The 144,179-nt window shown below is 37.6% G+C and overlaps 7 protein-coding genes and 1 non-coding gene across 9 annotated transcripts; 1 reads left to right on the top strand and 7 right to left on the bottom strand.

The window, feature by feature from the left end:
* Positions 1-40,497: 40,497 nt before the first annotated feature.
* On the bottom strand, positions 40,498-89,071 carry LOC125228502 (proton channel OtopLc-like). The gene is made up of 15 exons (XM_048133089.1): positions 88,727-89,071; positions 88,298-88,477; positions 77,603-77,675; positions 62,522-62,587; positions 60,036-60,189; positions 58,924-59,035; positions 58,672-58,821; positions 54,702-54,846; positions 52,972-53,168; positions 52,377-52,530; positions 50,045-50,185; positions 49,514-49,613; positions 49,015-49,170; positions 47,494-47,743; positions 40,498-40,836 (listed from the first exon to the last, which is right to left on the bottom strand). Exons 1-15 carry the CDS (start codon positions 88,895-88,897, stop codon positions 40,516-40,518), a joined length of 2,370 nt encoding a protein of 789 aa, XP_047989046.1. The 5' UTR covers positions 88,898-89,071; the 3' UTR covers positions 40,498-40,515.
* On the top strand, positions 47,065-47,136 carry Trnat-cgu. Its single transcript has one exon. It is a non-coding gene; the product is annotated as a tRNA-Thr (tRNA).
* Positions 89,072-94,005: 4,934 nt separating the features above from the next.
* On the bottom strand, positions 94,006-104,973 carry LOC125228503. 2 transcript variants are annotated; one of them, XM_048133091.1, is made up of 4 exons: positions 101,532-104,973; positions 100,836-100,984; positions 100,244-100,493; positions 94,006-94,600 (listed from the first exon to the last, which is right to left on the bottom strand). In XM_048133091.1, the coding sequence occupies exon 1, from the start codon at positions 104,852-104,854 to the stop codon at positions 103,097-103,099; it is 1,758 nt and encodes a 585-aa protein (XP_047989048.1). In that variant the 5' UTR covers positions 104,855-104,973; the 3' UTR covers positions 94,006-94,600; positions 100,244-100,493; positions 100,836-100,984; positions 101,532-103,096. The 2 variants fall into 2 exon arrangements, with proteins under 2 accessions (XP_047989048.1, XP_047989047.1); XM_048133090.1 differs by lacking the exon at positions 100,244-100,493.
* Positions 104,974-105,589: 616 nt separating this feature from the next.
* LOC125228690 lies at positions 105,590-107,517 on the bottom strand. Its single transcript, XM_048133347.1, has 4 exons — positions 107,317-107,517; positions 106,474-106,597; positions 105,892-106,041; positions 105,590-105,713 (listed from the first exon to the last, which is right to left on the bottom strand). The coding sequence occupies exons 1-3, from the start codon at positions 107,515-107,517 to the stop codon at positions 106,019-106,021; spliced, it is 348 nt and encodes a 115-aa protein (XP_047989304.1). The 3' UTR covers positions 105,590-105,713; positions 105,892-106,018.
* Positions 107,518-115,061: 7,544 nt separating this feature from the next.
* Positions 115,062-119,189, bottom strand: LOC125229247. The gene is made up of 3 exons (XM_048134065.1): positions 118,527-119,189; positions 116,661-116,766; positions 115,062-115,192 (listed from the first exon to the last, which is right to left on the bottom strand). The coding sequence occupies exons 1-3, from the start codon at positions 118,634-118,636 to the stop codon at positions 115,106-115,108; spliced, it is 303 nt and encodes a 100-aa protein (XP_047990022.1). The 5' UTR covers positions 118,637-119,189; the 3' UTR covers positions 115,062-115,105.
* A 506-nt stretch (positions 119,190-119,695) lies between these two features.
* LOC125228687 lies at positions 119,696-129,929 on the bottom strand. The gene is made up of 8 exons (XM_048133343.1): positions 129,774-129,929; positions 129,002-129,175; positions 127,369-127,697; positions 122,621-122,795; positions 121,944-122,039; positions 121,263-121,361; positions 120,609-120,820; positions 119,696-120,037 (listed from the first exon to the last, which is right to left on the bottom strand). The coding sequence occupies exons 1-8, from the start codon at positions 129,927-129,929 to the stop codon at positions 119,809-119,811; spliced, it is 1,470 nt and encodes a 489-aa protein (XP_047989300.1). The 3' UTR covers positions 119,696-119,808.
* Positions 129,930-133,384: 3,455 nt separating this feature from the next.
* On the bottom strand, positions 133,385-135,892 carry LOC125228814 (organic cation transporter protein-like). Its single transcript, XM_048133501.1, has one exon. It carries the CDS (start codon positions 135,823-135,825, stop codon positions 134,197-134,199), a length of 1,629 nt encoding a protein of 542 aa, XP_047989458.1. The 5' UTR covers positions 135,826-135,892; the 3' UTR covers positions 133,385-134,196.
* A 118-nt stretch (positions 135,893-136,010) lies between these two features.
* Positions 136,011-142,888, bottom strand: LOC125228953. Its single transcript, XM_048133689.1, has 9 exons — positions 142,848-142,888; positions 142,430-142,747; positions 141,842-141,989; positions 141,147-141,252; positions 139,393-139,537; positions 138,734-138,826; positions 138,154-138,252; positions 137,510-137,724; positions 136,011-136,325 (listed from the first exon to the last, which is right to left on the bottom strand). Exons 2-9 carry the CDS (start codon positions 142,583-142,585, stop codon positions 136,094-136,096), a joined length of 1,194 nt encoding a protein of 397 aa, XP_047989646.1. The 5' UTR covers positions 142,586-142,747; positions 142,848-142,888; the 3' UTR covers positions 136,011-136,093.
* Between the last annotated feature and the right edge of the window lie 1,291 nt (positions 142,889-144,179).

Here is a 144,179-nt window from a genome sequence, read left to right as displayed (position 1 = left end):
ATAGTTTTGAAGAAAACCAGGCCTGGGACCTTGTCAGTATTCCAAAAGACTCTAGTGTGGTAAAGTGCAAGTGGGTGCTTAAAAAGAAGTATGATAGTGAGGGCAATGTGCGGTTCAGAGCCAGGTTAGTAGCCAAGGGCTATACTCAGAAGTATGGAGTGGACTATGAGGAAACATTCGCGCCAGTGGTAAGGCATACAACTTTAAGACTTTTATTTGCTCTCTCTGTGCAGTTGAACTTAGATATTTGTCATTTAGATGTGACCACTGCTTTCCTGAACGGCTACCTTGAGGAGGATATTTATATGGAGAAACCAGAAGGTTTTCCTTCGCCTGTAGGTAAAGGGCAGGTACTTAAGTTGAAGCGAGCCATATATGGGCTCAAACAATCCTCAAGAGCGTGGTACAGGAGGGTAGATGATTGTTTAACCGAGCATGGTTATACTAGGTCTAAATTAGAACCTTGTTTATATGTGAAAAACGATAACGGTTTGACTGTAGTAGCTCTATATGTCGATGATTTCTTTGTTTTTTCAAACAACGCTGAAGAAACAAAATGCTTGAAACAGGTACTATCTTCACAATTTAAATTAAAAGATCTTGGTCAGATGAAACAGTGTTTAGGCATGAATGTTTGTGTTGATAAAGAAAACAATGTTATAACTTTAGATCAAGAAGATTATGTCGACAAGTTGTTGCATAAGTTCAATATGACAGACTGTAAGACTGTTCAGACTCCTATGGAGGAAAGGTTGAACTTAGATAAGGGTGAGTGCTGTGATACTGAATTACCTTATCAACAACTCATTGGTAGTCTCATGTACTTAGCAGTTTTGACGCGACCCGACATTTCTTTTAATATAGGTTATCTGAGCCAGTTTAATAAATGCCATGGTAAAGAACATTGGGCTCATGCTAAACGTGTTTTGCGTTATCTTAAGAAAACAAAACACTATTGCCTCAGGTATAGTAGTGATTCTGATTCAAAGCTTACCGGGTTTGTTGATGCAGACTGGGGCAGTAATGTTCTTGATAGGAGGTCCTATTCAGGATATTGTTTCACTTTGTCGGGAAGTGTAATCTCATGGTGTAGTAAGAAACAGACTAGCGTGTCCTTGAGCAGTTGTGAATCGGAATTCATTAGTATTTCTGAATGTATCAAAGAAGCTATGTACTTACGGTCATTATACCATGAAATTACAAATAAAATTTCATTGATTAGAATATACAATGATAATCAAGGTGCTCTGAAGTTATTGGCCAACCCTGTGTTTCACAATAGGTCGCAACACATTGACATTCGTTATCACTTTAGTAGAGATATAGTTGCTAAAGGTTTGGTAGAAACAAAATACTTATCGACAGCTGAGATGCCAGCCGATTTGCTGACTAAGGGTCTAGGGTTTGTCAAACACTTTAGATTCCTTGAGAAGTTAGGACTTGTGCCTAAGTAGTAGTAGTAGGTATGTTTAGTTGGTTTTAAACCTGTTTCGCTTAATGCTGATGATGCTGATGGCTATGCTTAGATATAGTGGGGGTGTTGTTTTTTAATATCCAGCAGCGCCATCTACAGTGTATGTTTGAATAAGGAATGCAATGTTCTAAATATAATTTTAAATATGACATGATGTTCATGACATTGTATTCTAGTTGTCACTCAATAAATCATCTTCGGAGCATTTACACGTATTTGATTAACAATAGTTCCCGTAGCGTCTTAATAAGCTCGACTTAGGCAGATTAGTGATCGTATATGTACTTGTAACTGGATTTAACTCAAAACTTAATAATTACTACTTTCTTAGAGAAGGCATAGCAAAAATTATATCAGTCCAAAAATGAACTCCATTTTATATGACATTGAAACAATACCTCTAGCATAAAAACAAACAACAATGCAAGTGTATAGGGCTGCCATCTCGAATTTCGCCAAACCCGGACAAAGATCCAAAAAACCCGGACATTTGGCGTAAATCGCATTTTTTCCCCGGACGAGTCCGAAAATATTTATAAGACCTTTAATTTTCATCCATTAATTTTTTAAATTTCACACAATGTGTAATTTGCAATAAACAAAACAATTTTTCTTACAAAAAAAAATTGTTTGTTTTTAGGGTTCTGTACTACAAAGGTACAAAAGAAACCCTTATGGTGCGACTATGTCCATCTGTCTGTCCGTCTGTCACATTTCTAAATATCTCGAGAACTACTTATGCTATCAATTTGAAATTTGAAATAGTTATAACATTGTTAACCGCTATAAATTGAAAGTATTCTTTTATTTTGTTTATCAATATTATTTATAGAAAATGGCCAAACTAAAAGGGGGCAAAACTGTAAATTTCAAGTTACTAGGTCAAGTGGGGTACTTATCGCTAGAAAGAACTCAAATTGTGCATATCAAAACATTCAAAACTATATCTCTTATAATTTTTTTTTAAAGAAAAAAATAAAGTGAAAACTGTCGGAATCGGTTAAACAATTATCCCTGAAAAACCATCATACCCATATTAGTTAGAGAGTTCACCGAGAGATTGCGCTATACTATACCAAAGAGGATCGAGTATTATAGAGAGTTACTGTCAAAGTAAAATGTGTAATCACAGTGCATAGACTGCCATCTCTCGACACAGGCTTAAAACTTTTGAACCTCAGTTTTGACAATTTGGCCCATACTCTTAGCGTGATGTGTTAAAATGTCAGATTATTAGCGCCATCTAGCCGAGCGTACCCCAAAGGTGTATCGCGATCTAGGTCACCGTACTTTTTTCTGTATGGTTTTGAGGTACGTTTTTTTCTTAGACTTTATCTGTCTATACGGAGTTACATATGTCTTTGAGTATACACAATAATGCTCATTAGTATCTATACTCAAGTACCTAAGTCAAGTCAAGTACCTAAGTAAGTTGAGTTATATGAGATGAGATTTTTTTAACTATTTAAAGTTTGTACGAATACGTAACCCTCGGTGGGCGAGTCCGAGTCGCACTTGGCCGGTTTTTTATTATGTAAACAGATATTAGTTAATCAGTCAACTTAAAGGTGCTTCCTTACAGCACCACCAAAGTGTCCGGGTTTTCCCCGGACACTTCTTGACACCCCGCCCGGACGGCCCCCGGACGGCCTCCAAACTAGGACAAATCAGGGGAAACCCGGACGGATGGCAGCCCTACAAGTGTATAACGCGAGTGGCAAAATAAACAAAAGCAAAATTTGTTTGAATAGTACATATAAATTACGATACAAACAAGTGCATAGTAAATAACAATATTTAGTGCTTTAACATTTTCTAAATATTATGATGTTGATTAAAAGTGTACGTAAAGTAGTCACTTTCATTTATGCAATGTCATTTAAAACTAACCTAGATGTCCTGATATTTATTATCAGTTTCGCTCGCAATCGTAATAAATAAAGTCGTATTATATTCTTGAGCGAGGATCTCATCGGTCTATAAATCATTTTTATTGTGCTGTCGAAGGGTCTCGGTAATGGCGGATAGGTTGAGGCTAAATTGGGTCGACTTCACAATAAATAGATAACACTTGACGGTGCACACGCAGCGACATTGATCAGGGACGAGTGCCATGCTTCGATGATTATGCTGTTCTTACGATTTTATACTTTTATTGAAAATTATGCTAATAAAATATATATTATATGTAGCTACTGAAAAGTGTATCTTTGAAGGTTAATTTAGGGTTCCGTATTTCGTATGCGGTTACGATTTTATTTTGTGGGCATTTTCAGAATTTTGGTCCCCCCAATTAGCGTCTCAGTTAGAGTCGTTAACAAAAATTAACTTGTCAGTTTTGTGACGACCATTAAGCGTAAAATATGTCTAGTTAAAATTTTACTTTTTCCACATTCTGAATGTAGATTATCGCTTTAACTCTATGTAACTAACACAAAAACAATATTTTTATTGAAATTTCATGTTTAATTGTCGTCACAAAACTGACAGTGAGTTACCAACTTACGCTATTAAATTAATGGGGGGGTCCCAAATTCTGAAAATGCCCTTGTACTGGATATCTTCCAACATTAAAGTTTTAATTAATACATATAATTTAAACGTGGGAAATTAAATTAAAGAATTTAAGTTCATTATAAAGTGAAAAGGTATTAAAATATGTGTGTTTATTAAACTTAAACCGATGACCGAACCGATTCTTAATAAACTCGTTAGAGGAGTAAGCGGCCACAATGGCAGAAAGAATGTTAATTTGGGAAGAGTCTGCGCGTGCCGCAGGAACAATGAAGCCTCAGCATTACTTCCGGCAGACCAGTCCTCACGCCTCATTTCGTGTCTGCTTTGCTCCCTTTTAACCATGAACCTCATAACGCATTATGAGTACATTAGCACAAGTGCGTGGTGAAAAGTGGTCAGCGTTTTAAGCAGTGGGCAATGGGTGGACGTATGTTTCTGTAATAGTTTTAAAACAAAAATGTCGAGGATAGGTAATCTAGTCTAGTCCTAGAGTAAGTCCCAAAAAATCCTAATTCCTTCTTTCTGGTGTTGCGTGGAAATCCGTCTGATCGTTTGTCAACACAAATAATAAAAAAAACGAAAGTGAAGTAGGTATCAGTTTGTGTGGTATATATCATTATGGTCTCTGGTTTAAAGTATCGGATCTGGTACATGGTAATGAAGTAAAACTTCAATGAAGTAGGAAGGTACTTACTTAGGTACTACTTTCATCGAAATAATTACTTCTAAAAATATTTCCTTTAGATATCAGAAAAGATTGACTGAAGTTATAGAAATGTAATTAACTAAAACATTATTAACTTGAAATGTTCAACAAACAGTCCCCTGGCAATGATTTTTTGAAATATTTATTAATGAAATAAATAGTTAGTATAATTTAATAAAACCCATTTGAATTAAATTATACAATATTTCTGATTTTATAAATAAATATTTTAAAAAATCATTGAATACAGATTGTGATAATAAGCAGAATACAGAATACAGAATTTATTGATAAAATAAAAGTACATTTTACAAGTCAAAAATAATATACAAAATTTACAATAATTTACACAATTAAAATTTAAATATCATTAATATAACACAATTATTTGCTCTTTTTTTTTTAGCCTTTAGGTTCTGAGACTTCTGAGCTAGGATATGAATTTTACATTGCCATTACCATTTTTTTGTGTTTCTTTAGTTACATGGATCTTTTAAATGGTACTCATCGAGTTGGGTTTAAAGGCGATTGACTGCGCGCCTCCAATAAAAGGCGGTCTAGTATAAAGTGAGATATAGAGGAAGTTATTTGGTTTCGCAGGCAATAAAGGTGCATTCTTCGAGGACAATGAAAACCGCCGTCTGCGTCGTGCGAGTATAAGCATTTACTGTGTTTCGTTTGGCTTACTTCCGGGGGAGGTAAGACTGTTCTTTATCAAGTGTACTTATTTAAAAGTTTTCTGCATTGTCAAACAAACTGTGGGTCTATCGGCAGTTTCATGGTCAGCGAAAAATAAACGAATCTTAATTACAACCAAGACTTATTATTATCAAATGTCACTCAGATGTGAACACTGAACAATGATAATTGATATCAAGAGAAATATTTTGTGAGACTATAAGAAAATTATGAAAACATTACATTTTAAGGAGTTCAACTATTTTTAGGACTATATAGTCTCAATACTACATTATTTTAATAATTATAGTGGTCTTTGCTTCACACACTTCCTTTCCTCTAACACTGGCTATGGCTGTAACAAATCCAACGAATATAACAAAGCTTATATCTCTATTATCTCATTTATTGATTATGTTATTAGGGTGAATGTCTGAAACGATTTAATACCTACAAGTACTCGATTATGAAGTCAAGGGAATCGAGAATAATATTTAAATACAACACCTAGAACAAGCTTACAAATAATAAACCGAAGCGATACCCGACAATAACATCGCTAATAAGCCTTCCAAGGAATAGTCAGGTTTAAGGAGGCGCAGGTCATCAAAGTAAAGTGCACCGGGATAAAGCTCGAGTTGTGGCGACGGTACAAAGGCACCGCGACTGCCTCGTTATCGCGCGCCAGACAATCAGGCGGCTCGAGGCCCAAATCTTACTATCAGATCGAGGGCGAATTTACCTTCCCAATATTATAATTAAATACCTATAACAAGCTCGGGGTTTGTATTGTCTAATAGATCTATGTATAATGTTGACTTAGGAATAAGAAATAAAACTATCGAAACGGATTTATACGCGTATAATGAATTTAAAATTCATCCCGACGTTTCAAAAAGCGTTAGTCATTATATGCGATATAAAATCCGTTTCCATAGTTTTATTTCATGAGTAACTATCGCAATAACCGAAGACAATAATATTAGAATAAGGTTTCAATATTTAGTTTAAAATGAATGGTTCGGTTATGGTTGGAATTAAAAAAAAATTAAGTACCTATGTTATGAGTGTTAATGACCTATATTCCTATAGGCTCATAGTGTGATCAGACATATCATATCATTCTGTAGTGATTTGACGTAATAGATATTTATTTTTATACGAATATGAACTAGTTATCAGGTGTTTTTTTTTATGGTTTAGGGATTGTAATGTCATAATTAGATACAATCCCTAAACCATAAAAAACACTCAGGAATTTAATAAACTTTTTTCTACTCCCGAACTGTTATTCGTCATTTACAGGCTCGTGCATAGATCTTTAAAACCCTACATAAAAGTCTATTCCCCAAAGCCAGCGTCCGCCGGCTTTCCGCGCATGCGCGCAGTATCGAAAAAACTGAAAACGCATTGTTTGGCTCTGTAACCATGGCAACGCATTGTTATAACGATACTGCGCGCGTGCGCGGGAAGGCTTTGGGCAGCTGAGCTGACAATTCAAACCTTTGCGTCAAAATACAGGAAACAGTGTGAATTTCACTAAAGTTATTCAAGAAAACTATTAAAAACAAAGTGCACGGTCGTAGAAAAAGTATTGTATGCAACGGTGTTTAACTGGGTCAAAAAATACTCGTGGCGTCTTAATAACAATTTTCGGCTTCGCCTCAAATTGTTACCCACGCCACTCGTCTTTTTTGACCTCCTTTAAACGCCTGTTGCATAAAATACTATTAATTTCCAACCGAAACAAGTAAAAAAACCTTAAATAATAGAAATTAATACTCTAGTAAAGCGATTGGCGTAACGAGAATTGGAGAGGTAAAAATTTACAATGGCAGTATTTTTGTTAAAGCCATTCCAATAAGCACGCACGGTTACGTTTATTGCTCGGATTAAGCCTGCCGTCCGGCGCGCATAGTGCACACCGGCGCGACACAAAATCCTAAAAATCCTTTAACAGTTCCTCTCAGCGGCTCGTCTTATTAAACGAACCTAGAAGTAATTGTGGCAGACTTACAAAGTTAAGCGGTCGGCGGTAAGCCGCTCGCTCGCCCGCGAACGCTCATAATCGTTATTTCGTCTGCGGACTTTATAAAATGTAACCGAGGCCGACCGGCGTACCCGGCTGTGTAATTATTAGCCCTTAGGGGAGTTCTTAGTTACTCGTTAAGCCATGCGCTAGTTTAAAGATATCGTTCTAAAATGGCGTTATTTTGATTGCGACACTTCGCTAAGGAAAGGGTGGTTGCAGGAAGGTTGGTGTCGTGTGTCGCCCGTAATGCGTTTGTCCGGCAGCGTCTGGTGACGTCATTACCGCGCGGTCCCCCGGGGCTCGAGCACTGGCTTCAGATCTCGCAGTTACAGAGACTATTGTTATCGTTTTGCTATTTTTGTCTAGACAAAACGACTTGGTTGACAGGACAACTGCACCAACGCAAAAGTTTTATTTTTAGAGCAATTAAATACTCTTACATTTTTGATATAATAATTAATTGTTCAATATTAGGTTGGTAATAATGATAACTGTAATAATTTATTCTTCCGAGTGTTTTGTAGTCTGTTGGTATCCCAATCCACTAATATATAACTGTAAGGTGTACGTGTGCTTGTCACAACTAATACCTACAACAATAGAGGGTATTCAAGTCTATCCAGCACTTTTATTTTATGCAGCATAAAATCATATACATCCAATAGAAAACTAAGCAAACGTTATTCGAATTGTAGGCAAAGCGGCAAATGTCGAAGTTACAGAATCAGGGAATATGACACCAGCGCGGCGGCCTATTCACGTCAGCGTGTTCGTGCCTGCCTCGGTCCACCGCACGTGTGGTGACAATAGCCTTCTGTGGCGAATTCGATCAATCAAGTCCCCGCATGCTCTAGAATGCATTTTCAATACCAATGGCTCTATTGCAACGCGCTATTAGATGCATATTTTAAGGCTGACTGTTTTAGAGATATGTATCTTTGGAGTTGAATTACAGTGCGATTCTTACTTCAAAATAATGACGTTTCTTCAAGCAAAAGTATCACAAAAGACACTGCGGCGTTTGTATCCGATCCATATCGTATCTAAAACTAATATTTAACGTACGTTACGATAGTTATCTTACAGTTGGATCCCACAGTTATTAAATACTTTTACCTGGTGCTAAAAAGTTTTAATATTTTAATAATAGTAATTTATATCTAATCGCTTGTCAAAAGTATGGTTCTTGTTCAATAACTTGTTTAAAAATATGTATTTAACTTTCACTGTTCGCTTACATAAGTTACTTTTCCCCTCACTAGCTCGGAAACACGTGTTTTGTCCTTTAATACCAGCGGGTAAAAACGCATTTTATCCACTAGTGGGTAAAGTAATTTGACCTTGAATAAAGTCAAATTAACTGCTTTAAAATTGACAAAAGTAGGTGAATCTAGTAATAAAGATGATTTACCACCTGTGGAACTACTGGAAGCAGTGATAAACGCATTTTTTGCGTTGTAGTTTCCTTGCTATAGTGAGGGGAAAAGTTTTGTGTTACACTCGGGTGCAAATGTATTTTACTTCTCGTGTGTTAAAAAACTCGCAAGTTCAGGATTCTATTCTCGAACCACTCGCTTCGCTCGTGGTTCAACTATAGAATCCTTTCATTTACTCGTTTTTCAATTCCACACTCGGCGTTAAAATACAACTTTGCCCCCTTGTATAACAAATAACTATTACTCTACACTAGAGATGGGCCGAATATGAACTTTGCCGTTCAGCTCTTACCGAACCGAACATTCGGTCGAATATTCGGTTACGCCATATTTTTAAAGAGTAGGTAGAGATTAAAAGTGATTGATAATGGTTACATTAATATGTTACTACAACTATGTTCTTATGATTTAGTGGATAACTAAAACTTTGTTATAACAACTCTGAACTCTTCTCAACTCTTAAACAACGATTTTTTTAGCTTTTTTACAAAGCAATTGTGTTTGTATTTTGATGCATAATTATATCTTTTCAGTAGTTACTTAGAAAGCAACTAAAATAGGAGCTTATTATCCAATGGAATATTTACGTAAGATCTTCGTTAGTTATTTATTTTGTTTATTCGGTAAATAGTCGGCAATGGAACCGAATTATTCAGCCGAATACGAACATTGAAAAACTTGCCGAATATGCCGAATACCGAATATTTACCGAATATTCGGCCCATCTCTACTCTACACGAAGATAAATTAATTGATCACGCATAATTTCCTAAAGTCGGCAAAATATAATCTCGACGAATTACTGAACACCGCTTAATTTGTTTTGAAAGGTATAAAATTACCTTCGTTATTTTATTTGAATTCCGAGTGATTCGAAAAAGTTTGATTGGCTTCAAATCACAGAAGTCGGAACGCCGTGGAAACTCATTAAAAGTAAACAGGGAATGTCGCAACACCAATCAAATGTGGCTAATACGTATATGTGGCGTTCTTGAGTAGAAGGTCACATTGTCGCTTAACAGGGGTGTGGTTTTTAAATTCGAACCAAACTGATGCGTCACTCGAAAATCTGTGAAAAACGGTGAACGGTTTCGATTCTAATAGATAGTCAGTAGTTCTCAAAAAGTACAAAAATTAAGGAAAAGTTGGTTGAGGTAAAACGTGTGACCGACTTCCTCGCACGACGTATCAGCATTGCGATACAGCGATGAAATATCGCCAGTAGCCTTGGTACAATGCCGCAAGGGCCTATTTTAGACATCAGCTAGCTTTTAAGCTATAAAAAAAGGAAAAGTTAAATCATTTGTTTTTATTCCTATTTTGTTACCAAGATTATTGGTTCTCTAGTATCTATATTTTTTTAATTATAACAATTATCCTGTATCCTGTTTTGAAAGTCGACTTATGCCTCGTAAATCGAGTGGTCGAATGTCAAAAATTCTCACTAGAAGGAAGAAATTTGCTAGTATTATAAAAATATCTTTTGGAACGTCCTCATGTTTAAGAAATAATGTGGGAATTACAGGCACTTTCTGGACGAGCTACGTCGTAGCCGTCGTAGGCCATGTGTTCGCCTCGGCCATGGCATCTTCTGTGATTAAGGGTAAACCCAATTAAATATAATTTTAACAACCCGTTAGAGCATGCTTAAGCGACAACATGGCACCCTTGCCTTAAGAACGGCACATATCAGGTATTTCGTGCCTGCGGAGTCCGACGCCGTTACAACTTCATGTGCTGAAGTTGTTGCCGGATATGGCCCGGGATCACGCCGGATACATAATACATTGAGGATTGTTCCTCAACTATTCCGGACCTGTTACATGAGCGACTAATTTAGATCCTTATTGAATATGACATACGAGTATGAGACTCTTGTCTTGATTGCAGTTGCTGCTAAATGACTGGGGCAAGTCAGTCACTAATAAGTAATCAATAAATGATTGACTGCTGCAAAATTTTAGATGGTATGTTTATTTTCTTAGTTTTATAGTGAATCTTCTCTCTAGAGAAAAATCCCAGGTTCACCCCATTGCTATTTAAGTGAAGTGAAATTTCCTACTCCTGCTCTATTTTAATTGTACCTAGTTAAAATTATCAACTCGAAAAACTGATATTCATTAACAAACTAAAATCCATACGGATGGATGATTTTTAGGTATGTTATATACATATAGTATATGTATGTACCAACTTAAATCTTAACCCTTTAACAATTGAATAAGGTCGAGTCAAAACAAACAAATTCAGCACAACCAAATTTTTACAACTCGAAACAATCCACATTCAACAGGCGCGCGGTTACCGTAACTTATACCTGTTATTAACGTCATTGAAACAACTATCTCTATGGACAGTTGCCCAGAACAGGGCCAGTAGAAAACAGTACAATAGTTGACGCTTCGTAGCGAATCGTAGTTATCTCTATCACTCCTCTCTATTGGTGAGACAGAGTGAGCTGTGTATAGTTTGCCACGGAGCGTCAAGGATTGCACTTTTGGCTACGGGGGTTGTGCAGAGGAGAGTAGCGCCAGGGCGCCGAGTGGTTTTCATTACTAGATGACTAGATGGCTGTGCCGGGCCGTTGGAATTTTCCTTTGTTGTGTCAGGCTTGCAAGTAGATTTTATACGCGGTTATGGTCACGCGTTTTTATTATCAACAGGGCTAAATATCCACGTAAGGAACAAACCAAAATTTATTTTATGTATTTTTTTAGCTACGGAAGTAAGAGTTCGATTCCCGCCTTAGTCACCGGTAGATTTGGACACTTTTTCTGTAGTTAATGACACTAATTAATCAGATTATTTTAGTTTAGATACTTAATACCCGTTACTCGCAGTGCTAAATTTAAAATAACGTATTTTTACAACATGTGTAATTTTTATTTAGCCTTTAAAATTCTAAAACTGATTTCTGGAAAAAGAAAAAAATATAGGTACCTATAATAGCATGCTATTGCAATACAGCGCGTTGGGCAACCTGCCCAGGGGCCAGGGCCTGGAGGGTGGTTTTTAGGTTTATTTTTTAGATAACTATAGTTTAAGATTTTTTATTCTCAATAGTGTAATATTTAATTTAATTATTTAAACTATTTATTGGTTGGTTGTATGTCTGGCTTAATAAACTAAAATGAGCGAGTAAAAATTTAATAGGAAACTTACGAGTGTAAGAAACCTAATTTGTTTAACGATTTATGATACTCGTTTCAATTTTTAGTAAATATAATTAGCAAATTTAATTAATGCATTTTTTTATATTTAAGTAAATCAATCGATCGTAATAATCATACATTATTTTAAAATACGCTCATAAAACAAAAATCCATATAAAGCAATTAAGATAATTATTTACCAGATAGGTAAAGTAAACCTGTAAGTAACCTGTAAGTAAGTAAACCTGTAAGTAAATCAAAGAGATTGGGTTCAAAAATGTAAAATTGAAAATTATATATTTCCATATTTGTTGAGCAATAATCCGCGAGTGCTAAAAGGTCAGACGAGGACAGGCTCACGGATGATTCGCTTGCTCCCGCCCAAATTACAATCCTTTGAAGATTAATGTTCTATCCAAATTTAATACCCGGCGTCGAGGAAAATATCAACCAAATTCCAACTTAGGCCGGTATTCAATCTTCGGTAAATACGCGATATTTGCGTATCAATCAAACACGCATAATGGGTTTATCAGTCGTATGAGCTGACTCATGATCAGTCATGAAAAAGGCAGCTTTTATTCATCAGTTTATAACGACAAAAAATGTTAGTAAAAAACGGAACTTTTGCAAGCGCATTAGAAGTTGAACATTGAATATGTTCAGTTTTTTATTTAACTTAAGTCGAAACTTTCGTAGAATTAGGTGCGTTTAAATTTGAAATTCTGCTAAAACAAGCCGAACTTCACCTTGTTTCATTATTTTGGACAAAATTAAACTGTTTTAAGCGTAAGTATATTCGCGAGACACCGTAGAAATTGCTTTTTAATCAAATAAAGTGTTCACTTACCCTCGAGCCGGCGGCATGGTGGGTTTCGATAGGGCGCGAAGGCGCGCGAGCGCGCCGCTCAACCCCGCGACCACAACTGATTTTCCAGCGCGAAAACTTCCTCCAGCGCGTCATAACTCACCCCAGCTCTAGCTCCACCAATCACAGACAAGCGACGATGGCGAAGCTACCCGATCGTCCCCGAGAAACCACGAGCGCGCAGGGCGGGCGGCTTGCCTGTCAGATCTTTTAATCTGGAACGTAAATGCATGAGAAAAAAAAAATTAGTGGTGCTAGAGCATCCGAGTGCGGGATAAGCGTCGAAATATGAATAGCGCAACAGGTAAGCCAACACAGCAAATAAAACCCGTATCTAGCCCAAAAATACGTATCAAAACATGAGTACCTATAATGTGTAGGTGAAGAAATATACTGCAACTACAGTGTGAAGTAATAATAGGTTTCATTAAGTTCCATATTAAGATATTCCTTATAGACGGTGCCTTGGAAGTATGTATACTATGTTTGACTACGCCATATTTGAGAGACTAATGTAAGCTAATTAAGTTGGATTTAAGAAGATACAATAAATATGACAAGGATTAAAGCAGGAAAAGCGAACTTAATTCTAATTCATAAAGCTAATATTTTGCGTTAAAAAAGAAACATTGAAGTCAGTGGATTTGTCGGATTACGAATTACCTACTTTACAATTCTAATTATTTGTTTACCGCTAGAAGTGGGTCGGAATTAAATTGTTAATTTATTCCTGGGACAGCTTTTTTGTTAATTGCAGGAGGTGAAATTTAGTATTTTCTTAGTGATGAATGAATCATTTTTCTGGAGTGTTGATAAATTTATATTTTATGAACGGCGTTGTATTTATATTTTGTCTTTAACAATAATGAACGTAAAGAACCAATTATTTGGTATAAGAATATTGCGGCGGATGCGTCCAATAACCACACCTTTAGTTTACCTTATAATTATATGAAAATGTAGTGGTCGCGGTAATTAGATCGCAGTAACATTCTCAGCGAATGACCCACGTAAGCCTGACGGGACGTGTGCCACTAAATTGAAATCTCAAAGGGCGTCACGTGCGAGCCAATAGATTACTTGTTTAATTCTTGACCACGAGAGCCGTAATCTAAGTTGTAAACTAAATCTTGGGCCCCTCACATATCCCGTAAGCCGGGCTCGGCTGCTATTTGAATGCTCCTCGAACGGCGCGATTAGTATGCGCGCTAAGTTCGGGCGCCGTCCCGTGGGCCGCGAGACCTATTCTATGCGTTGGGCGTACGCATGCACTCCTAAAACAATTAAGTTTGGGGTAGGTAAACGTTTAAAATTATAAACAGGTAAATTTTAACAAAAAGTTGTGATATCTAATTTGCCATGTTTCTACTTTTTATCTTTCGGGGAGACCGGGGCTAATTGACTATAGGGGTAGGTTGACTAACTATTAAAAAATTGAGCCAAAAATCAAACTTGAGCCAACCAGTGATACGATATGAGGTACGAGAGGCTCACCGGTGACTGAGCGGGGGGAGTTGACGGACTTTGGTACCACACTGGTTGGCTCAAGTTTTATTTTTGGCTGAATTTTTTAATAGTTAGTCAATCTACCCCTATAGTCAACTAGCACCGGTCTCCCCTACACTGAGTACTAATACGAACTTGTCAATACTGTCCATGTTTACCTAACTAAAAACATACTAAAGTTTACAATAAAATAAAAAGTTATTTGTTACTTCAGTAATCATTAAGGGCACATAATGACAATCCTATTTCGTATAAAAGTGGGTTATCTTATATTTTATTCGACGAATAAAGTCACCAAATAAATGAACCAATAGTTAGTTAAGCCAATACGGTGAAGCACCTAAAAATATATAATGTTGACAAGCTTACAATGTATGTTTGTATAGGTCAATTTCGGAAGTTAAATTTGACCCACTGACCTACTTCTCGTTTTACCATGTTTGGCGTTGGTAGGTCCTAATGATTTGCAAAAACTTGTGATACTCGTAGGTACCCTTGGGCAAATATTTAAATATTCTTGCTTTAAAGATAGGGTCAGCAGAGGAGGTAATTATGAGACGAAAACGCTAACCTTTGTAACTTTTTCGTTTGTCCAAAATATCGAATGTCTCATACTTATCCCTACTGATTCCGTTGAAGATTACAATTAAATAACAATGGGCAAAATTGCGATATTTGGAGCAGAATAGGACTGCAGCCCGCTTCAATTTGTAGGCGGGATCTTGGGATACGCTCATTTTGTGTATTACGGAACTACACGAGCCATCCCGTGGAGCCTGAATTATGTAAATATGGATTCAAATATTTGTGCACATAAATGGCTTTCTGTCCTCTACCAACTAGCATGAATCCATGGATAGCGTCCGAGTAGGGGACGATAAATCAAAGTTATTTAAATTTTAATTGTAATTTAAAATTAGTGTGGAAAGAGTTTTTAAATGATTCACGGTTAGTTTCATTAGACTTATATTGACCGTGATTGCCTAATTTTTGATTTACGTGATCATGATGAAACTTACTTCAATAGGTAATTTTATAATAATTTAACTATAACCATTCTTTAAAATAACTTCTGTAAACTGTAATATTTTAGGCAACAGAATCAATGTTTAATAATTGTTCACACTGTACTTTAATTCTATAGCTAATATGTTTTTCTAACTTTCATGACAATCATGATCATGACATACAAATGCAATACTGGTCTCCCGCGGTACAGGCCTAGCAGAGTGCACAAATGGATGTAAACATATCCTTCAACAATTATTTTTGTGTTTATGTGCAATAAACGAATTTTTATCTTTATCTTTATGATGCATGCAACTGCGTCGAAATATCTGGACCTCAATAAAAATCAAAAAGGTAATCACATTCTATATTCCGGTCAATATAAGTCTAGCGTGATTACTATTTAAAATTATAATAATAAGCTTAACACTTAGTTTTAAGGAAATGAATATCTAAACAGGTACCTACTTCATAAAATAATCTTTAACCTAAACGTCCGATTTTTATACTAAATGTAGAAATACTAAAAAAAAATCCTTTAGTTGTTCGGATGATATCAATCTGCCAGGTTATTCCCGACTGTTACCTCTTTAAATACTTGAACTGGGTATTTGAAAAGCAAACTACATGAAACTAATACAAAGTTGGTAAGTTAGATATCTTGATGTACTTAGTTCCGCTTATCTGCCCGGTTCAACAATGGCTCCACACAGAATACAACTCTCAAGACGATTTGAACGTAGCCTGATATCTAAATGATATCTAATTCAAGTCATCTGGATATGGTGGTATTTTTTTCTTGTACTTGTGCTCACGTGTATTGACGCAAGTAAGATGCATGGTAACTAGAAGATATCATTTAGATATCATTTTGATTTGTTGTGTACGTTTGAATTGTCCTGTGTAACGATTAAACAGATACACATTACAGCCGCATGGATCTCTATTTTATCTCACTAGAATTTATACAATAGGTAAACTTTTTTGTACTATAGTAAAAAGACGATGACGACGATGCAATTTAACAGGTAGAATACGCAACGAACGCGCAACAACTCTGGAGTTGCAGGAGTTCATAGACTACGGTGACTGTTACCTTTAGGCAGGTCGTATGATTGTTTGCCACTGTAGTAAAAAGCAATTATACAAAAAAGAGGTAGTAAGCCTTTGTGTAAGTAGGTGTAATGAAAACCGATATTTTTATAAGCAAATAGACAGTTGAATTTCATTTATTTAGGTACGACATTGTTTTAATACTTGAGTGGTTTGATAAAACTACAAGTTGAATAATTTATCAGTGTCGCAAGCGTCTGCAGGGCTAGGTAGGAGGCAATTTAAAAATTTGTCCTGAAGGCGTCGGTCGGGCGTCGTCTATATTATGGGGGCAGGTACCCATGCGGCGACCGTAGCGCTACGAACGAGGCGAACTGCTACGGGTCTACCCGCTACGGATGTTTGTGTAGCACCTATGTAGCACCACTGACTTTACAGTCAGCCCAAACTAAGTTGACATCAATTTTGATCCCACAGACAACACATGGGTTATTTTAAACGTCAAACTTATATGATATTTTGCATGATTGCTCAAACTGCCCCTTTTGGGAATAAAGGCGTGATTTTATAGGTGTGTAAATTTACATGTGCTAAGTATCCCACATTAAGATCGTTTTCTATTCAACTTGGCTTTGTCGGGAGATCTGCCAATTTTTTGCCAATTTATGGAAAAGGTCAAAACAGTTGTAGTGGTCAATTTTTAAATCAAATATGGAACTTGCTGTTTATGTGTGATGTCGCACACATTGTCACTGCAAAATAAATGCATGAGCGTTTTCCATGAGGCGGCTCGTATGCTCATTTGCTATCACATTAAAAAAAAAAGGATAATCTTTCCAGGTCTCTCCGTTGCTATATCTACGCTTCTTCCGCAGCGAGGCGGGGCGCCAAGCAGACTTGATTGGAAACCCTATTCCATATTTATTATGGGCCTATTTTGTCATGTTTATTGACGCGCTGTCGGCCTCCGCTCCGCTCTGCTCCGCTCACTGGATATCCAGCTAATGCGACAATCGTATACACATTTATTTTTATGTCACACTTCTTATAATATTTGTTACACATTGGGCTAAAATTTACATTTATAGAATTTGAAATATTGATGTATTAAAGAAGGTGCTTTATCCCTTAAATGCATGACCTTGACAAAGATTTATTCAAAATTTGAATTTTGACATGCTATCAATAGAGTCAAAAAAGCATGATGCATATATACGAGTACATCACTATGCATTTAAGAGTTAATGAAAAGTCCTTTGTAAATAGCTAATATTTATTTAGTTTGAAATTTTGCTTCAATTTTATTTTTACCCGACTACGGCAACGCAAAAGGAGGGTTATGATTTAACCGGTATGTATGTGGGTATGTATGTATGTATGTTCATCTGTTCCCTCATAACTTCTAAAGTACTCATTAGAATTTGAGAAACGATATGTCATTCGAATCGTCTAATTATTACTTAATACATTCTTTGTGTTTGGAATTAATTTATTTTTGTGGTATTAAAATACATTCCTCCAATCCTCTCATCTACTCCAAGGTTAGCTGGAAGAGATCCCTTATAGGGATAAGCTCATCTATCTCTATTCCTACAAATTGTATATAAACTGTTCTGAAAAAATAAAGTGTACACAATAATGTGATTACTACTACTACTACATTTACTATGTTGTTATTACAAGACGTTTCATAATTTTTCACCTTTTACGCTTGATATACAATAATAACCTAATACATTTATCTAATTATAATTCCGAGTATTTAAGAGCAACCAGCTACAAAAGCTTTTTAATCAATTAGTTGTATTCATAAATTCATTATCAAAATACAAAAATCGGTGTTTACCTAACACATAATTCTCTTTTAAACACAGTAGATCCCCGTATAATCGCTTTAGGCACCTCCGATATATTTAGCTGGCCGGATGTTCAGGAAACACTTATTGTAGGTGGAAACTCTATCAACAAGCGAGCAGCATGACTTGAAGCGATGCTGCGGCCGAGCCTCGTTTGTGTCACTATTTAAATACCTGTCACTAAGCAAGTTACTTGCTAATTGCCGTTCTAGTAACTATCTCCCTTATTCATAAAACAGTTACTGAACTGATTAGTTAAAAAGTGTTTTTCACCACACCCATATAACCATAATCGGTCGCCGTTCCTACGCAAATCCTCCTATTTTGTGTACACACAGGTCTTCGGGTCTCAATGCTTAGTCGCAGTACGGTCGACGTTTAGTCGCGGCGACCCAAATGGGGACGATTGGTAACAGGAACAAATGGTCACAGAAGTGTGCACTACGCGTGCACACATTGTTACCGTTTGGCGACTACTTTCCCAAAATCATTCGTTCATTTCATTCTTTTCAAATGGCGACTGTCAGAGACATCAAAGTAAAAAAGAAATAAAATCATTTGACATTAAAATGTAATGGCGTAAGAATTTGTTAAAGATAAATATTGTTTGCATTTGTAATATAATGTGGGCTAATTACCATGGCCAATTAAATTGCTCGAGTAATTTCATAAAATAAGTCTAAATTTATCAACGCGCCATCAATTTACCTCAGTTTAACCAGTAATAATATTATTGACTACTCGGTGTTTGCGTGTTATGTATATTGATTGGTGAAGTTTTAGTGCTCCGGTGCATATACTATACTGAAATAATAAAAATAATGCCTAGAAAACCAATAAAGTTATTAAAATATGGATTAAGATGGTAATATTCCATGTAAAAAACAGTCGCCAAACGGTCACCAAACAGTCGACAAACGGTCGCAAAATGGTCGCAGCGTACACGCGTGACGGAAAGCAGCGTATTATATTTTCAAAATGGCTTCTTGTATTCATTTTTTCCAGGTATCCTCAAACTTTATAAACAATTAAATATGCCGTCGTACTCAGTTGCCCTCACTAAAGAAGATTAAAAAAAAATTGTAACGTGCGTACCGAGCTGCTGGGTTGTAAAGGATCGGGGATCATATGGTCTTCTATAGAGCAACGTATTTTGCGGCATTTCACAATTAACACTTGTTGAAGTAGTCGTCATTAATATTACTATCAACATTAATTTCAGCGATCTGTACTTCTTTTGTCAAGATTTTTGTATAGATAAGTGTCTACAAATTTGTAATGTTAAAGAGACATAAATAAAACGTAGTAGAGTAAATAATGTGTTTTTTTTGGAACCCAAACAAAATACTTGTAGATACGAGTGCGGAAAAGAGGAAAATCGACACGAGTTGTGAATGTCCTTTTCGCACGTGTATCGTACGACGATTTTCAGTACCTAAATCTAAGCTAAGAGTTTCGACCAGACAAGAAATGAATCATTGCTTGATTTGCTCGCACTACAGCGTTAAAAAAGCAGCATCTGTACTGAAAAAAACTATCATTGCGCAACAGAAATTCTATTAATATCACAGTAAATACTCTATTTCATTTGATTCCTACTTTTATTGTGTAAAGCAACACTACACTTCATTTTTATCAATAAGAATTAAAAATTATATATTTAATACATTAAGTAACTATAAAGTGCTTATCTATTTGTATTATCATTCTGCACTTTTCTTAACTTTCCCACATTTCTATAAAATGTCGAAGAGTGCTTAAATGGTCGTCGTCGTTTATTATTATTTAATTCGCTCATATTTAAATGATTCAAAGCAACCAGTCCACAACTTCACAAGACAGTTTGAGAAACCTTCGTATTTCAGATTGTCATTTGCGGATACAGTGGTTTAGGAGCAGTTCGGTAATCAGACCTACACATGTGTGTACAAATACTGTCAATGTCACTGTCAGAAACCGTTCTGACAGTGACAATGACAGCCACAAATTCGTCCACATGTTGTTACCGTTATGTGTGCAAACGTCGACTAATAAAGTGTCGTTAAAAGTCATTCTGACAGTGACATTGACAGCCACAAATTCGTACACATTTTGTTACCGTAACGAGTGCACACGACGACTACATTTTGTTATTGTATCAATACGGTCGCATTGTTTGCACGACGTTACCACGCGTTATGTCACATTTGAGTGTGTGTGTGGATTGAGTGAGCACCTTCCGAAAATAAAAAAAAATATGCTGATCATTTAGTAAAAGTTCTAAAACAATTGTAAAACGAATCTCTGAATTTGTAAAAAGATAAATCAAAAGATACAGCCATTAACATGTGCTCACTCAGTTCTCACAAACTACCAACGAAAACAGTGAATATATTCATTTAACATATAATATTTATATACTAACATTTAGTAAAAAATAGGCCAACCTACCTCTATAAATATTAGATCACCTAGTGACGTATTAAATTTTTTACAAATAGTTTCTTATGCTCACTCAATCCACACACTTTTGAAAAGCCGAATTTTGATGAAAAACATAAGATTTAGACCGCTATTATATGTGTATAGTTTAGTAAAAGTGAAATGGGAATTTGTAAAATACAAAACGAACCACTAACGTGTCAGGTTTTTTTATAATAAATTTTTGTAAGTGCTCACTCAGTCCACACGTTTTGAGAAAGTTAAAAATGTAAATATCTTACGATTTGTAGCACCTAAGACACTCGAAAGTACTTCAACATTTAGTAAAAAATTTTACTAAATATCCACCATCTAATATTTTATATTCGTTGTCTGGTTTTATAGATATTCAGACATAACTTTTCTCATACAAATGTATCAAGTAGGGTGACTACACTATGTCGGCTCCTGATTTTCCCCACCTTCCCATTGTCATATTGAGATTGGGGAGTTTCGTTCGTTCAATTTTGATAATATTAAACTAATACCATATTAATTATCCATCTGCAAACTGTTTTTAAGTTATGTTCTTGGCCTAGTGATGATGTGTATTGTGTAATTTTTATCGACGTCAGGATAATAACCATATCGACATGCATGCATTAAAAAGGACATGAATGATAATTGGTAAGAAACAAAGAATATAATACTTCACTAGTAAGAAACCAGAACCTGGTAATCTAATCGCGCTAACAGATGAGCGTACCGGATTTGTAAGTGGGAGCGAGAAATAGTTATTCTTTTCTCGCTCCCACTTACAAATCCGGTGAACTATTATCAAAATTGAACGAAACTTCCCAATCTCAATATGACAATGGGAAGGTGGGGAAAATCAGGAGCCGACATAGTGTGGTCACCCTACTTGATACATTTGTATGAGAAAAGTTATGTCTGAATATCTTTAAAACCAGACAACGAATATAAAATATTAGATGGTGGATATTTAGTAAAAATTTTTACTAAATGTTGAAGTACTTTCGAGTGTCTTAGGTGCTACAAATCGTAAGATATTTACATTTTTAACTTTCTCAAAACGTGTGGACTGAGTGAGCACTTACAAAAATATATTATAAAAAAACCTGACACGTTAGTGGTTTGTTTTGTATTTTACAAATTCCCATTTCACTTTTACTAAACTATACACATATAATAGCGGTCTAAATCTTATGTTTTTCATCAAAATTCGGCTTTTCAAAAGTGTGTGGATTGAGTGAGCATAAGAAACTATTTGTAAAAAATTTAATACGTCACTAGGTGATCTAATATTTATAGAGGTAGGTTGGCCTATTTTTTACTAAATGTTAGTATATAAATATTATATGTTAAATGAATATATTCACTGTTTTCGTTGGTAGTTTGTGAGAACTGAGTGAGCACATGTTAATGGCTGTATCTTTTGATTTATCTTTTTACAAATTCAGAGATTCGTTTTACAATTGTTTTAGAACTTTTACTAAATGATCAGCATATTTTTTTTTATTTTCGGAAGGTGCTCACTCAATCCACACACACACCACATTTGACAGTTAAGCTAGGAACACACTACGCGGACGTCCGTCGTAAATCGACCGCGGACGGGAATCTGGACAATGGAAATACACATAACCGTGCAAACTATCGGTCGACGGACGCGGACGTGGCCTTGAGCGCACGGACGTCCGATCGAAATCTGGCTCTCTGGATGTTTTGTTCCGTGCACACTGATAGGTCGCGGTCGCGGTCGTTTTACGACGGACGTCCGCGTAGTATGTTCCTAGCTTTAGTTACTGATTTGAAGATTTTGCGACTGAAATGGTTGTATGGGGCACCAACTGGTAAAGTCTCTTTGCTTTTTGAAAACGGATAGCAAAATTGCATTTTATCCACAAGAGTGTTAAGTAATTTCATACGAATTTTAACTTGATGTCTTATCCTGGCTGATCGAATTTACCTGTAAATGATGATTTTGAATAATAAATATTGAATAAAAATTGATGGATTTGGTTTGATGTTTTACAGTTAGTATTTTGTTCGTGTTGGTGTGGTGAAAAAATTTGTGTTTCACTCGGCGGTAAAGTTTGTTTAACCTTCGTGCCTTGAAACCTTTGATTCCACTTCTCGAACCAATTGCTTTCACATTGTATAGTTTGACCAATGATTACTCAGAGAGTACATCTGAACGTCTGTCAAGTTACACCAGTTTGACAGTACTGGCTTCCCTCGAAGGCAATATTGTTCAATATTGGAATCTTTCGCATACTCGGGTATCAATATTGGCACGTGCGGTTAAACAACAACTTTGCCCCCTTGTAAAACAAATAACTATTGTCCCTTTGTCACAAGTACATAAGTCAACATGACAGAATGGGACAAAACACTTTAACTAATCAGGTCAGTAACTTTTTTATGAATAAGGGGGTATGACCTTTCTCTTTCTGCACAGGGTCTACATCTTAAATGGTTTTATGGCAGCTCCTTAGAAAAGGGTGTTTATCTATCATGACATATACTTAATAACATCTAATAACAGTTATATGTGTACCTATAGAGAGTCACTCTTGTCAATTAAGCGGCTGAAATAAAATGAAATTGTGGTAGGTAGGTATTGCAGTGACAGGTTGCTAGCCTTTTTCCCACACCGCAATGAAAAATATAGTAGACATTTATTGCACCCAAGGTGGAAAAGGGGGTGGTGAAATTCTTAGCCCGTCACCAGAAAGTTGAAATTCTGATTCTGTATATGTTTTCAATAAAAAGTCCATGATTTTTAGTCGGTTAAGAAATTACGGCGTTACTTTAGTAACTAATATGTGTGATATAAAAAATAGCTCGCCAGCAAGTGCACTGGCCGTGTGAAGGCGTGCAGGCCCGGAAGCGCTGTTAAAGGCATTATTACCCGGACGGTCGCGCCGCAAATAAATCGTCTACCGGCTCTTTCGATTATCCTCAAATCTTCATTACACCGACGTATGCCTTGCGTCCTAGCTTGCACGTGAGACATGTGCATTATCGAGTCAGGTTTAGGTACTCGTATAACTACTATACACTCTTGCTGGTTATTTAATACATTTATCGCGTTCTCATTAAACTAATCTAAATTTTATTGATATGGGTGTACATACGTGTTGCCTGAAATAAAACTTTATTTATTTATTTTATTTAAACGTAAATACCCACATTGGTTATGGGCATTTGCTATAAATACATTGATATATCGTAAACACTGTATACTGCGAAAGGTTATTAGTTAAAGCACTTTATTAGGATATTTTAATAGCTATTCTGATAAAATATCAAGCGTTGTTGTAATCTAAGTTCTCGGAATCGTAGTTACATACTTTTTGTGAGCCACTTAGATCTTATTTTATTAACAGTATGGTAACAGTCAACAGAAAATATGCATGATACTTGTAAGGCCGACAAAAACAAGAAAAAACAAGTCAAGTTTTCCTGAATAATTATATCGTTGTAGCTAGTTGTAGAAAATGACAATAATTAACTAAAACCTCCATAAATATTAACTTATTGTACCTATAAAAGTGTTTTTATAGATTTTTGCTTATAATAGGATACAAAATATACCATGTAGTAAAAATAAAAAAAAAACTGCTATATAAGAGTACCTTCTTGATATTTCGTGTTCAAAACTTTAATAAGAATAACATATTATAAGTCACACCGATGCTCTAAATGTCTCCCATAAGTGTAAAGACTTAATTACTAATCTCACTATTATTGCTGACTGTACTGCCGAACATAAATACAGCAGAACGGTTAACGAAGTCGGAATAGAGAAAACATTTTGCTCCTCATTACTTAGTTTGAGTTACAAGTGCGTTTCGCATCAAAGCTTAATAGTTATTTTGCTCGAACGCTCGTATTACGGATTGAACATCGCAAGAAAATTTCACCCGACATGTTTCCAACTCCGAGCAATGAAACTTAATAACAAACTTTTAATGAAACACTGTTAGTTGATCTCTGTACGGTGTTTTCATTAAAATGATTTTAAAGCTTACTTTATTGACATGCAGCAACTTTTCGGGTTTTGCAAACTCATGATACAGGGCTATTTATTTTATTTATATGGATATGACATGAATAATTCGTGAAAGCCATACTTTCTAGAAGATAATGTACGTTACCGTGTATGAAACTTCTTTCTGACTCTTTTGATACTGTAAGGGCTACTTGCACCAACGAAAATGGTGGGTTAACCCGAGGGTTGACCTGACCCACCATTTTATATGGAATTTGACAGATGACAGCCCACTAACCTCGAGTTAAATGTTTGGTGCAAGTGGGCCTAAGTTAAGCATAATAGTGCGGTAAATAATTCTAAAGATTTTCCTTTCGTAATGATCCGCTTCGTAAATTATATTCCTATCGTTATAAGAGTAGTATTTAGTTATTTATTCATTTAACTTTTTTAGTAGTTGTTGTTAGAAGACGGTTCTGCTTGACAAAAACTTGGTTAAGGATGTTATAAGGTACAGCGGGATAATTTCGACTGGGGGACAAATGCAACTGATCCATTTTTTCCATGTTTTACAATTTTTGCATTATCAAATTGAGTGTCCACTGGTTATAGTCAGTGGATACAAAAACTCAACTTAATAGTGTAATAATGGAAAAAATGGATCAGTTATAATTGCCCCCCAGGTGATATTTTCCCCGCTGTACCGTACCTATATTATTATTATCGAGGTCCATAAAATGCGTGCCGTGTGTGACAATATTCACGGCCCTCCACGCTTCTCGACAGTGGCTACAGATCATCTACAATGAGTTATTGACATTTTAGTGTACGTTATACGAGACGAGTAGAGATCGAGCGATAAAGAGTGCTACGATAAGCTAAGTAGGTACCCAGTTCGCCGCTCGACATTATAGCCGGTCATCCAGCCTAGCCAAAAGCCAAACTAGTGACTATCGCTGACGATACGTGGCGATGCAATCGCAGTCTGGCTCTGTTACGCCACTACAGCCGGCCTAGCTGAAATTACATTCGTTGACGCTAGACGCTGATCGAATCGCAGTCTTGCTCTGTCGTGTCAATACGGAAGAGCAATAGCAAAGACTATATAACTCCGTATAGACAGATAAAGTCTAAGAAAAAAACTTACCTCAGTACCATACTTGACATTATAACACATATCAAGCTAAGAATATGGGCCAAATTTTCAAAACTGAGGTTCAAAAGTTTTAAGCCTGTGTCAAGAGATGGCAGTCTATGCACTGTGATTACACATTTTACGTCGACAGTAACTCTCTATAATACTCGATCCTCTTTGGTGATAGAGATAGCAATATATACAACATCGTTATCGTAAGCGTTTCTGCATTTGGCTGCATACCCAGAAGAGCAATTGCTGCGAAACGCTTACGGCTCAGCCACGACATTGGGCTAAGCGCGACAGCGGTGAGCGGCAGGCATACGTGCGAATGAAAAGTCCCATCGCACTGTCTCGCTCCAATATATGGCCGCCGCTCACCGCTGTCGCGCTTAGACCAATGTCGTGGCTGAGCCGTTACGAAAGCTAAGCGAGAGTGACATTGGTATCCAGTTGACAGACATTTTCCGGCCGGTTGTTCGGTGGTCACTTTTAACAGCCCGTTACCATCCGGTGAACTGCTCATAGTACTCATCAGCCCCTTCACGCCAAAATCTCATGGTATAGGCTCAAGTTGCGGCCGGCGGTAGCCAGCGGCCGGCGCGCCCACCGGATATTGATTTACAGCGGCCATTCGGGCCCGGTTCCGGCTGCAGCGATACACTGCCACGTGTGCTTTGTGTGCCCAATTACTTTGTAATTCATTTAAAATTGCTAGCATGGCTCATTAAAGATGAGTGGAGAAAAGTTCTTGAGGACACAAATTACCTGGACTGGGGAAAATTTGGTTAGCTAGGTCCCCCTTTTGTAACATGGAATTTCGTATTTGTTAAAACAGACAACTGTATTAAAATAAAAAAAAATTAACAGCATTAATTAATTATTATTTCATGTGCTCTGCCCACCCCTTCATGGGACACAGGCGTGATTGTATGTATGTATGTATGTATGTAATTAATTACTCGTTAGATGTTAAACGATGTCTAACTTACTAAATAAATATTATCCCTATAGTATAGTTTGACCTGCATATTACCGTCAGTGCAAGCCCGGTAGAGAGGTGGTTAGGTATACTATCAACATGAGTATTTAGCGGCGTTCCGCGCCTAAAGGGTCATTCATTAAGCAACCAACCAACCATCCTTGTCGTCTGGTGCCGGGCTACGAATTTCGCCACCCTTTCCTTCCGTGGGAGTCCTAGAAGTTGACTCTGGGATTTAGGTTCCATTGTGATGTGGGCGATGGGCTAACCTGTCACTGTGATATCAACCTCCGTTTCTTTCAACCCGCCTGCGAAAAGTAGCACTGAAACTTAAGCAATATCATGTGCTCTGCCTACCCCTTTTGGGAATACAGTGTATATATGTATGTGTTTTATATCGCCCGGTATCCTGTACCATGGCAACTATATATATATTTGGAAATGCTTTGAAAAGTAACTTACTGCACTTGAAGCAGACCCTTCTGTATAAAACAGCCACATTTGTCCAGAGTGAGCAGCTAAACAGGCCGCCGTGTTCATGAGTAGGGATAATAGGTAAATCCAAACAGTGTGGGAATCGTATAATGCTCGGTAAACGTTTGATATGATAAATAACATCACAGGCCCGTTTCAAATGGATGAACCGCATACGGGACCGTGCTTTCACTGTGAAGCTATTAATTTGGACAGGTGTGAAATGGATGTGGCAATGTATTTTATCAGTCACTAATATATTTGATGCAACTTTAAAATTAAAAATTAACCGATAACAAAAAACTTATGTGGGACAGACAGTGCAGGCAGGCAATCATGCGATAAATGATATAACATCTGGCAGGCAAGTATGGTCGCGCGATAAATGATAAAACAGCAGCCCGGCCCTATCGCGCTATTTGTAAGTGCGTTAGGGACGTCCCGATGTTTTATCGTTTATCGCGCGACCATGATTGCCTGGCAGGCCGTCTCTTTCGCACTATTTGTAAGTGCGATAGGGACGGCCTGATGTTTTATAGTTTATCGCGCGACCATGCTTTCGGTGCAGGCGTAGGTAAATTGGTAAATAATTGTAAACACGAGTGTGATGTGTAAATAATACGAAGGCAAACATCTACTATATAAACACTTACACCGAGCAAATCGGAGCTTATATGTTTTTTTAGATGCTAAGATAATTTTTAAAATGAATTAGGTATCTATAGGTACTTTTAACTTTTTAATACCTACAAAATACAATCCAATAATGTGAATTACTATTTAAAAACAATTCATTTCGAAGTTCATATTAATAGCCTACTAAATATTCTATTTGACTATTTCAATACTACTTTGATACTACTTAATGTAATGATATGTTTTATGCATATATAGACCATAGGTTACAACTAGCTTAAAACTAAATATAATAGAAGAATCAAATTAAGTGTCTTGACACTGTAAAGGGGTGCCACTCATTTAAAAAATAAAATTAATTAATAAGCACTAATCAGTAGCACTGGTCCAGATCAGTGCTTAAACACCGGACTTCTTATATCGTCATTTTTGTTCTAGAGTCCAGTCTTCTCCAGAAGGAGGCAACGCGGGTTCTAATTATCGAAAAAGTGGAATTCTGCAGTGTTTAAACACCGGACTCATTATACTTATATCGTCACCCACAGCTGGGAGACATACCTAAGCAGTACGCCTTAAAGAGTTGGTCTTTACATCTTTGCTACACTTAGAAAAGCGTCTAGCGAGCATGTTACCTCTGACAGCAAGAGCCCTCCGCTCGCGTTCGATATCTTCGTCGTCATGCAGCCGTTCCGTCAACAAATGTCCTAAATACTTGAACCGCTCAACAACATTGATCTTCACTCCGTTCAGATACACCGGAGGTACGTTGTCCGGTCCAGAACCCGACGCGAATACCATCATCTCGGTCTTGGAAACATTATATTTCAGGCCGTGTGCATTAGCATAATGCTCACAGACCGAAAGAAGCCTCCTCATACCCTTGATTGAGGGGCTGAGCAGCACCATATCGTCCGCATAACTCAGGTTATTCACGCAAACATTTCCCACATAATCGATGGAATCAGGCGTTACTTTGCGGAAATCCATGTTAATCGTAAACTAGAACTTTCCTTTGCTAATCCGCGAATAGATAACGTGCAAGTCAATCAGTGCTAACCTGTTATAATTACTTGCGTATTTTTTACATGCAATTAATTTTCCCACCCTCCCACCGCAAAAATAAAAATAAATACGCAAATAAATATAACAACCCACCACCAAAAATACAAAACTCGACACGTGTTTCGCCTCTCTACGAGGCATCCTCAGGAGCTGATGTTGACGGTCCGAAGTCCCGAGTCAGTTGCGGGACTTCGGACCGTCAACATCAGCTCCTGAGGATGCCTCGTAGAGAGGCGAAACACGTGTCGAGTTTTGTATTTTTGGTGGTATTTGTAAGTGCGATAGGGACGGCCTGATGTTTTATAGTTTATCGCGCGACCATGCTTTCGGTGCAGGCGTAGGTAAATTGGTAAATAATTGTAAACACGAGTGTGATGTGTAAATAATACGAAGGCAAACATCTACTATATAAACACTTACACCGAGCAAATCGGAGCTAATATGTTTTTTAGATGCTAAGATAATTTTTAAAATGAATTAGGTATCTATAGGTACTTTTAACTTTTTAATACCTACAAAATACAATCCAATAATGTGAATTACTATTTAAAAACAATTCATTTCGAAGTTCATATTAATAGCCTAAAATGAAACTGCTCTCAAAAAGTAGGTTAGGTAATAATATGGGCAACAATTAATATGGCAATAATTGCTTATGGCGTTTGGATATTATAAATATTCTATTTGACTATTTCAATACTACTTTGATACTACTTAATGTAATGATATGTTTTATGCATATATAGACATATAGAGGCAAGTAGTTAATGACATAATGACACATCTCTGTTTAAACAACCATTTACCTACATGACAGTAAACAACATTATCTGCTTTCTGTTGAATCTAAAACATTTCTAATTCCACGTCACCATGTTTCCGATACGGCCCGGGACGCGGGCATGATTCTCTCACTCGACAGATCACCTGAAAGTGTACCACTTAATAACTCACATCCTCTCGCGGTTCACTGGGCAGCCGCTGGATCGTCACATATCTCTAAATACGAGCGGCGGAGCGTGGCGCCGCGCCATCGGATTACGAGGCCTTCCCCGTGCCTCGGTGATTAAAGCAAATTATGCCTCTTTTAGATCAGCGTATGTGATTTTGAACACTAATTTGTTGGTGAGAAACACAGGTGGCAATCAATGTAGCGCTTCAATAAAGGCCTACAAACAGTTGAGTTAGTACTATAGGTAGGAATCCAATAAATTTAATGTATATCCTCTCAATCGCTAATGATGAATAGGTACATACCTACTGCTTAGGTTACAAATTTAAGCCGAGAAACGATAATTGTTAAGGTTTTTTTTTGTTACTCATTGTTAAGGTTGATTTCTTTTCAAAACTTTGATCATTCCAAATGATAAAACGCTTAGCATTTATTAAGTCTCGTAACGAGTTATTTCTAATCTGCCCGTTTTGCATAAACTTTACATTGTTTATATTGTGTTAGCGTGTCTATGGTTTTCGCCTAACAAGATAAAAGTACAAGGAAACTATTGAAGAGTTTAATAATATTCATTGAGCCCGGGCAATTTTCCGGGCGAGCGGCGTCGCGTCTTTGATCGGCCCGACTACTCCGGGAATAGTCGAATTGATCCACTAACTATGGCAACTAAGTAACTGCTTGTACAAACTAAATACAAGTTTAAAATATTCTTGTAACTGTTATGCGTAAAAAGTTTTTAATGTGATTAGTATTGATCAATTTGTTGGAGAAGTTTAGATTAAAAAGCTTGAAATACGTAGGTAGGTGTGCACGAAACAATATTTAAATATAACATAATCATAGGATATAGATATAACATAACATGATAAAATTGATAAATTTATGTTCACAATTGGTTTTGAACAAACCGCAGAGGGATATTTATCAAGCAACATCACTAAAAGCATTTTCGAAAATTCTTGTTCCCCAAAGTAATTCAATTTTACACCCCAAATAAGTGAGTCGCGAACACGCGTGTGGCGGTAAACTGGTCGGCAAGGGTTGCCGTCTTGCGCCGCCTTTACACATTATTTCCGGACCACCCCATTATACACAGCACACTGATCACATGGACCTATTTGGTTCAACTAATCACTTCGGAGGTTCATTAGATAATTTTGTATGTGTAATTTTCTTAACTCCTTTTGATAACCAACGAGGTGTTAAAATGCCCATACTTTACCAACATATTTTATGGTACCTAAAAATATTTTACAAATACAAATATTGTGATAGTTTCTTCCTGGGAACTTAAATATAGGAGATTTTTGGGCGGAGATTGCTTTTAGCCGCGGTGATATATTAAATCTATCGCAAAGTGTTGGTTGTTGAGTTATTTTGTCGACGTGAAAAATGCTTTTACTAAAAGCCCACATTTTACTTTATGTAATAGGTACCTATACTTCTATGGGTCATTGTCAAATATTATATATAGTTACCGCTAAACTGAATTCTTTAAAGTGTTTAGTAGTTATAATAGAGATGCATTAAGACTTGGAGTTAGCCTTGCAATATCTCAAGCAATAATTGTATTTTTTTATACTTAGTTTGTATTATTTTCAATCCTACGTACAGTCAACCAATTGGAACCCTAGGCTACTCTACAACCATGTCAAAATGACAAGCAGTAATAGATTTCTTACAATCTGAATTATAACTTAACTATGACATAGTTCTACAGTGGGCTAGGGTTCCAATTGGTTGACTGTACCTACTCTGATATCAAAATGATATGAGTCATGTTACTTATATTGCAATTCGAACGTATTTGACATGTAAATTAAATATATTTGAAGCAAGTACTCACTTACCTAGATATAGGTAATTTATATGTGTATGACGCGGTGGAGGTGCTCGAAACTAAATAACATTCTGTCATTATTTATATTGGCATCTTATACATATATCTGATAGGTTTAAATTGGCCCATCGGTTTACACGTTAGACTGAAAGTTGATGCAATGATAACATAAAGGTGATCAGTTATTGGTCAGAATCATTACTTATTAGTCATGGTTGCCTCTTGAGCTTCTAACTATTAATTTAAGTATGTTACGTTATCATATTCATCCTGAGATGTCAGGCGATAAAAAACGAGACCACGGCAACGACGCAAGTTTACACGCACAATGTCTTCTACCGCAAGAAACTTTCAAGTTCCGTGAGTATCGTATAAATCCTTGATTACGCGCGAGTTTTCAATTTAATTTCAATTTAATTTTAGCTCCGAAGAAACGAATTTTCTTTGCAATAAAGAAAGATAAACTATTACATGTTTACACGTCTCTACATTGAAGTTAATAGTGTTGCGGAGTGCATTTAGTGATCGAGTGGGATAATAAGTCGCTTACCTTGAGGCTGTAGGGCCCTTCGGCAGACGGAGCACCCTCGACGCGGCGCTACACTAACAGGTATGTCGTCTATTGATAGACGGACGTGGAGACTCTTCACGTTTGTTCCGCACGGCTTGTGGCAATCTGTGCCACTTTGAGGTGTTCTTTTGTACGTAATTGGATGATATTAGTGTAGTTTCACTCATCAAAAAAATATTTATCTAGGACAAAAATTGACCGCTTTAAACTACTTGGCGCGATGGCTTCAATTTAAGTTGGTAGTCAATATATTTGTGGTGAATAGCTAATGAAGTTGCATCATAACTAATGTTTTATATATGAAATGGAAGTTTTATTTTGGGATATCGTGTTATGCGATTTCAACGATGTAATAATAACGGTATTCATGTAATATACATTTCTAGTCTGGCAACTTGCCTCTGAAAATTGAATATGTGACCGATTTAGATTAATAGATTCAGATTCAGATTGTATGGGATAAAATTCAATTTGTTTAGTAGGTAATACTACACTGATCGGATTCATATAATCGTTATGAAGCACTCGGGACTAAATGATGTACCTAAAAATAGTTGTATGCACAGATTAGTTTGAAAAAGTAAGTATTTATGATCTCACTTTAGTCTCTTTATTTTTTTTTTCAATTTTCAATCACTGTTTTTTTTTCTAGGTCCATAGATCACGTGTGCCCCGACCAGGCAACCAGGCGCGTGTGCGCAGTGTCACGGGTCGCAGGGGCGCTTCCGTCGTCGCGCCCTTCCGGTCTGCAATATCATTGCCACGGCTTTTTAACCTTAGCCGGCTATTCTATTCAGTCAAACCAGTTTAACTGTTACCCTGCTATATATATGACTATTGTGGCTATAGAGATCATAGATCAATAGTCTAAATCTTCGTGGTTACTCGGTAAGCGATGGAAATGCTAGCTTGCGCGCGCGCCTCGAGCGTGACCGCTATCCATTATAATATCTCATTGTCCTGAACCATATGTGCACGCAGAGCGAACCTAACTGTCCATTAAATAAATGTATCGAGAATTCATGTATGATCAAAACTTGATTTTAGTTAATCTTTTAATGGATAACAAAAATTAATGTAACTAAGTAATTCGTTGTTAAACGCTGCTATGGTAATAAGAGGACCATAAACCAATTAGGTAGCAGCTAAAAAGCTGAAAAAGCTTTTATAACGTAATTAATGCATTCAGTTAAAATGACGTGAAAAACAAAGGGGTATCAATTAAATCGTGACACGCTAATGGCCAGGGCCACCTGAGCTGGCGTTTAAAATATTTACCTTTATTGAAGTTATTCAGTAATTTTATATTTCATCAATAAACTTACTTGTCGGACTATTTGAGGTCAGTTCATAGGTAATCATGATATAGATATGTAGAAAAGTATATCAATTTGGAAATAACATACATACATACATACAATCACGCCCGCATCCCATAAAGGGGTAGGCAGAACACATGAAACCACTAAAGCCTCAGTGCCACTCTTGGCAAATAATGGGTTGAAAGAAAACGAAACTGTGGCATTGCAGTGACAGGTTGCCAGCCTCTCGCCTACGCCACAATTTAACCCATATCCCATAGTCGCCTTCTACGACACCCACGGGAAGAAAGGGGGTGGTGAAATTCTTAACCCGTCACCACACAGGTAGGAAATAAACTAGAAAAAAACTCAGTGCATGATATGATTCGTAGACATTATACCTACTTGTAGCAGATAACTAGCTATCTACATATAATTAACTAAATACCTACGTAAATGTAACTAGGGTAGATAACCGCAGCACACAAAATGTCTATATTCATGTGGTTGAAATTCGTCAATAGTACTCGTTATTCAGAGAAGGTCGGAAACAATTAAACAACAGTGGCATTGGTCAGCCGAGCGCAGATCCGTGGTGCGAGCGTGCCCTACTGCTTCACTCGCGGATCACATGGACCTCGCGTAACAATTGACAATATTCATGAAACTTATTGGGGGCTAACGTATATTTTGAAATCAAAAGGATGTGTCTTCGTTATCCGTCGTATCGTCGTCTAACTCGCGCCAATGCTAATATGAATAAGTACGAGCGAAAATGCAAATCGTAATAAAGTGGCACAATTTGGATATCAAAATGTGCCGTCTCGCGTTTTGCCGTTTCAATTTCACACACGTACGTTACAAAAATTAAACCAACAGCAATACCCTAAATAAATACCTACCTATATACCGGTATTGCAGATCAAAAAAGGTCTCTGTTTGCATCGACATACCTACGAGTACATAGACGTTAGACGCCTGGAAGTGTGTCAAGCCAAGTTCAAAAAGTAGAATAGGCAGTTTCCTACTAGTCAAATCAGTTTCTTTTTAAGAACTGTCAAAACGATTTGCTAATATGGAATTAAGTACTATGAAATACTGAGGAGTGACGTCACGGTCAATTAATTTACTTTATGTCTTTCTCTTTGACTTATTAAATAGAAATTATGTTTAAACATAACCACTGTCCATATTTTTCTTCTAATCATGTGGTGCTTGATTTCGTGCACTGCATAAAAATATTTTCTAGATGGTGATTACGCCGTGGTCAGCTTTGGCCATAAAACAATTGAGACATAAGTGAGTGCGAAGTTAAAATTCGCTTGGGATGTAATTAAAGTTCAGGATTTTTCATAGTTGACAACTTGATCATAACATCACAGAAGATACATGACATTTTAATGTCGTATCTCTGTCTATATCGATATAACGCAGGATATTATCAAATCAACGGGTCAGTTTTGCAAAAACTTTCTGACCTAAACATAAAATAAAAATATGAACCAATAATTGAGGCTTGATAAATTTAATTGTCAGCGTCCAAAAATATCCTTGTACTTCATTTATAAACCTACCAATAAATTAGAAATGCTTTGACGAAAGCAACAGTGTAGTACACCCGACTATGTGGATAAAGTACACAGGCTTCGACACACAGCGCGCGCCATCGTGGCCGTGCAAATTAAACTAACTTTAGCAGATACGGGACTTAAAAATACTCGTTTTATTAGGTACTTTAGGGTAGTTCTATCATTTCGTGCAAATCATATGTTTGTTGATATAAAACATATACTAACTCCTAAATTAATTTCAAATATTTTTTATATGTTGCGTAAGGTTCATAGGTATACTTTGCATCTAAAATGAATTATATTATTGCAATATAAAATATATAAATAAAATATAAACATGCTAAAACCATTACCAGTTAGAACCTAGATTTATAGATTCGAGAGCAAATTACATAACTATTACATGCATGTACTGCTTTAATTTAACCTCTTAATTTAGATGAAGTACTTATAAGGGAAAAAAAGTTTGGTGGTTTATACAGTATTAACATTGATATTTATATCCACCGCTTCAAAATATTTTTGTACAGAAAATAATTTCATTACCATAAGTTTAATTTGCAACAATGGAATTGGCCAGTAGGCATTGCAAGTGTTATTCTATACGACGTTCGCTCTGACCGCGATCACCACGTCAGTCGGCCAGCAAACAGTGAACAGGACGGACGTGTGCCATTTTTTTATAAAAAAATATATCGCGCCGGAGATTTGGATTTGGTACGTTTTTTCTTCATTACCATTTGCACTGTTTTGCTATTTATTGTTACGTGTTTTATTGAACTATGAATATTTAAATAATGAATATTCTATTCGAAAGCTTAGTGAATAAGGGTGATTCTCTGTAAGGATGTTCAACAAACAGTCCCCTGGCAATGATTTTTTAAAATATTTATTTATAAAATCAGAAATAGTTTGTATAATTTAATTAAGGCAAATGGGTTTTATTAAATTATACTAACTATTTAGGATTTCATTAATAAATATTTCAAAAAATCATTGCCAGGGGACTGTTTGTTGAACATCCTTACAGAGAATCACCCATAAATATACCTAGAATAGCATTTGCTTTTAAAGAGTTAATCGACAAAAGGTAAATAAAACTCATTACCATTCTTTTAATTACCGTAATTTACTGTTTACTATAAAGAGAATGGTAATGAACATAAAACGGTGGTAATGAATTGCAGTATTAAATTCATTACCATCATTTTATGTTAATTACCATTATCGTTTATTAGCATGCTCCTGACTATCGAAAGTAACAAGTAAATATTCAAAACTACGGTTTCAGTAGGTATATTTAAAATGGAACATGTTATTATTAATTACTGTTTCTCTTTTTTTGTGTTTTTGGCTTTTTTATTTGACACTTCATTACCATCAGCGCATTTTCATTCCCATAAATATCTATCATCATTACCATTTCTTATGGAAAAATCTTTTGTTCATAAATCGGTAAATTTTGCGTATAATAGAAAATGCATTATTGATAAATGTTTCTTTTTCATAGTTCTTACCATTACCACACAAAAAAATGGAAATTAAAAAATTCTCCCAAATTTTGCCGATTTGCACGAAATGATAGAACTACCCTTTAAGGTCTACAATGGCAATATATCCTTTATATGCATAGCTCGTGCTGCTCTCATTCTCATGGGATATTCTATTCGATAATATCAAACGGCCGCTGCCAGCATTAATATTTGTCATGCCCATAACAGAGTAACTTTACGTGCCCAATATACAATCAATCAACGCCACTTGTTCACGCACTTTCCAAATATTCGTATAGTTTGAATATTTTTACTAGTCTTGCGCTTGTTACCTAATCCTTTGCAAGAAAAAAGTATTCCAGATTCACTGAACTTTTCCTTCCTACAAAAAAATAGACGCGAAAACGATGCGATGAAATGTCATTTGATTGCGAAAAATATCAGGGAAGAAAGTCCAAAACTTCTTTCAACTATTTTCGTCAGTGACGAATCTTTACTCTAACCTATTTAATCTATGTTTCCGCTACCTAACTAGTTTGTATCCTAGCTAAGTGCGCCGGCTCTACGGCGGTAGTACTTAACCTAATATTCGGTAATTGCATCAAGGTACAGGCATTAATTAACTAGCTCTGGGTTGGTCAGCTTAGACGCCGTATTGAGACGTGCTTTGTGGTTATGCTCAAACGCATATCGTGAGTAACTACTCAATCCGTTTACCGCGTGGCTACGGGCGTGGTCGGCCTAATATTGAATCTTGACCACGGTGTTTATATAAGCTGTTTATTTAGACACCTGTAATAATTCTCGAGGTGAATATACGATGAACTAATTTTACTACCTACGGGACCAATCCTGAAATGGCACAAAAAAACAGTGGCTCTTTCATTCGTTTTAGCTGTCTGACATATTACATATCTATGGTGCAAGGGGGGAGGTAGTTTGAGGTTTTTACCATCATTAAAATAGATCACCTTATTGGCTTTTAATACCCACTTACCTGTCTGTCATTTTTGGACTCTGTTCTAGTAGGAAAATAAATGTGAGGTAAATATGTACATGTATTTTATATTCAAGTCTTACAGCTAAAGCTACACAAATAGCAATACACCGGTCAAATCTTACATGAAAATCGGCTAAAAAAACAAAGTGTGATGTAAAGCTGGATTTTTGGTATGTTATTTGGAGTCCTTGGGGGAATGTAAGACTATATTTTGCAAGCAAAAAAAAAGTGTGCTAACTTCGTAATTTAAAAAAAAAAGTAAAAAAATCGGACTTTTTTTTGTTTTTATTTTTTTATTAAAAAACTATGCGTTTTTGGTCAAAAGTTGCTTTGTAATGTTGAAAGCGCATTAAATTTCAAACAGTTTGACATCTTTTTTATCAATGTCCGTCAAATAGTTTTCGAGATATGAAGCGTCAAAAAAGGTTAATTTTTGACGAATTTATAAAATGTAGCATTTTGCCAATATTTTTAGACAAATATCTGCAAAATACTTCATGATATGATATTGCAATATAACATTGTATAAAAATTATTTTGCTTTAGTTTTAGTGCAAATAAAGGTCAGTAAGACGAATAGTTACTTTGGTAAACAAAAAAAAATCTATAAATAGAGAAGCCAAGAGTGTGGTAGATTGGTCAAGGTAAAATAGTTTACGGTAAAAGTTTTAGGTTGAAAGTGCTATCTATTCGATCTTACTTTCTTTGACATCCGTTTATCTGAAAAAATTGTCTAAGCTAACTTTGCATCGATATGACTATTTCTAGATGAAGAAATAAAATACAGTAAAATTTTGAAGTTTAGTAAATTAGAAAAATAAAACAGAATTAGTTACATTTTACTTTTTCCTTTTTGAGGGTCCTGGTTCTGTATCTTGATGGCATAACTCCTGTAGTGATAGAAAGTCCACTTGAGTTGTATTTGACCACCAATTGCTGTTGAATAAACTACGGGAAGGGAAAGCGCCCACGCCAATTATTAAGATACTGGAGAAGTGGTACCTATTCCCAGCAGAAGAACGTAGTAAGATGGAAGTCAACTCTGTCCACAGCCAGCGGGCTAAACTGTGGCGTGAGACAAGGAGGCAGTATGTCTCCGGCTTTCTTCAGCGTGTACGGATGGGCTGTCGCATGTTTTGACCAGTACCGAGGTTGGCTGCTCCATCAATGGGCAAATGATAAATCACATCGCATATGCAAACGATATGGTCCTACTAGCACCATCTGTGGGAGCTATGCGTGAGTTACTTGCAGAATGCGAGAGATACGCCAGCCAGCATAACGTGAGATACAATCCGGACAAGTCTGAATTTATGCTCATGGAGGCAGCACATATGCCCACACATGTACCACCTCTTTTGCTTGATGGAGTTCAATTGCGGAGAGTACACGAAGTCAAATATCTTGGCCACATCTTGTTGTCCAGTTTAAAAGACCACGAGGACATAGAAAGGCAGAGGCGAGCCACCGCAGTAAGGGCAAACATGTTGGCTAGAAGATTCGCCAAATGTAGTGACAGCGTAAAAAGACAGCTGTTCCTCAGTTTTTGTACAAGCGTGTATACTGTCGAGTTATGGTCCGACTACACCTGCGCGGCGGTGAGAGACCTGCGCGTGCAATACTACACATACTATGTACTGATATTTCGTTAAACGGAGAATAGTATGATTCGGACACGTCCACGACAACGCTCGTGAGATTGCATCGATGTTATTGACCCTCAGTGATATGCTTTAAAAACCAGTCCGTACAAGAACAATTTCGGAACAATCTGATTCAATTAATGAGGGTTTTCTACTCGTAAATATTTTTTTCCGCCAAGCGGCGATCCTAAGCTCTTTCTGACCGTAAACTTAACTTACTAAATAAGTGTTGATTTGATATACGCAAATATGTGTCTGAGTAATACTTGAACAGCCCCCAAATAATAATAATAATTCGTTCTCCGCTACGCCTCCTGTAAATATATGTAAACTATCCCATTTGGCCATTACCATCCACCGATTATTTCTGATCCAGTTATACTAGACTTATGATATAATCCTATTTTTCAAATAACTGGCACTCTTTTGGTCTTAAATGAAAGCTAGTGAAATTTTCTACATTTTCATTTTACAATTTATGTAATAGCCTGAGTTGTTTTGCTGATATCTGTCTCAAAATATTAGCAAAACGAATATTTTCATAGAAAGGGGAAAAATGCTCTTTTTTGACGCTTCATATCTCAAAAAATATTTGACGGACATTGATAAAAAAGATGTGAAACTGTTTGGAATTTAAGCAACTTTTGACCAAAAATGCATAGTTTTTTAATAAAACGGCAATAACCAAAAAAAGTCTGATTTTTTTACTTTTTTTTTTAAATTACGAAGTTAGCACACCATTTTTTTGCTTGCAAAATATAGTCCTACATTCCCCCAAGGATCCCAAATAACATACCAAAAATGCAGCTTTACATCACACTTTGTTTTTTTATTTCTCTTTTTGACCAGTGTACAACTTAATTATGTCAATTTAAAATTTGCAAATCAACGTAAAAAGTGTTTTTCTCAGGTTCGCCTTAATTGAAATATGTATTAACATTAACTACTAATACCAACTAAACTTGTCTATCTATCTACCTTCTAAAACAATTACTTATTAATTTTAGTGTATTTAAAATAATTCTACCAGGTAATGATCTTAAGACCTAAAAAAATTATAAAAAGGCACGTTTCCACTACATTTCTAAGTTATAATGTAAAATTTAAGCCTACATGCTCACGTTTTTTGATGGATAGCAAAAAAAAGTGTTCTAATGTTCCGCCCCAGGTTTGTAAGCAGAGTCCCACATATCCACAAAGCAGACGCTGGAATGGAACCGGTAGAACATGATGAGCGGCAGACTGATGTGGCCGAGTATGGTCCACGTGACCTTCCCGTAGTACGCGTACCGCTCGTCCAGGCTCTCCGGGCTCTTGTACGAGAACGTGTTGAGCAGCCACATGCCCACGTTGGCTATGATGAGGAACATGAGCAGCTCCCGGCCGGGTTTGGTGCGACGCAGCTTGCGGCTGTTGCTGCAGCGACGCAAACCGTCCACTAGGAGCGCCGTTTGGAGGACCACTTGGATCATCTTTAACAAATAAATTGGATTCTTTAGGTACCTACTACCTAAAGTACATTCAACGGCAATAACATTGCACAAAAAGATATTGCATAAGTATCTGACACGCAGCGTGTCCGATATTTGTGCTGCCTTCCTTTTATGCGATTTTATTGCCGGTGACTGTACTATTCATATTTTTTAGGTATTAAAAAATCACAGAACCTAACAATCCTCATGTAAAAAAATGATTTGTGACTTTTTGCTATCATTAGAATAATACATATAGGTGGAGAGGAAAGCAGAGCGACCATCTTGGCGAACTACCATCTATAACGGTGTTAAGGCATTTGAGGATAACCGCCTCAAAACCTTAGATGAAAAGCGCCAATTACGAAAAGAGAGACCTAAGCCCTCCTACGTGTACACGTATAACTCCGCTGGCGAACTTTATTGCCACCCGTGCCAGCGAGTATTTAAAAGCAAGTTCGGCCTGGCCAGCCACATGAGAGCACACGCAAGGAAACGTCCGTAAGGCTTATTTAGGGTCGCCGTCATCGAAAACGATGAGGAGGACTATATATACATATAGGTACTTTACCTACTCGTGTACCTACATAATTTATTCATAAAACATTTGCCAAATTATCAAGGTTATAGAACCAATCAGTTATTAATCTATTATATTATGAAATATAGGGTTATTAAGTCCGATTAAGTTGGATTAAATGCATATTAACTAAATAAGCCGTGGTAAAATTCATTGTTCTATAATATACCTAGTTACAATACATTAGTACAGATAGGCATTATATTATAGACAACAGAAATAGCGTACATTGAAGCAGATATTTAATTTATGTAAAAAAAAATAATCTAAAATATTCATAATTTAAAAAAAAATTGAAAAGAATTATCTTCCTTTAAGGAGAAAGAGTATTTTCATTGTTGGCTCGTGTTACACTCGGCTCGGCAATCGGCATACCTACGCCGCATGTTAAAGTTGAATCAGGCCAATAGTGTATAATAAAATAGATAGACTTAGCTTAGTCACGGAATGAAGAATGTTTTAATATTCAAAGTGTAAGAAAAATATAACGCACAGCGGGGCAAATCTCGACTGGGAGGCAATTGTAACTAATCCATTTTTCATCCACTGAATAGGCCTACCATATATAGATTTAGATTTATTTATTTCATAATATAAAATTACATTATAAATTATTCTACCTTAATCTATAAGAATTTATATTATGATCGTCGAGTATGATTTTTAATGAAATATCAATTACAATTATAATTTGATACTAATTTTAAAAATATAACAATAATGATTTATAAGTAATCACAATGTCAATTTTTACATAAAAAGGAAAAAAAGAAAAAACAAGGTATCTCATAATGATCGTCAAACTAAAATTAAAATACAATAATGGATTACAGTCAATTTATATTACATGTCATTTCCATATACTCATTTACAGAATATAATGGATTTTCCAATAAAAAGATTTTCAATTGGCGTTCAAAAGTTTCGTCAGATGTTTCTGTTCGCAATTTCGCGGGTAGTCGTTCGTAGTATGTCGGTCCAATCACTCTCGGGTTCTTTACTGAAAGCGCCATGCGACGCGGCACTGTTCGCAATCTCCCTGTGGACCGAATTTGTTTCCCGGAAACTTCAACGCACTTGAACATCGAGAAATTGTTTCTCACAAACATTAGTACTTGGAAGAGGTAAAGTGAGTAATGTGTCATTATACCGTTCTGTTTGAAGAGCTCCCTGCACGGATGTCTAGTTTGTACTCCGGTTAGTAGTCGTACCGCTCGTTTTTGAAGGATTAAAACTCGCTTCGCATCCGTGGAGTTTCCCCAAATCAACGTCCCGTAAGATATTAGCGAGTGAAAATTTGAGAAATATACAGCCTTCAGTGCTTTTCTCGATATAAGCGGCTGAAGCTTCTTAATGGCGAAGACAGCACTACTCAACTTGTTGCATAACTTGTCAACATGGCACTTCCAGTTAAGATTCGAGTCGACCGTAAAACCCAGGAATTTGCTTTCGAAACACAATGGCATTGGACCGTTTTCAATACATGATGGTGCTTCAGTGCTACGGGCCGAAAAAATCATCACACTGGACTTCGAAAAGTTCAGGAGCAAACCATTCGACGAGAACCACGCCTGAAGCTGTTCACATGCCTCACTGATTCTTTCAGCCAACTGTTCGTGATTTTGGGCCCTCACTATGTGACAGAACAAGCATTTGATTCGTGGTCTTATTCTTGTTTTTTTTTCCTAAATAATACTTACATTGTCAAGGCAACTGGAGACTTCTTTGCTCGACCCTTGGAAAGCATTCATCCAACGTTATTTCACTGGATATTTTAATTAATTCACTGTGGTACTTGTCCACATGTCTTATCATATTATCTCACATAAAATTCACTATTATTTGATGCAAAACAGGTTGGGAAAGTTTATTTACCAACAAGCTACGTTCACATGGACGGAATGCTGACACTGACAGCTGTCAACTGAGTAGCGTTCCAATATTACATCTTGGGTTCAAATACAGGTCAGGAAAATTGGTATAGGTTAGTTTTGAACATATTCCTTGGAAAATATATTTAGAATGCAATATTTGATGTAATTTTTAGAAAGAAATTTGATATTATGCCACAGGTTTGATTCATGAAACTGGTTAAAACCCTTTGATAAAGTAATATTAGCATATTTATATTTACCACAATATAAAATGTTTCATTACGTACTAGGAATCAACAAAAGATATCTCCATCTCACTCTAAAACACGTGTTACTACTGATAGGTAAACATTCGTTTGCTGAGAGAACATGAACTTTAATGCGTAGGGCGCATGGCTTAGTAAACAAAGTACGCGGTTTAATAGCCGTCTGGTCGGAGTTAGGTCGGATGTCGGAGATACGTCGGAGATAGGTCGGAGATAGGTCGGATGTCGGAGATAGGTCGGAGATAGGTCGGATGTCGGAGATAAGTCGGAGAAAGGTCGGAGATAGGTCGGACTTAGGTCGGATGTCGGAGATAGGTCGGAGATAAGTCGGAGAAAGGTCGGAGATAGGTCGGACTTAGGTCGGAGGTCGGAGATACGTCGGATGTCGGAGATACGTCGGAGATAGGTCGGATGTCGGAGATAAGTCGGAGAAAGGTCGGAGATAGGTCGGACTTAGGTCGGATGTCGGAGATAGGTCGGAGATAAGTCGGAGATAGGTCGGATGTCGGATGTCGGAGTTAAGTCGGAGATAGATACTATAAAAGGGCCGGGGCAGGCCGTCACAGGTCATTCTTCAAATATCAACGAGACTAACAGTGTCCCTGGCTATCGTGTATTATACTGGTGAGTGAAGTTATTCTGCTATTGTTTCTCTGTTTGTACTTACTTGGAAATTATTCTAAGTGATTGTAAACTTTGAAATTGTGTCTCTGTTTGGTTGTGCGAAGACAATATCTTTGTACAGTTGAACTTAGGCTTGTAGTGGAATTGCTTTACTGTCAGTTGGGGTTATTTTAGTGTTCTATTTATAGTGTAGTGTTACATTTTAATTAAGTGTAGAGTTATTTGTAGTTTAACGTGTATAGTGAAGTTTCTACGCTGTGATTTCCTAAGTGTCATTAAGCAATACAAAGACTGGGTCGATGTATGGCTGAGATTTGGGAAAGCGTCTGTGTTTGATTTTATAGGAAGTGATTCTTGTAAAGTTAAGCCCAGATCATAGTAATTAAAGGAAATTTCACTTGTCGGTTTATTTATGTGATTTTACAAAGAGTTGTGTTAGTAAAATTGAATTTAGTTTTCTGTGGGGATATTTTGCTATTTTACTAAGCCAGGTCATTGCTTGGGCAGACAGTTTGCCCGACTAAGCGCTTCTTACCTAACGGTGCCAAAAAGGAGCGATTAGGAGTCTTTTGTTCCAAGTCTGAGGAGGCTTGGCGTCTTTTTTATACTTACAAAAGGCGAACATTCCTCCCTGGTCTCAAGGTCCAGCTGCTAGATGGAAGTGAGGACTTTCGCGATTGAAGAAAGACATTAGGAGTAATCCTTGCTCACTGAAGTCAGCAGTAATTGAGGCTAGGTCTTGTATTATATATATTTATTTACTCGGTGCTCTGGGTCACGATGGTGCTGGTTGCTGGGGAATTTCAGTTGTGATTGATCCATACCTAAACGACAAAGTTTTGATCGCAGCTGGGTCTCCTCAAGTGACTGGTGTTGGAGTGTCCTAGAATACTGGATATATACACAGATAGGGCGGTCTACTCTCTGCTACCTAGTCTGCGGACGCAGAGGGGGGGATCAGAACACAAGCCTATAGGTTGCCTATCTCAGCTTCGCTGGCTGAACTGTACAGTTCTAGTAGGGATACACTTGTGCATATTCTGAACTCAAGATCTATGGTAAGTGATGATCTGTGGTTCAGATATGCTAGAGTAGGGAAATAGATAGGATTAGGGTAACGTCACACACTATTTCTATGAAATTAGGGTTGTTTTACGATTGGTCTTGAAGTATAATTGATAGGCGTGAATTTCTATGGATTAAATGGACTTTAAATGTGGTGTTTACTATCTTAAAATATGTGGTAAACTGGTAATTCATAAAATCTTTTAATACTTAATTTATCTGAGTGTAATTAATAATTGTGGTAGCAATTTCTGATCTCTCGGTGTAGCTGCGGAACGCTAAGTGTTGCTAACTGGTTATTCAAGGTAAATTCTATCAAATTGGCTAGGGAAACAAACTGTCTTTGGAATAAAAGGATTGTTTGTTATAGGGTCCAGTGGCATGCGAGCGCCGGACACTGATGGAAAGTCAAAAGCTTAAAAAAAGTTAGTAGACTTACTTAGTTCTCGTAAAAGTTAGCGACTACTCGGTGTTTCGTTCAAACATTAGAAGGATCGAGAAGTTATGGTCTATTAGCAGTATTGGGGAAAGGGGGTTTAGCTAGGGAAGTACAAACAAAACAAAAGGGGGGTTAGTTCGTAGATAGATAGCCCTTCAGGCTTACTTGCTTAGGATCCTGATAAAGTGGTTTGGTCAGGTCAGGGGTCCCATACCGTATCGCAAGCCCTTGCCCAAGCCGGGACCACTAATAAGGCGTAGCGGATGATTACAAAAATATTTTAAATATTCATTTTCTAAGTGCTGCAATAAACTAGTTCAAAAACCAAAATATTTACATTACATCATTATTCTTATTATAACTTCCTATTTCTGTAACGTTTTAAAATATATTATGCTCTGACAACAGGTTATTTATATTTACAAACTAAAAAATAACTAGAGTTCAAAATATAGTCGTTACTCATTAAAGGATCTGGGTTATCGCGGTTCACATCGAAGGATTCTACATACTCGCACTAGACGATGATGAAGGCCAAATTTACGGGGTATATTTAAAGGGAGGTTATCCATACTGTTGGTTAGTCAAGTAAGTAAGTAAATAAGTAAGGTGAGCGACGGTTTAGTTACAACTACAACTGTCGTGTCATCCGCAAAGAGTATAGGAATGCCGCTCGTTATTGCTGAAGGCAGATCATTAATAAATAGCAAAAATAACGTATTGCCAATCGCAGAGCCCTGTGGAATACCCAAGTTGACATGACCCATATCCGAGGTGAGTACTTTCCCATTCGTGGTCAGTTTCACCACCTGCTTACGGTCCGACAGGAATGACGTGAACAATTTAAGAGCAGAATCTGTAATACCGTACATGCTTAGTTTAGTTAACAGTAGGTCGTGGTTAATAACATCAAATGCTTTTGATAAGTCACACAGAATGCCTGCCGTCTTGTGCTTCTCATCGAGGCCTGTGATAATGTTGTCAATGATCTTGTGCGCCGCCATTGTAGTTGACCGGTTGCGTCTGTATGCGTATTGCTGATCAGTATAACCGATGGACACTCTTTTTAATAATGCAAACATGGTCAGACATGGAAAAAATGGACCAGTTGCATTTGCCCCCCTATCTAGATTTGCCCCGCTGTACCTTTATGTTCTGAAAAAGTGTCGTCTTTACTATATACTCCTCATGTTATCTTGACGACGTTTTGTTGTAAGTAGCACTAAATTAATCGCTTGATTGATAATGTCGATGTCGAACAGGCGTCCGTGTATATGTGTGTGTAGGTGTAAGTGTGTGCGTTGGGAGTGTTTTTATTGTTCTTACTGCTATCGTCGTCAGCGCTGATAGTGACTCTTAATTTCGCATTGCGAGCTCATCGCCTCTTTAGCTCAGTGGTAGAGCACTGGTCTCGTAAACCAGGGGTCGTGAGTTCAATCCTCACAGGAGGCATTAGTCATTTGTTTTTTTTACTTACATAGTTTTCTGCTAGGTATATTTTTTTAATACTATCGCGAATAACCTTATTTTCATAGTGTGATGTATTTTGTATTGGATTTTATTTATGTAAAAGTATATTTGACTTTTACAAATTATATTGTAAATCCTGATGACATCTGAATAAAAAATACCTTATATTTTTATCTTTGTATGATTTCCAGGAACATTTTTTCTGTTTCTTTTGACTTCAGTTAAAAGTTATATCGAGACGATTCTGGGAAACTTTGTTTTTGTTGTATTAATTCAACTCGGTGGAACTTACTTAATGCCTATTTTGCAAGTTAAATAAGTTACTAAAATATAACTCACCATAAGTATCAAATCTACAGTTTTCACTACATTCAACAAGGTGATCGTAGCCACCAAAGACAGAACTGTCTCCAAAAAGAAGGCGGGTATGCAGATAAAGAGTAATATGTCGTCGAGGAGCGAAATGGGATGTTCGTTGATATCCAACTTCCTCGTTTGGAAGTAGGCGAATATCGCTGCAATGAATATAGCCGCGTGAAGACCCAGCTTTGAGGAATCGTTCATCAAGTATCCGATCTCCAAAAGTCCCCTGAAATAAAAAAGTAAGTACTTGAATTTTTATTTTATTTAAACCGGTCTGGCCTGGTGGAGAGTGACTCTGCGTGTCAAGTGGTCGTGGGTTCTAATTCCGGTAAAGGCATTTATGTGTGTTAATACAGATATTTTTCCCTGATTCATGGTTGTCTTCTATTATTATTGTCGACTAGTACCCACATTACAAGCTATGCTTAGTTTGGGTCCAGAAAACCTGGGTTGATTCGTCCGAGGTTTCCCTGGCCAAATCTTTGCAAAAAAAGGTAAAGAGATTAAGTAAGAGCAGCAGCTCTTAAAAAGTTTGTACATAGGCACATCAGAAAATTTTAATTTATCCTATTTTGTTACCAACATTTAGTCGACTTTCGTAAGATATATACAGGATAATTGTTATAATTAAGAAAATATAGATACTAGAGAACCTTGCTAACAGAAAAGGAATTAAAAAAAAGCAAATTTTACTTTTTCCTTATTTTTTGTACAAACTTTTTGAGAAATGCTGAGCTGTATTCTATAGAGAAGTAAGAAAGAGACTAATTCGCCGCCGCTGCTGAAGACGAAGCCGATGATGAACATGCCCACCACGAACACCATCAGCACCAGCCCCATGAACATGCCGCGGTTGGACGCGTGGCAGTCGGCGTGGATCACGATGTTACTCGTGAAGTCGTTCTCTTCCTTATAGGGGTTCTATAGAGAAGAATTAAGAAAGAGACTAACTCGCCGCCGCTGCTGAAGACGAAGCCGATGATGAGCATGCCCACCACGAACACCATCAGCACCAGCCCCATGAACATGCCGCGGTTGGACGCGTGGCAGTCGGCGTGGATCACGATGTTACTCGTGAAGTCGTTCTCTTCCTTATAGGGGTTCTATAGAGAAGAAGTAAGAAAGAGACTAACTCGCCGCCGCTGCTGAAGACGAAGCCGATGATGAGCATGCCCACCACGAACACCATCAGCACCAGCCCCATGAACATGCTGCGGTTGGACGCGTGGCAGTCGGCGTGGATCACGATGTTACTCGTGAAGTCGTTCTCTTCCTTATAGGGGTTCTATAGAGAAGAAGTAAGAAAGAGACTAACTCGCCGCCGCTGCTGAAGACGAAGCCGATGATGAGCATGCCCACCACGAACACCATCAGCACCAGCCCCATGAACATGCCGCGGTTGGACGCGTGGCAGTCGGCGTGGATCACGATGTTACTCGTGAAGTCGTTCTCTTCCTTATAGGGGTTCTATAGAGAAGAATTAAGAAAGAGACTAACTCGCCGCCGCTGCTGAAGACGAAGCCGATGATGAGCATGCCCACCACGAACACCATCAGCACCAGCCCCATGAACATGCCGCGGTTGGACGCGTGGCAGTCGGCGTGGATCACGATGTTACTCGTGAAGTCGTTCTCTTCGTTGGCTGTTGGGATTCTGCGGAAAAATAGATAAAATGCAATAGAGCTAAGGAACTAAAGAAGTAACAAGACGGTGGTTCAATTTCCATGTATAATAAAAACTATTGAGCTTGGTTAGACACACTATTATCTGTGCGGAAGTCATAGAAACCATACTATATATACATTCTCTCATATCTTCCAGGATTTTTATTTCCGCGAACACTTTAATTCCTAAAATGGCTTTGTAGCTACTTTTGAATATTTCTTCACTTTCTCAGATAGGGGCAAACTACCTGCTATAAAAGAGTTACGACGACTTAATTTATCGATAGAAAGTGTACTACGAGTACTCGTATATGTGGCTGATTGGTACTTACTGGCAGAAATTGTTGTTCTCACCCAAGCTGGATGTGCCGTCCGCGGTATCCTCGTTCTCGCATTTACCGATGCTGCTCCAAATTATGTAGTATATAGCAACTGAAAAGTGTGGGAAAATAATCCATACTAATATTATAAATGGGAAAGTGTGTGTGTTTGTTTGTTTGTCCGTCAAAACTGAGCGAAAAATTGAGGTGATTTTTTAAGTGGAGATAGTCGAAGAGATGGAGTGTGATATAGGCTACTTTTTGTCTTTCTAACGCGAGCGAACCCGCGGGAAAAAGCTAGTTAGTATATCATTTAAACAGCTGTACTCGTCTCGTAATATTAGTAGTCCGCGTTTCATCATTCATGCACGACTGCCAAACTGGCGCAGTCAGTAGAACTATTGATGCAAGAGATACATTGAGTATGAATTTAATACTTACGACATCGGCTATGTTTGTGTCAATGAATTTATGGTACGAGTACAGGGAAGTAATGAGTACAGTCGGAAAAGAATGTGTTTGGAAGTGTCTTATTTTACGTACCTATTAGGATGTTGAACTCCACACTGAACGGGTAAAGGTACGGAGAGAAGCTCTCAATGACCCCCATGATAGCCGTCGATCCTAAGCACTCTTCGTTGTAAAGGCCACTGACGTCAAAAAATCTGCTTTGCTCACTCGAAGCTGAAAATTGAAAATTAAGCACGCTAGATCATAAGGATCCATACCAAAAAACCGGCCAAGAGCGTGTCGGGCCACGCTCAGTGTAGGGTTCCGTAGTTTTTCATATTTTTCTCAAAAACTACTGAACCTATCAAGTTCAAAATAATTTTCCTAGAAAGTCTTTATAAAGTTCTACTTTTGTGATTTTTTTCATATTTTTTAAACATATGGTTCAAAAGTTAGAGGGGGGGACGCACTTTTTTTTCCTTTAGGTGCGATTATTTCCGAAAATATTAATATTATCAAAAAACGATCTTAGTAAACCCTTATTCATTTTTAAATACCTATCCAACAATATATCACACGTTGGGGTTGGAATGAAAAAAAAAATCAGCCCCCACTTTATATGTAGGGGGGTACCCTAATACAACATTTTTTTCCATTTTTTATTTTTGCACTTTGTTAGCGTGATTGATATACATATTGGTACCAAATTTCAGCTTTCTAGTGCTAACGGTTACTGAGATTATCCGCGGACGGACGGACGGACGGACAGACAGACATGGCGAAACTATAAGGGTTCCTAGTTGACTACGGAACCCTAAAAATGGAGCGCTGTATTGACGTGATTTTTTAAGTGGAGCTAGTTAAAGGGATGGACAGTGAGGCTACCTTTTTTCTCTCTCTGACCCCCTATTTCCCCAAAATGGGGGAGTGTAAGTTTGTGTGGAGAATTCTGCAATTTTCGAATTAAACGCGAGCGAAGTCGCGGGAAAAAGCTAGCTAGTATAGTTATAAAAGCTAGACTGGGTCATCAATAATCATTCTGTATAACGTTGCCGTGTTCAAGAAAACACCTATAGATCACGTTTTTAAAGTACATTGAGTAAAATTTTTTTTTTTTTTTTTTTATACTACGTCGGTGGCAAACAAGTATACGGTCCGCCTGATGTAAAGCGGTCACCGTAACCTATGGACGCCTGCAACTCAAACAGTGTCACATGCGCGTTGCCACCCCATTAGAAACTTGTACACTCCCTTTTGCTGTGTTAAGTACACAGCAAAAAGGAGTGTACAAGTTCCAAGGAGGGTTCGGGTTGCCGACGACTCAAAGGACAATAGACGGAACAAGTTAGTTCCGTAAGTCCTCCCGTCATCAGCACACCGCACCCTCGTTGAGCTCTGGCAGCCTTACTCACCGGCAGGAACACAACACTATGAGTAGGGTCTAGTGCTATTTGGCTGCGGTCTTCTGTAAGGCGGAGGTACTTCCCCAGTTGGGCTCTGCTCTAGATTCGAGCGAGACGATATCCGCTGTGCTGTGCCCTACCACACAAAGCGGAATATCATTCGCTATGCCCTACCTCCTACTGAAAATTTGGAAAGAATTGCACCTCACTATTAACAATGTAACCTAACCAATCTGGGAAAGTATTAACGCAACCGCCAGCTGAAAACCGCAGAATGCAAGCCGTGGTTCTAGGCGCCCCGTATACTCATGGAAACGATTGGATAAAAACCGGCCAAGAGCGTGTCGGGCCACGCTCAGTGTAGGGTTCCGTAGTTTTCCGTATTTTTCTCAAAAACTACTGAACCTATCAAGTTCAAAATAATTTTCCTAGAAAGTCTTTATAAAGTTCTACTTTTGTGATTTTTTTCATATTTTTTAAACATATGGTTCAAAAGTTAAGAGGGGGGGGACGCACTTTTTTTTTCCTTTAGGGGCGATTATTTCCGAAAATATTAATATTATCAAAAACCTATCTTAGTAAACCCTTATTCATTTTTAAATACCTATCCAACAATATATCACACGTTGGGGTTGGAATGAAAAAAAATATCAGCTCCCACTTTACATGTAGGGGGGGTACCTTAATAAAACATTTTTTTCCATTTTTTATTTTTGCACTTTGTTGGCGTGATTGATATACATATTGGTACCAAATTTCAGCTTTCTAGTGCTAACGATTACTGAGATTATCCGCGGACGGACGGACGGACGGACGGACGGACGGACGGACGGACGAACGGACGGACGGACAGACAGACATGGCGAAACTATAAGGGTTCCTAGTTGACTACGGAACCCTAAAAATGAGCTACGAGTGGCCGGGTTAAACTGAAGCGAGGTTAGTGTCGCTGAAGGAATGTTTGGCGCGAGTTCGTGAAGACACTTTGCATCTATGGGGTCTTCAGGACAACAACAACTAACCTGGGGTATAAGTAGCGTTTTCATAAGGCCCTCTCGGTCCATACTGGGAGTAGGCGTAGATAGTGAGCGCGACCATCGTCTCCCGGACGATCGTGTTAATCCAGAAGCAAATACTACTGCCAATGATGTGCATGAAAGCGTAACTAGCCAATCCCTGTGGACGAAATTATTAGACAGATTAGTACATTACGATACAAGTGCGGAAAATAGGTAGTTCAAAATGAGTTGCGTAAAATTCAAATCGATACGAAATACGAATTTTCTCTTCGTATGTGGGACGTTTTTCTGTACATAATTATTACTCTATGAAGTTTGAAGATAGGCACAGAAAGTACACCACTTCTCGCACTAACGTTACAAAGTGGCGCTATATAATATGTACTGAAATACGATACAAGTGCGGAAAAGACGAAGTTCGAAACGAGTGGCGATAAATTAAAACGACCGAAGGGAAAACTTATAACTATGCTATTTTTCTGTACTAGAGGGAACATTATATAATTTTAAAGGGATACGAGGTTGAAAGAAACCATAAATATATATGCGTAAGAAATGCAAGTTAATACCTATTTAGGTAAGGCACCTAGTTAACTACCTTATTTCTTAAAATGATGACGTTTGAGTATTTGAAGACGAAGTAAAGCTGCAGGAAGCAGTATACGGGGCTGAAGACGTCCTGCGCGATCTGCGAGTAGTTGACACACTTGTCAGTGTTCACGTTCTCGTCGTTTATGTAAGCCACTTGGTTGACGATCAGCAGCACAGAGTGGACTAAGTGCCCCATAGCGAAACCTGGAAATTTAGGAAATTAATTTTTTAGATAAGGAACGCTCCGAAACACGAATAGCTGTTGTCTTCTCCCCAGAAGACCGCTAGATTAAGGGCCTTATCACACTTGCGATTTACAAGCGAGGCGAAAGCGAAGGGAGCGCGCAGCGAGTTCGTCGCGAGCCCGTTACCAATTCGCAGCGAGTGCGTCGCGACTTCGCCGCGAGCGCGCAACGATTTCGTAGCGAGTTCGCCGCGTCTAGATATGCTGTACCTTCGTCAGCAAAATTCATTTCTACCCACTTTAGTTTAATCCTATCATTTGTAGTAGTTTATTATCTACGAGTGTGAGCGGACAGTAACAATAATGGCGGAACAATCAAACACTGTTGGAATCGATATCGAGGCATTTATAAAATTTAAAAAATTTTTGATTCGTTCAAAAAACAGCACATAATAGTCGCTCTCTTGCAGTCGATTACTTAAAAATGGATCCTCCCAAACACGCCGTTTCTGCTTTAGTTTTCGTTTCTTACTTCTTCGAAGCAATAAAGCTAACAGAAGTGTTTCGTCGTCGGAATCCATTATGTAAGTGACTGTCTAAGACGCAGATCACTTTCAGCGAATACGCAGCGTATTCGTTACGCGCTCGCGGCGAATTCGCGACGCACTCGCTGCGAATTAGTGACGGGCTCGCGACGAACTCACTGCGCGCTCGCTTCGCTCTCGCCTCGCTTGTAAATCGCAAGTGTGATAAGGCCCTAAAGTGGGACTGGGCAGGCCACGTTTGCCGCATGCACCCGGATAGGTGGGCCAGCTTAGCCACTAAATGGATGCCTCGAATCAAGCGCGGACGTGGCAGGCCCAGACGGAGATGGCGGGACGACCTTGACACCTTCATGATGAGTTGGCCAGAAATAGCACACCAACGGGACCTGTGGAAATCACGGGGAGAGGCCTTTGCCCAGCAGTGGGACACAGGCTATGAAAAAAAGGATAAGGAACAATTCTTTCTATAATTTCAAGGGTAGTGTCCACATAAGATTCAAGAGGAATAGAAACTTGTCACATGCTGCAATAACTAAGTAATAAATAAATATAAATAAATAAATATTGGGGACACCTTACACAGATTAACTTAGCCCCAAACTAAGCAAAGCTTGTCATATGGATGCTAAGCGACGATATACACACTTAAATAGATAAATACATACTTAGGAAAACATCCATGACTCAGGAACAAATATCTGTGCTCATCACACAAATAAATGCCCTTACCGGGATTCGAACCCGGGACCGCGGCTTAGCAGGCAGGGTCACTACCGACTGAGCCAGACCGGTCGTAATGAACATTAGTCGTTTTTAAAAGCTTAAGCAGACAAGGGGACATCACTTGCGCTTCAATATCGAAACGCTTTGTGTCTCTCTACGTGTATCACCCTCCTATTTAAGCGAGACAGTGACAGAAGTTGCGTTTAGTTCGTAACAGAGCGATTGTCACGTTGGCTAAATACCTCGGCCCGTTATTCTTTAAAGTGAATATTGTTTTTCTCTTACCAGCAGCGCCAAGTTTGAGATAGAAACTGCCAGAATGTCGTCCTTGGCTGAAGCAATAAGCGTGTTTCAAGGGAATGAGTGGCGGCGGCGGCGGCCTAAACGCTTCGGAACCGGGCGTACCTGGAGAGCTCGGGCCGAATTCTTCCTGAAAAATACGGATTTTGTAAATCTACTAGTAGCACCTGAGGTGTAAACTCAAATGCTTGGACGTGAAAGTGAAAACTTAGTTCCTTGAGTCATAATCACCTTATATGCCAGAGACGCTTTTGGTACTTAAGTCATTTATGCCAATTTCTGCATTTTAAAAACGTTCCAAAACTTGCAACGATTTCTTTAAGTTCAAAAGAGAGAATTTCAGTTTCGTGAATAAGTTGAGAATTGCGACCTGGAGGGGAGGACATCCGGATATACAAATAAATTAATAGTTTAAAAAACACTATAAAACACGCTTTTATAAATGCACGTAAAAGCCAAAAATAAATTATGGATCGTTCAAGTTGTCTCTATTTGTGAGCTGATGTTTAAAAACTATGTGCTTTTAATTATAATATTTGATTGTAAAAGCGTGGGGCGCTGGAACAGGAAATACTTTTTGTATAACTTGCTGATAAATCAAATTATGCTATGTTACGGGAAGGAGGTTACACAGATTGACGCGCTAACTGGAGTTGCAGCATGACTAGTAGGTTCTACATTAAACAGTCAAATCAATTAAAAGTCAGTGTTCAAAGTAGGTACCAGTTTGTCGAACTCAGACAAAATATGCGCTAGTAGCGAGGAGAGTCGACAGTCACCGACACTTAGAACGCCGCTTTTTTCCGGTATTCAAAATACAAAAGGGGAAAGTGTCTACAGTGACAGGATGCAGAGTTCTTGTTCGTGGACGAGATATCTTTGGTTCTCTTTGGTAACCCTTAGGCGGCATTTGTAAACGTTATGTTCTTATGCAACTTCATTCGCCAGGAAGTTCGGATTAGTATTTGTTTACAAGAAAGTCTTTCCTGTTCCAGCGCCCCACGCTTTTACAATCAAATATTATAATTAAAAGCACATAGTTTTTAAACATCAGCTCACAAATAGAGACAACTTGAACGATCCATAATTTATTTTTGGCTTTTACGTGCATTTATAAAAGCGTGTTTTATAGTGTTTTTTAAACTATTAATTTATTTTATACTTTTTAGTCATTAATAATGAAATACTTTTAACATTTATTTATAAATTTATTTCAAGTAGTCGGATTTTACATGCCATTTGTGGCTTAACGTGTACTTATTGCTAATTGCTACTTAATAATAACTAGCGGCTACCTTCTTATTACGGTATTATCATAAAAATGTTTATACCTAGTAAGTTATCCGTTAAAGATAGACAATATAGACATGTGCCATCGCGGACTTTTTGAAGACATTAGAGAGACATACTTTCGCCATACATTGTTTTGAAGCTCTCAGCTAGAGGGATTTTGTTTGACTCGATTAGAAAATATTGTCACATTTCAACTAATTCAAACAAAATTTAAGTATTTCTTTTTTGCCGAGCCCCCCTTTATTTGCTCTTAAGGGTCACAAAAAACCCATTACCCAACTTATTTTAAATACAACGTTGATCTTTCTTTTATGCGGGGGCTTCGCCCCCGAGCCCCCTTTTCGTTACTCTTAAGGGTCACAAGAAAACCCTAACCCAACTTATTTTAAATACTACGTTGATCTTTCTTTTATGCGGGGGGCTTCGCCCCCCGAGCCCTCCTTTTCGTTACTCTTAAGGGTCACAAGAAAACCCTAAATCAACTTATTCTAAATACAACTTTGATCTTTCTTTCATGCGGGGGGCTTCGCCCCCCGAGCTCCCCTTTGTTTGCTCTTAAAGGTCACAAGAAAACGCTAACCCAACTTATTTTAAATACAACGTTGATCTTTCTTTTATGCGGGGGGCTTCGCCCCCCGAGCCCCCCTTTGTTTGCTCTTAAAGGTCACAAGAAAACGCTAACCCAACTTATCTTAAATACTACGTTGATCTTTCTTTTATGCGGGGGCTTCGCCCCCGAGCCCCCTTTTCGTTACTCTTAAGGGTCACAAGAAAACCTTTTTTTTTTTGATGACCCAGGGGGAATCCATTATGGATCCCACTGGCCCGGGAGAAGCCAGTGGGTATGTCCGACTCACACGGACTAAACCCCCTGGGGCGTTCCGCCGCTCGCTGTTTGGACGGGGTTTCGGGCACTCGGTTGTAGGCCTCCGATACCCCGTCAGCGTTGCCCTTGCGGGGCCTTCTCGAAGGCTGCTTAGGCAGCTTACTGCGCTGAAGGCCCTCGGAACACGGGAGGGCCTTCCAGCTCGGAACCTCGTTTAGGCGGGTGATGGGACTCCCGATCCATCACCCGCAGGTTCCATGGGCGCCAGAAGAGTTCCGGCGCCCGGCGGTGGACATGGTCTTTGGTTCCACCGCTAACCAAGTCGGCCGCAAAGGATAGGGAGAACGGCGCACCGTAATACCGGCACTCCTCTTCCCTTGCGGCCCCACCAATGCCGCTACAGCGGAGCGGCCCCGCCAAGGTCGCAGAGGGTAGGGAGAGTGGCGCACCGCTATACCATCACGCCTCTCCCCCTGCGATCCCACCTCGGCCGCCGAGGACAGGGAGAACGGCTCACCGCAATACCGACACTCCTCTTCCTCGACGGTCCTCCGCCAATGCGTCACAAGCGGGCTTATGAAGCCCACTTGGAGCATACTCCTCGGGCCAGCTCGCCCAGCAACAAGCCGGCCCTGGTTGCCTCTTCGCTTCACCGTGGGTGACCAAGCCACGGTTACTAAGCCCCTCCACCACGACAAGGTGAGCAACCTGCGGGGGGTCACAAGAAAACCCTAACCCAACTTATTTTAAATACTACGTTGATCTATCTTTTATGCGGGGGCTTCGCCCCCGAGCCCCCTTTTCGTTACTCTTAAGGGTCACAAGAAAACCCTAAACCAACTTATTTTAAATACAACGTTGATTTTTCTTTCATGCGGGGGGCTTCGCCCCCCGAGCCCCCCTTTGTTTGCTCTTAAAGGTCACAAGAAAACGCTAACCCAACTTATCTTAAATACTACGTTGATCTTTCTTTCATGCGGGGGCTTCGCCCCCGAGCCCCCTTTGTTTGCTCTTAAAGGTCACAAGAAAACGCTAACCCAACTTATTTTAAATACTACGTTGATCTTTCTTTCATGCTTCCCCCTCGAGCCCCCCCCCCTTTTTCTGTTCTTATCTTCCGGCACCATCATCAGGTCTTGAAACCTAATCGTAGTCATAGTTCATTACAAGACTTTTCTAAGAAGCCCAAAAACAGCTATGATACGATATTCCATCATGTAGTTCCAGTTCATATCTTCCGGCTCCATCATCAGACCTTGAAACCTAATCGTAGTCAAAGTTCATTACAAGACTTTTCTAAGAAGCCCAAAAACAGCTGTGATACGATGTTCCATCATGTAGTTCCAGTTCATATTTTCCGGCTCCATCATCAGACCTTGAAACCTAATCGTAGTCAAAGTTCATTACAAGACTTTTCTAAGAAGCCCAGAAACAGCTATGATACGATGTTCCATCATGTAGTTCCAGCTCATATCTTCCGGCTCCATCATCAGAACTTGAAACCTAATTGTAGTCAAAGTTCATTACAAGACTTTCCTAAGAAGCCCAAAAACAGCTATGATACGATGTTCCATCATGTAGTTCCAGTTCATATCTTCCGGCTCCATCATCAGACCTTGAAACCTAATCGTAGTCAAAGTTCATTACAAGACTTTTCTAAGAAACCCAAAAACAGCTGTGATACGATGTTCCATCATGTAGTTCCAGTTCATATCTTTCGGCTTCAAAAAGCATTTTGAAGGAGTCAAACTGAAGAAATAATTTATTTAATACATTTTCTTTTTATGAAGAAACAATGGAATGGAACAATCAAATTAGTCAAATGATGTTACTTACCTCTTGTTTTCTAAAATACTCCACAATTTTCTGCTCATGCAGACCTTTAGTTCTTAGATTTTGCAAGGCCATTTTCTTGTATCGGCTTATGTCAATAATTAAATATAAGTGGTAAATAAATCCTACAGAGGTCAGCGCCAATGTATAATACTGAAAAAAAAAACATTCATTTACACATGTATTTGTTTCGTAATAAATAATCTAATAATAAATATATTATTTTGTTGATAGGTACCTTCATAGTGCACTTACCGTGGAAGTGTTCTCTACAAAATCGACGAATGGCTCTGATAAGTATACAATTATCCCAAAAGTCACTAATAATATGGCGTAAATTGAGCTTAAAATTATATTCATGTATTCACTGAAACAATAAAAGACTCGTTAAAACAGACAGACAGACAGACGGACAGATCGGCACCATAAGGGTTCCTTTCGTACCTTTTTGATACGGAACCCTAAAAATGAAATACTGTAATGCTTAATACTATAATCAGACATAACTAAATTAAGTTCTGTGGGTTCGAAAGTTTTAAGCTTGTATCGAAAGATGGCAGTATTTGCACTGTGATTACACGGTTTACTTTGACAGTAACACTCTATAATACTCGATCCTCTTTGCTATGATGGAATTAATGGAATGCATCAGAGACCATATAGTTCTCAACAATATGCCAATTCAACGAGTTAATAGTTTTAAATATTTAGGCAGCATAATTACGAGGGACTCTAGATGTACATACACCGGACATCGTTGCAAGGATTGTTGTTGAAATCCCGTTTGTCATGCAAAAATAAGAAAAGAACTACTGATTACTGATCACTGCTGGAGACAAATGGAAGGAATTAGTTGGAGAGACAGGATTACGAATGAGGAGGTGTTAAGAAGAGTAAATGCAAGACGAGCCATCCAGAAAACAATTGAAAATAGAGGAGGAAAAATGATCGAACATTTGATGCGACATGACCACTTTTTTATAACTATTCTAGAGGGGTGGATAGGACGTAAGAGAGGACGAGGAACGCAGCTACATGGACCAAGTAAAAGAAAAAGTAGGGGCCGTGTCGTATCAAAGAGTCAAAGAGCTGGCACAGGATAGAATAAAGCTGGAAAATACTCCACCGACAAGAGATTATCTCTTAAATTTATTTATTTATTTATTTAAACTTTATTGCACATAAGTAAAAAAAATGTACAAATGGCGGACTTAATGCCTAATGGCTTTCTTTACCAGTCAACCATCGGGCCAAACAGAGAAAAGTAAAAATGGTGCAAAGAGAATGAAAAATAACAAAGATTAGAATTAATTGAAAACAACTGAAGTACTAATTTTATGATGGTGATGAGGTAATATGGGACTGACTTCGTAAGTCTTCGGTTATCTTCGGGGCGGGTCGGCGCCGGCGCGTGCGTCTCCACGGAGCGTATGGACTGCGCGTCCATGGTGACCACGGAGCGCTTGCGCGGCGTCACGGCGCCACGCATGTCGTTCGCGGGCGCGTAAAGGCGGTAGCTATCTAAAATATAATTACGATTAAATATGATTCAAGAAGGTAAACCATATTGTACATTTTCCTGGGTTGAATTTTGTAACTGATATAAGAAGTCCAAGGAAGCGCGAATTTTCGAGAAAACACAGATATCATGTTTTCGTCACTAGTAATTCAATAAAATTCTGGTACCTAATGAAAGATCACTAACTTCTTTTAGTCTGAGTTCTTAACCAGATGTACAGTCCGGTCTGGCAGAAAGCATGAACTTGGCATGTATATAGCTTATAGGTTTATAAGAAAATATGGAAGTAGAAACACGCCGAGGTGTCAATGTTTCCCCTCTTTCCCCCCACTTTTGTATCCCTGATTTCAGTCTTTTAATATTTCCATGAAAACCGTGAAAGCTATCATCACGATGTCTAGGAGAAGTATATTCTTCATAAAATTCTCTACAATATTGTCTATGGAAGTATAAAGCTAGAACTTATAATTTTCAAACTATGCTCATTTTCCCCTAACAATATATCTCTTTGATGACCTGAAAGATAAGTAAGACTAGCAACTTTGCTCTTTTACCTGTGGCTATGTTGCTTCACAAAATTGTTCCTTGGGTGAAACTGATCCGATTTAGCTCAATAGTCATGAAATCGCACGTCACTACCCCCCACAAAGACAAAGGGAAAGGGCCGGTTTCCTCGGTGAAAACTATGCATTACTTCTTTTTGCTCTTAGTGACTAGGGCAAATCGTATATCATTTTCGTATAATATAAGGACGAGTTAATCATTTCTGAAAAAACCGTTGCACCTTTTCATACAAAAATAACGATTTTATAGACAAATAATGAATTTTTATGTATTTCATTAAGTATGGAAGTTATGACATTTACAGTTACATCGCGGCAATTATCAACAAATAAAACATAGGACAGATTAGCCAATAACCCAGTTCTGATGATGGAATCCTGGAGAAGTCGAGGGAACTTCTCAAATATTAAAGGCATAAGATATAGTGATTTTTGTGTTTCTATAAGAACAGCATGCATTTACGTTCAGAACAGTGACAAATCGTTATTTTTGTATGATAAGGTGCAACGATTTTTTCAGAAATGATTAACTCGTCCATATATTACACGAAAATGATATACGATTTGCCCTAGTCACTAAGAGCAAAAAGAAGTAATGCATAGTTTTCACCGAGGAAACTGGCCCTTTCCCCTTGTCTTTGTGGGGGTAGTGACGTGTGATTTCATGACTATTGAGCTAAATCGGATCAGTTTGACCCAAGGAACAATTTTGTGAAGCAACATCGCCACAGGTAAAAGAGCAAAGTCGCTAGTCTTACTTATCGTTCAGGCCACCAAAGAGAAATATCGTTAGGGGAAAATGAGCATAGTTTGAAAATTATAAGTTCTAGCTTTATACTTCCAAAGACAATATTGTAGAGAATTTTATGAAGACCTGCCTTTTTTGCCTGTGTGGTGACGGGTTAAGAATTTTACCACCCCCTTTCTTCCCGTGGGTGTCGTAGAAGGCGACTGTGGGATATGGGTTAAATTGTGGAGTAGGCGAGAGGCTGGCAACCTGTCACTGCAATGTCACAGTTTCGTTTTCTTTCAACCCCTTATTTGCCAAGAGTGGCACTGAAGCTTTAGTAGTTTCATGTGCTCTGCCTACCCCTTTATGGGATACAGGCGTGATTGTATGTATGTATGTATGTATTTTATGAAGAACATATTTCTCCTAGGCATTGTGATGGTAGCTTTCACGGTTTTCATGGAAATATTAAAAAACTGAAATCAGGGATACAAAAGTGGGGGGAAAGAGGGGAAACATTGACACCTCGGCGTGTTTCTACTTCCATATTTTCTTATAAACCCTATAAGCTATATACATGCCAAGTTTCATGCTTTCTGCCAGCAGGGACTGTACTCTCATACTAATTAGCCGCTTCCGCCCCGCACTATTTAACTAACTCACAAAATTAAAGTACAAACACACCTTGGACACTGGTGATCAAATATATGAAAGAGGCGCGTTCCTAGCACACAGTCTAAGCTCGTGTCATGCTTGCATGAGTTAAGGTCGACTGTTCGCGTTTTTGACAGGCGGTAACTGTGAGGTAACCGAGAGGGGGTGGGCGGCACTTTCAGCGAGGAGCGGGAGTGGCCATACTGTACGATAGTACCTACTCTTTATTATACTGTGGTACAGATGCCACCAAAAATTTATAAAATTAAATGAAAACACTTATTTTAGATGATTAAAATTAATCTCTAATCATATTTAAGTATTGAAATACGTTTTCCGTGATCGCTACGCAGTAATTTGCTATTAACAGAGCTCACTGTTACTCACTTAGTGATTTGACGTCGCCATTGCTTTTGTATGTGCCGTTATATGGTAGTGTATTGTTTCGGTCGCCTGAAAGTAAATTAAATTTCCGTTAGAAATGAAACGAGAGGAAATACTGGAAGGAGTTGGAAAAGGAAGATACACTGAACTTCTTAAAAATAACCCGGTTATATAAAAATAAGAGGAGTACAGATGTAGTGCGAAAAGATTTTCCTTCGTAATTTTACGGAAACGAATGAACTTGTCCTGCTATTTCAATCAGTCTCAGTACAAGACGTACTGACACTGTCTGTACAAGCATGACAAACACGAACGTTTCCGTAAAAATACGAAGGAAAATCTTTTAGCACTTCATCTGTAGGTAAGTAAATATAAAACAATAAGGTACAGCGGGGCAAATCTCGACTGGGGGGCAATTGTAATTAATCCATTTTTTCATTATTACACTATGATGTTGAGTTCTACATGTATCCACTGAACACTCCATGCAAATATTGTAAAACATGGAAAAAATGGACCAGTTACATTTGACCCCCAGGCGAGATTTACCTCCGTACCTTAAAACCTATGCTTTGTAGCTCAACACAAAACATGTGACGTAAGAGAGCGCTATGACAAAAAAAGGCGATATATTGTAAAATACACAATATTCATCGATAAAATTGTACACTTTACCCCTACCAAAAGACAGTAAAAGTACTTGTTTCAGTTAGAACATCTTTTTAACTGTCGGTTAATTAAACAACATATGGAAGAAAAAGCTTATTCAATTAGTAATGATTTTTTTTCTGATGCTCGTTTAGGAAAAACCGCGTGAAGCACTGATTTCGGAGCTCTTATTGTGTACAATTTGATAAGCTCACTCTCATAAATGTGGTAAATTTAAGTTCCTAATATCTTGTACTTTAGGCCCATTAAACAATATTTATCATTTAATCCTTTTGAAATTGAGAAATTGAAAGTAAAACGAACTCAATTTTGTCTTGAGAATACATCGAAACAAGTTATCATTTCTCCGAAAATCTACATGTTATCGAAGTTATTTTAGTATATAAATAATCTGCACAATCTGCTTAAATTGCTGCTATCCATTAGTCGTTATAATATTTTATAATGATTTTTTGCCAATTTTTTGAAAACTAGCCCTCCCGTCGCTATATTACCGGTGACGAACGCCCGCGATTTCAGTGCCGCGTCGGAGCTCGTGAAGGTAAGACGTATGTCGCTTTGCTCTCCGAGTTTTCATCGCAAACGACGAGAATATTTTATCGTTGTGTGGGTCGGACGCCTTGTTTATACACTACACGGGCTAACCCCGCATTGTGTGTGTGTGTGTATACAGCGACCAATGAATTTGATCCTAGATCCGTAAGTATTTGCTTTTGTAATATTTTGTTATGTTTGAATGTTAAAGTATTAGAACATTTAGAACGTTGTGATGACAAATAGATAATCAAACGAACTTACCTGTAAGTGATGTTCGATGACTATTAAACGATGTGATTCGCCCGAGTGATTACACTATACTTTACATGTAGTAGCACGCGAATGTGCTGCCATCGTACACAATTTTAGAGTAACATTTTTAACAAAAAAATATCTCGCCTAAATTGGGGGTATTTCATACACGTTTCTTATAAAAAAGGCCATCAAATACGTGTGCTATTTCGTGACCAATTGGGTAGAATCTGGAGCTTGACCAGTTCGGGTCAGGGAGGGTTGTAATCACTCGGGCGAATCACATCGTTTAATAGTCATCGAACATCACTTACAGGTAAGTTCGTTTGATTATCTATTAAACTTCTGTGATTCGCCCTTCGTGATTACACTATACTTTACATGTAGATGTTTAGAGTTACACGAAATAGCAGATTAAATGAAACATGTATGTTTGAAAAATATAAATAAAACAAACGTTTACGTCAGTTTAACTGTAATCAACAGACACTTCAATTATTATTACCATGTAATATTGTACGAGCAAATACTTCGGACGAGTCCGCCAGAACATCTCTATTATAGAACCTAGCGAACGTCAAGGAATTATCTGACCAACCGGCGGTCTTCTTAATCAGTTCTATATTAACCCCGAGCCGGTTGGCTGCTGACGTACTTGCGTGTCTCGTACTATGCGATTTGAAGATCGATGTATCAATACCACTCTCGAGCAAGGTGGTTTTGATCCATCGACTCAAGGTCTGTGAACACACTTTTCTAAATGGTTTTTTAAAACTTGTAAAAGGAAAATCACAATCGCTTGGGCGATTGGTATTTAGATGAGACAACCAAATAACGTTCTAAAGTCCTTGCAGGACAAATTGACTGATTTTCATCGAAATAAGGCAGAATCAGTTTTGGCTGAATGCGATTAACTGCGGATGTCTTAATCTTATCTGTAATGTTAATAATATATTTCTTATTACATTTATGAATATTACTTAGCTTGATTAACGATAAGGTTTGCACACGGTGTGCCGTAACTAATGCCAAAATAGTTATTAACTTCCTAGAAAGATGCTCGTAAGAAAGGCTTTCATTTGGATACCAACAACTTAAATGATTAAGAACGATTGAAGGGTCCCAAGTAAAATCATATCGTGGATTTGGAGACCGCAGTTTGTATACTCCCGTCATAAAACGTTTCACAGTTGGATTATTTATAACATTATTATTCAATATTAATGACAAAACTGCTTTCGCAGTATTAATTGATCCAAATTGACAACCTTGATTAAAAAGTAATGTGAAATAATCTAATACTTCTGCTACGCCGACATCAAAAATATCATAACATTTTTCCTTACAAAATATATACCATTTCTTTAAATAACAATTATATTGCTTAAGTGTGGTTTCTGTAAGTGACGCTAGCATGATGTCTGCCGCTTCTGCAGGAGTGCCTTGCCTCATGAACGCCGCCCGGACAACACTCCGGCAACCAGGGTAAGGCTCCTGTGCAGCTTGTGTTCGACACTGTAAGGGAAGGACAATAAATTTGGTTTAGGTGGGAGTTCTATTCGTTCAGAAATCAATAATCTCTCAAAAAAAGGAAACCAGGGTTGTGTAGGCCATAGTGGCACAACAACAATGCCCTCCGCTTTATCTGTTATTATCTTTTGCAACATCCTAAGTATTAGACAAAATGGTGGAAAGGCGTAAAAGAAATACGACGACCAAGATATGGTAAACGCGTCGATATTGTACGCGTCAGGATCACGATGCCACGAAACAAATCTAGTACATTTTTTGTTTATTCGACTCGCAAAGAGGTCAATCTCTGGACTTTTGTTTAAAAAATTACAAATTTTCCGAAAGGCACTGTCGGCTAGCTCCCACTCAATGTCTGCATGTTTCCGGCGTGATTCTGCATCTGCTATATCGTTGTTTTCTGAACGAACGTAAGAAGCAAATATATGTATATCGCGTTCCTCGCACCATTGCCATATCTGTCGGCTTAATTCACTCAGATGTGGGAATCGAACACCACCCATGTGATTGATATATGAAATCGCAGTGGTATTGTCTATCCTTAGCAAAATCTCACAATTTTTGTAATCTTTAGCAAATATTTTTAAACCAAAAAACGCGGCAGTTAACTCTAGACAATTAATGTGTTGCCCAAGCTCATGACTGGACCACTGACCACTGGCTGTCATATCTGAGCAACTTGCTCCCCAGCCTGTTAGCGACGCATCAGAAAATATCTCTAATTGATAATTTCCTGTCTTGATCGGATTACTACATGTTTCTATATTATATATCCACCAATCTAGATCATCATCTAAGCTACCCGGAATGCGTGTGCATCAGAATGACTGACCAAAGTGGCAGATCGATGTTGGAGTACCATCAGCATTTACTACCTATTTGCTACTATTTACTACCTATATTGACATATTTGCTACCTAAGTTAGAAAAAAGATTTTCCAAAAATAATGTGGGCAGTCATTCTGACGTCAGGATGACTGCCCAAACTGAGTATGTCGGGGTTGGACCCCCTAATATGCAACAATGTATATACTATGATTTACTACCTATTTGCTACCTATACATATATTTTTTTCAGATTTTTTAGGCAAAAAATAACGATTTTATGAGCAAAGTATTATTTTTAGAGATTTCTTCCATAAAGTGGGCAGTCATTCTGACGTCAGGATGACTGCCCAAACTGAGTATGTCGAGGTTGGACCCCCTAATTTGCAACAATGTATGTACTATGATTTACTACCTATTTGCTACCTGCACATATATTTTTTTCGGATTTTTTAGGCAAAGAATAACGATTTTATAAGCAAAAGAGTTTTCATATAATAATATGTTTCATAAAGTGGGCAGTCGTTCATACTTCAAGTTGGGCCCCCTAATTTGCAACATTCTATGTCCTATGATTTACTACCTTTGCTACCTACATATAATATCTATATATTTTCATTTTATTTTTTTATAAATAAAATCTGAAAACATACATAATATTATGTAGGTAGGCAAATGGGGCCTCGGGGCCTATATTTATTTCATTTTATTCAATTTTTCATATTTAAAAAATCTAAAAACATACATATATTATGTAAGTAGGCAAATGGGTAGTAAATCATAGGACATAGAATGTTGCAAATTAGGGGGTCCAACTTGAAGTATGAATGACTGCCCACTTTATGAAACACATTTCTACAAAAAAACTATTTTGCTTATAAAATCGTTAATCTTGGCCTAAAAAATCCGAAAAAAATATATGTGCAGGTAGCAAATAGGTAGTAAATCATAGTACATACATTGTTGCAAATTAGGGGGTCCAACCTCGACATACTCAGTTTGGGCAGTCATCCTGACGTCAGAATGACTGCTCACTTTATGGAAGAATTCTCTAAAAATAATACTTTGCTCATAAAATCGTTATTTTTTTCCTAAAAAATCTGAAAAAAATATATGTGTAGGTAGCAAATAGGTAGTAAATCATAGTATATACATTGTTGCAAATTAGGGGGTCCAAACCCGACATACTCAGTTTGGGCAGTCATCCTGACGTCAGAATGACTGCCCACATTATTTTTGGAAAATCTTTTTTTTAACTTAGGTAGCAAATATGTCAATATAGGTAGTAAATAGTAGCAAATAGGTAGTAAATGCTGATGGTACTCCAACATCGATCTGCCACTTTGGTCAGTCATTCTGATGCACACCGGAATGCTAATGTATTGATCATAGTCATCATTTTTACTTAAATAAAGAAATTTGATTCTTTCCAATCTCTTAGTATACAACCAGCCGTATGGTACTGCCGGACAAACAGAAACTAATAATCCTATCAAATGTGCGAAATTACGAAGTTTACATCTTCGAATGGATTTAAAGTATAAAAGTTCGTCTTTAATCCTCTCTCGTTTTTCGCATGGAATATTAATTGTCAAATTTGCAGAATTGAAACTAAACCCAAGAAAATTTGCCGTTCGACTTGGTGTACCTATTGATTTATCAACATTTATTGTAAATCCTAATGATTCTAACAAGTCTTTCGTTACATTAAAGTTATGTAAGCAGTTAGAATACGTGTCACCGAAGAGTAACAAGTCGTCTAAGTAAACGACTGAAAAAAACCTTGATTGCGCAAAAACTGCACAACAGGACGCATTAACTTCGTGAATATGTACGGAGCAATATTTAGGCCGAATGGATATACCAAGAATTCGTATGTTTTGTTTTTCCAAAGAAATCGTAAATATTTTCTGTAATCAGGATCAATATTTATCGCAAAATAGGCGTCTTTCAAATCTATTGAACACATGTAAGCGTTTTTTGATAAAAGTCTCATTGCTGTCCTATAATCTTCGAGTTTGAAGTGCGGGGTACATATAAACTTATTCAATGATTTTAAATTTAGAATGAATCTATTTTTTCCATTACTCTTTTTAATAAGAAAAATACTGGACAAGAATTGATCCTGACACGGATCACATTCTTGTATGGCACCAGCACTAATAAGTTTTTTGACTTCCTCGTTCATACTCGTCTCGTGTGCAACCGACTCGGGTTTGTTAACAGGAATATTCGATTGAGATATACAATCCGATATTGGAATACGCACACCACGGACCCAAGACAATACGGTGGGATCCTTGGTAATGCCTAACCATACTTTATAAAAAAATTGAAGTCTACCAGCCTGAGGTTGTGTATCAGCATCCGATGCTAGCGGCGCGAGGTCCGGGTGTGCGGCCGCGGCGGCGGCGCTCGGCGGTCGCTCGCGCGGCGGGACGGCGGCGGCGGTCTGCGCCCGCCACGCGTGTAGCTCGTCCTCGCTGGCGTCTGGCGACTCTGGCGAGGCGGCGGCCGCGACGCCGACGACGGCTGCCCCTCCAGTTTAAAGCCCTCGATGTCGACGGTCCTGCTCCTGCCTGTTGGTGCTTGGGCGTCCATTTAGGCTTTGTGACAGTCGGTCTCAATTCTGCTCCGGTTTTAGTCATTGCTTTTATTGACTTCAGACTTTCTTGTAGTTCTTTACCAAAAAGCAAACTATCGCGCTTTAAGTCCTTAATATTATCCTTGATCTCCTTATTTAAACTAGGCACCAAGAAATTACGCCTGCTCTGAGTCTCTGAAAAATGTAAGTGACATAATAGTCTACCTGTATCGCTCAGTGACTTTATGATCCCCTGTTTGTTGTTGTCTAAAGTTGAATCTGTTGTCAAGATATTCGACAATGTATTGGCAACTCCTGTTATAATAGTCGAGAGCAACTTTTGTTTGTCACTTAGAATATTATCCCGTTTTAAAACATTATCATTACACGCCACCTTAATCTCGGGATTGAGTATAGGAGCTTGCGCTAATTTTAAATTTTCTGGTATTTCGTAACGTTTTAAAATATCATTCTTAATATCGTCCTTCATACCATTAACTAGAATGTCGGACCATCTCGTCGAGATATCGTCGTGAATGCAAGGACCAAATGTTTCTTCTTTTACGGGCTCATCGCCCAACAAACATAATAAACCGGGATCAAGCGCGGTCACAATCGGCGTAGATTCTTGTAAACCAATTTGTTCACCGGTCACCTGTGTGGTGGTAGCTGCGGATGTAGGCGCGGGAGCGGGCGCAGCCGGCGTGGTGGTCGCGGCCGCGGGCGCGCACGCCGGCGCGGCGGCGGCGGCGGGTGCGGGAGGGGGCGCGGGGGCCGGCGCGTCCACCGCGCGGGGCCCGGCGGCGCTTCTATTCTGTATGACCACCGATCGCAGCCCGCCAGCAGCAGGCAGCGCACCCGACGTTGAAGCACCGACCTCATCATCGGTTAAGTCGTATACAGTATTGTTGGTCAATGGGGATTGTATAGTACACATATAAGCCGTTGTAATTAACGTAATTAATGTTCTTAGACATAGGCAGTCGTGCTACAGTCTCGCGGACTGTAGTCTAGACTGATAGCATTGACAATTTGCCGCAACCAGGTATTTTACCTATAGTATTCCGGCATAGCCTCACGGACTGATGCTCTAGGAATATATGTGCTTCCCTTTTACACAGCGATCAACCTCTCGGATTGAACTGAAGGTATAAATTAGGGTCGGTAATAGCCTTACAGACTATACTCATTGCACAATGTATCTATTTAATAAAACAAAGCTGGCATGTACATAGGACACATTCTATCAAATGATTAGACGAAGATAACTGAAAATCTTACCTTCATATTGCGAATCCTCTAGCAAGGGATCGGGCTCACCGATATCTTGGTCCGCATACTCATATTCATTATCTGTATATGAGGACGTACTAGGGCTATAACTACGATGACGGCGCCTGCGACGAATCTTCAATCTTTTCTTCTCGAGACTTCGGATTTTTCTTTCCAAGTAATCTTCCTCATCTTCCTCACGATGTTTGCGTTTTCCCATTTTATCCGCAAACACAAAACACTACACTAAACTTAGTAAAAACACAATTATTTCACTAACAAAGGAAAAGTACGTGCACGATGGCCGCCACACAAAACGTGTATGAAATACCCCCAATTTAGGCGAGATATTTTTTTGTTAAAAATGTTACTCTAAAATTGTGTACGATGGCAGCACATTCGCGTGCTACTACATGTAAAGTATAGTGTAATCACGAAGGGCGAATCACAGAAGTTTAATATGTTAAAATTACAATACGGTCTAAGACACAACAAGATGGTACTCGGGATCTGTGATGGAGACAGATGGTGGTCACCAGTACTAATGAACCGTATGACTAAACAACTTCGTGTTTAGACTCATTGGGTTCGTCTCAACAAGACCTTTGACAAGAGGTGGTACTCAGGGTCTGATGATGGAGCCAGATGGTGGTCACCAGTACCAATGAACCATATGACTAAACCGCTTCGTGTTTAGGCTCATTGGGTTCGTCTCAACAAGACCTTTGACAAGAGGTGGTACTCAGGGTCTGATGATGGAGCCTGATGGTGGTCACCAGTACCAATGAACCATATGACTAAACCGCTTCGTGTTTAGGCTCATTGGGTTCGTCTCAACAAGACCTTTGACAAGAGGTGGTACTCAGGGTCTGATTATGGAGCCAGATGGTGGTCACCAGTACCAATGAACCATATGACTAAACAACTTCGTGTTTAGGCTCATTGGGTTCGTCTCAACAAGACCTTTGACAAGAGGTGGTACTCAGGGTCTGATTATGGAGCCAGATGGTGGTCACCAGTACCAATGAACCATATGACTAAACAACTTCGTGTTTAGGCTCATTGGGTTCGTCTCAACAAGACCTTTGACAAGAGGTGGTACTCAGGGTCTGATGATGGAGCCAGATGGTGGTCACCAGTACCAATGAACCATATGACTAAACCGCTTCGTGTTTAGGCTCATTGGGTTCGTCTCAACAAGACCTTTGACAAGAGGTGGTACTCAGGGTCTGATGATGGAGCCAGATGGTGGTCACCAGTACCAATGAACCATATGACTAAACCGCTTCGTGTTTAGGCTCATTGGGTTCGTCTCAACAAGACCTTTGACAAGAGGTGGTACTCAGGGTCTGATGATGGAGCCAGATGGTGGTCACCAGTACCAATGAACCATATGACTAAACAACTTCGTGTTTAGGCTCATTGGGTTCGTCTCAACAAGACCTTTGACAAGAGGTGGTACTCAGGGTCTGATGATGGAGCCAGATGGTGGTCACCAGTACCAATGAACCATATGACTAAACCGCTTCGTGTTTAGGCTCATTGGGTTAGTCTCAACAAGACCTTTGACAAGAGGTGGTACTCAGGGTCTGATGATGGAGCCAGATGGTGGTCACCAGTACCAATGAACCATATGACTAAACAACTTCGTGTTTAGGCTCATTGGGTTCGTCTCAACAAGACTTTTGACAAGAGGTGGTACTCAGGGTCTGATGATGGAGCCAGATGGTGGTCACCAGTACAAATGAACCATATGACTAAACCGCTTCGTGTTTAGGCTCATTGGGTTAGTCTCAACAAGACCTTTGACAAGAGGTGGTACTCAGGGTCTGATGATGGAGCCAGATGGTGGTCACCAGTACCAATGAACCATATGACTAAACAACTTCGTGTTTAGGCTCATTGGGTTCGTCTCAACAAGACCTTTGACAAGAGGTGGTACTCAGGGTCTGATGATGGAGCCAGATGGTGGTCACCAGTACAAATGAACCATATGACTAAACCGCTTCGTGTTTAGGCTCATTGGGTTCGTCTCAACAAGACCTTTGACAAGAGGTGGTACTCAGGGTCTGATGATGGAGCCAGATGGTGGTCACCAGTACCAATGAACCATATGACTAAACAACTTCGTGTTTAGGCTCATTGGGTTCGTCTCAACAAGACCTTTGACAAGAGGTGGTACTCAGGGTCTGATGATGGAGCCAGATGGTGGTCACCAGTACCAATGAACCATATGACTAAACAGCTTCGTGTTTAGGCTCATTGGGTTCGTCTCAACAAGACCTTTGACAATAAGTGGTACTCAGGGTCTGATGATGGAGCCAGATGGTGGTCACCGGTACCAGTGATCCATGTAACTAAACCACTTCGTGTTTTTTATGTTACACACATATGCGAGTTGTTTTTTTATGTCACTAATTATTTTTATTGCAGTGTTACACTATTGCGAGATATGGCCAAAGTAAAAAACAGGTACCCTTGTCTCAGGAAACGTAAGAGACGGAATGAGATAGCCGTTCAAAAAGCACGAGAAGCTCTTGCTGCTCGCAGGTATTCATGTATTAAAAAACAGTAGGTACATAAATCAAACAATTTCATGATTTGATTTGTTCATTAAATGGTATTGCCAAGGTAGCTTTTAGTTTAGTTAATGTCGAGCTAGTCATAACATAATCATCATTTTTATTTTTTCAGAAAAGAGCTATCGAAACTACTTAACAATGATGCTTCTACTTCAGGGACTAACATGGAAAAAATCGGTACATTTGATAAAGTAAGATCAAAAACATCAATTATTGATGTTTATTACTAATTTTAATTCGATAATGAATCGTTTTCCTTGTTTCGTTAAGCGCTAAGAAAATATTTTCACTTTTTCGCTGCACCGCTCTCAAGAATACTTATTCCAGAATTGTCTATTAGCTATTAACATTGTCAGAATACAATAGGTAACTGTTTTCCTCTTGGCCAGCTTTGCTACTTATTTTCCACGCGCCTTCTGTTATGTTATAGGACTTATTTATAGTCTTTATTTAAGTACTGCGTTATACTTTATGATTTGACCGTTATTTTTCAGGAAGTTAATAAACAAAACACCTATTTTGAGACCGGCAAGAATGATGGATTTGTTGAATCAAATGATGATTTTACGATACAAGTTGAAGGTTCTCCTGGTTCTTGTGACGAAAATAAGGTAAATCGTAATTTTTGACGCTGATTGTAATTTTTATCCGTAAGGTATTTTCCGCGTGCCTGCTGGTATGTTGTAATTGTAAGACTTATTTAAACCTTTACCAGGCCTACGTCACTCGCTCGCGGTCGCGCGTTAAGTACCTACACTTGAACAAGTGGTCAAGAGGCGCCACGCGCCCGCCTGTGTATATAGTCGCGTGGCATGTACCTACTATTCATCTGAGTTTTATTAGTATTAGTTAAAAATAAAGCGTAGGTATTTGTCGTTTTGCGGGCAAGTGAAGGATCTCTTACGTTAGTAACTTTTTAGTAATCTGTGCCTATACTTAAATACTGCGTCAACTGCGTTATTAATTGTTATTAACTTGTAATTTGACTATTATTTTTCAGGAAGCTAATAAAGAAAACATCTATTGTCAGATTGGCAGGAATGATGCATCTGTTGCAACCGATGAAGTTTTAACGATACAATTTGAAGGCTCTCCTGCTTCATGTGATGAAAATAAGGTGAATTGTTTTTTTCGACTAATTATAATTTTTATCCAAAATAGGCAGGTGTCCGGTGCTTTTCATCCCTTAGCTCAGTATAAACTCTTTACTAGTATTTTATACGTGCCTACTGCTACGTCATAAGATTTACTAAAATTCTGTGTTATAACTTATTCTTTTTCAGAAACTTAATAATGAAAACGCCTTTTGTGAGACCGGCATAAATATTGCATCTGATGAATCAAACGATGCGTATACAATACAGGTTGAAAATTCTGCTTCATGTGATGAAAATAAGGTTACATGTTATTTTTTAACAACATTAAAGTTAATATCAAATATCTGACGGCATATATGTCCAAATAAATAACATTAGGATGTACTTAAGGTTGCGATTCACTTGTTCAGTCATTTATTTAACAAGAGTAAAATTAAGGCACTAGTTTCTCAGAGAAATTGATTGCATCGGATCTAACTAACTTTTCAATAAAGTTAGCGGAAATCATAAAAACAGGTTGTATGGTTTGCTCTAGAGCCTAAGTATGTATAGCTTGGAGAGCGACACAAAATACTAGCAAGTATTTTTTACAGATAAACCCTGAAATTCAAGGGAGGAGGATAATCGATTTTCGTTTCTTCATGGAGCAGTTATACACCATAAATAGATGAGCATAGTGAAAGATTTGGCTGCAGATTCAGTCACATTAAAATATTAAAAGAAAAACAGGCTGGTTTCTCGTCAACGTTTCATGCAAAATGTGCTATGTGTGGATCAATGTTTGCTATTAAAACATCGGATGACAGAGATACAGTTAACGTTAATTCATCCGCAGTTTCTGGAACTATCATGACTGGTATTGGCCTCTCCAATCTTAACGAACTTGCTGCATCTGTAGATTTGCCGACTATACCTTTCCGTTTATACAGTAAATGTCATGACATAGTTGAAGATATGTGGAAAAATACTGCAGAAGAAACTATGCAAAGAGGTTAGAGCCGGCGTAGCTTTATTTGACGTCAAATAAAGCTGAGGCGTAGGGTTAGAGCCGGCGTAGCTTTATTTGACGTTCATATGCGCATTGTAATATGCCTACTTGAAAAATAAATATTTCATTTTCATTTCATTTTCATTTTCATTTCATTTCATTTCATTTTCATTTTACTGTTGCCACTGCTTCCAGTAGTTCCGCAGGTGGTAAATCATCTTTATAACTAGATTCACCTACTTTTATCAATTTTAAAGCAGTCAATTTGACTTTATTCAAGTACAAATTACTTTACCCACTAGTGAATAAAATGCGTTTTTACCCGCTGGTATTAAAGGACAAAACTCGTGTTTCCGAGCAAGTGAGGGGAAAAAGTAATTAGTGTAATTACACTAGTTTTCCATTTTCCTCCTGAGAGACCTAAACACGTGGCAACAGTTGGGCAAATTCTAGGGGGGAAATAGCATAAACTGTTATAATTAACAGCGTCATTGGTAATATTGGTATATAGGATGTATTTTGATGATGTGGACCAGTCTATGGTCCACGAGCTCCGTTATAGGGGTTCATCATATAAATAAACCACTGCTTTCGGTAACATTTGTTTTTTGCATCGATTAGTGTCAATTATGAATTAAGAATAAATACAAACATCAAATCAATCATCTACTATCAGTACCTACAACCACAATGCCGCCAAATCTGCCATACAGCTCTACAGCTGCTGAACAGTCGCAAAAATGACCGGCTGTCAGGGGTAAACACTTTCTCCGCCAGTGTCTCTCAGGGACATGAGAGATTATTGAGACTGTAGGAGGACTCAGAGGAAAATGGAAAACTAGTGTAATTACACTAATTACTTTTATATTTCGACTATATTAATGCCACTAGTCAGTAGAGATGATGTGCGAGTGCCTAAAAATATAATCCTATTTAAGTTGACGCGCAGGAGGGCAGGCGGATTTGCCTCTATTCTTTTGACAGGCGCTACATACTTCAACGCCACGGCTGGGCTCACAACTTTAAATTCCATCATTACTTTTTTCTGGTACGCCAAAAAAATTTGAAAAAAATATATTGACAGGTACCAAATAGGTAGTAAATATTGACTAAGATATCAATTAGTAATGTTGTCTAGAACTATGTAAACCAAAAATGGTCCAGACATCCTGACGTCAGAATGTCTGGCCACTTTATTCGCTCGATTTTTCGATATCAGTGGAGGTACCAAATATATGTACTCAGGTACCAAATAGTATCAAATAGGTACTAAATTTTAGTATGTACTAAACATCAAATATCTGTAGTGGTCCAGGGGTCCTGACGCTCACCAAAATTGCAGTACAAGCCGATGCATGTTGGAGCAAACGGTCGTATAAATCAAACTATTCCGCATTATCTGGAGTTGCGGCTATCATTGGAGAACGATCAGGAAAGGTTCTTCATATAGGCGTTCGCAATTCGATTCGTTCTCAGAGAGTTGATAATAGTGTCCCATCCCATTTTAAATCGGAATATGATGCATCTAACATAAAGAAAATATGTAACATCACTTACGTTACAAAGCAATAATCTCCACCTAAATTGAAAGTGGTCCCAAGAAAGAAAAAGAAAAGAAAAAGTGGTCCCAACAGTCGACAAATCGTCCTATGAGATTATTTTTTTAATACTCTGTTTACACAGCTCATAAAAACACAATATAAGCGAAAAATCTGTTTTATTTAACAACTTACCTGAAGGTAACAAAAACTCGGTTAAAAACCGAAATTCGAATCGGTTTCGAGTTTCACCGAAAAAAAACCGAAACTCGGTTTTCGGTTCTAGCTGCATTCCCTCCTAGACCCTGAGTACCACCTCTTATCAAAGGTCTTGTTAAAACGAACCCAATGAGCCTAAGCACGAAGTAGTTTAGTTACATGGTTCATTGGTGACCACCATCTGGCTCCATCATCAGACCCTGAGTACCACCTCTTATCAAAGGTCTTGTTGAGACGAACCCAATGAGCCTAAACACGAAGTTGTTTAGTCATATGGTTCATTGGTACTGGTGACCACCAACTGGCTCCATCATCAGACCCTGAGTACCACCTCTTGTCAAAGGTCTTGTTGAGACGAACCCAATGAGCCTAAACACGAAGCGGTTTAGTCTATGTTGGTACTGACCACCAACTGGCTCCATCATGAGCCTAAACCACCTCTTGTCAAGCGTTTTGAGTCATAAACACGAAGCGGTTTAGTCATATGGTTCATTGGTACTGGTGACCACCATCTGGCTCCATCATCAGACCCTGAGTACCACCTTGATGTAATTAGAATTGTATTTGACTTATTTTATCACCATGTATTATTAATATATACTTTGCTCTAATACTTATAATAATACTTATCATATAACAAAATCAATTACTTGGGATGGGATCTACTTAAATATGATCATAGTTTATAATTATTACTAATTTTTAAATAAATTTTAACATAATTAATATTATTTTGCGCTATATTCTAGTATTTTCGTGCAAAATAATGTTTATTAGAAATCAAAAGTTTATATTGAGATAGTAGATTGTAGTTGTTATCAAAATTCCATAGGAAGGATCAAGATTGTTTTCTCCATTATTGTAGTGCGAGCGAGTGGAAAGACGTGCTAGAAAGGGTCGGCATATTGGGCTCGCGCGACGGGTAAAATACCTAATTTCGCCCGACGCCGAAATGTTATAACGCTCTTAAGTACCTATGTAGACAACTTACCAACTGGCGTATTGCTGCCGGAATCATCACTCCTTCCCGGATTTGAAACTTTCCATGGTTTCTCAATAGATTCCTGTAACACATTTTTTTATATAAAAAGAAGTATCTGTCTTCACCATGAGAAAAATATTAAGGACACTATGTATAGAAAATTGTTTTATAAAATTTGAAGGCTCTGTATACAGTATGTAAACTAACGAAAACCATTTACTGTAACCCGTAAATGTCCAGGTCACAGAACTAAATCAAGATAGAAGGAAAAAGTGTATCTACTTCGCGTGCGCAAAAGTTAAATAGCGAGCAACATTGTTCGCCGCGCAAGTCAGTCTGCTCCCGACCGCTGCCCGCGAGTGACATACAGTGAAAAATACAAAATGGGTCGGTATTCGATAATTAACTGTTCAAACACCACCAATAAAAGCAAGGGTGTTAAACAAAGTGTTTCCTAGCATCGGTAAGTACCATTTGTCCTAAAATATTTTTTATTAAATAAAAAACACGATTTTCCTATTTTTATCATCAAAACATTAGCTGACGTACGGCCGTCAAACTAGTTTTCCATAGCGGCTTTAATTTGACGAGTCCGACTTGGCGTGCGTTTAAAACAAGCGATATAAAAATATGCTATTCAAACTGTCGAGACAAAGTGAAGGTAGATTTGTTATTTTGTTCGTCGAACTCACGTCGAACTTAAGAATAGTGGTGCACCACGGAACTATATCGTCATGTATGCTGCGATTTCCTTATTCGATTTAAATCGATTTTGCGAAGCAGTGGAAATTATAATTATGTTTTTATATTGTTATGAAACTATACATATAAAGTACGAGTGAAAAGTAAATTTAACTTTAAAATAGGTTACAGTTACGGTATTAACGTTGAATTTGTGGTCGGCAGAAAAACAAATACAAACATAATACGCTCTATATTTATTATGAATAAAAATAACTCTAAAAATGTGTTAATGGTTAATTATATTTATATATTACTAAAAGTTGTAACAAATAACATGAGGATAATGCTGTGAGTACATGGTCGATTTTCTTAAAAATATTACGAAATATTAACTAGTATTAATACCTACCTACTAAAATCTTTGTTCCTGGCCTTAGGCAAATTATATACCTACTAGTGAATTGTTTGTCATCACACGAATACAGGTATATACTTACTTCATTTCACAACGAAGATGAACATCCGATATTTTTAACTTCGGCGGGCATCCCGCACGCAACCTCCACAATCGATCGAATGGGTTACGCGGCGACAACGTTCCCATCACTAAAGTACACTCGTGACGTCATAGGCTCGACACAAAACGTTACACGCTCGGTTTCGCTGTTAATCGCCGAGCATTTTCCTTCTATCTTGATTTAGTTCTGTGGTCCAGGTGATACTGAGAAACTTTTACTATGGGATCAACCCCGAAATCACGAAAATATCTTCTGACAGTTTCATAGATAGTTTTATTTTATAGTAAGTATTTCCTATGGGAGAGTAAATTTTTATTTCGCGTTTTGGGTGTTGGTCCCATAGTAAAAGTTGCTCTGTGTAACTTAAATATTAACAGGCTTCAGTAAATGATTTTCGTTGGTTTACATACTGTATAGTTTTGGTGTAGGAGCAAAGGTAATGAGGTAAGTAAACTTTGCTTCGTACATCAATGAAATAAGAATGTGTCATAAGTCATAAATAATATATGAAAGAGGCGCGCTCCTTAGCACACAGTCTGAGCTCGTGTAGGTGAACGCGTACCATGCTTGTGTGAGTGAGATATGACAGATCGACTGTTGGCGTTTTTGACAAGCGGTAACTGTGAGGTAACCGAGAGGGGGTGGGAGGCACTTTCAGCGGGGTGCGGGAGTGGCCATACTGTAAGATAGTACTCTTTATTATACTGTGGTATGGGGCACATAAGCGTATCAATTCAAGATTCAAGTCGATGGCGGCAAAAAGTTATCTTTAATAGGCTACTTCAAATAAAATATTTTATGCAGTGCACGAAATAAAACCCACATAATTAGAAGAAATATGGACAGTCCTTATGTTTAAACATTATTTCTATAATTAATAAGTCAAAGATGAATATATAAAGTAAATGAATTGACCCTGACGTTACTTATTAGTACCTATTTCATAGTAATTCCATATTAGCAAATTGTTTTGACAGTTCTTAAAAATAAGCTGATTTGACTAGTTGGAAACTAGCCTATTATATTTAATAATCATTTTATATATTTTAAAATTAATAAGTAGACTTTATTAATTTGAAATATAAAAAATATATATCAGAACATCGCTCAGTGTATCGAAATCCAAATTGCATACAATTTACACTCACGGAACGGCTAAAAACTGCACGAGCGCGGACGTCGAAAGCCGTGCAAAACCGGATTAATAACTTCATTAGTCGCTTGTTTCTCTCGATCGACACCACCTGTATTTCACTATATAATCCTATTACGGTATTCCCCGTTGTCCGGAAACGAAATTGTGACGGTAGTTTTCGCTGGCATAGGAAAAACGCATGTCGTGCCGTACGATTACCTATAAACATTTGCTTGTTTTCAAGTTCCGGTTTGGAATTGCGTCGCCTGCACGGCTCATCAAAGTGTCTAGGCAAACACAGCTCCAGAATCCTAATAATTAGATACTTATTAAGAATGAGCTTTTTGTACTTTTCGGTTGCTATTACATAATTGCTAACCTACAGCTTTCTATTAGCAGTAACGATTACCGAGCAAAGCCTCGGCCAGTCCGGACAGCAGATAGAGGAAACCATAAGAGTTTCTAATTGACCTAGTTGACTACGGAACCTCAAAAAAAGAATACAGCCGTACGTTGAAGTTTGTGGAATACGAGTAAGATGGTATAAATTTACAAATACTTAGGTATAATAAAATAAATTAAATTAAAACTATTCTAAACGAATCTTAAAGGTTACTTTAAGGTTAGTTTACTTTATATAACGTTTAAGATCAGTTTAGAATAGTTCGTGGAATTAAATAAGAATACCATATAACGGAACTATTAAAACACCTTTGTTTTTTTATATAACGTTTAAGATCAGTTTAGAATAGTTCGTGGAATTAAATAAGAATACCATATAACGGAACTATTAAAACACCTTTGTTTTTTTATATAACGTTTAAGATCAGTTTAGAATAGTTCGTGGAATTAAATAAGAATACCATATAACGGAACTATTAAAACACCTTTGTTTTTTTTTGGACTGGATCGGTTGCACTAAACCGTCTGTCAACGTTCATGCGTTTGTAAACTTTATTGTATGAGAATTTGCATAGTTGACCGTAGAGTGACGATGCGAGTGATTGATGTAACATGTATCGCAGGTGTATGGTGTTTTTCAGAAAAAAATATGAATTAAAAAAAACTAACTATGCTATTCTGTTTTCTATATTCTATATACAATATAATGTATAATGGACCCAAGCATAGAGGTATATGCCGAAGTTCACGGAATTTAATAAAAAACACTATGTATAAACATTTTACATACAATTGAATGTACTTATAGCATACTTATATTACGTTTTATAAGATTCCATAGAAGTCTTGAATACCCATTTGATCCCTCAAAGATTTTGGATTACGAGGTACAATAGTTATTTGTTATACAAGGGGGCAAAGTTGTATTTTAACGTCGAGTGTGGAATTGAAAAACGAGCAAGTGAAAGGATTCTATAGTTGAACCACGAGCGAAGCGAGTGGTTCGAGAATAGAATCCTGAACTTGCGAGTTTTTTAACACACGAGAAGTAAAATACATTTGCACCCGAGTGTAACACAAAACTTTTCCCCTCACTATAGCGAGGAAACTACAACGCAAAAAATGCGTTTATCACTGCTTCCAGTAGTTCCACAGGTGGTAAATCATCTTTATTACTAGATTCACCTACGTTTATCAATTTTAAAGCAGTTAATTTGACTTTATTCAAGGTGAAATTACTTTACCCACTAGTGGATAAAATGCGTTTTTACCCGCTGGTATTAAAGGACAAAAAACGTGTTTCCGAGCTAGTGAGGGGAAAAAATATCTCGCGCCTTAGGAGGGTAAAAATAAAAGTAACTATTAGGTCTAAATAAAACACTAGTACTAGAAGAATATCACGAATTTAATTTTTACTTTCATCAGAAAAAAAAGAAAAAAAATGATAAGATTTTTCACTCCACCAGTGTCCCGTCCTGAAATGTTTCGATTATGTGACGTGATGAGTTGTAAGGGAACACAAAATAAAGAGAATGAAATTTCATTAGCCGAGGCGTTGGGGCGGCACGGCGAGTCCGCAGTGGGTATTTACAGCACGGGACGTGGGGCGAGGGTGGCTGGACTATACGGTAGTGATGCCCTGATTAGTGGTTTAAGCCGAATTCTTAATATTCGGTCTCCGCTCCAGGCCGAATACCGATAGTCGGCGGCATCAGAATATGATATTCTTCAACTTCATTTTGATTCACAATCATTATCAAAACTGTTCGCCAACAAAGCACAGCGTTTGATAAGATTGAATATTTATAATATTGCTTATCAGTTTCTAGAAATACCTTTTATATAGAAAATTATAGTGATTTGCACTAATTATTTTTTTTTTTTTATATTTTTGTTTGAGTTTTGTGTAATTACCTAACAGATGTTTGGTATTATGCCTAAGTGCAGATATTAGATATTCGATGGATTTATTTAGGTTATCTTTGGCTAAATATTCCCCCCCTTCTGCCCCCCCCCCCCCCTGCTGCTGCTGCTGCTGCTTCTTTCCCCCTTTCTGCCTGTGTGGTGACGGGTTAAGAATTTCACCACCCCCTTTCTTCCCGTGGGTGTCGTAGAAGGCGACTATGGGATATGGGTTATATTGTGGCGTAGGCGAGAGGCTGGCAACCTGTCACTGCAATGTCACAATTTCGTTTTCTTTCAACCCCTTATTTGCCAAGAGTGGCACTGAAGCTTTAGTAGTTTCATGTGTTCTGCCTACCCCTTTATGGGATACAGGCGTGATTGTATGTATGTATGTATGTATGTAAATATTCCAAATTCAGCAAAGCGGGTTAATAGGCCGAATACCGAAAGCCGCCGGATATTCGTGACACCCCTACTCAAAAGGTTCACAGTTGGTTGCGCTGGAGTTGGCCCGCCTTGCAAACACGGCCCGCTCGCCGCTCGATCATATGGAACTGTACCTTTTCACATTCCCTTACATTACATTTTTGCTGGTAATAAATGGACTTCGTTAAATAAATGTATATGTTTGAAAAGGATACTGCAATGTTTAATTGCACTTCCGGACTAAATTAAAATGTATCCAAGAATATCCATGAATATTTGTAAATTGACTTACTTAACACATATTTACTTAAATAAACAAATAAAAATGAGAATGAGTTTGAACATGCAAACTGTTTTTCTATCGCATGTTCACGGAAACGTATAAACTTGTGATGCTATTTAAGTCAGGCTCAATAAAAGAATTATTGACGTTGACTGCAGTATAGTAGCACGACAAATACGAACGATTTCGAGAAAATACGACGAAAAACAATACTTATGCACTCCATTTGAAATTTAAGTTATGGCAGACATATTGCTATCCATAAAAAGCGTTAAGACTTTTTTAATTGACTTTAAAATATTGATTGAATTTAAAATAATGACAATGAGCACGGGCCATACAGATTTCATAGTACCTACAGTTATATATTTCTTGTGAACATGACAAGACTTAAAGAAATCAAAACCATTTTTTTAAATTATTGTGCTTGTATTGTATTCTTGCAGACCGTAAATATTACTTCTCTACTTGAAATTCAAATAAGAAAAACGGACCAGATACGTTAACTTTTAAAATATTGTTCACAGAAGTGACTTTTTTATTTAATCTGTTTGACCCGTATTGTTAATGTTTGTATACCATGTTGTTAACTTCATTATTGACAATGAAATGACGTATTTAACGTATTTATTTATCTACTAGCTTTTACCCGCGGCTTCGCCCGCGTAATAAAAGTATTCTTATTGAAACGTTTACAAAAATAAGATTTTCATTTGGATCCGTAGGTTTCTTTGTAGGTACATCTGTCCGCGATTATTTCGATTAAGGTAAAGCGGGGCAATTTTCGACTGGGGGGCCATTGTAACTGATCTATTTGCTGTACGGTCAGCCAAGAACCTTACACTGCTTTTTGGCTGACTGTACCTTACACATTAAAAGAAAATTGTTTAAAAAGATTGAGATTTTGAGATTGTTTCTATTGTTTTAAAAGAAATTCTTGCAATTATTTTAGAATTGTTACACAGCGACCACAGCGTAGGTAGTAGGTACGAATATGTATGTATTTTACCTATAATAAATATTTATACTGGGGAAACTTCATACAACCCACATAGCCAGTATCTCGACGCTATGGTCGGTAGGGTAAAAAGTACTTCCTTGCATTATCGCTTACAATTTTTTTCAATTTTGCTTATACTTATTGCAAACGTAAACATATAAAAGGCAAGCAAACAACGATCTTCTTACAGCACATTGAATGTAATAGTTATTACGGATGCAGGATACTCGCCGATGCCTACTTAAATACTAATCCCTTCCCACTGAGCCACCTGCATTTTACACTGCCTAGAAATCGATTGCCGACCGATTATTCCGACCTCAATCCCTATTCTTATCCCCGTCCCTATCTCTATCCTTGTCCCCAACCCCGTCCCCGTCCCGTCCCTGCCCCCGTCTCTCCCCTATCCCTATCCCCGTCCCCATCCCCTATTTAATCCCTATCCCTATCCCTATCCCTATCCCTATCCCTATCCCTATCCCTATCCCTATCCCTATCCCTATCCCTATCCCTATCCCTATCCCTATCCCTATCCCTATCCCTATCCCTATCCCTATCCCTATCCCTATCCTATCCCTATCCCTATCCTATCCCTATCCCTATCCCTATCCCTATCCCTATCCCTATCCCTATCCCTATCCCTATCCTATCCCTATCCCTATCCCTATCCCTATCCCTATCCCTATCCCTATCCCTATCCCTATCCCTATCCCAATCCCAATCCCAATCCCAATCCCAATCCCAATCCCAATCCCAATCCCAATCCCAATCCCAATCCCAATCCCAATCCCAATCCCAATCCCAATCCCAATCCCAATCCCAATCCCAATCCCAATCCCTATCTCTATCCCTATCCCTATCCCAATCCCAATCCCAATCCCAACCCCAACCCCAACCCCAACCCCAACCCCAATCCCAATCCCAATCCCAATCCCAATCCCAATCCCAATCCCAATCCCAATCCCAATCCCAATCCCAATCCCAATCCCAATCCCAATCCCAATCCCAATCCCAATCCCAATCCCAATCCCAATCCCAATCCCAATCCCAATCCCAATCCCAATCCCAATCCCTATCCCTATCCCTATCCCTATCCCTATCCCTATCCCTATCCCTATCCCTATCCCTATCCCTATCCCTATCCCTATCCCTATCCCTATCCCTATCCCTATCCCTATCCCTATCCCTATCCCTATCCCTATCCCTATCCCTATCCCTATCCCTATCCCTATCCCTATCCCTATCCCTATCCCTATCCCTATCCCTATCCCTATCCCTATCCCTATCCCTATCCCTATATCTATCCTATCCCTATCCCTATCCCTATATCTATCCCTATCCCTATCCCTATCCGTATCCCTATCCCTATCCCTATCCGTATCCGTATCCGTATCCGTATCCGTATCCCTATCCGTATCCGTATCCGTATCCCTATCCGTATCCCTATCCGTATCCCTATCCGTATCCCTATCCCTAACCCTAACCCTATCCCGTTCCTGTCCCTGTCCCTGTCCCTGTCCCTGTCCTTGCCCCTGTCAAATTATCATGCTAGGAGGTGAACTTTGAAAAATCCTTTCTTAGTGCTCCTCTAAGGAACTTCCGTGTCAATTTGAAATCTCTTGAACCAGAAGTAAAGATAAAAACTAAACCTATACTTATGGCTATTTTGGATATTTTAACCCCGTTTCACAACAACAGGGGAGAAAATTTCTTTTCGACCTCGTTAGATTTTAAAATCGTTGTATTTATCGTGATCAGCGACCCGATAAACCATAAAAACGATACCCATATTGTGTTTTTGACTTTACCCCCTTTGCACCCCTTTAGAGGTCAAATTTTCAAAAAACCTGAAACATGTATTTAGTCATATGTCTTTAGGAATCCTCCTGTGAAGTTTCGAATAAAATAGTCAAACTAATCTTGTTTCCCCATACAAACTTTGAACCCTCATTTCACCCTTTTAAGGGGAGAATTTTGAAAAATCCTTTCTTAGTGCTCCTCTACGCCATATAAAGAACCTATGTTCTAAATTTGAAATCTCTAGGACCAGCGGTTTTTGATATTTAAACCCCATTGCACTATAACAGGGGAGAAGGTATTTCACTTCCGCCTCGTTAGATTTTAAAAGCGTTGTATTTATGGTGATCAGCGACCCGATTAATCATAAAAACGTTACCCATATTGTTTTTTCACTCACCCCCTTTTCACCCTTTTAGGGGTAAAATTTTCAAAAACCTGAAACACGTCTTTAGTCATATGTTTTTAGGATCCCTCCTGTGAAGTGTCGAATAAAACAGTGAAACTAACATTGTTTCCCCATACAAACTTTGAACCCCCATTTGACCCCCTTAGGAGGCGAATTTTGAAAAATCCTTTTTTAGTACTCATCTACACTATATAAATAACCTACGTGCTAAATTTGACATCTCTAGGACCAGCGGTTTCGGCTGTGCGTTGATATGTCAGTCAGTATCTTCTTTTTTATATATTTTTTTGATATTTAAACCCCATTGCACCACAACAGGGGAGAAGGTATTTCACTTCCGCCTTGTTAGATTTTAAAAACGTTGTATTTATCGTGATCAGCGACCCGATAAACCATAAAAACGATACCCATATTGATTTTTTGACTTTATCACCCCTTTTCACCCTTTTAGGGGTTAAATTTTCAAAAAACCTGAAACACGTATTCAGTCATATGTCTTAAGGAATCTTCCTGTGAAGTTTCGAATAAAATAGTCGAACTAATCTTGTTTCCCCATACAAACTTTGAACCCCCATTTGACCCCCTTAGGAGGTGAATTTTGGAAAATCCTTTCTTAGTGCTCCTCTACACTGTATAAGGAACCTACGTGCCAAATTTGAAATCTCTACGACCAGCGGTTTTGGCTGTGCGTTGATATGTCAGTCAGTCAGTCAGTCAGTCAGTCAGTCAGTCAGTCAGTCAGTCAGTCAGTCAGTCAGTCAGTCAGCTTCTTCTTTTATATATTTAGATTCTTTCTATAAATAAATAACCAATGCTTGGAACCGGTATTTTCTTCATACAAAATACCGGTTTTTATATCGTTCCATTCCGTTCTTTGATTTTTTGAATCTGATATCCTATTTCAAAAAATCGAGCTGACAAAATTTGACTTGAAAACTAAATCAATATGATATCCTATTTCAAAAAATCGAGCTGACAAAATTTGACTTGAAAACTAAATCAATATGCTTAACAAACATAACAAAGAGAACAAATCTCCTAACAGATAAATGTCACTGTTCTGAACGTAAATGCATGCTGTTCTTATAAAAATACCAAAGTCACTACAAGTTTGCCGTTCAGATTTGAGAAGTTCCATTCTGATCAACATCAGGAGTACCACTCCACCAAATGTCACTGTTCTGGACATAAGTGCATGCTGTTCTTATAAGAATACCAACGTCACTATAAGTGTGCCGTTCAGATTTGAGGAGTTCCGTTCTGACTATGATCAGCAGTTCTACTGCACTAAATGTTACTGTTCTGTACGTAAGTGCATGCTGTTCTTCTAAAAATACCAAAGTCACTATAAGTGTGCTGTTCAGATTTGAAGAGTTCCGTTCTGACCATCATCAGCAGTTCCATTGCACCAAATTTATAAAAACACATAAATCACCATATGCCTTTAAGATTTGAGGAGTTTCTTCGATTTCTCCAAGATCCCATCATCAGAAATGGGACCAATCTGTATGCATATACATTCAATAAAAAAAAATGTTTTAATCGGTTCAGTAACGACGGAGAAATCGAATTACACAACATAAAACATTAAAAAAAAAAAAAAATAAAATACAGACGAATTGAGAACCCCCATCCTTGAGATTTTGAGCGGCAGTTAAAAAAATTAAAAAAAATTACTCCTTCAGCTCTTTCAGGGTTTTAAAAAAAAACCGGTTCCGAGCCTTGTAGGTACATAAATAACATTGCGAGGAAACTGGCCTAATCTCAATAAGATCTAGTTTATCCGCTGGGTTGGAAGGTCAGTTGGCTGTCGATTTCGTAAAACGGGTCAATCCGCGGCAAGAGTAACACGAATCACGCTTTTATAGCATGTTCCATTTATTCAGGATGCAAGTTCAAGTGATAGTGATCTCTATGTTACTTTCCCGATCTAAGCATAGATCCTTTCATTTGCAGCTGTAGTTCAAATAAACACTCAATGAAGTCGTGACTCACGTTACTTTTACGTGGATTTACCCAAACTAGTACTAGTGTCACGAGATTAGTTACCTACGAGACGGACCCAGGCGCCGAAGAGACGTGCCAAAATGCCACCAGGATAACGCACAGAAGAAAAAAATTAAATAAGGAGATGATGTTACTTACATTCCTCTCGACATCTGCAGCGTAGTTGACGCTGCGCTGCGGTCGTCGGCGCGCGGCGCGGGCGGCGCTTGCCGTCAGGAAGTTGCCGGCGCCCGGTCCCGGCTGCGACATGGTGCGCCGCCGCCGGGCGGACACGGTTACCTCTTCCCCCGGAGATCCATTCACTGATGAATTTACAACCTAAAAGAATAACATGGGGTTTTAATTTTAAAGTCATCGTTACTGTGACTTAATTTCTTTCAAATCTGACATTTTAGGTTTCAATTAAAATACATTTACTCAAAGTCAGTAATAGTTATTTTAATTACGATCACCAAAGACACCTCGCTATAAAGCGCAGTAGCTTAAAACGGTTACAAAGAAATAGTGCTTTTTTTACAAAGAAATAGTGTATTGATTATATACATAAGGTTATAAATATATACATACCCCTGGATCCCTATCAGCTTCCGCTTCCATGTCGTAATCAGGTTCATCATCTGGTTCATCATAATGTTGTAAAGAAGTTTCGGAATGAAACTTCTTGTCTCCCATTCGCTTTCTATTCACTATTTCATCTAAAAGGTCTTTTCTGATATTTCCTGTGCCTGTTTCCGTCATATTTGAATCACTTTCAATAGAAATCACTTCGCCTTTAAAATTTGTTTCTTTTTTGCAAATAACTTAATAAACAGCCATATCTACTCATCAAGCATGGACGATTAAAGAGTACCTTCCTTGATCGAATGAGTCCTGCAATTTAGATTGCGAATGAATTAATAAAAATATTCCGATTGATATCTGTTATCAAGCCGAAACGTAGCAATCTAACGATGTCGTGATTGTTGTGAAGTTCATTCAATCGTTTCCTTGTTGATTTTGTAAAATGCGTTTTTAAATCGTACATTGATTGATTGTATGTATTTGTGCTTACGCATTTGAAGAAACGGGCTGACTGTAGGCAAAGACATATGTAACTCCGTATAGACGGATAAAGTCAAAGAAAAAAACGTACCTCAAAGCCATAGAGAAAAAGGTACCGTGGCCTAGATGGCGTTACACCTTTGGGGGACGCTCGGTTAGATGGCGCTAATATTAATATTTGACATTTTAACACGTCATATCAAACTAACAATATGGGCCACATTGTCAAAACTGAGGTTCAAAAGGTTCAAAAGTTTTGTCGAGAGATGGCAGTTTATGCACTATGATTACACATTTTACTTTGACAGTAACTCTCTATAATACTCTATCCTCTTTGCTGTAGGTCAAGCCTAGTTCAAAGGAGAGAACGGGCGAGTCAGCGGGCGTATGATATATTATAGGTACTATACTTAGATAACAAATCTAGGTATTTTACATAAACATATTAAATCTCGGTTAAGGTCAACTACAACAACTAAGTTATTTTTATTTATAATTTTCATTTTTATTTCTTAACGTAATGTTTTGTGGAAGTCCTTAAAGAGTTTTTCAGTACAGATGGTGTTTTTATACGCACTAGTGTGAGAAGTGGTTCATTATATGTCAGGTCGAAACTTCGGAGGTCCATCTGTACTGAAAAACGTCGTTCAATACACGAGCGAAAAGGAAATTCGTAACTCGTGTCGATTTAAAACACTCCCTTCAGTCGTGTTTTAATTTATCGCCACTCGTTTCGAACTTCCTCTTTTTCGCACTTGTATCGAAATGTACTATTGTCGTTTGACTGATGGGTGGTGCAAAGGGACAGGTGAAAAGAAAAGGAATAATAGGAAACAACCAATTTATTAAAAAAATAGTACCTAACCTAACTAGTATTAGTTGATATCTTATCTACATCATATCATATTATCTATATCATTATCAAATGATATCTTATCATTTGTTTTGTCTCCGCTGTATCTTTTTTCTGTATCTCTTGCTGAGGTGTGCCAATAAAGAGTATTCTATCTATCTATCTATCTATCTACAAAGTACAAACCAGAACATTAACACAATAAGTTATTTATTATCAAACTGCGATTAGAGCGAGCGGGATTAAACAAATACCTACTTATGTTTTTTTTTAAATAAATACTTCAAATAATTTACATAAGTACATACGTATAATCACGCCTGTATCCCATAGAGGGGTAGGCAGAGCACATGAACTACAAATAATTAACAGTTTTCCATAGTAAAGTTCGGCGATAAACGGCATAATAATGACGTTCTAAAACAAAGAAGTACTAATTAAACATGTAAAATCGGGTAACTCACGTAAAATTGTCGAACATCGCTCGACATGTTCGTGCTCAATGAAAATGCTCCTCGTTACGGAAGAAAGAACAACAAATACATTTTCTCACATACACTATTGTACAAAGTCATTGCTAACATTAGACATACGGCCTAATCGTTCTTTTAGTATAAGCATGCAAGTCAAAAAAATACCAAAATCCGATCCATATTTTTCTAGTCAACGCTAACTTCGCACAGATATGGCAATGACTTGACACAAAAACTAGGTATATGCTTACTGCAGATCAAGTAATTGTAATGATAATTGACAACTAAAATCTTAATACTGACAATTGTTAAAATCAGTGAGCTTCAGTCCCTGGTTTATATGCATGACTCCAAATGTCAGCTATGCACACACTCGAGTGAAACCGGAAGAACTACTAACTAAAATTAAAATTAAATTAAAATTACAATTAAATTATTTTTGGGCGTGAGACATGTAGGTCGGTATATCGGCGAAGAATATCCGAATCCCACCTATCTGCTATCATTTTTAGAATACTATTTGAGCTCGTCCTCATCCGTAACACCACTGATGCCGTCTTCTTCCGCACTATAGCATAAAAGTCATCTACACTAGCATCGGCAAACATTTCAGAGGCACTACAGAATCGAGGAAGCCCAAACAGCATTCTGAAAATGTTATTATATTGGATACGCAGGGCGTTATAGGTCTTCAGCCTGAAACTGGCCCACAGGCCGCACGTATAGAAACTCTGACAATAAGCTCGAAATAAAGTTAGTTTCACTTGAGCACTACAGCGTGCGAACCTGTGCGCCAGCATCCCACCTCGGACAGACAACGCCCTGCGCTCCCGTTCGATGTCGAGATCGTCTTTTAGGTCCTCGGTCACAATATGCCCTAGGTATTTAAAATGTGCGACACGCTTCAAAGGCACTCCGCTCAACATTATTCTGGGCGTGTACGCTGGACACCTCAATTTACCCCTGAAAACCATCAATTCACTTTTGGCAGCGTTGTATTTCAAACCATGTTGCTGCGCATACCTCTCACATGTATTGATAAGTTGTTTTAGACCTGATACTGATGGGCTCAACAGCACCATGTCGTCGGCGTAACTGATATTATTTACAGAAACATCATCAATTCGACAACCGGCATGAGTACTGCTGAGCCTCTCAATCAGTTCATTTACATATAGGCTAAATAATCTCGGTGAGGTTAGCCCGCCCTGCCGGACCCCACACTTGAGCACATAAGGATCTGAATAATCTTTAGCCCACTTTACAACATTAATCTGCTTGCTATACCAGTGCGACATGATTCCCGTTATAGCCGGATTTATTCCTGTCTTTTCCAACTTTGACCACAGTATATCATAAGACACGGTATCAACCTTACCTTTTGTGATGTTATGTGTGTAAATAATTCTCTGTTGTTGATCTGTATTTGTGTGTGTCTTTTATGTATTATTTTGCCATGAATAAAAATATTTCTATTCTATTCTATTCTATTTATTCTAAACGCTTTAGATATATCTAAAAAACATGCATACACAGGCGTATTTCTCTTGACATAATAACTAACTGCATGTTTTAAGGCTAATATTGCACTTTCCGTAGATAGTCCCTCACGAAAACCAAATTGAGCATCATGTAATTTAACATGTTGGTTTAAACAAGTATCAAGAAACCTATCTAGTACCTTGGCAGTGACTGTGGCTAAAGAAATGGGCCTATAGTTACTTTTATCTGCCAGGTCTCCCGTAGAATTTTTAACAAGGGGAATAACCACAGTTTTCATCAAATCAGGAGGTAAATATGTGTGCCTCAAGCTGAGCGTGAACAACATAGATAATAACCTACTAAAGTGCGGGCCCGCGTGCTGAAGGTGCTCAATGCTGAGCCCGTCGTGTCCCGGTGATTTACCTCTTTTCATGTTAGCTATAGCTAGTCTAACATCCTTTGCGGAGACTGTAATCGCAGTACCTTTCAATTTGGACTCAGCACCGAACCCCTCCCTCACGGTTTGATACGGGGGCTCTACCCTAAAATAATCCCTGAACATGTTCGCAACATCTTTGGGTTCACTTATACCATCCACACTTGCTGACAGACTTGGTTTACAATTTAACTTTTTTGTACTTTTCCAGAATTTACTAAACTGTTTAGTTGCGTGTTGTGTTGCTAATATGTCAAATTTAATTTGCTCTTGATTTTTTTGACAAAACTTAAGCCTAGATTTGAAGATTTTACGACTAGAGCACATACTTTCATCAATAGGTCCACTCTTGGGCTTTCCATGTAATACATAAGTCAAAAAATCTGTCCTAGCTTGCTTGTGACTTTGTGATACATGTTTATTCCAGCCTAGAATACAGCGTGTGTATTCCATACGGGCGAATATTTGAATAACGATTAGTATTGGACCTAAGGAGCCTAACTACATGGTTTTTTTATTGAATAGATGAGATATTTTTTTTCATACATAATAATTCAGCACGCAATGTATTACGTCCACATCAATTAGCGTACCTACCTAAACGTCATTACGACATGACGTTTATGTCATGTCAAGTTAATGTGCACGGCGTACATTGCTGCTTGGTCAGATTTAAAAAAATAATTACTCTTAATTAATAACACTTTTTAATAAAATGATTATCCTATATGATTCGTATGATTAGATACTATAACTGGATACATTATTCGCCCGTATGGAATCCACACGCTGTATTTTTACCGTTATTATTCAACCTATGTACACTACTTTCCACAGATGCGCTACTTAGTGCACCTATTATGTCACAGTATAATTGGTTAATAACACTTGTGTGTGAAACATCTTGACACATATTATCGGCACAATAGTGTAGCTCCTGAGGAAATTCAATGACTTTTAAATATTGATTACATAGCTCTGAGTATTTCGCAATTTGTTCAGGACTTCTAGTACCCCATAATACTTTATTACATAGATCACTTTTTTGTACCTCTTTTGACCTAATTACGTCAATGTTACATTCAATTTTTAATGGATAGTGATCCGACCAGTATACATCATATAGAACCTCAACATTATTTAACGTGTAAAATGCAGAAGTACTTACCAAACAGTGATCTAACCACCTTTGGGATCCGTGCGCATCACTAACAAATGTGTGAGTTCCGGACGATGCACCCAGTCGAATCACATCCGCACATAGCCACTGTCTTTCATTACAAAACTCGAACATTTCTTCGTAAAATTGAGCCGTTGGGTGGGCATTGTAATCACCTAACATGTAAACATTCTCAACACTATTGTCCTCTATTATAGCATTCATTTCGCCCAAGCACTGCGTAAATATTGGCAAATTATCAGGTACATCTGTTGGCATACATATACATAGCACTATGAACTCATTTCGATGTTTAGTTACGACTTTTATTCCCGCGATACGCTCACTACTGCACTTTAAAACATTTTTTTCATTTTCATTTTCATTTTCATGGGGCAACAGCCAAGTTTCCTGAAGAGCAATCACATCCGCCTTCTTACGAAGCGATCTCACACATTCAACGCTTCTTTTTACGTTCTTACAATTGTATGTTATAAAAGTACTACTATTATTATTTAACTGGGTCGTTATCAAAAGAAGAATTGTTTATTAGCCCCTGCCCCCCACTCCTCGCTGTAGGGTTACTGGGTTTAAAGCGCATAAATCGACAAAACTTTATGCCGTCGGGCCATAATTTATTGTCCAGATACATGTCCAACTTGTGTTTATTTACAAAAATTTTGTAAGCATCGTACGACCTTTCAATTTTCATGCCTATTTTCTGAAGTGTGATTATGTCATTTGTTTTGCTTTTTATGATGGGTTTGCAAAAATGGCCGATTGCGAGCCACACCACTTTCCCGTAGTACTTATATCTCACGTCTTTGCTGTCCGGGGACTGGTATGAGAAGGTGTACATCACCCACATTGACACATTCGTGACGAGCAAGAATAGGACAAGTTCCCTTCCAGGCTTAGTTCGTCGCAGAGTTCGAGAGTTACTGCATCGCCGCAAGCCGTCAATTATGAAGACCATTTGTATTATCATTTGTAAAGACTGAAACAAAATAAAGTTGGTTACAAGCAGTACAGTCAACCAATTGGAACCCTAGGCCACTCTACAACCATGTCAAAATGACAAGCAGTAACAGATTTCTTACAATCTGATTTATAACATCACTATGACATAGTTCTACAGTGGCCTAGGGTTCCAATTGGTTGACTGTACCTAACAATAAGTAACGGAGTATCTAAATATATTTATATCAAAGACATGTTATCTTCTTCGAGTATAATTAATGTAATTATGTCATCAGAATCCTAAACAGAATAGGCCAGTTTCCTGTACTTAAAATATAATATTTTAAATAGTGCACGCAATAAAGTACCACATAATTAGAAGAAAAATATGGACAGCAGTTATGTTTAAACATGATTTCCATTTAATAAGTCATGGAGAACGATATAATAGTTATTTGTTATACAAGGGGGCAAAGTTGTATTTTAACGCCGAGTGTGGAATTGAAAAACGAGCAAGTGAAAGGATTCTATAGTTGAACCACGAGCGAAGCGAGTGATTCGAGAATAGAATCCTGAACTTGCGAGTTTTTCAACACACGAGAAGTAAAAAAACATTTGCCAAAAAATGCGTTTATCACTGCTTCCAGGCAGGCAATTATGGTCGCGCGATAAATGATAAAATAGCAGGCCGTCCCTATCGCACTATTTGTAAGTTCGATAGGGACGGCCCGATGTTTTATCATCTATCGCGCGACCATGATTGCCCTACAGTAGTTCCACAGGTGGTAAATCATCTTTATTACTAGATTCACCTACTTTTATCAATTTTAAAGCAATTAATTGGACTTTATTCAAGGTCAAATTACTTTACCCAGTAGTGGATAAAATGCGTTTTTATCCGCTGGTATTAAAGGACAAAACACGTGTTTCCGAGCTAGTGAGGGGAAAAGTAAATTAATTGACCGTGACGTCACTCCACAGTATTTCATAGTAATTCCATATTAGCAAATCGTTTTGACAGTTTTTAAAAAGAAGCTGATTTGACTAGTAGGAAACTAGCCTATACAATAACAAGAGGTTGAACATGGTTTGAATTCGTTTGAGAAAAAAGTGCTATTTCCGACTCCTTTTTAGTTATCGCTTGAACGACATCAATAACTTGCCAGAGAATTTGACGGTGCGATTAAATAATTAATCATTATTCAGCATTTTCAAAACAGTTCATCCTTCTGACATGTAACTTTCAGTCGTTACTGTACTGACTGTACAGATAATAATTAAGTAATTACCTATAAATGCCAGGCAAGTATGGTCGCGCGTAAGTTCGATAGGGACAGCCTGATTTTTATCATTTGTCGCGCGACCATGCTTGCCTGCCGGACCATATCACTACATAGTATAAAACAAAGTCGCTTTCTCTGTCCCTATGTCCCTATGTATGCTTAAATCTTTAAAACTACGCAACGAATTTTGATGCGGTTTTTTAGGGTTCCGTACCTCAAAGAGGAAAAACGGAACCCTTATAGGATCACTCGCGTGTCTGTCTGTCCCTCTGTCACAGCCGATTTCTCCGAAACTACTAGACCGATTTACTTGAAATTTGGCACACGTATGTAAACAAGTGGCCCAAAGACGGACATGTAATATAATTAAATGAAATTAAACGAAATTTAATCATAGGGGCCACTTTTGGGGGGTAAAATTGAAAATTAAAAATCAAAGTTATTAGAACTATATTGTGCTACATATCAAATGAAAGAGCATTTTATAAGCATCTCAAATATATTTTTTTTATAGTTTTTATTTCGGTAATTTAGAAGTAATTTAAGAAAATAAGCAAAAAATTACCATTCCCCCCTTATCTCCGAAACTACTTAGCGGAAAATTTTCAAAAAAATACACGAGATAGCCCTCTACCTGTAGATTACAGGAAAACCTATTAGAAATCTACAGTCAAGCGTAAGTCGGACTTAAGAGAAAAAAACTCAAATTGAGATTTTTCACTCACTGCCGCTGCAAGTACTTACTAAATGTTTTGAAATTTTGTGAGCGCCATGGACAGGTAGAAAGAAATTCATTTCTGTTTAGAAATTGTTAAAAATTTTAAGCATTTGCCAAAATGACTTAAGTTCCTACTAAAAAAGAGGCGCTTACGACTGTTTAGAACTGCACTGACCATAATATTGCCCTAATAGGTCCAAAAAATGGTGTATATATACGAAAACAAAAAAATTGTGCCACCGACAACCAAAATCTGAAGTCTATTTGCTCTATCTCTTATAGTTTCCAAAATATACGCAAAATCTTTAAAGTACAAATCTAGTGTAGTCAGGCGCTCATGACCTTTTTGTATGGAAATGTCGAAATCCGACTCGCACTTTACCGATTTTCATAGAAAGTTGTGTTTTATTATAGTTTTGAAGGAGGTTTCTTGTTTTTAACCACCAACGCAAAAATATTATACTTAATAATAATAGGTTTGACGCTTGACATGTCTGTCTGGCATCATAGCTCCCGAACGAATCAATCGATTTTGATTTAGTTTTTAATGTTTAAGGTGAATTCGTCGAGAGTTCTTTTTTGTACCACGTAGGTGGCAAACATGCATACGGTCCGCCTGATGGAAAGCGGTGACTGTTACATATGGACGCCTGCCACTCAAGGAGTGGCACATGTGCGTTGCCGACTCGACTCATTAGAAACTTGTACAAACCTGTACTTAGAAGGGGCCTGGGTGCCGACGATTGAAGGAAGGAGGGGGAAGGAAGGAAGGAGTACCGCACCCTCGTTGAGCTCTGGCTGCCTTACTCACCGGCAGGAACACAACAATGAGTAAAGTCTAGTGCTGGTGGTCTTTTGTAAAGCGGAGGTATTAGACTCTGCTCTACCTTAGAGTATATTCAATTTAGTATTAGAGTTATCAGTCAAGAAATTTAAATGCAGCGCCATCTATTATTAGTTTCGACAACTTTTCATGTGACTTTCCATGCCTAAAGGTTCGCACAAGTCTCAAGTCGCGTAAATTACTTAGTAAATTTTGCCGAGAGACGGCGCTAAATACAATAATACTCATTAGAGTATCTATACTTCTAGCCAAAGACATATATAACTCCGTATAGACAGATAAAGTCTAAGAATAAAACGTACTTACCTCAGTACCACACAGAAGAAGGGCTCAGCTAGATGGCGCTAATATTAATATTAACACGCTTTTATTAGGTCGTCGTGTATGTAACTAACTATGTAATGGAATCTACGGAGGCTAATTTAACCATCTTCCAAGGATCGTAGCGTAATGATAATTGGCAGCTGTATGTAGTTCTGATGACAGTACAATAATATGGTACTGTTGAACTGATCTGATGATGGAGCCGGAAGATATGAACTGGAACTACATGATGGAACATCGTATCATAGCTGTTTTTGGGTTTCTTAGAAAAGTCTTGTAATGAACTTTGACTACGATTAGGTTTCAAGGTCTGATGATGGAGCCGGAAGATATGAACTGGAACTACATGATGGAACATCGTATCATAGCTGTTTTTGGGTTTCTTAGAAAAGTCTTGTAATGAACTTTGACTACGATTAGGTTTCAAGGTCTGATGATGGAGCCGGAAGATATGAACTGGAACTACATGATGGAACATCGTATCATAGCAGTTTTTGGGTTTCTTAGAAAAGTCTTGAAATGAACTTTGACTACGATAAGGTTTCAAGGTCTGATGATGAAGCCGGAAGATATGAACTGGAACTACATGATGTAACATCGTATCATAGCTGTTTTTGCGTTTCTTAGAAAATGTAATGAACTTTGACTACGATTAGGTTTCAAGGTCTGATGATGGAGCCGGAAGATATGAACTGGAACTACATGATAGAACATCGTATCATAGTAGTTTTTGGGTTTCTTAGAAAAGTCTTGTAATGAACTTTGACTACGATTAGGTTTCAAGGTCTGATGATGGAGCCGGAAGATATGAACTGGAACTACTAAAAAGATCAAAGTAGTATTTAAAATAAGTTGGGATAGGGTTTTCTTGAGACCCTTAAGAGCAAATAAAGGGGGGCTCAGGGGCGATCGAAGCCCTCCACAAAAAAGACAGATCAACGTAGTATTTAAAATAAGTTGGGTTAAGGTTTTCTTGTGACCCTCCAGAGGAAATAAAGGGGGGCTCGGGGGCGAAGCCCCCGCAAAAAAGAAAGATCAACGTAGTATTTAAAATAAGTTGGGTTAGGGTTTTCTTGTGACCGTTCAGAGTAAACAAAGGGGGGGGGGGGCGAAGCCCCCCGCAAAAAAGAAAGATCAACGTAATATTTAAAATAAGTTGGGATAGGGTTTTCTTGTGACCCTTAAGAGCAAGTAAAGAGGGGCTCGGGGGGCGAAGCCCACCACAAAAAAAAGATCAACATAGTATTTAAAATAAGTTGGGATAGGGTTTTCTTGAGACCTTTAAGAGGAAATAAAGGGGGGCTCGGGGGGCGAAGCCCTCCGCATAAAATAAACATCAACGTAGTATTTAAAGTAAGTTGGGATAGGGTTTTCTTGTGACTCTGAAGAGCATGAATAAGGGGGCTCGGGGGCGAAGCCCCCCGCATAAAAGAAAGATCAACGTAGTATTTAAAATAAGTTGGGATAGGGTTTTCTTGAGACCCTTAAGAGCACATAAAGGAGGGCTCGGGGGGCGAAGCCCCCCGCATAAAAGAAAGATCAACATAGTAGAGAATGCCTTAAAGCATAAGTCCGCCTTTTGTACTGCAAGATTGTCTTTTATCACTGCTTCCAGTAGTTCCGCAGGTGGTAAATGATCTTTATTACTAGATTCACCTACTTTTATCAATTTTAAAGCACTAGTGGATAAAATGCGTTTTTACCCGCTGGTATTAAAGGACAAAACACGTGTTTCCGAGCTAGAGAGGAGAAAAATTCAATGTTGGCTGCTCGCGTGCGGTCCGTTTGTTAATGTAGGTAAGAATTTAGAATGGCGTCATTTTGTGAACATCAAAGGAGTGAGCCTTCTGTACTTGTACTATTATACATATATTCTGTGACAAAACATGTGTTCCAAGTACAACATTCGAAATGCCGGAAAGTTAGTAGGTATCGACCGTAAATTGGCGAAATCCAATTTACGGTCAAATTAACACATGTGATGGACCCTGCCGTCTATAATAAATTGCCGCAATATGTGGTTGAAGCGCCTAAGTGTGTCGAACTTTAAGTACCTATCGCTTAAAAATTGGCTGGTCGAGCACCCGTTCTACACTTATGACAATTGTTTTATTTACCTAATTAGAAAAATATTTTTGTGCATTTTTTATGTGAATATTGCCGAACTTTTTGTAATTTCAATCTTCTGTCTATTTATTCTCTAAGTATTATTGATGTATAAATATTATTTTTTTAAATCAAATCTTGACGTGTAAAGTGGCGTTGAATGAATAAATGAATATGAGTATGAGTAGTATGATTATTTTAACCATTGAAAGTTTGTACGGAACCCTCGGTGGGCGAGTCCGACTCGCACTTGGCCGGTTTTTTTTAATACATACTTAGAGTGATTCTAGAGGAAGGTTTACATGTAGGTATAGTACCCGTGCGAAGCCGGGGCGGGTCGCTAGTAATATATAAGAAAGACAATGATTATCTTTACAACATTTATAATCGTCTGCGATTACTCACCATAATAATAGTATCGAAAAATTTTACTATGTTTAGCGCCGTGATAGCAGGAATGACGGTCAACATCGATTCTAGGAAAAACGCAGGCACGCAGATATACAACAAGACATCGTCCAGCCACGGAACCGGATGATTGTTGATGTCTAGGGATTGCGTCTTGTAGAAAACTATTCCACAAGTCACCAACATCGTTATGTGAAGTATTAGGTTCACAGTGTCACTAAAATATTGGCTGAAGTATTGAAAGTCCCTAAAAAAATGCATTTAAACAATTCTTTATGCTTTAGAATTTTCATATGTGTTCGTAAAATTACGTACTTACCTAAGATGTGGTGTGTTAATAGGCTATATGATTCAGTCGCCACTCAAACAAATCTAAAATGATTGTATTGAATTTTATGTTTACTAAGATTTTTTAGCGATTATTAACAAAAAATAATACTTACTTAGTATGATACGCGCAGTGTGGCACCATCAGTTCCGATAACTGGTACGGAGTTATTTTTCAACAGGGTAACTAATGTAACGCCAAAACTCATGAAGCCGTTATCCTCAATATCATCAGTATTAAAATGAAGTATTGCATACTTACTCGATTTTTATATTGCCGAGTACGAAGCTAATTATGATGGCGACAACGATTAGGACAATCGTAATAAGACTAGAGAAGAGTCCACAAAACGCGCTGCGACAGCTGATGTGAATCTCCAGAGCGTGAGGACTACATCCCCAGTCACGTGACTGGAAGAAAAGCATAAAGACATGAACACGACTTTCAGAGCCTACAATATTAATAAAATAAAAATATAAATATATTAATTAGTATTGGGGGGACACCTGCTTACACTTATAAACCTAGCCCCAAACTACGTAAGCCTTGTACTGTGGGTGCTAGGCGACGATATACATACCTACTTATATATAGGTATAAATACATACTTATACGTATACATACATAATATACATAACTCACGAACAAATATCCGTGTTCGTCCGGGATTCGAAACCAGGACCTTCGGCTTAGCAGGCAGGGTCACTACCAAAATTAAGCCTTCATGTTAAGTTCTTACTTGTTAGGATTTGGGTTTAAGCGGGTTTCTAACGGGAGGCCATTGATCGAGACGAGACTAGTCACCCAAGGCTTTTCTACACTAAGTTGGTCAGCGTCTACAGAAGTTACATAAAGGTATCGGATGGCTTAGGGTGCGGCGATTCTTCGCTAGATCTTGTCCAGCGCTAGGCCATCGTATAAAGGAGCCATAAGTATTTTGTTTCAATAAATACTCACCACTGTGCATATAAAGAGTGATGAAAATCAGATGAATGTCGACATTTACCAATAAGGACTGTATCGTTAAGTAAAAGGACAAAACAAACCTCGTCTAAATGTTGACATGTGCATAATTTTGTATTATTATGTTCCGACTTTCCGAGAGTATGATCTGAAGGTATTGGTAAGCACTATTTAATATCTTACTTCTTATCGTGTGAAGGGATCATGAGTTATAAACTAAATAATATTTTGCCAATATCTTGCCACCTCCAACCCTCGGGGGGTAGCATTTATAAGGTCTTCTGCAGTGCACTTAGCTGGACACAGGGAACATTGCATCATATGTTGCGTTGTTTGTATAACACCACATTCACAATATGCGTCACTTTGTCCCGGGTTGATTCCCCATTTTAGGAGGTTGTCTTTAGATCGGCCTACCCCCGATCTTAATCTATTTAGTGATTTCCAGGTCGCCCATTTTTCTCTCGCACCAGGGGGCAGATGCTCGTTGGGTGTAATGCTTAGCGAGTCTTCATTGAGCTCCGATTTCCACGCTATAAGACGAGCCTCTTTCGCCGTTTGGTGTTCGAGGGCTGAGTTTGAGACAAAGCTCCTGCGTGACTTTAGCCTACTGGTTGTGGGTGTGTGTACATGAAGTGGGTGTCGGGAGTCGCACAGTTGTTTTGTGCGTTCTACAGCAGTTGCCACGTTTCTACGGATATGAGGAGGGGCGATACCGCTCATTTGGTATAGATGGTCGACTTTCGTAGGTTTTAGGCACCCAGTGATTAGGCGACAGGTTTCGTTTAGGGCAATATCTACCTGACCTGTGTGTGCAGAGTTCTTCCACACCTGGCATGCGTATTCGGCGGCTGAGAAACTAAGTGCAAGTGCGGTAGTACGGAGTGTATGTGGGGCTGCGCCCCATGTGGTTCCAGTAATCCGGCGGATGATGTTATTTCTTGCCGACACTTTCTGTTTGGTGTTAAGGCAGTGTGCTTTGTAGGTGAGAGACCTGTCCAGCGTTATGCCCAGGTATTTGGGTGCGTGAGTGTGCTCCAGCCTGCAACCCTCCCATTTAAGGTTTAATTGCCTAGTTGCTTGTCTATTTTTGAGGTGGAAAGCGCATACCTGTGTTTTAGCTGGGTTTGGTCGAAGTTGGTTCTCATGGTAGTACTCTGAAAGTGACTCCAGGCCTTTCGCTAGGCCACCCTCGACATCCTCGAAAGATTTTTCTTGCGCTGTCAAGGCCAGGTCATCAGCAAAGAGGAAATGACGTAGGTTCTTCTCAATGGGTTGGTCGTTTGTATATATGTTGAATAGTGCTGGTGCCAGTACGCTACCCTGGGGAAGACCATTTTTGAGACGTCTCCATCTACTTTTGCGCCCTCCGAAGGAAACAAAGAATCTTCGGTTAGATAATAGTTCAGCGATCATTTGCGTGAGCCTGTAGTCCCTAGTTGTGTGGTATATCTTAGTCACCAGTCTTCTGTGGTTAATTGTGTCATATGCCGCTGTGAGATCGACAAAGACCGCGCCAGTCACCATACCCTTCTCAAACCCGTCCTCGATGTGCTGTGTCAAGTTGAGTACTTGTGATGGGATTTACCTGGTCTGAAACCTGCTTGTTGGGCGATGAATACATCTTTCAGCGTAGTTGTAATTCGTTCCAGTACTAGGCGTTCAAACAGCTTGAATGTATGGCAGAGTAGCGAGATCGGTCTATAGCTTTTAGCGTCTTCGGGATCTTTGCCTGGTTTTAGTGTAGCAATGACATGGGATTTCCTCCATAGCTTTGGGAAAGACGTTGTACTGACGCAGAAATTGAAAAGCTGCAGTAGCCACAGTTTGGCCTTGGGTCCGAATCGTTTGATTTGTTCGACCCTAACATCGTCGATTCCAGATGCCTTCCCGTTTTTTAGCTTTCCAATACCTACGTCTAGTTCAGAAATAGAAAACGGGACCTTCAGATGGTCATTTTCTTGAGCGGAGGGGAGGCGAGTAAGCTTAATAGGCTTCCGTGGGTTTGTTGTTTTGCCATTTAGGAGTAGTTGGTGTGCTATTTGATCGGCGGTTATGTTAGAGTGATATGTGCTCGATTTATTATCTCCGTTGAGCTGATTGATGAAAGCCCATGCCTTTTTGCTATTATGGGTCATATTCACGTTTTCTACTAGCTCACTCCATTTTCTCCCCTGTGCCTGGGAGATCTCTTCCATAAGCTTATGACCCAAGTAGAGGGTTTCTTCGGAAAAGGGGTCGGCAGCATAGGAGGTATAGTACGCATCTGCTTGTTCTTGAAGATCGTCAGACATTCCCGGGACGTATTGAGTTCTGCAGCCGCGTGGTATGTGTCGTCTCGATGCTAGCTTCACCAGTTCAACAAACTCAGCGTAGTTCTCTGAGGTGGGTTCGAGGTCGGCTATAAGGTGGTCCAGTTCTTCGGCGTAACTTTCCCAGTCCGCTTTTGCAAAGTTGAATCTTCGCCTAAAGGGCACTGTGCGTGGCCGGATTGCTGCGTATGTTTTACAGACTATTGGTCGGTGTTGGGTTCTGGGTATGACCTCACATACTGATTTTATACATTGTTTCGAGATCCTCTCACTTGCGAAAATAAGGTCGGGGTTATAGCCTCTCTTCCACCTTCCGCTGTTAAAAGAGGGTGGTAACTTAGGATCGTGGATAAGTGACACACCGTAGGACTCTGCCCATTCCTCCACTAAGATGCCATTTTCATCTCCAGCTCGGTAACCCCAGCTCTCACTATGACTATTAAAGTCTCCTAGAACCAGTTGGACTGGCTGATTTTCGAAGTTCAAGGGTTTGTGGAACTGAAAGACTTCATTAGGTGGCTTGTATAAGGAGGTGACAGTGCAGCTACAGAGTTCGACAGTGATGACTTCGATATTGTTCACGTGTGTTTTATGTGCAGATTTAATGCTTATCCCTGGTCTGGCAAATAATGCACTTCCATACTGGCGGTGTTGTATTTCCGCAATAAGTACCATCCCCTCGATGGTAGGGCGGCAGTTGTCCGGTCCTCTATGAGTTTCCTGCATGCAGAGGATGTCACATTTGTTATACATGCACATATCGGAAAGTATATACTCTTTTTCAGCTGATATTCCCTCTATATTGACGGATATTATTGTCAGAGTTGGGCCCACAGGGGCCGTCTCTCTTGATCGCATATGTGGCATATTGGCACTCTTCTTTTCACTCTTTGATCGCCTTCGGTGCGCAGCAATCGGTTTCACGGCTGGTAGGCCGCTACTCACGGGGAGGGCCCGAACAGTAATTAGGCTGTAAGCTCTGCTCTTCTGGAAGGCTTGCTGCATCCCCCCAATTTAATATAAGAAGGTCTGATATTTTTTTTATTTTAGGGACTTTATGGTACTTTCATTAAGGTCTAGCAAATAAATTTCGGACAACCCCTATCTGGCTTAATTTGACAATATTTCAATGACTCTTTGTACGATTTCAACAAACAAAGGTTAATATGCTGCTGAAATATATTATTTAAGAGTCCTCTTCGTGGTTTTTTAATTGGGTACTTGCAGAATGAATGCGGTGAATTTATATAATTTAAAAAAAAATGCATTTTTGAGCAACGTTCCGGATTGCCGTAAATTTTTGATGAGAGCAGGATAACAGAAACAGATAAAAAAAATTAGCCATAGGCCAAAGTCTAATTGATATTCGTGGTATTTGAACAGTGCCTAAACCAGATCGATATAAACAGTGTATGATAGTCAAATTCGACATCAAAGTCGGAGTTAGAGTAAGCACCATGCCACATTCTCTAAATGACCGCCATACACAGATCCTGAACTTTATATTTTTAAAATAACAGTGGCTAGACTATGTCCAGATATTCTGCTTTGTCGATCATGTGTCGTTGAGGTTCGCACCGTACAATTTTTTTTCACAATCGTATCGTCTTTTACGCACTTTGTGAATTTTCTAGTAGCATTTGTCCGGAATCGTAATTGGTACTCGGGAGGATTAAGTCAATACTGTCTAAACCATATGCTTTACGTCGAGTTTCTAGGACAAAATGTCTACCTTATTATGTGCCTTATTAAGCCCATGTCTTGTTATAAGAAAAAAAAATAGCAAATAAATACGGCTACTCAAAGTTGTCTTCATACTTAACGATACAGTCTTTATTCCTCCACACCATGAAAAAGATTCCAACTGAAAACAAAAGCCGTAATTATTATCTGACGAAAGCTCAGAATTATTACGGAGCTTAATATGTTTATACTTTAATTCATATTTTTGTTGTATTTAACCAAAAGTGGAGCAAAGTTTCGTCCTTTAAATGTCAAGCAAAGCATCAATAAGATTTAAATAGTTTTTTTTTCTATTTTACCTACTAAAATATTAAACTCTACTGTGAACGGGTACAAGTATGAAGAGTATCCATCAAAGATTCTTGCAGCAGATGCAGTCGGTCTGCAAGAATCTTCCCACCTGAAGTCCCCTGTATCTGGGAGTAGTCAAGTGTTTGTGCCATTGTGAGCTGAAAATAAATGTATCTGTAGCTATAGGTATTTATGAACAATGCAACACTGTAATTGAAATGCAATTAAGTAGGTACTTACAATAAAGTAGGCACCATAAAATTTTAGGCAACACAATAATGTTAAAAATGTTTTTAGTTTAGTGAACTAGCAAATAAGCACAGCAGGATTACGTGCAATTACGTATTCAAAAATTGTAAGGGAAGCTTGAAAATGTCCTGAAAATGCTTATTTATGTATTTATTTATCAAGTGACAACACTTTTGTATATCCGGTACACACATCGGCTCTCTTAGCGCACTCACTTCGCTTGCACGCGCAATATCGCCTCCCTCGATGCCTCGTATATAATGACCAACCTTGCACACTTGTATCATAATGTACAAAAGCATTATCAGATCAGATGCTTGCTGATAATTATGGTAACTTACCCGTATGATTCTTTTTAAGTGCTTCGTACGCTCTGAATGCTATTCTTGTTTCTGTGGTAACTGCTGCAAGCCACAGGCAAATATTCCCTGCCATCACGTGCAGGAATGCTACTCGTAGAATATTCTGCAACATCATACATTATGTTACAGGAACAGTACTACAGTAACCCAAACCCTCCTTAGAATTTGTACATTCTTTTTGGTACGTTTTTAATGCAGGCGGCTATAGGTGACGGTGACCGCTTTCCACCAGGCGGACCATATGCTTGTTTGCCACCGACGTAGTATAAAAAAACAGTATTAATAGAATATTATATGATACTTACACGCAAGAAAAATAAGAAATTAAACCATGGTCGGCCGATGGAATACCATTTTCGTGTTATATGACACGACTCATTCTCGGCATGGTAAAACTTATTTGTTATTATCTTGACTTAACATACATCACGTACAATGTATGTGCTTATCTTGTGTTTAAGGATGATTAAGTTGGAATAGTTAAACATGAATAACAACCGCGTGAAGAAGTACACTGCAAGAGGCTGATAGCTTACTCAGACACGTTGATGCAATGGGCGTTGTTGACTGACTAGATGCTTTTGACGCCATGCCACTATTTATCTTTAAATATTTTGGATACATGTATCAACGATTAGCTTAGCTCACCTTGTGTTTAATAATGATCAAGTTGGAATAGTTGAATAGGAAGAACAGCTGCGTGAAGCAGTAAAGGCACTGCAAAAGGCCGGCGATGTATTCGGCCGCATTGATGCAATGCCCGTCGATTGAAGGGACGAATGATATTTACTTTGATAGAACATATCAGATATATGTACTTGCTTTGTGTTTAAGGATGATCAAGTTGGAATAGTTAAATATGAAGAACAGCTGCGTGAAGCAGTAGAGGCACTGCAAGAGGCCGGCGATGTATTCGGCCGAGTTGATGCAATGCGCGTTGTCGACGGCGATGCTCCAGTGCACCATCACCACCAGTAGCAAGGTGTGCACGAAGTGGCCTAACGCGAAATCTGTGGACGACATGTAAGTACAGTTTTAGTAGGTATTTACAGACGGTCAACCAAATCTTGGCACTAAAAAAAGGCAGCAAATTTGAAAACTGTGGGGCTCATAGGCCAATTGTCTTCATAAATCCTTCATAAATCTTGGTGGAATCATCGACGAGCCATAACACTTGAAAACTGTTTGAAAATGTAGGGGATTGTAATTAACTTAAGACGCTACGATACCCCTCATTTCTCCATACAAACGCTCTCGCCTGTTTCCTCTCTGGTTTTTGAAGCTAGATCAATGGTTTTTTCAACACAGACTTTTATTATCAATATCTGTGTCGGACCGTTTTGCTTTTTTTCAATATCTGTGATATTTTTGTTTTAAAAGGAATTAGAGCCTCTCAAAGTTGGCCAAAACGGCTTAATTGAATTTGCCAGAAAGAAAGGCGTGGTATTCAAAACTGAGATCAATTATCCAAAAAAACGAAACGGTCCGACACAGATAATTTCCTTGTCTTTCTGATTTCCAAATTTCGTAACGATTGGTTAAGTTTTGGAGGAGGAAACAGTCGAGAGCGGAACCTCGATTTTTGCAGTTTTTACGCGGGATTTCGCGCCTGAGCTGCAGTTGTCCCTATCGCACCAAATTTAGGGGCGGGGCTAAGTTTTTATATACGGACACTGAAATAAAGTGATGGGAAATACTCGACATCTAATGTCGATAATCTAGTGATGTGAAAAGTTATCGATATACTACGTCGAAATATCGACATACCGTGTTTGACGAACTTTTTAGTTAGAAATACGTACTATAATATGTTCATATTTAAAATTGGTGGTCCAAAAAGACCAGTCTGCTCCGAGACCACGGGGACAATGCCGTCCTTGAAACGTCGGAGGTTAGTGTTTAAAACATAGTAAATACGCGATTAAGTCCCGTTTGCAATTTTAAATATATGTAAAAATCGTGAAAGTTTGAATCTGTATTATATATTCTGTGGAAATACTAAGTCCATATTTTTATAAGTATAGGTATGTAACAATTGCATACAGGTATAGGTTTATTTTATACATGCATAACTTTTCTCGTCATTGGTTTACTAGTAACAATTATAAAGTTATGCTGTATTTTACGATAGATTCCACGAATATTAGGCAACTATTTGGTATTCGGTCTTTTCAGCCATTTTGCCGAAAATTTGGTATTCGGTCATCATTGTTTATTTATTACTATTCTGCCGAACACCAATTAGGTAAGTAGTTATATTAGTCATATTATATGTACTTATTTACACACAATAAAAACAGACATAATATTAATAATTTAAGTCATGTTTTAAAATATTTAAAAAAACGATGGGCCTTATTTAGTAATACATAGTTTGTTCAGGTTGGTACCAGTACCTGCCCTTAATAAGGCCCAGTGCTTATATTTCTTCTAAGTTTTATCAATCATGCCGTTTTGTATATTTTCTTCGCAGACATAGAATCAAAAAATGCCCTAAATAGTTACTTCTCTAAATAAGGCCCATCGCTCGCTTCTTAAGTTTTATAACTTTGTGTAAACATTGTGTTCATGAATTCAATCATCAATTTGTGTGATAAGTATTTACACTACGGTCTGTCGTCTAAAACACATTTATTCAGGACTATGCATTTAGGATATGGTACTCTAAATTATAGGGATTCAAGTCTTAACAAGCAGTGCGTCAAGGTCAATGTGGTCAAGATAGGCTGACTTTATTTCATATTAAGTTTAAAGGGACAAAATTAGGTACTTAATTAAAGTAGTGTGGGGTAGCCTGCTGTCCTACGGGGCAATAAATATTATAATGTATTCTGTTTATGTGTATTGTGTATCATAATACAGTACAGTACAGTACTAGGCTTTGCGGGGTCGCCTTCCACTCTGAGGCCACCACTCAAATAGTGGCGCTGTTGATAGCTCAACTTTGAAGATTATATCCGATCCATCTCTATTTCCACAGCGCTACTTCTTGGGTATCGAAGGTTGTGAACATGTGGACACATGGGTGGCATTTTCCGTCCCATATCAATACTTCCTGTACTAAGTAAAGTCTTTGAGAAGCTAATGTTAAATGATCTACTGGGACACTTCAACAGACATAGATTACTTACAAGCAAACAGTTCGGTTTCACAAGGGGCCGTTCCACGACCGATGCTGCTTCGGTACTCATTAAACATATATATAATTTTTGGGAAAATTCTTGTGATGCAATTGGCATATTTTGTGATCTTTCAAAAGCCTTTGATTGTGTGGATCATGGAACGCTCATTTTGAAATTAGAACACTATGGTTTGTCTATAAATGCCCTAAACTTTATGTCTTCTTACCTTAGCAATAGAACACAAACAGTAGTTGTTAACAAAACTCGCTCTAGCGGGACTGTAGTCCAATTAGGAGTGCCACAAGGCTCAATTTTAGGTCCATTCCTGTTTTTGGTTTATATAAATGATTTGCCATGTATAGTGAAAAACTTTTGTGAAATAGTACTTTTTGCTGATGATACATCACTGCTTTTTAATGTTGACCGAAAATCTACGGATTACAATGTAATTAATAGCACGTTAGCTGATGTACGGCAGTGGTTTACTGTCAACAATTTACTTCTTAATTCTAAGAAAACCAAATGTATTCGATTTTCTCTGCCGAATGTTAAACCAATCGATACAAAAATACTTTTGAATGATGAATGCTTAGAGATGGTAGATACAACACTGTTTCTTGGTTTAACATTGGACAAAAATCTACAATGGAGTCCTCATATAAAGAAACTAGCAAGCAAATTAAGTTCAGCCGCATACGCCGTTAGGAGAATCAGGCAACTGACTAATGTTGAGACAGCTCGCCTAGTGTATCATAGTTATTTTCACAGTGTAATGTCATACGGTATTCTGGTTTGGGGCAAAGCAGCTGACATACAGACTATCTTTGTATTACAAAAGAGAGCCATTCGTTCTATTTACAACTTAGGAACACGTGAATCAGTAAGAGAACTCTTCAAAGAAATTAATATCTTAACTGTAGCTTCCCAATACATTTATGATAGTATAATTTATGTTGTTAAGAATTTAGACTGTTTCACTAAGAATTCTGATATCCATAATTATAACACTAGAAACAAAAATAAGCTTGCCATAAAGAAGTTTCGTGTCCGTAAAGTACAGAAGTCATTTGTTGGGCAATGCATTCATTTTTATAATAAGTTACCTGACACTGCTTTGAGATTACCCCTCCCAGCTCTTAAGAACTACTTAAAAAAATCATTGATGTTAAAGGCTTATTACAGAGTCGAGGACTATTTGACAGACAAACATGCATGGCCCGAACCAGAAACTACAAAAAACGAATAGCAATTAAAATAATTGTATTATGTATAGAGGACACAGTTCAGATAAGAAAGCACATCAAATATTTTATATTTTATGTTGTGTAGGTAAATTACATATTTAATGATATTGAGATTCATATTATCTTTTTCTTCTATGACAATTTGATATGTTTTCTCTGAAGAAGAACGACGTATTATTAAGCAATAATATAATTTATTGAAATCGATTTCCATAGAGTACCTAGTCTGTTCATATTCTTTGATGAATACTTTTGCATGTTAAATTGTATGTTGTTATTTAATGCATGTTAATTATAAGATGTAATGTTTTGAAAAGAAGTTGCCCGCCGAGTTTCTTGCCGGTCCCATAGTGGATACCCCCCTCCCAACTGAGGGGGGACTGAAATCTTCTCGAGGCTGAGGCGTAGGGTTAGAGCCGGCGTAGCTTTATTTGACGTTCATATGCGCATTGTAATATGCCTACTTGAAAAATAAATATTTCATTTTCATTTTCATTTTCATTTTCATGGGCCTTATTTCATACCTGCATCAAATAAGACCCATAGTTTTTCTGTTTAATAATACTTACTTTTTTACTTACTGCACGAAATTTTTGAACCATTTACACTTATCAAGTTATAAAACGTACATAACATTTCGAAACTTAATAGCCGGGCCTTGTTTGCATTGACATTACATATGCCCTTAGTAGGTAGATGAAATGAGTATTACCAACATTTTAATTCTGCGGTAACAAAAATGCTTTGCCGAAAAGTATAAATAAGATCTAAATAATAAAAGTATATAAAGTATCTATACGTTTAAATAGCCTAGGTTTAAATTTAGCTGGCAAATTAGTTAAGCATTTTTATGGTTGGTATGCATGTTGGTAACCACGAAAAAATGCACATTTTATTACATTATGATTATGGTAAGTAATTAAATAATTAAATAAATATTGGGGACACCTTACACAGATCAACTTAGCCCCAAACTAAGCAAAGCTTGTACTATGGGTGCTAGGCGACGATATAGCGCAGGACACCAATGCGAGAACAGACTTCTAGCCGAAAGGTGTGGTTTTTCGGCGATTCCGGGGCAACTTGCCGAATCCTACACCGGGGCAAACGACGCAACGGAGCCACGCTGTTACGTCATCGCCCAAATAAATTTTTTAGTTTTAAACTTTATTTTTTTTTATTGTTTTTTTTTTCTTTTTTGTTATCTAAGTTTCGTGACGCATTGGTTTTACTGTAATGTCATGTAAACATGTTTTTACTAATAAATAAATAAATAATACATACTTAAATAGATAACATACATACATACAATCACGCCTGTATCCCATAAAGGGGTAGGCAGAACACATGAAACTACTAAAGCTTCAGTGCCACTCTTGGCAAATAAGGGGTTGAAAGAAAATATACATAGAAAAAATCCATGACTCAGGAACAAATATCTGTGCTCATCACAGAAATAAATACCCTTACCGGGATTCGACAAACGACGAACGACGACGGGAACCGAAGACAACATTAAAATTAGGTAGTTAATTAAAGTACTTTGAAGTAACCTGCTGTCCTACGGGATAAATATTAGAATATATATAGGTATCCATATATTTTTATTCTTTTCCTTCCGGCGACCGTACTTTGTCACCCATGTTTCACAACTAAAGAGTAAGACGAAATTGACGAGTGAAGATGCTCATGACTGAAACAATTACTTTTCATATTATTAATGTTTACCATTACACACAGAGCACAATTTCATCGGTAAATATTGTCAATTTTACTTTATTTCGACGTGCGTTTATCATAGCGCTCTTGAATAAGTAATACGATTTTGTAAAGAAAATATCTCCTAGATACATACTATCAATTGTGTCGCTTAGTTTCAAACCTGGGTACTTAAATCCATTCTGCTTTAAGATTGAATATATAAAAAATATATATTAATCTTGTAGCAGAATGGATTTATCCAGCTTTGAAGTTAAGCGACACAATTACGCTTAATTCGGTATGTAAGAAATACCTTATTTTTTGTTAAGTTACTGATGGGCCTTATTTCATACATGCAGCAATTTGGGAAAAGTGCACCTACTTAATGCAACATTGCACATGGACCCAATTTTTTGGCCCATTTACACTTATCTAATTATAAAATGTACATAACATTTCGAGACTTAACCGGGCCTTATTTGTATGTAGATTACAGATGCCCTTAGTTGGTAGATGAAATGAGTGTTATATACGTTTTAATTCTATGGTAACAGAAATGCTGATATGTAAGTATAAATAAGTTTTAAATAATAAAAATATCAAAAGTATCTATACGTTTAAGTACCGATACCTAGGTTTAAATTTAGCTGGCAAATTAGTTAAGCATTTTTATGGTTGGGTTTGTTCTGAGCTAAGCCTTGTATTTCTAATGCTAGGTGGGTAATATGTATACATACAACCCTAGACAATTAGAAATATAAGTGCATATGTATAAAGGCTTTCCATCTGAAAAAGGTCCTTATGATTCATATGCAATAAGATTTTTTTTGGCAGATTTTTTGTTAGAATTCTGCTAAAAAGTTCTAATTACCTACGCTCTTGGAACATAGTCTGGTGTCTGGTAAAGTATAATAGATACCAAATTGCCCTAGGTAAAAATAATGAATAAGATTCACATAAACTTTTGGTAGGTACTGTCAACCAATTATGTAGAATCCTAGGCCACTCAGAACCCTGTCGTATTGACACCGTGCTTTATTTGCTATAAAAGTCAGTTTGATTTTTACTGTGAAAGGGGTCTACAGTGGCCTAGGACCTAGGATTCAGATTGGTTGATTGTACGTACATAATCCCATACGTACATAATCCAAATCTCTTTGACATCGAAAAGGTTGTGGCTTTTTACATACCGAATAACTTTATTTCTTTTAAGATAAGTTGTACTCTGGTAATTCTGAACGTAATTTATTACTATGGAATCACGGGTGATTATCATTTGAATTTTGGAATTATCCGATTAACGGCATTACCCGAATACCTACACCTTAACGACATTATGTATAAGATAAGGAATTGTATTTACAATACTTAAAACATTACAAATTTGCATTTTTGTCAAATCCACTTAGTATACTTCCCGGAGTCCAAAACAATACGCATCAGAACTCCGAAACTAGAGAAATATATCAAATATAAAACTTGCATTGGTGCGCGAGTTGGTACTTGCGCCGCCGCGCTTATGCGTCTGTGTGCGTGCGCCGCGCGCACGCACACAGGGCCTCTCTGTGGGTGCCGCCCCCGTCAGCGCGACGGCGATAAAGACCTAAAAATCTCAAATTTGAATTCGTGCTTCGGTATCGTATCCTCTTAATAGCTAAGAATCTAAGAGCATATTGTCATATTATGTGTAGTCTTTGAAAATAAATAATCAGTCATTGCTCGATCTTGTCGTTTGATTGATACTTATGTTCCCTATTCTTTTATATGGCGCAGTCGGTAGGATCCTAACCATCGCTCCCAAAAGGCAATTTGATTTCTTTCTGAATACTAAAGAGCGGACAAGCCAGTCGCAGCATAGTTGCCGTTGAGTGCGTTCGTTATGACATGACTCGCTTTGGTCGTTCGCATGTGAACAGATATAGATATAGAAACGATGCACGTGTATTGCGCATTCAATAAAAATTGCCCGACATGTCCGATCTCCTTTCTTTCTATATAATGTCCTAAGATTAAATTCAAAAATGGGAAAATTAGACTTAATTAGACTTGGGCTTTAGTGAGAATTTGACTTACAATAGTTGCAACCTCCGTATCGATAATCTAGCCCTCTGTTGTATGGGTTACCAAGACCTCATTCATAGTCAGCAAAACTTTCCACCGTATTCTTACAACAACTAGGGTTCTTCTAAGTTGTGTTGGAAATTCACCAGCTGTTACGATGCACTAATCATTATGCGTTTAAAAGCATATTAGGTATATATTGACTGTTGTATAATTGTAATATATGTTTATTCATTGCCCGGGATTTTAAAGGTAGGAGACTTAAAAGTGTTGTTTACCTCTCTCAGGCCCCGTAGCCGAATGGCATTTCTCCGACGCCAAACGAAAGCGATACGCCGCTGGCTCTGTCGCGCCAATACGCAAGCGCGATAGAGATAGATATCTACTAGCGCTTCGTTTCGTGAGCGTTTCGTGAGCGATTGTGCCATTCGGCTAGCCACCCAGATGACCTTCTTCTTTATTTCGTAAAACTGATACCTGTTTTCATATTCTTCTGGTAAAGAGTTTGACGTCCACGATTAATGTAGCCAGTATTATGAAACCGCTTACTGTTATGTAGATTGTGATTATCTGAAAATTATTACGTTTTGAAATTAATGTTTGAAAATTTGGTACGTAATTATTTTTAAATCGGGACTTTAGGCCGGTGGCACCAAACCGTCTGTCACCGTTAAAGCGTTCGTTAAATTTTATTGTATGGGAAGTTCCATAGACCTCTGCTGCGTGACGATGATGTGTGTGTCAAATGTGGTTGATGCAACTGGTCCTTAATCGCGTATGATTACATATTAAACTGACCTCTAACGTTTCAGGGAGCGCGTTGTCCCCGTGGTCTCAGAGTAGACGTGGTCCCGATTTAATAGTACATTACTATAGAGGCCGGGACAAAGGGGGTTGCCGGCCGAAGACATATAGATAGGTCTGAGGCGGGCAACCCCATTTCCCGCCGAGGTATGTATAGTGCTTTTCTCAAACATGGTATGAAATAAATAAAGTCTACTGAAAATAGTAACTTTGGATGGCTGTATCTCCTAAACGGTGCGTCGTAGCGCAAAAATAATCGAATTTTCGTTCCCCTTTGATACCCCGTATACGCTTATAAAAAAACAAAAAGTTAAAAAAAATTCAAAAAAAAACCAAAAAAAATTTTTTGTATGAAAACGCACCCAAAATCAAATATTGTCTAGGGCCCGTACCAGTTGCAGTCGGCACGTCTATAAAGCCCCTTATATTTTTTTTTAATTGGCTAAATACCTGGATGTTATGTCACAATTATCTGTGTTTGGAAATTAAAAAAGAGGACTTTGCCGGCCTTGGCCTGCAAGGTTTGTATGAAATTCCATTATCTATCAATCGTCCTAGCCGCACCTGCAACGTCATACTTCGCTGCCAATTAAAAGGCACATAACATCAATATTTCATACCATGTTTGAGAAAAAATAATTATGTGTACTTAATAATCATACATCGGGGTTTTCGGAGCGGGAACGTTTGACATTAGCCAAAGAGTAGGTATTTACTTAAAAACAGATCGTACTCTAGCAGGTTTCTACCGAATGAATAATTGATTAAAAAATAAATAAAGATTAATCATGCATATAGGTACATATTTTTTAATGGCCATTCATTATCAACCTTTTCAGTTAAGTCTATTCATTTATAAATAAGAAAATGCTTCATAGTTTATTCTGAAAATTGTGTCAACTATTAAATTTACAGCAGGTAATTAATTAAAGTTATTTTTATTGTTACCTTATTAAGCAGAGATCGGATTTTTGTGCGTCATCTCATACTAAAAGTCATTAAAATGACGTAAGTCACTAAGAATGTCGCAAATCCGTCCGATCTCTGCTTATAAAATAATCGTGAAAGTTTAAATCAGAATTTTGTACTTAACTCAACAATTAAAGTATTGAATTATTATGTCAATATTGGAATCTTTCGCTTGCTCGGTTATTAATATTGGCAACAACAACAACGTTGTCCCCTTGTAAAACAAATAACGATTTCAGCATTCGTAAAAATTATGAATACTTACTGAAGACCATTTGGAGTTAACAAGGGTTGTCGTCACAAGAAGCATTGCAGCTAATATTATCAAAACTGACGAGTAAAGAAATCCCAGAACATATGACAAACGTTTTCTGAAACAAGTAATTTGTATTGTAATTACAATAGGTACAGTATGGTACATTCAAAGTTATTTATATATTTTTCAGCTTTTTTGTTACTATGTTATTCAAAATAAATTCACTAGATATCTCAAGGTTGTTTCCCACCGGCAGGGCAAGATGTGACGAGGCGAGGCGTGAATTGAAATCGAACCCTTTTGCACCAAATTCTACTAATGACAGATTACTTGCGTATTACGATTTAGTAATTTATAGGTTTAGTTTTATAGGTTAGTAATTTATATTAAGTAATATTAGGGTATTTCTCGGTAAATAAAGACGGTCAATAATATCTGGGCAAATTTGAAAAATGTAGGGCTCACCGACTAATTGTCTTCATAAAACATCTGCCTTCCTAAACCTTGAGGTTGGCGGAATCATCGACGAGCTATAATACTTGAAAATAATTGAAAATTAGAGGGCAAAGTTTTTTTCCATAGAAAATTTCAATTTCGCGCCATTTTTAGTGCCAAGATTTGGTTGACCGTCTAATTATATCTCAATTCTAGTCTCGTACCATCGGCGACACTGTTAGCTGTACATTTGTAATCCTTATCACAAAGGCATAACGTCTACCGATGGTTAGTTAAGAGCAAGAACGATTTAATACTTGACTCCTGAAATGTGGGCCTTTTAGGCTTAAAACTAGATGGCGCTGTTCGCAGCCTGGAAGTGGCCAAAATCATATTTTCCCCCGTTATTTTTGCGTGTTTTTATGTCTTATAAGAACAAATCACATATTTATTTATATTAAAATCATGATATCACATCAATACACATTTGGAAAAAAATAAATTTGTAGGCATCATCAGTGTAGTTATGATAGTATTTAATAGGTGGTGCTAAAAAATCGAGGTACGATTCTTAGCATGTAGCTTGGTATGAAGTATGTAAATTTTATATAAATAATCCTTGGTTAATAGTGTTGCTGTTAGTACATCCTCGTCAATCTTTACTAATTCTACCGAAGAAAGGAGAGGATTGAAATTCGTCATCAGTTCACGCCTCGCCACGTCTCGTGTCACTGCCGGTTGAAAACCACATTTAATTAAACTATTGTTAAGCTAAACACTTTAAGTTCTCGCGCTTTGTCATATCACACACACACACATATTTGTAACGTTGGGAAAAAAGGTAAAAATAATGTTAATTAATCGCGTTCGACCTGTGTGTGACTTTAAATATTGTTAAGCTGGGGAAAAAATATCGGACGCGGCTGACGGCCGGTGATAATTTGTTCCCAGCTTTATTGTGACAAGAAGGTGACAAGGTACAACATTAATGATGACAACGATAGTTTTAATCACAAAATAATAATAATCATTAATCACCAGAGATCGGACAGTTGGGCGTCATTTGTATGACGTTTTCGGAATAATGAACCTTATTTTGTTAGAATGACGCCCAGTTGTCCGATCTCCGTTAATCACACACAAATAAATGCTCTTAAATCAGGATTCGGATCCAGGACCGCGGCTTAGCAGCCCTAAACAAATAAGTAATCTACAAACATAAAACACTTTAAACGCTCGCGTTTTAAACACATTTTTAAAGTCACACACGGGCCGAACGCGATAAAATAATATTATTTTACCCTTTTTCCGACGTTTCGGCCAGGTTGCACTGCCCATGGTCACGGACTCGACCCGTCTTCGACCCGCGTGTAACTCGTAAGTAAGTCGTCGAAAATGTCATATTTGAAAGTTTAAAATAATGTAAAATATTGAACATACATGGTCTTTGCTTTCTTCTCTCTAGGAGGCGTAGGCAACGGAGTGTCGTGCTGATCCTGAGCCTGATCCCGGGGCACATGCCCCAGTTCCATCACAGCTGCTGGTGTCATTCTTCAAGATTACTAATTGTCACTTAACCGATCACCTATACTTGGTACATCTATTGAAAATGATTAAACACTTCATTAAATAACATTAACCTACTGATTGTCCATTAAGGAGTAGATTTATAGACGGTCTACCCAATCTTGGCACTAATAAAAGGCGGCAAATTTGAAAAATGTAGGGTTCACCGGCCAATGGTCGTCATAAAAAGCGTGCCTTTCTAATCTTTGACGTTGGCGGAATCATCAACGAGCCATAACACTTAATAGTTGATTGAAAATATACGGGCCAAGTTTTAGTTCTTATAGAAAATTTGAATTTTGCGCTTTTTTAGCGCCAAAATTTGGTTGACCGTCTATAGTTGTGTTACTCGTAGTATTTGAAAATAGCAAAGAACTCACATTCAACACACACATTTCGTTTAATCACACAATTTTATGTATTTAGATTAAGGAGTGTCTTATCTTTTGTGATAATGATTTTATCATAAGATTATCTTTCTTAACCAATTGTACTTCTATTACTCAACTAAGACATGTCATGAGAATCGGACATGGAAGAAAAATGTAGTGCAATAAATGGTCTAATAGATCTGTAGGTCACAAGGGCAACCTAATCTACTTAACTATATATATATATATATATATATATATATATATATATATATATATATATATATATATATATATATATATATATATATATATAATATATATATATATATATATATATATATATATATATATATAGTTATATATATATAGTTAAGTAGATTAGATAGATAGATATAAAAAATAGATATAAATAGATATAAAAAAATCTCGTATCTCACGCTGCTTCTCAAAGTTAAAACGCAGTAAGTCTATATGCATTCCATACACACTTACTACAATTTCCTTTTCATTGACTGACGAAGATACAAGTTTTTTTAAAAGTAGTGACGATATGATTGTGTTAGGACAGACCTCATGTTGTCTGAAAATAAATGGATTTATTATTATTATTCATTTTTATTAATACGCTATTTCATACTGTATTTTTTTATTTGCAATCAATTCTTTCACTACAATATTCTCAAAACATCCTGAAAATGTGGTTAGAAGAACACGTGCAGCTAGTTAAAAAACAAATGCAATATACATTTTTCACTAGCAATGTGATTAACTAACGGTTGAAATTAGTCATTCATAATTTCTTGCAGTACTTCCTTCAGTTCAAGAGTGAATTCCGAAACAGGCAGCGCTAAGTCCTGAGTAGAAGTACTACTTCCTTCCTTAGCAAGTACGAAATCTGATGGTACAATAAACGTTTGCTTTTTGTCTCCCGGAGTCTCCAAGGACTTCAAATACTTAGCCATTGGAAGATGTGGCCGCTTTTGAAGCCACGCGTGGAAGGATTTTGTTGACCTGTAAGAAATAATTATTCAAATAATTTTTAAGTAAGGGCGTTCCATCAGATTAATATGTTCCGTGTAGACATTTGATGTTGTCGAAAAACATCTTTTGTGATCTCCAATTTCCAGCAGTTACTACTCATTATCATTGCAATAGCAGATTATTGTTACAGCGATTTTATTGCGTGGTGATACTGGTGATGGTACATCGACTTTGGTAGCTTAGTAGTCCGATGGCAGCACGACACCTTAAACCGTCTGTCACCGTTAAAGCGTTCGTTAAATTTTATTTTATGGGAAGTTCCATACACATCTGCTGCGTGACGATGATGTGTCTGTCAAATGTGGTTGATGCAACTGCCCTAAGTGTAGGTACGAGAATACAAAATAATATATTAACTTTAACCTAGTATTGGGTTTCCCCAAACCTATCGAAGCGAAATCGGTCCTAGCTAGCCGACCAAAAATCGCTCGTCAGCATGAAGGCGCACGTCGTCGCTACACGCATGTTAATACTAATGAGTTTTTTTGGTCAGCGATTCCGCGTCGATAGGTTTGGAGAGACCCTTAAAAATTAAACTTACGTCAGATGGGAAATTTCATCCCAGACAGCAGACATAGTCTTAAGATCTTCAGGTATAACAAGAGAATGCCACATCTTCTCGGTGTCATTATTGGGAGGAATGTGCTTCATCCTCTGCGGGAGGCATGTGCCGAAGGCCTCTTTATGGGCGGGGCTGGTTTCCGCGTGGATATCGTAGGCGATTTGCCGCTTAAGCACGCTGGAGCATGAGGCCTGGGAGGAAAAAGAAAAATAGGTTGGTTAGGTTGGTCATTCCATGCTAGCAACAGTAGTAGTACTTGCATTAATATAGAAATGTATGAAGAACTGAAACTATAATTAATTTAAAATGTTGGCACTTATTGATTTAATTAAGTATTACACGATTTTGTAAATTAAACAAAAAGGTATAAAATACCCAGAACGATGTGTTAAAGACATAAAACCTCGTTAAGGAAATTTATAAATATTTGTTTTAATAATAAAAGGATTTTCCTGTCAATTTCTAAAAACTTTATTATTCTAGAAAATTATATTAGTATTTTTTTTCGCTCCACGAGTTACACTTAGCTGGATAAAATTTAATAACTTTCTTGAGCTTATGAAATTCCAAGCAGTCGAAGGATAAATTGAAATATCAACTGTAGTGTAAAAACCTTGTTAATTTTACGTTTACCTTAGGTACGCCGACAAACTTCGCAATACTCGGCAATACACAAGGTAGTATCTTCGGGTCCAAAACAAGCGATCTCGAGGCGTGTTCGTCGAACAAAACCTGGCGGGCAAAATCAAAGGCAATGTTCAGACTCAGACTCACTCAGACATTTATTGGTAAAAAGTAATACATTTTTACATGTCAAATAATTATAAATCTACATATTAAAACATTATAAGTTATTATAATAAAACAAAATTAATATTATTAAATTCTATTTTATTTACTACTATGAGTGGGGCAATGAAATCCGTTCAAAGTATTCATCGAATGTATAACACGTCATGTTCAGCAAGATGGTTTTTAGTTTATTTTTACAGATTGCATCACTAGGCGCGTTTATGGTGTCAGCTGGAAGGCAGTTGTACAATTTAGGGCCGAGTACACCGAGTGACCCTCGAACCTTAGCCAGTCTCCGCGCCGGCACGACCAGCAGGTGCTGTCCGCGCGTGCGCGTGCGTTCTGAGAACGTAGCAAAATGCACAAACGCTATTTCAATCGCTCTTCCATATTGGCGCAGAGCCAAAGTGCGTTTCGATCGGCGTCTAGCGTCATCGGTCGTCGATCGGCGGCTAGGCCGGCAGTTATTTGTTGCGCACCCATAATGTTTCACAATCACTAGTAAGTAATGTGGAAAATTACTTGGAATAAGTCTTCAATGTCTTCAGGCCGTTTGATTTCGCTCTTAAACTCCACGTTGCCCAAACCTACCCACCAATCATAGAAATCTTTAGAAATCTGAAAATAAAAACAGGTTTGTGAGGTTACAGAGATCGTTTTTAGCGATAAGTCCGTCTGTTGTTTATCCTCTTCTTAAGTTACAGGTCGATTCACGAAAGCTGGCACGAATGAAATGAACGAAACTTTGATTGTGTGAGTGACACCTGTATTGGTATACAGTCGTAACTGTCAAGAGGAACCATTTTATTGGTTAATCTGTCACACACATGCATATTTTCATTCAAACATTCGTTACATTCGTGCCAGCTCTTGTGAATTGACCTGTACTGTGCACCTACTGTATTATTTTTCCATTTTGATTTGTGCAAAAGATTGTATTTGTGTAAAGAGAGTATATTTATATTAGTATTGTTAATTTCCCCGCCAGACGTTCGTTTAAATGAACAAATCCCTAAATTTACGTTTGGTTTCATTCCCGATTTCTTGGACCAGCTAAAATGTGGCATTCCTACCAAAGAAACTTTAATAACTATGCAATTTCCGTGAATTTCCTAACCAGGAACACCACGATATTCTAGATTATTTTTTCATATTAACATGTTTCTTTTACCATATATATATATATATTGTATTCGTACCTGTTTAGTCAATATCTCCGCTTTTTTACTGAATTCATCAGAAGCTGATATTTCAAACGCTTTCTGTTTATACTTCGAGTTCCATTTGATCATGTCGGTTTCTGATTCGTTGCAGTACAGCATGTCAAAGTGGGGATTTTTCTCCAACGTTGCAATTATCGATTTTCTATTATTTCTAAAATAAATAATAGAAAGGTTCAGTCGAGTCTATAAGTACTAGTCTGCATCATTAATCAAACTACGCACACGAAAACTAAATCACATACACACAAACGAATTATCGAAATCTTCATTAAAAAAAATCTTTCCAGCAGGTCTAGCACATAAGCACACGATCACATAATCTTCTTCTAATTGATAAGGCCGGGTAGTCTATATTTTATTACAATTATTACACATATAATTTTTAATAAAAAAACCGCCTTCCTTTGGGCTTCTGGTGATAAATACTTTCAAATGTTGGATTTTGTTATCAATTCGTCTGTATATTTTTTAATGTTTGTTATTCGATATCTCCGTCATTTCTGAACCAATTTTGAAATTTGGATGATTCTGAAGTACTTACAGATGAGAATGATTATCAGAACGGAACTCTAACCAGGGGCGGCTCAGTCTCCATCAGCAGATCCACTGCATCAAATGTCACTGTTCTGGACGTAAGTGCATGCTGTTCTTATAAAAATACCAAAGTCACTATAAGTGTGCCGTTCAGATTTGAGGAGTTCCGTTCTGACCATCATCAGCAGTTCCACTGCACCAAATGTCACTGTTCTGGACGTAAGTGCATGCTGTTCTTATAAAACAATACATATTAAAACTTTTTGAAATTAATTACATATATAACTATTTCTACCTCCTTGCTAACTAGATTACTCATAGTATCAGTATTTAAAGTTGTACCTACCTATTTAGTTAATTTAGATGTATACTTCCATTTCAACTTAGTTCCTACTTAGGGTTAAGAAAAATTTTGAAACATGCATGCCGTGTTTGCCTGTAATTGGGTGAATACTCGAGCAAGTTTATCTTAGACCAATTTTAATGTATAAGTATCTTTGTATTACCACTGCACCAAATGTTACTATTCCGGACGTAAATGCATGCTGTTCCTTTAATAATTTTTAAGAAAAAAAAACCGCCTTCCTTTGGGCTTCTGGTGATAAATACTTTCAAATGTTGGATTATGTTATCATTGTTATCAATTCGTCTGTATATTTTTTAATGTTTGTTATTCGTCGATATCTCCGTCATTTCTGAACCAATTTTGAAATTTGGATGATTCTGAAGTACTTACAGATGAGAATGATTATCAGAACGGAACTCTAACCAGGGGCGGCTCACTCTCCATCAGCAGATCCACTGCATCAAATGTCAACTGTTCTGGACGTAAGTGCATACTGTTCTTATAAAAATACCAAAGTCACTATAAGTGTGCCGTTCAGATTTGAGGAGTTCCGTTCTGACCATCATCAGCAGTTCCACTGCACCAAATGTCACTGTTCTGGACGTAAGTGCATGCTGTTCTTATAAAAATACCAAAGTCACTATAAGTGTGCTGTTCAGATTTGAGGAGTTCCATTCTGACCATCATCAGGAGTTCCACTGCACCAAATGTCACTGTTCCGTACGTAAATGCATGCTGTTCCTTAAAAAACACAAAAATCACCATATGTATGCCTTTCAGATTTGAGGAGTTCCCTTGATTTCTCCAGGATCCCATCATCAAAACTGGGTTCTGAGAAAATTAGGACCAATCTGTATGCATATACATTCAATAAAAAAAAATTTGAGAACCCCTTCCCTTGAGATTTGGAAGGCGGTTAAAAACACAAAAATCACCATATGTATGCCTTTCAGATTTGAGGAGTTCCCTCGATTTCTCCAGGATCCCATCATCAGAACTGGGTTCTGAGAAAAGTGGGACCAATCTGTATGCATATACATTCAATGGAAAAAAAAAATTAAAATCGATTCAGTAACGACGGAGATATCGAGGAACAAACATTAAAAAAAATAAAAATAAAAAACAAAAAAAAAATACAGACGAATTGAGAACCCCTTCCCTTGAGATTTGGAAGGCGGTTAAAAATTAAAAATGCATAAGTGCCTAGGTATATCGCCAAATTTCAAAAAGAAAATTATTAGGTATTAATTATTATTATTTAATAAGCAGGAAGACAGTTATAACACTGATATAGCCTATATCCAGTAATCCTAGCCGAGTTGTAGATATGATATATGTTGTCTAGTCCATTTTTAAACTGATTCACAGATTAGATATTGATTCAGAAGAATTGATTTAAGGTCAGTGCGGGCAAGACCGGCATAGTTTATTTGAAATAAAGTTTGAGTGGATAAAACTCTATAATTAATGTAGTCTGGCGTAATGCGCATGGTCCTATGAGATAGCAAATATTATATTTTACAAAGATTTTATAATATTTTGGTGAAATAAGGTACTTTTAAGTCATAAAAATCACATTTTATAAGGCTCGGCGGGTTGACCGTCCTCCCGCGATGAGTACAGAAAGACCGTCTAGTGCTGGTTGTCGCGTAATTTCATATGAGACTAGGTTCCAAAATCATGATCATTGTTATTTTACGTAATAACAGGGCAGAATGTGCTAGATAATTAATAAAATAATGTTAAAATTTTGAACATATAAGCATTTTTCTATTTATAAGGCAAGACCGGCATATGTCCCGTAGATGGGGATCATAACCTTTTCTTTTCAGGTCCAGATATTGCATAATACTGTTTTTCCAACGAACACCTGCGATACAATTTAGTCACGATATTACAAGCTCATATAAATCCAACTACTTATCTGTTTTTGAAACTTTTTTATTAAGAAAAGGTAATAGGATATTAAGATGTCGTGAATTGGTTTGGTAACATTTCTTAGCAATGCTTACCACCACCACCTACCTGAGCTACCACCCCCGAAAACCTATTGACGACACCCATGACGTCTTTTTGTCAAAGTGACAGCCAGCAATGTCAATTAACGGTCGGGTACCCGTAAAATAGTCGGTCAAAAGTGTCAAAACCGTTTTAAAGGGTACCCATACGGTCCCTGTTGGGTAATGCTGATTATAAAAATAATAACCAACTTGAAACCCTACTCTCTTTTGAAATATTTGTCGCCACATGTTTCACAATCTAAATATACTTAAACAATAATAATAAAAAACAGTTAGAGCTTACGATAATTCTACCAACTTAAATATGATTATGAATAATGCAGTGTAGGCTTACTTCTGTTCACCTCTTATCATTCTTCACAATCATGTCACATATATTTTATTTTTACTTAATACTTTCGAATGATTTTAGTAACACCATACGAATCATTATCAAAACTGTATTTCGAAGTTAAAATCAAAAACGGTACAACTATCATAAGCCAAAAACGTACCTATATATTGATATGGTTTACACTCGACTTATTTCCAATAAAACCTAAAAAAGGTTGGCAACTCCTTGTTTATCATATGCCGGTCTTGCCTTTCTCTTTTATGCCGGACTTTCTGACTAGGCACAATTTCTAAATTACATATTTCAGAACATAAAACTAGAAATTGAGCGCGTTTTGAGTAGAATAATAGTACTAGTCAGAAATAACGGTTAAGGTGACGAACCCAATCATGGACAGTTTAAGAAAAAAATTCGCCAGTTTTTGATATTTCACTGATAAATGTAAAAATTCTACCGCCAAGCGTGTTAAATCTTGAATGTCCTATCCTTCTTCTACATTTCAAGCGTATTGCAGAATAGATACTCCTATTGGTTTCTTCATAGTTAACAAATTAAAACTAGGTGTTTTTTCTCCAATTATGGACGGCAGTTCTCCAGTAATGGATCCCCCATTATGGACAGTGATATAAGTTTAAAATTTTACTTTTAAAGCCAACTGATACGCAATGAGTCAATTTTATACACCATAAATACAATTAGTTTGGGTTATTTTAACATAGGATTGTTTCTTGTAAATTTTGGTTTTGTAAATTGTTCCTTGTCCATCATAGGAGGTAGGCAGTTTTTCGGGTCCAGTAATGGACACTTGCAAAATAACATCATTTCTTTATATCTTTGGAGCAACAAACTAGTATGTTTTATTACCTTATCTCATGCTTAATGCAGTAAGTAAAACGCATTCAAGATTACACCGTGCGTTATTTTTTTATTATTTTTTACATGAACTCATCTCTCTTAGCAACATTACTAAGAATTCGTCTTGATATTTTTTTCAGTAAACTGGTGAATTTTATCTTGTCACCAAATCCTTCAGAAATAACCGAATTAATTGAAACTTCAAAATTAAACAGCTCTACAACTCTAGTTTATGGTACACAGCCGTCAGTTTTTAGAAACGTATTTTAGATACTTATTTTTAAGGATTTGTGTTTTTTTGTCCATAATGGCATCACCGTCCATTATGGGGTATTTTACCTTATTAAATGACTGCGTTACATACATGATATACAAATATTCCGACTGCTTCTATTTTATTTTATTTTTTTGCGGAACCATGTTGAACTCGATGTTCGAGTTCGAAACGAGCAACAATTTTATTGTTAACTAGTGTTCGTCCTAGGGATATGTATTGAAGACCAATGGATTAAGGATGAATAACTGCTATACCTCCAGAGGAGTGAGAGGCGTAAATATATAAACAAAAAAGTTATAGTCAATAGACGGTCTTTCCGGGTAGACGGTCTTCCCCACACTGACCTTAGTTAGTTACCTGCCATATTTCTTGCTACCCTGAACAATTAAATCATCATCGGTACAGGCTGGGGAGTCGGATGACAGTGGGACGTTTGAAAACCTTTTTGAATATCTTATAGATGATTTTCTTATAAGAGATTTATTTGTCGACACTCTTGAGACAGTCATTTTCGACGTAAAAGGTCTTGACGAAGTGGATTTAGATTTGATCATAGATTTGTATCGGGAAGCTTGATTATCGAGTGCGTCTGATGATGTGCCCCAGTCAGATTCTTCCTCTTCGACAGACGCTTCTTCTGTTGAAGGGGCCAATTCACTTACAGAATAACTAGACTCCTTCCTTTGCTGTAAAACATTTAAAAATAATATAAATGCAATATTATTTTAAACTTATTCCTCTACCTATTCCTCTTACTCTCCTCCTCTACTCCTCATTTATAGGCAGTGAATGTACGATGATCTGTAATTATATATTATCAATAAATTATGAGTCTGAGTATGAACATGAGTACGTATGTTTTATCCTTTTCTTAGAAATATGTATATAATAAAAAAGTATCTAACCACCAAACGAGACCATAATATGGTGTCGCACTGTCAATATAAGGTAAAACGTTAAGGGGCTCCACACGATTTTCATCGATTTTTGACAAGTCGACATTCCTAAATCTGCACAACGTATAGAATTATAAGACCAACGGCCATCGGTTCTTCAATATTTTATCTCCATTCGTAAGAGCCATATTTAAAAAAAAAACCGGCCAAGAGCGTGTCGGGCCACGCTCAGTGTAGGGTTCCGTAGTTTTCAGTATTTTTCTCAAAAACTACTGAACCTATCAAGTTCAAAACAATTTTCCTAGAAAGTATTTATAAAGTTCTACTTTTGTGATTTTTTTCATATTTTTTAAACATATGGTTCAAAAGTTAGAGGGGGGGGACGCACTTTTTTTCCTTTAGGAGCGATTATTTCCGAAAATATTAATATTATCAAAAAACGATCTTAGGAAACCCTTATTCATTTTTAAATACCTATCCAACAACATATCACACGTTGGGGTTGAAATGAAAAAAAATATCAGCCCCCACATTACATGTAGGGGGGGTACCCTAATAAAACATTTTTTTCCATTTTTTATTTTTGCACTTTGTCGGCGTGATTGATATACATATTGGTACCAAATTTCAGCTTTCTAGTGCTAACGGTTACTGAGATTATCCGCGGACGGACGGACGGACGGACGGACGGATGGACGGACGGACGGACGGACGGACGGACGGACGGACAGACAGACATGGCGAAACTATAAGGGTTCCTAGTTGACTACGGAACCCTAAAAAGCAGTTCTTATTTTTTTACGATTTTTTAAACATGGTCTAAAAAATACTTTTTGACATGATCTAAAAAAACAAACACTAATTAAAACAAAAATTATTACCAAAAAAAGTTTTGTTTTCAGTTTTTGACCCTAAAATTGGTCATTATTGATGCCAAATATCACAGAAACAATGAGCTGTGAAGGAATTACGAGACACTTCTTTGTTTAAAGACGATGTTGTTAGTATGACAGGCATTAGAAATTATCATAATATCAATGGATTCAAATCGAAAGTCATTGGTGCAGGGAACGCCCTTAGGTATTTGAACTTACAAGTTGCTCATAAGTTGCCAATGTGTAGAACAGTTCGGAGGCCTGGAGAGAGGCAGTGTCCGGCTGCGGTTCGTAGTGCTTGTCCTCGGGAGGGAGCTTGAACATCTGCATCAGTCTGCCGAAGATGGCGGGCCCCACCAACTCCTGGACGGTGTCACGTTGGCTTTCCCAGAACTGTAATATTCAAGAATTTTTCATCAAGTGTGCTCATCTCGCCGCCGGTTGTAAGTTACCTACACGGAGATTAGACTGATTTATCACTCAGGCATCAGGCTTCTACTATATCTATCGGACAACGGTGGATAAATTTATAATATTAAAATCTCGTCGTCTTCTTTATTCATGCCGTATAAGGACAATGTTATAAGATACAGATGTAGTGCGAAAAGGGTTTCCTTCGTATTTTTCCGGAAAAGTTCCTATTTGTCATGCTAGTTCAGTCAATGTCAGTACATTTTGTACGGAGACTGACTGAAATAGCATGACACGTTCGTACGTTTCCGTAACAATAGGAAGGCAAATCTTTTCGCACTACAATAGCACTACATCTGTAGTAATTTTTGACATAATGATATTTGAGTGCGCGCTACGATCTTAAGCAGCTCAGGGTCCGCCGGACAACCTTATCCCAAGAGTTGAAATCTCTCAAGTAAACTAATAGTATTTTAAGAAACTCAAACTAGGTAATCTTTCAGCTTCCTGTGTTACATCGTGTATGCATGTAAGCCTCCCATTACTTCACTTAGGCTTAATACTCTGTAGATATATTTACTTTATCATCCTTGTAGGACAGCTCCAGATCTCGAATAACCTTTTTCCAATGAACTTTGACGGAGGCTTCATTTTGTTCATATCTAGAGGGGGTTATAACGCGTAAGTGTTTGGGCTTGTCCCAATTTTTCACAAGAGGCCTTTTACCACAAGGCATCTTATCACAACCTCGAAATGTGTTTATTTTTTTCAGAAACTTCACTGAACAGTATAATGAATCTTGAAAACCTTACGAATCTATAGTTTCGGGTGAATATGAAGGATAAATAAATAATAAATCAACAGAAATGCAATTGACATTGTCAAATAATAAGAAGAGTATCATAGACAGAAAAAAATACTTATATGTAAAGAAGATTTGTACACCAGGACTGTGGAGGTTATAAAAAACTCCTATCATTTTTTATTGTTATAAGCATAATAATAAATTCGTAGATTTAAAATGATTTATATTTGTTTATTTTTTTCTCTAATACGATAAGAAGAAAATAAATATAAGTACTTACGGCAAATATTTCATATTGAAGTTAAGCCGGAATGTAAATTAATGTTCCAAAGACTGAGCACAAAATCAAATAGACGTAATATATGTACTGCTATGCGTATATAAGGTGAATACATATATATCAACTCAGTATTTAAATAGTGCCATCTACACGGTAGATGTGGAAATAACTGCAACGGAAAGGAAATAGGACTGTGTACTTGCTACCTAAGATAGGTTTGGAACTAGTTCAACATAACTTCAAAAGATGGCAGCATAATGGCGCGGTCGTCGGGGTGCAGGGAAACTGAATGAGCTACGCACGAAGTCCTCTCTCGGTGGGCAGAGTTTTGAGATATCCCCGTTAGATGGCATAGTAAAATATAACCACAACCTCTTGGCCGGTATCCTATAGATAGTAATATGGACATCAAACTTTTTTTAAAGTTAATTGCCTTTAGGAATTAGTACCAAATTAACTGAATGATATACGAATGATGAATGTATGAATCAAGAGTCCACCTAAAGTTGTTGTTGACGACGTTGTAGTTGCCGTCCAGTTTCCATACAAGTTGCAGTTACTTTGCAATTCTACTTTATCGGCCCTTAATAGGTAGACATCAAACGTCGATACTAACTCTACATTAATATCCCAAAGTTTCATTCTTAAGACAATTAGGAAGATCTGGCGGGTCTGGGTTCTTAGTTTGTAGAACTAATTAGGGGACTGTATTTAAATTAATAAAATCTTCATAATAGGAAAAAATGGTTTTATTTACTTAGCACACGTCCGTTACAATATGAGAATATATTTAGAAGAGAAAGTTTTATAGTTCCTATGGAAACAGGCAAACATAAAAATGGTTTGAATTAAGGACATCCATTAATTATTATTTCTTAATAACAATGTTGCCAACACTCTCTAAAAACCAAATGAGGACGCACGTGGGACGCACACTCAAAGGTTATGATTATGACAGATGGCGCCACCTCATTAGTCCATTGTACAGATAAATAATGTCATACGAGAGCGAGAAGATGATATTTTATTCTCTCTCTCACATATGAATGACAGTGACATGGCTAGGCAGTTGCACAGGCGCCGCCTGGCGGGATAAAATGAGAATGTGCCTCCTCATTGGAATAGGTACTTTTAAACCTCTCTGTTAAAAATAGCATTCACGGTCTCCATCTGTGACAAGACACCGGGCGTAGTCTGGAGGATAATACTTTTGATTTGCTACTATCTGCCAGCGATAGAGATAAAAGAATACTTTTATGACTTTACTACCCAGTACACGTATCAACATCAACACGTTACCTACCTAGTATTTAGTTAGCGTTTATCTAATCATATTATGATGTTTAAATAGACTATTCGGTATAAAATTGTTGCAAAATGATTAGTACGAATAGGCAGCAATTTATTTGCGACATAAGCTTCATAATGTGTAACATTCGCTGAACAAATTAATGTTGTTCAATTTAGGTATATAGTATTTTTTTATTTATATATCTAATAGATATTGCATATATCTTAATACATACATAAATACCTATATAGCTATCCATGCCGTAATCGGCAACGGCGACCCTAGCTACTTACGTTACGAGCGTGTGCTCGGATATACCTAGTAGGTACTTAGATGAAAAGGATAAAGGTCTCCGCTATTTTTATGAATCATTATCATTAATACGCGATCTTATCACTTATCAGTCATGCAAGCATTATCAAAGTTATTCGACACTAATCCCCATGTTCCGAAGATTTTTCTTAATTTTTCAATATTCTCTTTGAAGTAGCGTAATTTTATTTGCGCCGATTAGGAATTTGCATTTAATTATATCTGATGGTATATTTTTTAAGATATTTTCCTTTAAATATAATTTAAAATTACGTCATAATGTCGTAAAGTAAAGATAATCTCTTTAGCCAGGTGAGAAAGTTGCCGATTTCTATTGTATGATAAATTGATAATACCTACTATTAGGTATGTAGGTACTTAGATTGTGCTAAATACTTGTTATATGTTACCTATACCTATAGGTAACCGATAAACTAGTCGATAATTTTATTTAACAAAAATATATACAATATAAAACTTAATATTAACGAAAAAAATAAAAATAACTATACAAAACGAAAAATATATAACTATTGAACGAACTACTTAAACATAAACTTATAATAAATAAAATAATACTAACAGTTAAATAATAGGTACTAAAAAGGAAAAAAAAGTCATAAAAAGATGAAGGTCATATACTAGTTGTAGCTCATTAGTAGTTGCTCATTAGATTACCGTTCGCATGCCGTGCATTTATTTACCATTATGAATTTATTTCCCGATATGGATGAATTTTCAAGAAAAGTTGAATTTGTCTTTTATTTTACAAACTACGTACTATACGACGTATTTTCAAGTTGCTTGAATAAATTAAACTTTCAGCCTCTTGTTAAGCCTCTTAGGGGTTGAATAACCTAAAAGTCCGAAACTACTGATCTTGTACTACACAATGCAGTATCTTTTTAAGAAGTTTCAAGATCCTACCTCAAAATAAAACTTATTCCTCGTGCAACCTTTCATTCGCTCAATCGTTTATCTAATGATTTTATTTATCCCCGTTTTAACCTTCTTAGGGGATGAAGTTTTAAAAAGCCACTATACTGTTTTTGTTTTAGTTCAGTAAGAATTATTCAAAATCACCTTGTACCCTTCATACACGCAACCTAGTGTGCAAATTTCAACTTTCTAGAGGTAGTATGTGTAGTTTCAACTCTGCGCTGATGAATCTGTCAATTAATCAGTTCGTCAGTTAGTCAGGACATTTGCATTTATACAAATATGCATGGATACATTATATATAAGGTAGATAATGTTTCTTTTGAATGCCGATTCAATCACGTTAGTTAAATTAAATAAATTAATTATACGAGTAAACAAAGTGTATATACTTTATTGAAATGAAACGTTAAGATTTTCACACAACTGTTAACAAAGATCAGCCCAACAACTTGAGAGTTTTGTTAACCAGATTTCGATAACGTGTTAAAAAAAAAATGAAAAAGAGATATTTGGATTGTATTATATTAATCATAAAATAGTTCATGATTTTAGTTGGTAAAATATTCAATTGGCGATCACGTTTCACTAAAATAAAACTCGTAATAATAAACAAAAAATTTATTGATCATTTGATATAGTCATACTTATATAATTATCGATTTTTACAATTATATTGCATTACCTATTTGACAATACAACGAAAACTTCATGGAAGTTTGAAAGAATCAGTTACTTAACATGATGTGGTGTTCAAAATATTACTTTAAAAAATACGACCCTCAATTAGGTCACATAATGATTTTTTCACCACACCAAATGGTAAAGGCTTAGGCGTACTTTGCTATTCTAAAACAGATAGCAAAATTGCATTTTATCCACAAGAGTGCAAAGTAATTTCATACAAATTTTAACTTGATGGCTGGTAGATTTTACCTATAAATGATGATTTTGAATCATAAATATTGAATATAGTGATCTATAATATAGTGATCTCTGATGGATTTGATTTAGTTTAATGTTTTATAGTCAGTATTTTGTTCGTGTTGGTGTGGTGAACAATTTTGTGTTTCACTCGGCGGTAAAGTTTGTTTTAACTTCGTGCTTTGAAACCCTCGCACCGCTCAAGATTCTACGTTTTGAACCACTCGCTACGCTACGCTGTTTAATATTGTAATCTTTCGCTTGCTCAAGTATAAATATTGGCACGTGTGGTTAAACAACAACTTTGCCTCTTGTAAAACAAATAACTATTCCGTTTTTTATTCTTCCGTTCTTATTCCTCTTTTTGTTTATTGAGATATACGATTAAAAGCTAACTCAGTCTTTTAGTGCATTTAAGAATAACACCATTAATACATTCTTTGTGTTCTAAATTATTTTGAGATAGATCTAACAAGCTCCGCGTCTTCTATGGTGTCCGGTAGTTTGGTCCCCAACGTCTCCGGCTGCGAGAGGACCAGCACTGCCGAGACCACCGCCATCGCCCCGAACAGCACCGTCGGTATGCCCGACCAGTACACCGTCAGAGGCGGTGTCAACGGAGATATAATGGAACCTATGCGACCCATCATCGAAGAATACCCCAGAAAAGAATGTCGATGCCTAGTAGGATACAATTCAGAAGTATACAAGTACAATGATGTAAACACAGCAGCTATACTAAACTTGCCAGTGAGATATACAGCTAGTGACAAACCATACATGTTATTCGGGATAAACGCAAATGAAATACAACAAATGGCACACAACATGTAACCCGTAAATAAAGTAACTTTTCTCCCCACTCTATCTAATACTAAAACTGCCGTCCAATATCCTGGAATTTCTACGGCTGCTGTTGCAACATAATTCAAATACATATTTCCTGAAAGACTGACTGAGTTTATTGACAGACCATAGTAAATGAATGTAGTGGTTATCCACCAAATTGGTGTAGTGCAACACCTTCGTAGCATAACAGGACTTTTAACGACTCGCATGATTAATGGTGTATTGATTTCAACATTATTTGCTTCCATTTTTCTTGGTATCGCCGTTAGCAAAAAGTCCATGTCGTATTGTGAAATGGCACGTCCATTGACACCAGCTATGTGATTAAGTGTAGCTCTAGCTTGTTCTTGTTTGTTTTTGCTCAGTAACCAACGATGACTTTCGTGAACAATCCAGTAGTAAAACACTGTTAGAAAGACGGGGCAAAACAGCACCAAGGTCAAATGCCGCCATTCGGGTACTACAGACGCTACAAGCCCTACTATCATTTGTCCCGCGGCAAAAGCAGATGACATCGTAGCGCTTGTAAGAACACGGTACTTTGGTCCGACTAGTTCAGTCGCTAGAATGTAACTTGCGCTAAATATGCCGCCGCCGATTGCTGTCTGCAAAAATTGAAAAGCAACGTACATGGCAAAATTAACTGAAAATGCTCTTATTAAGCCAGTTAGAGCCTCATTAAATCCGAAAAATATAATGGACATTCGTCGACCCAAGTTGTCCGATATGTAACCGGCAATAATTAGAGATACCATTCCTCCAACGCTGTTGAAAGTCCCAGCCAGAGCTCTTAGCCACTCTTGACATTGTAAGTTAAAATCATACACAACGGTGTTCGTTCTCTCAAACACGAAGCTATCACAAGACTCGGTTCTATTTCTGTCGAACATGCTTGCGGGACACACATCGCCCAGAGTAGTATTGTTACTAATGTCTGTGATGTTTACATATCGGTTACATTCATCGAAGCCTGTGTTAATTTCTGGTATGGCATTTGATATCCAGTCGGGTAAGTATTCTGGTTCAGGTCCGTCACACAGTGGCACGGCACATCGATGAGGAAGCCTGGCTGCAGTAAAAATATAATCTCCAGCCATAAACCCCGAACACGCTGCAGGTATTGCCAACAATAAGATACTGATCAACTGGTATTTGCCGAATTCTCCTACGGCATTATTCAAAACAGTTTCAAAATCACGTTTCGATGCACCTTCACTGAAACTTTCGGTCATTGTTGTAGCCGAAAATTAAATTGTAATATTTTAAACTCAGTCTGATTCGTTTTCTTAGTGTGCGAGATATAGCTCGAGTGCTTCAATATATAGGTATGAGTGACAACTACATTAATGTTATCTTGCTTATCGGCACTGTGCCAAGGTTGGAATACCTATTGTGATTTGAGTGAATAAAACCAAAATCGGTCAAAGGTTGGTGTTATATTTAAAACAATAATTTGATGAAACAAGGATCGTAAAGTTTTTCATAATTCAGTGTACTTAATTATTCCATGTCTGCCAACTGCGAAAGCCTTCTCCGGATATGTTCTATTGGTGCTGATACATTAGAGCTAGGGGAATTATTATCCACCACCGGAGTCGCCATCCTCTGAAGTGATTCCAAGGTGAGTCTGGCTTCCAGCACGGCAGAGTCGAACATGCCTAGACTGCTCAGGTACGGGGCTCGCTTATACTCTGGGTGATCAATCATCCAGCGGCAATATTCTTTAACGCTCCTGTGAATTAACAAGAAGCAAATAGTTATTGTATTCGAAGATTGCTCGAATACTGTTTAAACGTTAATCTTGTGTGCAATTTTGATACTAGTAGTTTATTGTTTTTATTTGGTGAGGTACCGGACTAAGAGCCCAGAGCCTTCTGAAAATCGCTGAAATTACTTTTCTTCTATTTATATTTATTATCTATTAAATAAAGTTTTAATAAAGTTTTAAGTTCCTAACTAAAAATAAAATTGGAGGCCCATACAAACTGACATCCCGTTCTTAACCTCCTTAGGGATCAAATTTTTCAGAATCGAATCGAATAAACATTATAAACGTAAACAGCTGTCCAAAATTATACTTTTTAACTTTTGTAGTTTCGGCTAATCCATACTTACTATAATATATTTATTATAAATGGGAAAGTGTGTGTGTCTGTTTATTTGTCCGTCTTTCACGGCAAAACGGAGCGACGAATTGACGTGATTTTTTAAGTGGAGATAGTTGAAGGGATGGAGGGTGACATAGGCTACTTTTGTCTGTTTCTAACGCGTCCGAAGCCGCGGGCAAAAGCTAGTTATCTATAATCACGAATTTACTAATGTTCATAGCGGAACTTTCTCTCGATCTGGTGGGTGGTTGGGCCCATTCGATTGGTCTGGCTGCTGGCAAGATGCTTTATTATAGTTTTCTGAGTATCATACGTAAAGTTAGTGTTTTTCGTCAACTTTGTCGCGTCTGGTAAAAGTTTCGGCCGGCGGAAACGGTCTGGCATTGATGACTACCAATTTCTAACAACGTGCTCTAACAAACACATAAAAATCAGCCTTGAGAATTTAATTTTTTTTTTCACATTTAGCACTTGATAGCAAAAAGCAGCGGCCGTCGGGCCGAACTCGAAATATGCAGACATTAAACGTCGATACGAACTCTACATTATCCCAAAGTTTCATCCTTCAGAATATGAGGAAGGTCTGGCGGCTCTGGGCTTATTTACTTAGTCCATACATAACGTAACACAATATTATGGTTTAGAAGAATTAAAATCCGTTCACTTGGTAGGAAGCCTCGTTATAACAATATACAGGTTATCGATGATATCGAATGGATTGACACTTTGAAATCGTTTCTACATATTACTCTTACACTCGGGTAGAACATACCTCAACTTTACAGAAATGATAAAAAAACAGCCGAACCTGAGATTAGTGATGCCCTCCCAAACAGTCTTTAACGAGACGAGGTCTTTAGGCACATGTCGCGCTGACCGCCACATGCTCTTAGTGTGGTTTTGAGGAGCGTGTCTTTGCTCGCGGTGCGGGAGTGATCGGCCAAAGGCCTCCAAAATGTCTGGGCGACGCTCCGCTTTTATGTCTCTCGTCACTTCTCTTTCCAATACGGCGTATTGCGACAGCTAAAAAGTTGTAAAATATGGGCATAGAGAAATAAGTAAGGAGAGAGTGCACATTGCACAGTTGCACACTGTCATGTTACGGTTTTCTCACTAAATCGTTTCGTATTCTTTAGAAGTAAATTAATAAATACTGATACTAGAACTAGACAATAGATGTCGCGATGAATGAAAAGTCTAATTATCAGTTTAAGCAGTCTTAAAAAGTCTAATTATCAGCAGCGACGAATGAAACGTCTATTTATCAGCAACCAGATTATCCAGAACGCTATTTTTAAATTCTTCTGCTTGTAATATTAGACGTGAATTGCTATCAATAAATTTTTCCTTAGTCGCAACTAGCGACAGTCGCGACATCTAGTGTCAACTACCGATGCTATAAAATCAACTACATTTTCGTAACTAATGTCATGGTTTACAGCTATTGCCTACCTCTGGATTCCCAGTTACTTCTGCTATTTTCTCCTCAACAGATGGCAGCTCTTTCGGGATAACTTGAAGACTGCGAGCCACGTGCGTGTCAAATTCAATCTGAAAATATTGAATTTTGCAAATGGAATTATGGAATCTATACATATATTCATTAGTTTTATTTCATATTTTGTTAATTATTATTAATTAATCTTATCTTAAATTAACTATTGCAATACCCCATACAAACTTTCATCACCATTTTAACCCCCTTAAAGGATGAAAATAAAAAGCGCAGAAATTATTATTCTTCTATTAACGCGAAACTCATATCTCAAAAAAACCCTAGATCATACAAACTTTGGACCTCCATTCCCCTCCCCTCCCCCCTCCATATAATTTATAAGGAATCTACGTGCCTAATTTGGAATCAATAGCACTAGTGGTTTGGGCCGTGCGTTGATTTATGTCAGTCAGTCAGTCAGGACTTTCTCGTTTATATGTACCTATACAAAACAACATATGTACTTGTACAATTATACATATATATGCTTCATTGTAATAACACGCATCATAGCATCAATAAATGCATCTTGATTACCTGAAATAGTTCCTTTATAGCTTTCGGCTTAAACAATTGCGATTGTTGATTTCCTCCCAATTGTGTCATATACTCACAAAACTCATGCACAATCTGAAATAAAGCAGCTTCTTGCAAAAATGCTATTTTACAAATTACAACGTTGTCATTGTTACATACATACAATCACGCCTGTATCCCATCCCATATAGGGATAGGCAGAGCACATGAAACTAGCTAACAAAACACATGAGCTAGCTAGGCAAATACTAAGGGGTTGAAATAAAACGAAATTTTGACATTTCAGTGGCAGGTTGCCAGTCTTTCACCTACGCCACGATTTATTTAACCCATTTGTCATTCTCACATAATTATAAGTTCTGTTGAATTGGTCGACTTCTTGACAACATATATATATTAAAGTTATATGTGCCTTTTATTATTAAATTTTAACGATTATGAAATGTAGGGTTTTTTTTTGTTTGATGGCATTATTCTAATATTATTTTTTCAAAGACCTACCTAATACTATATCAGTACCTACCTACATAATCAAGAGTAAACACGCATCTTCTGGGCGAGCTCATTGCATCGTAGGCACATCTTTGCCTTTGGCTAGTCTGTGGCCAAGAGTAAGCCCATTTATGATTTTAAAAAAATAATCAGTATGTGGGTCTTACCCGGTCTGTGAGGTCGTCGGCCTTTCGGACGAGAGTTTTCTCTTCCTCCCGCTCAGGCTGGAGGTAGTGCGTCGGCCACGTCACCTGCTCTCGTTCGGGCTTTTTTAGGAGTTCCCAGTGAACATTTACTTCATCTTCGGCCAGTCTGTCAATGAAAAGTTCTGAATGTGAATATTTGTAGAACTAAAGGGCTCACAGGTTAGGTTCTATCAATGAATGCTGGGGAGTATGGAGTATTATGCTAGTGATCAGTGGACTATTTCACCACAGCGACATTGACAATTGACATTGACAATTCTGTGCCTATTTCTGGGATTATAATAAGTAACAATGTTGCTCAGCGTCAATATTTCCTTGTTGGGCAATGCTGAACGACAACGTGTCACTGTCTGGCGACAATTGTCATTATTGTGAAATATGCCACAGGTCGTCGTGTTTTCTGTTCCTAGGCGCTTTTCGCTTCATAAACATTTCCCCATATTACCGGTGCGAAGCGCGCAGCACGCGCTGGCACTGAATGCAATATTTGTAATCCTCTTCTAATGTTAGCTAATAAAGGAAAATATTTATTAACAAGCAATATTATCGGGCATCTTAGAAATACCATGAAGTTTATTACGAGTATGTTATATTAATAACTTAGGCGCAAGAAGAATGTGTCTTGGTAGGTATCTAATTTATATTATAAGAAGAAAGAAAACCGGCCAAGAGCGTGTCGGGCCACGCTCAGTGTAGGGTTCCGTAGTTTTCCGTATTTTTGCTCAAAAAGCTACTCAACTCCACGTAAAAAAAAAAAAAAGGATAGGTTAACAAAAATGTTAAAAAACCGTATATTTATAAATTATATATTATAATTTTGTTCACAAAACTATCAAAAAAGTATTCTAGAATATTTTTATATTTATTTTTATTAATAACATTCAGACTCATATTTTTAAAAAGATCTAAGTTTTTTTTATTAAGGTACTTTAAAATATAGGAAATCACTTGTTCAAAATAATTTTCCTAGAAAGTATTTATAAAAATTTTAAATACAAAATTATAGTTCTACTTTTGTGATTTTTTTTTTATATTTTTTAAACATATGGTTCAAAAGTTAGAGGGGGCCAAGAGCGTGTCGGGCCACACACTTTTTTTTCCTTTAGGAGCGATTATTTCCGAAAATATTAATATTATTAATAAACGATTTTAGCAAACCCTTATTCATTTTTAAATATCTATCCAACAATATATCACATGTTGGGGTTGGAATGAAAAAAAAAAAAGTCCTCACTTTACATGTAGGGGGGGTACCCTAACAAAACATTTTTTTCCACTTTTTATTTTACCACTCCGTCGGCGTGATTGATATACATATTGGTACCAAATTTCAGCTTTCTAGTGCTAACGGTCACTGAGATTATCCGCGGACGGACGGACGGACAGACAGACATGGCGAAACTATAAGGGTTCCTAGTTGACTACGGAACCCTAAAAAGTAGTGTCTACGATCTTGATAAAACCATGTTCTAGCGTTAGCAATATTAAATAAGTCATCTTCTTGTAGATGTAGTAAAAAACTAGTGATTTTTTTAAGCCATTGGTTTTGGTTTTAGGAACCTTAACTAACTGGTCGGAGCTTCCGTGGCTCAATTGTTCAGAGAGATTCCAAAAGGTTGCAATACGAGTCCTTCTGGTACAAATTTTTCAATTTCACCTTTAATAAAAAAAAATGTTAGTAAGTTTTAAACAGGAGCAACAGATTTACACGTTACCTGGGAGAAACTTCTACTTCCGTGTCGGACTCAATTTCTCGGTCGATACGAATGGTTTTTCTCAAATATAGAACTGGTTCCTTCATTATTCTACTATGACGCTTCTCTAAAAATAATTTGACGTCATTGTTAGATAAAAATCTACTAATATAAATTCAATGAGTGAATAATGTATGTATGAGTGCATCACAAAATGTGCCGTACTTTGGTTTTTCGTCCTTAAAACAATGGTGCCTTTTACTCAAAAATGTCACAAAGATTAAAATACAATGAGGAGGCACACTCAAAGGTTATTACAGATGGCGCCACCTTATTAGTCCATTGCACAGATAAAGAATTTCATACGTGAGAGCGAGAAGATGATTTTTTTCTCTCTCTCACACATATGATATGAATGACAGTGACATGCCCAGGCACTTTCCCAGGCGCCGCCTGGCGGGATAAAATGTCCCTCCTCATTGATTAAGTATGATTATTAGGTTCATTTTTATTAAGGACAAAACAGTTAATTAAAATTGTGACTTAAGGACACAAGTTGTTGAGAAATCGAGGTAGACACGAGCTCTCATGAATTTATCCACATAATAATACAACCATTTAGTTGTTATTTAGTTTGCATATTATTGGTAGGAAATTAAGATCAAGTAACTGTCGCTCTTTAATTTTAAGTCGGTGGTAAAGGGTAAAGACCTTACCTTCTACCGGAGCCTCGGTTTCATCGTTGGAAATATTTTTCTTCAGTGGCAAGTCTAATGTTTTGCAAACTTTTCGGTACAGTTTCTCAGGCAATATTTCAGCCAAATAGGCGCTCTCAACGTCTCGATTTTGTAATTGGTCCTCTTCCTGTGAATGAATAATATAAGTAAATTCCTGTGAATGAATAATTTAATAAATAAATAATCATAACTAATAAGACATTTAAGACCTTATCGGAAAGGGGATGACCACCCCGAACCGGTGTGTTATACAAATGAAGTCCCCATTTTATTTCTGGATAAGCATTGAAGTTACCGGAAATATTTTACATTAAATAAAATTGATCAATTTTAATGATAACTTTATAGGAGGATAAACATTAGGAGTAAAAAGCTTATTTTATTATTTTAAGATTATACTTAACCGTACTCATACAAGTTTATGAGAGTAAAATATTATTTATAAACACAAACATTGCACTTACCGGGATCCGAACCACCTCCTTTCAAAGTATTGTCACGACCAATGAGGCTAGAAAATCATTGCTTAAATAAATACTATACAAACATTGTTACCTACATACTTACTTGTGCAACGGCAGGCGTATCCAATTTATCAAAAACTTTTCCCCAGTATTTTCTGTTAGCTTGGATTGCCTCAGCGGTTTCATATTTCGACGGTTTGATAATCATTATCCTACGAGACTTATGTGAATTCTTATAAGCAGACTTGGATCTGTGCATTTTCTAAGCAAAACGTTGTAAAACTTGGCCACATAGATTTTAATGGGTTTGAGTTATAAAAGGCAACGGGGGCGTAATTTGTCACGTCACGCTGTTTCAGGGGCTTATTCCGAATGGCGGTGAAGTTAATGTAAAGCAGCCTGCAGTACTTTTCTGCGTAGCCTTTAAAACATAAAGAAATGACGCTTTTATTTTAAAATAAATGTATCATTCTATGTTTCATTCTACTGGTTGAAGGGATTTTTTAATCTTTAGTACATACCTACTTAATATTGATTTTTAACATAACAATGATGATGATGATGAAGTGATCCTGTTGTCCCCCAATAGGGAAAATAGTGCTCCTAGAAGAATCTTCCACTTTTCTCGATCCTTGGCAGTTAATTCCAAATCCTTCCAGCCTAGTCCACTTGCGCCAGCCTCCTTTAACATAAGAGTTTAATTTTGAATTTAAATTAAGGTAAAAATTAAGCCTCAAATAAATATTTGGAATACCTACGTGTTTTATTGATCCCATAAAGTATATATTAAATAAATAAATTACTGTATTAATTACACACATTATAAAATTAGTATGTACCTTTCTTTATATTCTTATATCTAAGGTTGTCTGTTAGTAGCGTTGCTTTGGAAACGTGATAACCTGATAACTTCAAAACGAAGTGCGAGTAGGTACCTATATTTTGCACCAACTTATTTTCATTCTAACAAAAGTGAGTACTAGCCTTGGTACTAGCAAGGATTATTTATATAGGATTTACAATCTTCATATTAAGAATCGTACCTCATTTTTTAGCGCCACCTATTAAATACTATCATAACTATACTGATGATGCCTACAATTTTTTTTTAAATGTGTATTGACGATATTATGATATCAAAATAAAGAAGCATGTCATTTGTTCTTATTAAAAATAAAAACACGCAAAAATATTTTTTTTTTTAATTATAAACTGGGTGAAAACCTGATGGAAAGTTTGTAGCTATTTGGGGAAAATATGATTCTAGCCACTTCCAGGCTGCGAAACGGCGCCATCTAGTTTTTAAGCCTAAAAGGCTCATACATTTCAGGGGTACGCTTTTTTGTATGGGCTTTGTCTGTCCCGGTATTATAATATCGTCCTTGGTAGGTAGTTTAAAACAAATGTATGGTAGTAATTCTGCTAAATTTAAGGAATTCGGCATTATAGTATGCAATGTAAGTTGCAGTTTAGATGTTTGGCTTTATATTTTATTAAGTATCTACCTACGTAGGTATATTTATCTTTGTCAACTGAAGAACAGTTTCTTATTTGTTTGTATTTGTTCAATCTACACACAAACACACACCACGCCTCGCACTCAGTATACCCACAAAATGCATAACATACGTCTAGAACACTATAATCAGTTTCCTGCATATACCTAGCGAAGAAAAGTGTTTGCATACGAATAATGTTGTTCAAAGATAAGTCACAGTATTTGATATTAAAACTTGGTGGATATTACACTAAACAAATACCCAAGAACCTAGTCGGCGCTACGTTCAGACTCGTTTGATCAATATTGTCTGTGCGCTTTTGTTGTTTTAAGTTACTAACCTATCTAATTTGTG

Source organism: Leguminivora glycinivorella, chromosome 8 (genome assembly GCF_023078275.1).
Source record: "Leguminivora glycinivorella isolate SPB_JAAS2020 chromosome 8, LegGlyc_1.1, whole genome shotgun sequence".
Taxonomy (NCBI): Eukaryota; Metazoa; Arthropoda; class Insecta; order Lepidoptera; family Tortricidae; genus Leguminivora; species Leguminivora glycinivorella.
This window is presented reverse-complemented; position numbering and strand designations above follow the sequence as displayed.

Bases quoted from the DNA above. Each gene is read 5' to 3' on its own strand.
- LOC125228502 (XM_048133089.1), bottom strand. From the start codon at position 88,897: ATGACGGAAACAGGCACAGGAAATATCAGAAAAGACCTTTTAGATGAA. The intron at 49,614-50,044 runs GTACGTAAAATA...CACACTTTTCAG, and splicing joins GGAGTTCAACATCCTAATAG to TTGCTATATACTACATAATT. The intron at 49,171-49,513 runs GTAAGTACCAAT...ATTTTTCCGCAG, and splicing joins GAGAACAACAATTTCTGCCA to AATCCCAACAGCCAACGAAG.
- LOC125228503 (XM_048133091.1), bottom strand. From the start codon at position 104,854: ATGCAGCAAGCCTTCCAGAAGAGCAGAGCTTACAGCCTAATTACTGTT.
- LOC125228690 (XM_048133347.1), bottom strand. From the start codon at position 107,517: ATGTCGTCCACAGATTTCGCGTTAGGCCACTTCGTGCACACCTTGCTA. The intron at 106,598-107,316 runs GCAAGTACATAT...ATGATGTTGCAG, and splicing joins TGATCATCCTTAAACACAAA to AATATTCTACGAGTAGCATT. The intron at 106,042-106,473 runs GTAAGTTACCAT...ATTTATTTTCAG, and splicing joins ACTTAAAAAGAATCATACGG to CTCACAATGGCACAAACACT.
- LOC125229247 (XM_048134065.1), bottom strand. From the start codon at position 118,636: ATGACACCAGCAGCTGTGATGGAACTGGGGCATGTGCCCCGGGATCAG. The intron at 116,767-118,526 runs GTATGTTCAATA...TACTTGTTTCAG, and splicing joins GAGAAGAAAGCAAAGACCAT to AAAACGTTTGTCATATGTTC. The intron at 115,193-116,660 runs GTAAGTATTCAT...AATAATTTTCAG, and splicing joins TTAACTCCAAATGGTCTTCA to ATAATCACAATCTACATAAC.
- LOC125228687 (XM_048133343.1), bottom strand. From the start codon at position 129,929: ATGCCTTGTGGTAAAAGGCCTCTTGTGAAAAATTGGGACAAGCCCAAA. The intron at 127,698-129,001 runs GTAAGTTCAAAT...AATGTTTTACAG, and splicing joins TGGCAACTTATGAGCAACTT to CAAAGGAAGGAGTCTAGTTA. The intron at 121,362-121,943 runs GTAATTTTCCAC...TTTGCCCGCCAG, and splicing joins ACATTGAAGACTTATTCCAA to GTTTTGTTCGACGAACACGC.
- LOC125228814 (XM_048133501.1), bottom strand. From the start codon at position 135,825: ATGACCGAAAGTTTCAGTGAAGGTGCATCGAAACGTGATTTTGAAACT.
- LOC125228953 (XM_048133689.1), bottom strand. From the start codon at position 142,585: ATGCACAGATCCAAGTCTGCTTATAAGAATTCACATAAGTCTCGTAGG. The intron at 141,253-141,841 runs GTAAGGTCTTTA...AATTATTTTTAG, and splicing joins AACCGAGGCTCCGGTAGAAG to AGAAGCGTCATAGTAGAATA. The intron at 138,827-139,392 runs GTAAGACCCACA...GCTTTATTTCAG, and splicing joins CCGACGACCTCACAGACCGG to ATTGTGCATGAGTTTTGTGA.